Here is a 144,179-nt window from a genome sequence, read left to right as displayed (position 1 = left end):
CTTTACTTTCTTTCACTAATCAATGCCATCATAGGTGAATCCTTGCCTGCCTGTACTCTGCACGCCCCAGGCAGGCACTCTCCAACTCCTCCTTTCTAGAGACTTTATTCCAAAGCTTCTGCCATCAGCCAAAGCCCTTGCAGGGAGGTTGCTGGGCCTCCAGTGGGTTTAGGGAAAGTGCAGGGTGAAATTCCCTTTTGCTGCATGCCTGAATTCAGTCTCCCCACTGCGAGAAATTCCAGGTTGGAGTGCAGTCAGATCAAAGGCAGACGATCCCAGCTGAAACATGCACAATTTGCATATTCCATTAAAAAAAATCAAAGGGGAGGGTGTGTAAAATATTTGCGCCCTGGAGCACATACAGTGTATGCCCCAACAAGATGCTCCATGTAGGGCTTATGCTTATTTACTCTCATGCCTAATAACAAAAAAAAAAAAGAAAAAAAAAAGAAAAAAAAAAGACGCTGTTGTAATTTTCACATCCCAAAGGATCCTGGCTCATCTGATACACAGACCATCACCTTGAAAGAAACACAGATACCCCTAAAAAGCTTGGGCTGACATTTGGCAAATTGCTTACTTCTGAAGGTCAAACTAAATACGCTCCTTGTGCAGTGGGAGGTCCCCCATCGATAGAAATCTTTATTGCTCTCGTTCTGCTGTTGCATTTACATGCGATAGGCCCCAAACCCTGGGGAGGTGAGTGGAGGATAGATGTGCCTTCCTTTGCCAGAATTTAGAATGGCGTTGTGAAAAGCCAAAACGGCAAAGCCGAGTTTATTTTAGGCTGATTAAAACACATGTTGTGAATTTAATTCTGCTGCTGGCTCCACTGCCAGCCAGCTGGATGGCGGTGACAAGGTCACGGCTCCGTGCCACAGTTCTTCATCTATATAAAGTGTTATTGATCCCCTTTTGGAGTGTTTTGAGATTGACAGGTGGAAAAAGAGCTGCCTGAACAATATATCATTATTGCTAGCATTAATACTCTTTTTGCTTTCTATTACCTCTGTGGTGGCCATTAACACTGTTGACCCATGTTGTGCCTTGCCGGTGTTTGAACACATTGTATTTGCCATTCCCAGCTCCAGCACAGGACAAAAAATAAAGCACAGCCAATCTGTGTTCCCCATGGACCATGGGGAGATTCTGCTGACCCACTCTCTGAAGATGTTCTCCCAGCCCTAAGAACGACTCCACCTTCCTCCCGCTGCATTTTCCCCTCTGCAGCAGAGCTGTATTGATCTGCTTAAATGAACGGCTGAGCTGCTCATCATTTATTGAAAGCCAGCCGGGTGGTTTTTGCTGACTCCCACTCCTTATGAGGCTCACATTAATAACGATCGAGTGCCAGCAACGAAACATTTTTGAGAATACAATCCCTCTCACAGAGCATCTTCCAAGAAAAAAAATAATGCACAGGAAGAGTGCACCTTGAGACATCAAGTGATTTAGCTCTGGTTTATTTGCTTTTTCCTAACAGCCTGCCTTTAAGGTACATCATTTCTGGCATCAGGTTTCCTCACGTAGAGACCATTTAAGTACTTAAGGTGCTCTCTATGTACTCAGCCAAATGTTTTGCCAAGAAACCTAGAATTTCTTTGCTTTAAAGGCATAAAGTCTTCCACCTTAGTCTTAATTATAGGGTTGAATACACAATGAAACTGCAGCTAAGCCTCTACATGCATGGAATGTAACACCACTTCTCTGCGCCTCACCTGAAAGACAACTTGTAAAAAAGCCATAAGTGAATAATAAACTGGAAGGACACTAATAAGAAAAGGGAAAAGATTTTTTTTTTTTTTTCAATAATAATCCAATCCTCCAGTAAATAATTAGCCTTTTTCAGATTACACTCCTCCTGATAAAAAACAAAGATCTCTGTCAGGAAGTGACTCCCTCTGGGAAGACTACTTCCAGAAAGTGTGGTTTCAGTGGTCTAGACCATCTGCTTGTAGCTGCAGGTAGACAGATTCTCAATCTGTCTACCTTTGGAACACTCCAACATGAGCCCTGCAGCAATCAGCAATCCCAAAGCATGTCCCACCTGGCCCTGGTGCACATCCCTCAGGAGGAGGAAGCCCAGAAGCCATCATGGCTGGGGCACATCCCTGGTGCTGTGAAGAACCTGAGCTGCTGGAGGTGGTGGGAAATTTGCCCTGTTTTCTTGAAGATGTGAGATCAAAACCTTTAGGGACATGATGGGGATGGGTTGGCAGTTGGACTAGATGAAGTTAGTGGTCTTTTCCAACCTTAATGATTCTTTGATTCAATTATTTTATTGTTCTATTTGCAAGGCAGCATCTGAGCAGGGGCTATGGTGGCTCAGGGGACACAGTAAAGTTGGTAGCTCTTGCAGGGCTGCTCTGGGGCACAGCAGAGCCCTGGGCAGCACTCTTGTGTCCGTGTTTTGGCCAGTCAGGAGCACAGTGACACCATACCCACCTAGACCCCAGCTCCCTGCTGCCAGGGCTGTGCCATGGGATCTTGGTGGGATAAGGCAGTGAGGGTGAAAAAGAATGCTCTGCTCCAGAGAAGAGGACAGGGTGTCTGTGCTCTACTTCCTGGCGTGGAAAGCCTTGGAGACACAGGGCTGCTCTCCAAAACTTGTCAGCAGCAGCCAGGCTTGTATTTCCTATCTGACGGATAAGGCGCAAAGAGCCTAACAGCACCGCTTGTCTCCCTCAGTGAGTCCCCACCACGACTGGGTCATCATGGACAGAGGCAGGAGGACAACGATGAGATCAAGGTAGTGTTGCTGTTACTTCAAGAGAAATGTGCACTGCATTGCTAGGCAGAGGAAGAAGCCTCATCAAAGCATACCTGAAAAAGGGAGCATTCTTCACCCAGAGTGTATAATCTTCAATTTCAACCTGTAATTCTTTTTTTCCATTGGGAGATCAAATTATCTGCTTTAGTTCCATCTCTAATTAAACGTTTTTCTTTTTTCCTTTTTCCAAATGGCAAATTCCTGCAAATTCAAACAAGTTGTATCACCTGGCAGAATTAATTTTTAGTCAGGACATGCCTGTCATTCCAAAGAAATTAGGTATCTGAAGGGGTGAGTTTAGCCACACTTCTGTGCACCAACAAAACCAAGCAATAACAATCTGCACAGGACCAAAATCAGTGCTCTCAGGTGACAGCAGCCCCAGTGCATACCAGCATCTCGCTGAATCAAAGAGTAAACATCCATTGTACCAGGTCCTGGGCATCTGCTGCCACGGGTCTCTGAACTGATGTTTAATGACCTTGTCAGGGAATGTGTGTGCTGTACTCTTACATTTTTAAGAAAGCATAATAGTGCTTTTGTCTTCTGTTTTTTCCTGTGCAGCAAGTTGCAGCTAGCCTTCAAACTGAGCTTAAAAGCTTCACTTATTACCTCTGGATAGTTCCTTTGCCAGCTCTTTGCTGTTATTACTCTTTTTTTCCTCTTCAGCTGGGTGTATCAGCAGATACTGAGCTTTTTCAAACTGCAGTAATTGATAGTTTGCAAACCAGTTGCGTGCATGCGTGTGTATCTATGGACTCACAATCTCCAGTTCATTGAACAACCACACGTATTACCTAGACCTAGAAAGAATCGCAATGCTCCTTTCAAATCTCCCTACTGTTTAGCATCTCCTTATTCAGCTGGGAAGTTCACCAGGTGGCTGCCTTTTGGTGTGTGCCAAAATCCTGCTAATAGCAACTATTCATTTGGAACAGTTAGAAGTCAAGGTTTTTAGATGATTTTCTGAAGCAGATTTTTCATAGTGCCATTCTTCTTTTTAACCACTTCTAAAGACTGGAGAACAATGGAGCACAAGAGTAGGATTCATCTCACCATGCTTTAGACTTTCACATGGCTGCTGTGTTACAGCCTCACAGACATGTAGTGCATTTTATAGAAGGATGCATCCAATTGGCTTTAGGCATCTATTTTTCCATGAGATTAATTCTGTTTGAAGCCACTGACACAAAAGAGACAGCAGCAGCATGCTAAATGGCAACCAGATAGATGGAGGTGTCTGGAGTTAGGGAGATGAATTTCACCCCAGGTGCCATTCAGGTGTTGAGTAGGTTTACCAGCCAACTGCTTTTGCTGCAAAGTTTGTAGGAAAATTAGTCAGGGAGCTGGAGGAATCTAGCTCCAGGCGAGAAACATTATCGTCTCCTGGCAGTAAGAAAAGTCTCTGGGAAGTGAACAATTAGGAAACTGTATGAATATTAAAGTCCTAATGGCTCCTAAGGTGCCTCTTCACTCTGCTAATACCTGAATGGACTGGAAGATACTCAGTGGGCCTTCCTAAAGGAGATGAAAGTAAGGATTTAGGGAGTCTCCAATAAACTGATTTTACTTGCCTCTAAAATCTGTCCAGAGCCATCATCCTGCTGTGGAGCTTCAGGAAGGGTAGGTCCAGAGCTTTTGGTCTTCCAAAACTACTTGAATGCATCTTCACAGCACTGACACAGTGAGGAACCAGGAAAGTGGGCTGAAGCACTCTTTCCTCTCCCCATTGCTCCACTGCGTCCCATAAACGTGAAACAAATCCAAACTTTGCAGGGTGGACACTGAAAGAGGTGAGATGAAGGATGAGAAGACACAAATGGGAGGGTGGGAATGAGCTCCTGAGTGGGTAACTTACCCTACAGTGTGCTGGGAGTGGGACTGAATTTCATCAATCATGTCTCAGTTGGATGCTTTGCCCCCGAAACTCCTCCACTGCCCACTGAACAGGGATTTGCTGACCTCAGACACCACATCCCTCTGTTGCCACATGGTGCCAGCACTCTGTGATCCTACACAGGGACACCACGCTGTGCCCCAGGGATGGATGCCTAGCTGAGCACCAGATAACCAGCACCATAAGAGCCCATTGCGCGTTACATCACAGCACTAAGGCCAGCAGCTTGGGCCCTGCACAAGTGCTCCCTGTGAAGATAACCCTTCCTCTCCCACAGCACTTACAATTGAAACATAAGAGCAGGGGCGACAGGTGGACACAGACAGCCAGGCTGGAGGGAAGCACACATCAAAAAAGGAAACCAAGAAATGCATGCAGCACTGATGAAGCTGTGCAACTCTTTTCTTCTAAAGTATTGCATCAAAACACATACATGCTCCTTGCATTGTGAAAGAAACCTTGCAGGCAAAAACCATTGATTCTGGTGTGGATAAACACTGGTAACTGTAAGGACTTTTGTCCCATACAGGAGATCCCAAATCAGATATTTTTGTTTAAATGACACTTCTGCCCTTACAGCTTTTCTCGCCAGCTGTCCCACGGAGGATTCTGTTCTATATCCGTTTGTTTACCTACTCTGCTGTAGGAACCGTTCCTATGACAGCTCCTGTTGGAGAGCACACCTGCACTCCTGAAACCCTGCGCTCCTGAGTTCAGAACTCAATCACTCATCCTGATGGGCTGAGACCTGACTCATTAAGAAAAAGGACAAGCAAGAGCCTCCAGAGAGCAGTTAGAGCAGTCCATGGGGAGCTGCATCTAGAAGATGGCAGCTCTGGAAAGCAATTTCCAAATTTCCCATCTGCAAGTTTGCAGTGCAATGGATTTGAAATGAAAGTCTGCAGCTGCCTCCCTTTGTTACCTGCCTGTCTGATGGGAAGTCTGTAGGACCCCTGGGCTTGCTGCAGCAGGTACTGTACAAAAAAGACAGAGGGCAGCCCAGGGTTTACAGTAACATCACAGGCTGAGTTTTTATTCTACATTTTATAAGGGCATGTATCAACAGGATGAGGGGAAATGGCTTTAAACTGGAAGAGGGCAGATTTAGACTAGATACTAGGAAGAAATTCTTTACTCTGAGGGTGGTGAGACACTGGAACAGGTTGCCCAGAGAGGCTGTGGGTGCCCCCTCCCTGAAATCGTTCAAGGCCAGGCTGGATGGGGCTGTGAGCAACCTTCTCTAGTGGGAGGTGTTCCTGCCTATAGCAGGGAGATGGAACTAGGTGATGTTAAAGGCCCCTTCCAACTCAAACCATTCTGTGATTTTCTTGACTGTTCATGAGTAAGAGCTGGGAAAATGTTGCTTTCAGCTTCTTACAACTCACAATCAAAGGGCAGATTCACAAAATAAAATCTTCCACAAAAACAAATCTCCAACTTGGATGCTCTTTCTACATGGCTGAAATGAAGCTGGAATCCGATATGAAGTTCAAGTTTTGGCAGATATCATGAAGTCAATGAAAGATTGCTGCACAAGAAAATCCTCCAGCAGTGGAATCTAATGCTAGTGTAACTTTGACTAACACATAAATGCTATGGGGCTACACCGTGGTCATCACCTGGGCTGCAGCACCAAGACTGGAAAGTTCTGCTTAGCCGATCTCCAGCAAGCAGAGAAATTTGCTAGAAACTGTCTTAGTATCTAGCAAGGTAGTTCCTATTCGTCACTGAAGAGACATTCCCATAACTTTGTGCAGTAGCAGATCAGAAAAAGTTATTTTAATGAATTAAGGTGTTTTATCTTAGCTGTGAATCTTTCCATGCATCAGGATGAAGCACAGCTGCTGCATCTGCTGAAACACTGCTACTGCATTCCCTACAAGGGCTGATCTTGCACACTTCGTGCAGACAGTCGTTAGCAGGCTGAAGAGCAAATGCTACCTCTGTAAACAGGGAAATCTGAACAGGATAATTAGAAGAGCAAATTTATGTACCTCACTTAATATTTTGGCTGCATACATCTGCATCTCAAAAACATAAGACACTTTGATAGGCGCTTGTACTGGAGTCCTTATTTCAGGAGTGACACAAGCCCTATAAAAACCACCTTGGGAAAATGATACTCATGTATCAGCATCAAAACTGCACATCTGCATGCATATGGTGGCCCAGCAAGCTGCTAAAGCAAACAGTGGCAGCGTAACTCAATACAGCACTACTCTTAGAATGGATGCTTTGCGGTGCTGTCACCAGAGGAACCACGAGGCTCTGCTGGAAAACTAATCCTGAGGGTGAGACCTTGGGCAAAGAGGAGAGGGGCTGTCTGCAAAGAACACCCCTATCTCCTTTAAAAATTAAATACTATGTTCCTCTGCATTGACACCGGGTTGCATCCGAGAGAACCGTGCACCTCATGGTCCCAAATGGGGCAAACTCCATCCCAGGGTGTTCCAGCGATGGAGGGACATCCAAAACCACACCCATATGGATGGAAAGAATCTGTTCTGTTTGGATAGCTCTGTGTTTTCAATTTGTAATATCTTACTGGCTCCTACTCCTTGAGAGACACTTGCAGGTCTGTGCAGCAAAGTCTTGGAGATCCTACAGCCTGGGGATGATTGCCAGGGCTCCATGGGAGCGGTGCAGTACGTATGTTGTGGGTAGCTGCCCCTCTGCAGCCTCTCAGAGGCTGCCACCTCACTAAGGCTATATTTAGTGAGGCATCTGCGGTGACAGTCATTTTTTCAGTATTTAGGAAATGCTTGTGCTCTCCTCTGGTTGGCTGCCAGGTGCTACTGGGAAACATTTGTTGGGATTATTTTCAGCTCTCCCACCACCAGGGCACCCATCAATCATGCCCGTGGAGCTGCTTCATGGCTGCCTTGACCACAGCAGCCTCACAGAGCCCTCTCCTCTCTGGGAACAGAGTGAGAAGGCTCAAGACAGGAATGCACAGCATATTTTAAATAAATTCCAGGCTCAGCTGAGCCCACCCGATCCTGCTGCAAAGCCCGGGGAGAGGAGTGACGTTTGAAAGGAACGAGCCCAGGCTGCAGCTTTGTGATGAAGGCTTCTCCCAAAATGGTTCCCAGGAGGGAAGCAGGTGGGCGATGGCAGCGCTCCTTCCTCCCAGCAGAGATTTTAGTGAGAGGGTCATTGCTTCCACTCAGATTGGCTTTTTCCAAGAAGCAGCTCCCAGTTGGCTTCTTGCTGGGGAAAGCAAAATGCAGTAAACAATTGCTTGTAATTATGTGAGCACTGGTGGCCAGCAGAGAGTGGAGAGTTCTGCTCCGTTATTAACGAATGGATATATGCTGCTAAAACCATCATTTGGTAACAACTCAAATACTGTGTTCAGTTTTGGGATCGTCACTACAAGAGAAACATCAAGGCCCTGGAGCATGCCCAGAGAAGGACAACAAAACTGTGAAGGGTCTGGAGCATGTGTCTGATGGGGGGCAGATGAGGGAACTGAGATTATTCAGTCTAGAGAAGAGGAGGCTCAGGAGAAACCATACCGCTGTCTACAATTCCCTGGAAGGAGGTTGTGGTGAGGTGGGGATCAGCCTCTTCACCCAGATAAGAGCAATAGGATGAGAAGGAATGGCTTTAAGTTGCACCAGGAGAGGTTCAGGTTGGATATTAAGAAGCATTGCTTCTCAGAAAGAGTGGTGATGCATTAGAATGGGCTGCCTAGGGAGATGGGCGAGACACTGTCCTTGGAGGTGCTCAAGAACCATAGAGATGTGGCACTGAGTTATGTGGTCAGTGGGCATGGTGGGGGTGGGATGGAGTTGGAATATATGAGAGGGCAACTTTAATGATTCTATGATTCTTTTAAATGACATATTTTTTTCAATTAATTATTTTGGCTGTGGCAGAAGCATGGCTTGAGCAAACCCTCCTGCCAGCTGTGGATTCACTTTTTTCCAGATTACATCACCTCTCTTCTCCTGTGTTTGCAGGAGAATTGTCCAGGAGTGCATCTGCATGGAAGATTTTTGCCCTCACTTCTAGGATCAAGGCCAATGACAAGTCCCAGGGGGTCTCAATCTTGTGCAGCCCATTCTGGGGGATGGGAGAGCTACCGTGTCCTTACTACCACTGTATCTGGGCTCTCACCTCCCGTGCAACCTCCTGGAGTCAGGCTGCTGGGATGAGAGGGTTGTTTCAGGAAAATCCACACTTGAAGAATTAGGGAGGATTTCCTGGATGTCCAAAATCATAGAATCATTAAGGTTGGAAAAGACCACTAAGATCATCTAGTCCGACCATCCACCTACAATCAGTATTGCCCACTGATCATATCCTTCACTGCCACATCTCCACAGTTCCTGAACACCTGCAGGGACAATGACTCCACCACCTCCCTGGCCACAGGACAATCCAAAGCATTGCTGAGGATTTGTCTCCTTCTCTCAGCCAGGCTTTCTTCCTTCCTACCATTGTGCCTCCATATTCTTAAAACTGCATTTTAATCTCCACGCTTCTGTTTGCTGCTCAGTTATTTTTTTCACAGGGATATATACATATTTATCAAAGTGCTGGTGACTGCAATGATATCTTGTGAATAATTCGTTAACACTTACAAAGCTATGGCAGCAAATAAAAATGATTTACAGAGGAAATCTGGACTCTGTTTTGAAGAACTGATAAGATGCAGAGTTTTGCAATTGGTGTTTGAGGCAGAAAAAGACCTGAAATTTCCCAGCTACAGTGCTGGTGATGGTTAGCACTCCCCTGTGTTGTATCTCCAGTTTCAGCTTCTGCCCTGTGTGGGCTCAGAGGACATCTTTCTATGAAATTACTCACAGAATTTTTTAGATTTCCTTGATGGTGATGATTTGTTGATCTCCAGCATTATGCCTTGTAGCAGAAGCAGACAGGGAGCAGTCAGTTTAGTTTCCTTGCTTGTGCCAAGAAAGACTTTAGATGCAAATCCCTTGCAGCTGATGTGTTTACGATTCAAGTGGGTTTGCAGATGTCTTTTAGCTGCATGTGGCCATTGTCACACGCCAATCACTGTGCTACTCCTGATCGAAATCACTGAACCAGCCAGCCGCTCTCCGTAAAACACCCATGCAAGTGTCCAAGCAGTATCTGTGTCACCTTTCCAAACCTGGTGCTGTCTCCATCACCTCCTTTTTACTTTGTTCTCAAGAGGGAGGAAGGAAGGAAGAAGAAACAAATTGTCTTCTCTGTCCTGAGCCCAGATAGTAGGAGGAGGTATTAAGAAGTGGAATTGTCCTTGCTGAGCCATATCCCCTTACCAAACTTCAAACTGCCCCTCCCTGGCTATCGTTCTGCCTGGGATTTTTGCTGAACAGGTAAGAAAATAGTTCTTATAAGTCTCTCTCTGCCCCTCCTCGAATGCAGGGTTATGGACATAGCCAGGTTTCTTCCCAGAGTTTCCAGAAATAAGGGATCTGCAGCTCATGTGTACTCTCATGCAAGAGTGTCTCAGATGGCAGCTGAGGCCCATCTGTACTTGGGCACTTCATGATGCTGCTAAATGAGAATTTTTGCTTGGGAAACCTTAAAGCCCTGCAGCCAGAAACCTTACTGGATTGAGTTTTCCATGGCCTAGGGGATAGGAAGTGTCTCTGGGGTATCTGTATTGGTGGGAGCACTGCCTCCCTGCTCTCTGCAGCATCTCACCTATTCCTAGCAACAGTTTTAGTGCACATACAAGGTAAATTAGCTTCAAGAAACCATAGTTTTAGGATTATTAATGGTTACAGCCTTTTCTGCTAAGGAAAGGCTCCTGAGGTTGCACAGCTTCTCTGGAGTGCTGTCTGCAGTTTGGGTGTACTGATAGATCATCTACAATCAAATTCACTCCCTAGAACCACTCATGGTGGGTTGAATTCAAGAATGGCATCCCTTCTTCCTGGAATGACGAGTCTATTCTTTGCATTGGAAGCAAAGCGCTCTGTGGCTTTTCAGAAGTCCTGCTTCAGCTGCTCACCCAGTTCTCACGCATTCTTAGGGGAAGCAGCAGGGACACAGGCACATGGCAACCTCTAAACCCTCTTTTCTCAGCCACAAAGACAGCATTGCCCCTTATATCACCCCTGTGTGATGAGTACATGGGACATGTGAGAGCCTGTACTGAGCAACTGCATCATGAATTTTCCCCAGGTGGATTTTTACACCACTGACAGGTCCCTCAACACAAAGTCTATTACTGAAAATATTCAGCTAAAACATACCGATACGAGGGAGAAATTCTATGCCTTCCTGCACGTGAACTCTTATGCAGAATGGCTGCTCAGTGAAGACAAGATGTGTGGGTTTGAACAAGTTTCTGTATTCAAGGGAATCTCCCCGTGGATTTCAGAGGGACTTCTGTGTGTGTGTGAAATTCCAAGTTTCATCAGTGGTGAAAGACATCATTCTTGTATTTAGTTCTCCAGGTTTCATAAGGAATCAGTATATATGTTTTCTTCATGTTAAATAATTTTATTTCAGATCTACTGAGCTAACTTCATAAAAAATTGTGTGTACGTGTGCATGTGTGTGTAACCGTGGTGACTGACCACTCTATACATAGGAGCCTATACATAGGAAGACTTCAATCAAGATTAGTTAAAATGTAATAAATCTAAGTAGGCAGACATGGTCTGCCCCTGCTATTAATAGCAGCAGTGGGGAACTCAACAACTGCTGGTTGCTCAAAGGGCTTAAATGGATAAAATGAAACAGAAGGTATACGTTTTATTATAGGGTGTCACAGTGTTATCAGATGCATGGAAATCATCCTTGCAATGCTACTGCACCACTAAATCTTGCATGCGGGCTGAATGAAGAGGATTATTTCCAATATCCTTTTGCTCATGCTGCTGTCACAGCTTTTCCATATTTGACTTTGGGAAAAGAAGAAAGGTTTGCAAAATGAAGAGTCATGGCAACACTGACTGCTAGCACCAAGTCCTATAAGTCATGAGATGCTTTTGATGGTATGTCAGAAGAAATTACCAAGCCAGCAGAGATGGCATAAGATCCTTTGCAGGGGTCCATTTGGTTTTCTATCCATTTCAAAGAGAAGTAGATAAAGATCCTTCTGGCAGACAAGCTTATAGCACTTGTGAATGTGAGAGAAGAGGCAAATTGATCAAGTGCATTTAGACTTGGATTTTATTTTCATTTCTTTATACTGTCTGACTCTAAACTGGATGCTTTTCTTAATCTCTGCCCAGCTTTTGTCCGCCTTGGGTGCTGGTTATATGGCACAGAGATAGCTTCTCAACATACATTTATTCAAGGGCTACCCCAATGTACTCAATCTCCTGCAGATACCTCTGAGCTGGGACAAACAGAAAACAAAACCTAATTTTCATTGCTTTCTCCTTTTTCTTCCAGAAAAATGACAAAATACGTTAAAACATCAAAACTGGGCCACATTTGTTTGACTGCAGCTATACTGCCTCCTTTAAAAGCTATTAGGTTTCCAAGTTCCTTATTTATCTTCCAGTTTCCAGATTCATTGCATTATGAAAGATGGCAAATCATAATGCTGACAGGAGGTTTTCCTTTTTTTTGGCACACTGTTAAATCACGTCCATCTCACATTTGCCACATGTACCTATGAGTCTGATTTCTTAGTCTTGCAGGCTTGCAGATGGGTCAACATGTTGAACCCTTGGTACAGTACTCTTTCAGATGGTGCAACTCCCTGACGATCTACAGCAACCATAGGGAAACCCACCACTGGGAACTAACATAACAGTGAAAACCTATTAAAGTTACCTTGGAGGACGAGGGCTCCTTTTGAAGGGCTATTTGTTCACCTGATGGGCCCCACCAGACATGATGGAGCACGTCTGGACTATCCCAAGGGGCTACCCAAAAGAAAGAAGTAACCTCTCCAGCCACGACTACTGCCCAGAGCTGCCAGCTCTCCAAGGATTAGCTGTCGGTTACCCTTGAGCCTCCATCACACAGCAGTGTGAAGGATACCAGAAAGGGAAAAACTGATTGTCTTTCTCTGGATTGATGGGGAAGCCCTGTAGTGCCCTCCGACTGGTGGCTGAATGCCTTCCCTCCAGCCATCTGGCCTCGGAGTGTGTGAAGGCAGGCGGTAACAGCTGAAGCTGGAAAACAGACGCAGAAAAAGGCAAGGAAGACATTTGTGCTAACAGAAACTGTTCTGCTGGGTACAGGTGTTGTATTTCTTTGGCAACAAATGTCGGACACTTGTAGAATGACAGAACATTTGTAGAGTGATAGAAGTAAAAATGAACCTCGATATGATGAAGATAGATGCATGAGAAATACTGAATTTGTACTGTAACAAAACCCAACCATGTCGAATATAGTACTGAAATTTAAATGTTTTAAACATTGTTTTCTTCTTTATTTTTTCCCTTTTACTCATTACTTCAAGTCGCTTTGTTCCTCACCTGTCAATGTCACGTCGATTTTATGATAGCCAAGGCTGTGCTTTCTTTTTTCCTTTCTTACAATCCTCTGTTCACCTGACTCGTTTTTCTTCTGGTCGCTATGGGTGCAAATCTCTGATGCAATTTCAGCCATCTGAGAGTTATCTACTTACTCTCTCTAGTCCTCTGTGCTCATTTTACAGTGGGCAGAGAGAGACCCAGCTGGCGATTTATCCCATGCTCTCTAGGAAGAAGCAAAAGACTGAGCTTAGCTTTCACTAGACATCAGTGCTAAGGCAGAAAAGAAAGAAGGTGATGAGTGCTGTCATCTGTGACTTTGAATAACTAGACTTGAAAGGGGAAACTGAAGAATAAAACAAAAGCATGCCATGATTCCAAAGAAACAAAAATGAAACCAAGTTTCTGCCAAAAAAAGGAGGGATTTTTTGAGAGATGCTGTCCTTTGAAATATTCAAGATTTTTCCCTGAAGTTTAGGGGACAAAGCACATTTTAAGCAAAAAAGATAAATCAGATTTGGTACAATTCTATATGTTTTCTTTCTAAAACTCCCTGAGATGCAGCTTGGATGCTTTATGAAAAGTTTGAAGTAAGAACAACCTTCCAATGAGTCCAAAAACCTCTCAGTAAAATTCAATTAAGACTGAATTTATCATAGACCACAAAGCAGTCATGTTCTGTAGCAAAGTAGAAACTGTCACAAACTGCAATGGCTGCAATGACAGCAGGGGAACATGATACACGGATCAAAACACATTTTATCTAGAAGCCCAGTGCTCTGGCTACAAGAAAAACCAAACCAGTTCAGGTATTTAACTTAAATTGTGCACACTTGAAGAACATCCCAGAGACTTCCTTTTTCAAAGAATAGCAAATCTGTATAATTCACCGTGTGATTAAAGTGCCCCTATTTTCACCTCCCCATCAATCCCACACCATCATTTACCATCTCTTCATTTCCACCTCTTTGCCTCAATTAGGAGATCGAATGTCGTCTTCCCATTGTTTTTTCTCCTGAAACTTTAATTCTCTTTTTTTCTGGCATCGTCTTTTTGTCTGTGATTTGTTGGTAATGCCATGGAAAAGCTTCTAAAAGCACTAGCCTGGGAAGCATCTGGAACACGATTATTGCAGGCTTATTTCCCCCTGTGAGCATTAACAGAGATGCTCAGATCTAGCCTGGGAGAAGGAACTCTGTTACTGGGGTTCTGCAGATGGGAACTGAGTCACAAAGTGGCAGCATGATGACCAAACCCAGACTGTGACACAAGACAAAGTCTGCCAACGGGGATTTTCCCTTGGTTGTGCTGCTCTGACATCAGAGTTTGCCAGAACTGGCAATAAAACAGTAATTATGACTCCCAGGCCATACTTCCATGATCCTTTCTCCTGCAAAGGGATTCCTTTGGTGCTGATTCTAGAGCTGAGGATCTCATGCAGGAGGCCAGCAGACCAGTTAGCAATTAGGCAAAGCATGCTGGATTGGATCCTCCAGGACTTTGTTGGGATTCTCAACTTCATCCAATCAACTGCTCCCTCCCTGCTATCGACCCCAGGTCCTTTTCCTCACCTGTAGCCTGTAGGCTGATAAATAAAGCTGGTTTCCTCACCTCTGAGTTGGCTTCTGTCTCAAAAAGTGCCTTCATGCTAAATTCGCAGACATTCCTAAACCCATGAGTACTGCTACAAAAGTGCAAAATATGAAGATATGCTAAGGTCAGAAAACCAGGAAATGGAGAAAATAAAGCAATGCTTTATCTCCATAGAAAGAATAATTTAAGCAGTACAACCAAGCATAGCTTTAAGACACAGCCAATGACACTCCTTCAGGACTTCACCACCATACTGAACTGCTAATAAATGATGTATGCTTTCATCCTTATGTACTTCCCAAGCTGCAAATAATTTACATCAGTGACTCCAGTGTCATTTACTTGCACCAGTGTGATTTTATTTTTCAATTTCAGGCACAGCGCAATGCAGTTTGCCTACAGCTGGAATAACAAGCAAGATTTTAGCCCTTAAATCCACCCAAAGGGAGCAGTTTAAGATAAATTGACATTAGCCTGGAGCATACATCACTGCATGACAGAGCCCCTTGAAAATGAGAATAAAAAATACAAATCTGCCCTCTGTGTCATCTGTTACACCATGTCACCAGCTGAGTCCAGCCTCTAGTGTTTAAATGCGAGGAAACAGCCCTGTGTGATTTTTACTCCCAGGCTGGCTCTTTAGCTCAGTGCACAGATATTATTCTGTCAAATAACTCCTGTGTAATTTGAACTTCACTGCCAGATTAATCCTCTTTTTTTTTTTTCTTTTCTTTTCCTTTTTTTTTTTTTTTTTTTTTTTTTTTTAAGAGGACAACCTGATGGAAAGAGCTGCAGTCAGCAGGTGGGCTTGTGGCAAAGAAAAGAAAGAGCAAGGCTCAATTATAGCCTTGAACATGGCTGCTCAACTGTGTATCAGATAACCTCCAATTCCCTTAAAATCTGTCACTACCCCACAGTTGCTATGCAAGGGTGAGTGAGAGGCTGCTCAGTTCATGTTCATGGCTGGGCCAGGTGGGTGATGCCTTTTAAGGAGAAGTGGGAGCAGGAATGCACTGGGAACGAGGATGAGCAGCTCTATCATTTCTGACATAACAAAATGTACCTGGTGGTCCTGCAGCTCTGGTTTTGTCTGCAAAGGCTGTGACATGTCAACAAGGGAATCTTTTCCTCTCTTTTAAACTTGCCTTTAGAAGCTGGTCTGGTTCAAAATCCCAGTGGCACTGATATCTGGAGGGCAAAAAATGGATCTGATCTGGGAACAGCTTGCTTTCTGCTGGATCCAGCTCCCTTCAGAATATTGCTCTCATCATGTGATTTCTGTGCACTGTATGTTTATGTGCAATTTCAAGAAGCAGGACTGACTAATCCCCCACACTGGCTGCATGAACATCCTCATTTCAGCGCAGCCCCTAGCGGAGGGCACAGAAAGCTTAGGGATGATTTAAGTGCTCAGGCAAAAGTGTTGCAGGGAAATACTTCAGACTGCCCTCTTATTCATGGAGTACATTAAGGTCTTTTTGATGAGAGAATAAACATAATAGTTCCTCATCTCATCTCCACAAAGGATCCCCTGAATCTCATTAGCAATATGGCTGATCTGGCCACCGCTGCTATCTCACCAGATCACTGTGTTTACCAAAGCAAACCAACCTCACTTCTCTACATCACCTCCTGCCATCTCACCTGACAGCAATTTGAGTTGCACTTCTAAGCCAGCCACTGGAAAAAGAGAACAGCCAACATCACCGAGTATGAAAACAACACTTGGCCACCTCAAACTCACAGCTGAGTTGCACATTCACGGTCTTTCCAGATCCAACTTCTTGTACTGTACATTTGTCAGGACTGCACAAGAATTTTCACTGAACTGACAACAGCTTCATCCAGCAGCCAAAGGTGTCGGGATAGAAGGTCTGGGAAGAGAGGGGCAACCCTCAGCAAAATGAACTCTTCTTTGTGTGGGGCAGGAGCGCCGAGCCTGGTGTCACTGTATCAGCCAAAAGTCTTCTGTGGTATTGCAGAACCAGATTATCCTGTAAAAAACTAAGGAGAAAGCAGCAGGAAATTGAATGAATGAAGAAAAGTTTAGAAACACACGAAGAAAGAAAAGAGTAATTGGGCACATCTCTTATGAGGCATTCACAGACAAAGCTGTCCTCATGCTGGGTGCTTTCCAAGTGCCCTGCAGACCAAAGCTGATTCATAGCTGTTCTTCAACAAACCTTTTTAAAAGATTGTAAAGAAGACAAAGTCCAGCTCAGAGACCAGTGAATAACAGAGGCAAAACAAACACAACAAGATAAATACTTTTTAATGCCAAGAGACCACTAAAATCTTCAGTGCCAAGAATTGAAGCTGTGTTCAGAAGTCATTCAAAAGCTTGAGATACTGAGACATAAATGACTTATGACTGCCACTATATAATGGGACAGCTGAAGTCAATGATGGCTGCCAGCTGTTCTCTTCATGTTCCCCATCCTTGTGGGGCACTGCTGCAGAGGAAGCTGAACAGGACATCTGCCTGTTTCAGGCAAAGTGTTTTTAACTCCGTATGAGTCAAGAGTCTTAGGTTCCTTCTTTTGAAGATGAGGTGTAAGTACTTGCACCTCATAGCTGTGTATAAAAATACTTAACAAGAGCCAGACATGGAGTTACAGGGCAGTGACTCACAATTGCCTATTATTTACTAAATATTTTGATGTTATACTAAGCACTTACTTTGTTCTCCAGTGCCCTCCAAGGAGAATTACTAACACATTTTGAGAGATGGTGTCTGTCCCAAAGCAGTTGGAGTCTGGACAGGCAAGACAAAGTGTGTGGTGTCATAAACAGGGCCAGAGAGGTAATTTGCCCAGGGTCATAGCAGCAAAATTAGTGCTGGCCCTCTTGATGCCTCATTCCCTATCTTTGGCCACTCAGTTCAGATGTTCTCTTATCCCCAGCCATGGAAAAAGTTACACAAAAAACAGATGTTGGAGGCTTGTACTTGGTATCTATTTACAGGAATAGTTATTTTAGAGTCAACAATTCTCAGAGTTCTCTGCTCCAAGAAAACAGGTTGGCAGTTTTTGATCCCATTTTCATTTCTTCTCTTCTTCCATCAAGAAATGATGGTTTACCTGCATAGGAGAAGAGATTCATTGTGACATTGCTAAAGGTAGATCCTACTGTGTTGGCATGATGGTTTGAAAGCTAGGTAACTGGGCATCAGAAGTCAGCATAAATTGAAACATGAACAAAGATAACTTAAATAGCTGCTGTTTCTGGAGGTACTACCTTGTTAATATTGTTGTGCATTCTCTTGGGTAGGAGACAATCTTTCAAGAAAATATCCCACCCTTTGCACTTCAGTATCCTGTCTTCAAGACAAGTTTTCTGTGTTTAGCATCAGAATTATCCAAGCTGGGTACTACACAGCTCAGTAAAAGAGATCAGTTTTAGTGTGCTGAGTGTAACATTACATACGTGCCACTGATCTCCTGGTGATGAGTGTGTGTTTCTCATTCTGCAGTGCATGTTGGGATGCTGAGATCATGGATACCCCTGATCTGCCACTCATAGGCCAGAGCTGTCCCATGGGCACAAGACCACAGCCTTTAAAAGCAGAGGGGTGAAGAAAAAACCCCTGCTTCTCTCCCCAACTTTGTAATAGTTTTGTAATGCTATTCTTAGTTCAACCAGTGCCCGATTTTGGGGGCACACTCATGACGTCCTGTGAACGTGTCATACCTCCATTCCCATTCTCACGTTGCAGAGGTTTCTCGTGTTCTATGTTTCCCATTTTACCAGGAGGCGACCATACTCCGTGCTCACAGGGCACTGTGAGACATGCAGACAGAAAGCGAAGAGGAGAGGATTACATCTGCTGCCTAGAAACCTTGAAAGAGGCTCTGAAAACAGTGGAGCTATAAGCTAGAATGTAACACCTGCCTCCAAGAGCTCTCTGTTTTATCTATAATTGGAATATTTGTCCTTGAACAGCTCAGCTATGTCCCTGAAGAGGAAGAGCACTGAGAATAGCTGAGGGCATTCTAATAGCCATAGAGATCCAGAAAACAGAAAAAAAAAGTGTCTCAGGCTTTAGTGGTCCTTCTGGCATTAAAATAACTGCCTAGATGTTGGAAAGATAGACAAGGTTTAGGCACACCAATGGGTCCGGACACAAATTGACAATGTATTTGTGCATGCAGCCAGCTGGAAATTTAAGAGGGTTATCAAACTCCAGAGGAGTTCCTGGCTCAGGAGGCTATGGGTGGAAAATGGTTCTCTCCCGGGGATAGGAGTGTGTCAGGTAGGACTTCTGTGTAGTTAGCAGGTGGGTTCAGTTGAAAGGAAGCAGCGGATCTTGAGTCTTTTCTAAACCAAGGGGAAATTGATTGAATCCCTCAAAGACCATGTCAGCTGGAGGTGGCTATCTGTTATGAGATGGAGGGCAAACAATGCAGGAGCAAAAGACTTGCATCTCACTCTTCCTAATCTCTCTACTTGAACAAATTAACTTCCTCAGTCCCTCAGGCTGAGCAAGGAGGGGCTTTGCCACTTCCGTTTTCCCTGGAAGGTAACTTCTGTCTCAAATGCCTCCACAACAACGGCCTGAACCTGCAACATCAACTGCTGGCCACCCCTCGAGTGAAAAGAAAACATCAGTGGAGTCCCTGAGTGCAGACCTCAGTGGATCTCCTCAGGAGGTGTGCATGTGCCTTAGCAAACAGCCATGTATAGACATGTGGAGAAACTTGCTGTAGTTGTTTACCCAAGATCTGGGCATTCTGGGGACCTGAGTACCAGTCGAAGCCCTCTCTGCTTCACACAGGATCCCCATCAGTGGTGAGAAGCCAGCTGATCCCATGGCCCCGTCGCTGCCGCCAGCCGCATGCCAGTGGGCCTGCCTGGCCTTGCAGCTGTTTTATCATTTTAATTAAGCTCTGCAAACACGGAGATGTTAGGGCAGGATTCATGCCTCTGGTATTCGCTCTTGGCACTGGCAAGGACGGGCTTTCTGAGTGCCAGGAAGGGGCACCATGGTGCTGGCAGGGACCAGGAATACACCAGCATCCCTAGGCCTGACTCCTGCTGGTGGAGGAACAAGTGAAAAATGGAATCTTGTGAACAGCGCTGTTCAAAGCTGTTAACTGTCCCCACTCCACAGGGATGTGGGGGTTGAACACAGGGCTGCTTTGCTCTAGCCTAGTGGGTTCCTCCACCAGCCTCCACTATCTGCCTGACAGGGAAAGAGCAGACCCAGGTGCAGCCCTCTTCTACAGCCCTTTCCATGGGGGTCCTGTGCGTCCCTTCAGCCTGCCCATGCAGTCTGGAGTGCCTCTTCTAGCACTAGCCACGGAGCCAAGTGGAAGGAGCAATCATCTGGAGCCCTGGCATGTCTGTGGGGAGGCCTTGGGGAAACACACCTCTTCAAAGGATTTCTAAGTGGCTGTCTCACACAAGCTGTGGTGCTGGGCTAACTCTGCTTCATCCCAGGACAACATGGAGTCACACCGCTAGCACCAGTCACCACTTCAGCACAGAGTGGGAAGGAACTGTGCTCTGTGTCACACCTCATAGAATCATAAAGGTTGGAAAAGGCCACCAAGATCATCTAGGCCAACCATCAACCCATTAACTTCCATCGGTGATCCATTTCTGTATTTCATATAGAGTTGTACACCATATCAACACTCACCACTTGGTTGCGTCATCATAAATAACACACCAAGCTCTCACCATCCCAAAGCATGACAAATTTTGGAGGAACATCCTTGGCTGAAGTTAGCAGAGCTGCTCCAACTCTGTGCCATTGCAGCTGAGACTGCAGTTCAGATCAGCTTGTTTCTGGGCAGCCTCAGTACACCTCAGTACCGTGAGAAGATGACGCACGGCAAGTGTACCTTCCTTCATGTGTCATCTTCGTCCCTGCACAGCTCTGTTTAGCCTCCCGGGCTTTTCTAGATATTTTTGATTGATTTTTATTGCTGATGAAGGATTTATATTGTACTTACTGTCATGATTTGGCTTTTAATTGTTTTCTTTTCTAGGAAATCACTTCAAACTTTTCGTTGTTGTTGTTTGAAAAGTTAGAACAGTTTATTTCCCATTGGCTTCCTAACTTCCTCAAAAGAAATGTCATTGATAGGACACTAGTTTCTGCCTCCAAAATTTTAATGGCTTGTACAAACTTGTCTATATGTTTCATTTGTTTTATGCCAGAATCAGAAGTTTATTTAAAGAAAAGAAAAGAAAAAAAAAAAAGAAAGATGAAAGAAAATGAAGTGTAATAAAAAGTATAGCTAAAGGGTTTTGAGTGGTATCTCCATATCAAGAGAAGTTACATCACCAGGGAAAGCATCAGATACACTCTTACAGCGCTGCAGTCATCATCCTTATTAGCAGTGCTGTTAGAGCATCAGAGCAGCAGCAGCTCAGGGCTGTGGAAGAAGAAGGGCTCAGGGGCAACATGCATGGTGGGGGGCCTGGCCTGGGCTAGAGGAAGGAAACAAACTAGTATAGTAGGAACAGCTGGTTTTTTGGGGGAGGGATTGTTTTAGAAAACCCTTTTCTTGTTTCTCTCATGTCTTCACATGTTCTTCTCACTATCACCAGGAACATTCTGCCCATTTATCTCAGAAATGATCCCAAACACAGCAGATGCTTGTAGCTTGCTAACCCACTATAGAGGGATACGTTGAGTCCAACTTGGCCTTCAGCCATGGGCAACACTCCCTTCCTGGTCTTCCAGAGACCACGAAAAATGTAAGTGCTTAGATAAGGGAGTTGCTTAGGTCCTGTTTGTGGCAAAGAGGAGAGAAGCAGCCTCCTCCAGGAGAGTATCACACCCTAATGGACTGTACTGAGAAGGAAGTCCCGCTTCTCTTTGGAGACTCATCCACCGGCGACAGACAAAGACTAGTCTGACTCAACATGTTCCCTTTAAAATGGGTTACTCCAAGCAGGTTGGCAGAGCTAAGTCTGACCATAGGTAGATATTTTTGTAAACAAATTATGAAGAAGAAAAAAAATAACCACCAACCCCCTTTTCTAGGAAGCCACCCACTTTTTGCATGCCAGCTGCTCCATTGCCTGGAAGCTTTCCAGACAAAGTGCAAAAAAGTTTCTGGATGAGCTGCAAATTAATTCAGCAGCAGTTCATTTGTTTTCTTTAGGTGCAAGTACCAATTCCAATAAAGTTAGCACATGATATTTGCTACTAAGAATAGCTTATAAAACGCTACAGGAATTTATAGCCTCCATATTCTGCATGCATAGAGGTCTGATTTGAGTTTCAAGAAATCAAATACTCCAGCACAATTTAAACCCATTCTTATGAAAGTTTCATGCATTACCATCAAGGGAGCACACAGTGCAGCCTTACTTATACCACCCCAGCTGGTACCCAGGAAGATGGCTTTGCCACTTCTCAGAGGGAGGAATCACACCAGTGTTCACACAGAAGCAAAAAAAAAAACAGAGAGGGGTTGATGTTCATATTGTTTTGCATGGGTTGGATCCTCAGCTGATCTGTGCTGTTAGACCTCCACTGCAATCAGCAGTACCACTACAATGTGCCCCGAGTGGAAGATACAATTTGAGAAAAACAAGAAGGGAACTTACTTAGATTAAATGTTAGCATTCCACAAATAAGTTTCCAGATAAAATCCCTGCACTTCACTGCCTAATTTTTTAGATAGATCCAACATCTAATTTACAGACCAATTAGGAGATTAATTTATATATTTATTTGTAAGGAAGTGTATGGATGTAGATACAAATCTATAAAAGGCTAACGTTGACAGGAGTATCATGGGACCAGACTGCATTACTGGCAAACTTTTGGGCCTCACCAAATCACACCAGAAACATCTCTTCTCCAGATCTGCCATATCCTATTAAAGCATATTTAACCACACATACTTCATGGTTCTAGGGCAGTGTTGGGACTGGATCACTCTCACTTAGCAGCTGATTAGATATGAATATAAATAGTATTTCTGCATGTACATTTACCTATTTTGCATTCAAAATGTAATGGACTTATTATCTGTCAGAATGCTCCTGAGGTTTACCTACAGCACCTCAAGAGATTCATTGGTGACCCACTTTTCTGGGTTAATCTTCCAGATGACAGGTGAGATGACCACGATGCCTTCAGATAATAGGCTGGAGATGGCTGCCAGCACTGCCAAAGGCATAAGCATCATCAAGCAGGGAGGTCTGCACAGGGAGCAGCGAGTACAAGTCATCCAGTACATGTAAGTGCCAGGAAGTGCCTGGCATTTGAAGAATTTGTGTACTCATTGTTCACACGAACATCGAGTCCCTGGGAGCCTGAACACCCAGAAACAAGGGAAGCACTGCAGGGGTTTGCAGACCAGTCATATTCTCACGCTGACTTTGTCAGCATGAATTGACGATCTCTTCAGCTTGCAGTCATAATTATAGCTTCTCTTTTCCTTAGACATTCTCTAGATTTTGACTATGCTGATGAATTGGAAGAGTCAAGTGGGAGTTAGCTACATGGCTCTTGATGTCTTACAAGGTCAGACAAAACTGCTTACTTCCTGGTATTCGTTCAGGGATCTCCTGTCTCACAGGATAAGTACTTAGGTGTACTAGGAGACCAGCCAGTCTAGTGGTCTAGTTCATTAGGAGCCCCTGAGATACAGTTCTTATTTCAGAGACCGAATGCACACTTTGTCCTTTGTCCTTGTACTTTGTGCAGCTGAATGGCTTGGCATGAACAGAGTGGGGGGAGGTGCAGTGGGCACTGCTCATAGGGTAAGCCTGTCTCTGTCCAGGGGTCAGTAGTAAGTAATGGCAGTGCCTTGCCACAAAATGGCCAAAACATCAACACCTTGCTAGCTGTCATTCATGCTTTGTTGTCCTGGTGCAGGGCTGCCTCAAACATTGCAGACTGAGGATCAGAAGTGAGACCCCAAATAATTTTGAAAAATTATTGCTTTCCATCACGAACGGTCTTAATTCCTTTCAGGTCATCTTTTCACACCCCAGTCTCTCTTCCTCTCCCAGCACTCCGCCACTCAATGGTCACTGGCCTCACTCCCAGAGTATGTGAGGACTGTGCTGTGACCCCTGTCCTGCTTCTGTGAGCCACGTGTTCTGCACCTTTTCTATTAAATTATGATCACCATCCCTTCCCTTTTTCTGTGCAAGGCCACTGGCTTCCAGAAGCTGTTCAAGTCTTAGTCTTAGTGATGGAAGATGAGGTGAGCCAGGGCATCCAGGTTGTCTCAGCTTTCCTCATCAAAGTTCTTTTCATTCTGTGGTTCTCTACCATTCACTGAGGTATAGACATGTCTCTCTTATCCTTTTTCATCCCCTCATCTATGGTCTGATGTCACCACACTCTTCTTGAGTGGGGGCCATGGAACTCATGAAACATAAATCATATTGAATGAAGATTTTGACCAAATGTGACATTAATTGGTGGCTGATAGCATCACATTGCTGAAGGAAAATTCTCTGGATAGGAATGCATAGAATCATAGAAAGGCTTAGGCTGGAAGGGAACTTAAAGCGCACCCAGTCCCAACCCCTGCCATGGGCTGGCTATCCCCACCAGCTCAGGCTGCCCAGGGCCCCATCCAGCCTGGCCTCAGGCACCCCAGGGATGGAGCACCCACAGCTCTCTGGGCAGCAGTGCCAGGACCTCACCACCCTTGAAATGGTGCTAACACATCCCCTTGAATAGCTTCCTTTTGGTTAGAGCAGAAGTTGTGTAGACTGGAGGCTTTCCAGACAAAGGCTGCACAACGCCCAGATTTTGAAGACTGCTGATGGCTTCTAGAAGGGACTGAAAACATCATCAGTGCAGCATAATTATTTGTAACACAGGCCAATTTCAACGCTCAGCACAATGCAATTTCAAACAATACGTGGTGAAAATTAATTTTCAAGTCTGCTGAGAGGCTGATAACATTCCTGGTTACATTTTAGTCCCGCTGGTGTGCTCATTTTCAAGCAATCATATTAGAGGCAGATGTCGCACAAGAATGTGACTCCGCTAACCATTAAGAGACACTGAGCTCCTTTGTCTCCTGAAGCAAGTTTCCATGGGATTATACTGAGCAGAATAATTTAAGACTCAAAAAAAAAAAAAAAAAAAAAAAAGAAAGAAAGCACAATAACAATCTTGAAATGATTTAATGGGATATTTCTTTAATCTTCCTTGTATGGAAGAATCCAAACTAATCAGGAGTGAAGGGACACATCTCCCCAGAGGTGCATAGTCATGAAATGCTAATTCACAACCATTTTCTGTGGGACAGGGACATTTGCTTTTTTTGCAAATCTCCCTCCCAGGTGAAATTGCACTCTCCCATCCTTCTGCCAAAAAGCAGTAGTCATTGTTTGGTTTTAGGGGGGATTTCTTTTCCTGTGTATTCTCATCCCTTTAGAGATGCTTTCAAAACCCAGGTGCAGAACTTTGGCATCAGCAACTTCCCCAAAGCACTTTATAGCACATAAATCTTGCTCCTGGTTAATCAAACGCTGCTGGGGCTTGCCAAGGAACCATGTGGATGGAACGCACCCTTCCCTCCCTTCCCATTTATTTGCTGCTGCTTCCTCAGAGGCAGAGTGGGCCTTTTTGATTTCAACTTGGCTTCAAGTTGATTATGAATGTTGACTTACTGGACATGGGCATTTTTGCACAAAGAAGCTTTGGTTTTTCCAGTTTATCCAGAATTGTCTTTAATGGGCCAGCTGTTCTTGGGCCTTCTCTGGAGCACAGACCCTCTCGTTCTCACCTTTACAGTGATATACCATGGCTCTAACCCCAGCTTCAGCCCTCAGCAAGGCTGGAGCTGCACATAATACCAATCACTTTTGAATTTCCAGGGGTAGAAATGATCCCTGCCCTTGCTGTCACATCTAGGTTTTCATTAGCTCTACTCCTACTCTGCTGGCTCCAAGGTCAGCCTGCTGCACTCCTGCTTTGCTCTGTTTTAATTCTGGTCTCTGAGCACTGATTCCTGTGTGCAAGACATGGAAGCCACACCCCGGTGTATGCTACTCCCAGGCATTAACAGCCTTGTGCTAAATAAACACACAAAGATACTTCTGCATCTGGTTTTACTGGCAGCAGAAAGAGACATTATATGTCTCTGGAAATCTGATAAAGCACTGACATATAAATCTAGGATTGCAAGCATTGCCAATTTAACTCCATTGGTCTGAATTTGCTGCATTGCTTAAGGCTGAAAATAAGATTTCTTACTTTTCCTAAGCACTGTAAAACAGACAATTTTAAAATTAGTATTTGGCAATATCTACAAATTTCTACCCTAAGGGAATAACCCCCTCAAATTCAGGTTCTGCAGTCTGACATGCTACCATAGGGCAATGACTTGCCATTTGCTCTGCTTTATTTGTGGATATTGCACAAACCTGTCTACTGTGTGCTTATTTTAAAAAGCTGGATGGTTGTTTGGTGCCTGTGCATTCTGCAGTCTGTACCTTACTCCATAATCTCCCTGAGGGACAGTGGTAAGTGCCATCATTACTCCCACTTTTCAATTTCCTATCATTGCAGAATGCATTTCCTTTTTTCTACACTTTGGACTACCACCTATCCCTCTCAATATACATCAAGGGTTTGCTGCAGATCATGCTTGAGTCTTGAGATGCTAGAAGAGATATGATTAAATTAAAAAAAAATAATCTATTGTAGGTTTAGTCAGGGGAATATCTGACATTATTTGATATGTATTGCTCCATTTTGCAATAAGTGTTCAGATAGCATCAGAGAAAAAAAGCAGAATATAAACAGTGCTTGCACATAGAAGACACTGCTGAGATGGGCGAAGAGGAGTTCAGATCCCTTGCAAGTGAGATTTAATACTTGGAACAGGAGGTGCATGCTAAAGAGGACTGTCAGACCACGTCTCTGTTACATGTTGTGCACCCTGATGCAGCTGTGCACTAGCAAGTGATGGAGTTCCCCACTTCCACCTATAACTTTTCTACTGGATTTCACAACTGCAGGCAACCTCTTATGGCTAAATACATCCCAGTTCCACTGCCATCAAACCCCACAAGTGTTGTTCCTGTCCTCTCCCTGGCTTCTCCGCCTGCTCCCAACCAGTTCCACATTACTTTTTGAATGGAGGAGGCAGGAAAGGTGGCAGGGAGGAGGTGGTAATATTTTTTCACTTTGGTTTTGGGAATTTGCTGTGGTTCAGGGAAAGCTGGGGCAGGATGGGCTTGAAGGATGAATTTACCCAAAAGAAAGCAGCGGAGTTGGGACCTTAAGTGAAATGGGAAAGGAAACGTAAGTAGATATCATTAAGGCTGAAGAGATGGAGACTTTGCCAATGAGGAACATGGAAAAAGAATGGAGTAGGAGTGAAAACAGAGAGTTTAACTTTGGTCACATCTGACAGTTAGTTTTCATGAAGAAAACGGCAAGCAACCAGGACATGAGAATTTCCCGCCCTGAAGACCTTGCTGTCTTGGAGAACCCAGAAAGATGTAGTTATTTTAATGGGGACAGGAAATTCGCGTCTGTTTAAAATTGATTTTTTTTTTTTTTTCCTTTATAGAATTGCCCTTTTTAAGAACTGCAACTGTTCTGGCAGAAATCTTGCTTCTCTGCTACTAAAAGAGAGTTGCCACCTTCTCAGCAGCCAGGGCAGTCTAGTGCAAATGTGGTGGAGAAAGCCGTTGCTGAACTACTCTATTTAATGTGTTTAAAGGGGCTTCATAGAACAGAAGCAGAGAGAAGAGTCCTGCAAAGGATGGCCTTTTAATTTAAGTGCACAAAATTTCATTATTAGTGGTATAGTCACTCACAGTGCATGTACATAGGCTCCATTTAGAGAATGCATTATCTGTACATTAAAAAATCACTCAAAGTGTTGTGGAAAAAGAATGTCTACTGATAACATTGACACAAGCAAAGCTGTGAGTACTTAACTGCTTATCTTTGCTTAAGTGTCCTCTTAGAAACATACATCTTCATATACGACTTAATTTACAGACCTTAGGTATGAATGAAATTTGCCCCCCAGCTCTTTCATCCATTTGATTATTGTGGATACTGGTCTGGATTTTTTTCTTAGCTCTTTGATTGAAATGAATGTGTCTATCTGTCTGGACCTCTTCTGAAGAAATGTTGCTAGCATCCTTGCCCATATTTTGTTGTAATTAAATAGTTTCAGTGTTTTGCCTTGATGAAAGTGTAGAATTTGTCCTTTGGGGTCTATGTTGCATCTAAATGGGCCTTTGTAGTTAAATCCTAGAGATCAAATCCATTGCAGTGCAATGGTACACAACAAGGCTTTGTTAACTTAGAAAATATGTGTTATATGTGTGCACAACAAGAATTTGAGGGCAAAATTCCTCTGTCTGGGCCACACAATGAGGGCAGAAGAGGCGCTGGAGATGTACCATGGCCAGCGGCTTGGGTGTAATTATGAGACTTGTTAGCTTTGATGATAAAGCTAGCTTCAGATGTTCCAGAGAAACAGAAGCATTGCAACCATCATGTTTAATAATTTGTTTTTCCACTATAAGCCATATGTCCTTCAAAAAGGTGTTCTTGTTGAAATAACTTAATCAGTGACAGATACTGTGACACAACATAGATCTCCCACGCGCTCTGTGGCCCAGGGAAGGATTTTGCTAGGCTGAGGGGCACGGCATGTTCACAAGAGAAAGATGAAAATAGCTGTGGTGTGTCACTGTCATCCCTAAACTCAGCCGGTTTGACACTTTACACAAGCGCCACTTGAGAACCGGGGAGGGTCACCGGAGCACAGTGTGAAGTACACGAACCTGAGCAGCGTAAATGTCACAGGAATAAGCACAGTTTGGGAACCCCTGCTTTTTCACAAATGAGTCTCCTGTCTTTGTTTATAGATACCATTAAAGTGCACCTACCAGCACATTCAAGTATGACCTTTTTCCCCTTTTTTTTTTCCCTTCTCTTAAAATAAGAACAGAGCACAGGTTATTCTAAGCTTGCAGGAAATGACAGTGATATTAATCACCGATTAATCAGGATCTCTAACAAAGCCCTACTGTGTTGGATATTGACATCACCATGGCGTTACAAATGTCAGAACTGCCATTGTTCTGCTAACAGTGACACATCCTCCTGCTTCCCACTTGGCATCTCTGGGCTACAACGAAAGCAAGCCATGCTGCTGCTGCTTCTGCTTCTGCCTCCTGGACAGGAGGTACAGGCACAGAGACATGAAACGACTTGGTCGGATCACATGGGATCCCAAAGAGAGCCAGGAATACAGGTCTCCTCAGTCCTGGCACAGGGAGGGAACTCTGTTTCTTAAAAACAAAATAACTCACATACCTGACACGAAAGGATGTATCACGATGATGAATGTGTGTGTGTGTACGTGTGCATATAGATATATAATATATATACATATGAGATATATAATGCGAGGTGTGCAACTCATTAAGTCTTGGCCAGAAAGAGCTATTGTAGTGCTGGCTGAACAAATTTATGGAAATCAGTCACTAGTGAAATTAATAAGCTTTATAGTATTCTGCAGGCAAATCAAATACTTGGGGCCCAGACCTGGAAAATAGGTTATTACGGAAAAATGGGTTTTAATGGAGCATGAAGTTGTATAAAGAAAGAATATGTTTTGCCCATCTCCCTGCCACCACTCCCCAAGGCTGTCCTTGTCCTAGACCACCAGCATTAACCTGTGAGGCAGGACCTTGCCTGCACAGCTGGCAGTGGGAGGAGGTTGCTGTTTTAGGAGGCTGTGGAGGCAGAGAGTGTCAGCAGGGCCAATGAGGATTAGACAAACTCATAAACAAATGAAGCAAGCAGGTATTTGACCTCCAATGTCTCAAGTTGGAACATGGAAAATTCCAGTTAGATATAAAACAAAATATTTTTAGTATGAGGGTGATTATACAGAACAAGTTGCCCAAAGAGCCTGTGGGATTTCCAGTCCTTGGAGGTATTCAAGATTGGACTGCAAAAGTCCCTGAGCAAACTGATCTGAATAGATCTGTACGTGATGTTGGACTGAGTGGCCTCCAGAGGTGCCTCCCAGCCCAATTTTTCCCTTGATTCTATGCCTGCACATGTGGGAACCATAAGGAAATCAGACTGTTGAAAGTGGTCAGGCTGTGCATGAAAAAGCACATCATGAGCACAGGAGCACCCCTACTTGGTTGTGCAGAACCTCTTCAAGTCAACCCATGGAGTAGATGGCACTAATTTAGCCAGGAGGATTCTCCAGCTCCCCAGTTAGGTGCCCACCCGTTGTCTCCCCAGGAAATTTTGTGATGCCCAGCAGGACAGCCCAGCAGTGAGAATTGCTTCATCAGGAGTGGCAGGGGAATGGCAGGCGTGCACGGGGTGTGCACACGACATACATGGCAAGGTGCTGGCACTGGCTCATATCAAATACTTTGCTTCTGCTGCAACTTGCTCCTGAGGTGCTTCCTGCTTTTTACGGGAATCCCATGCCATGGGCATAGCAAGTATCGTGCACAGCAAGTGTGAGGGGAGCATGGTCCCAAAGACTCTTTGTCCTCAGCAGAGTTGTCTGCTGTCTTTCTGAGCAGCTACATCTCATTTAGAATAAATATGGATTTTTATTTCTTTTCACTGCTTTATGCCTATCTCATGTAAGACTTTTTATGAGACCCTTGACCCATCTCTTCTCCATTCCCTATTTTCAAGGTGACCAAGGGGACCTCTTGTTGAAATACAACACTCCCATGTCACCCATCAATCACAGCTCCCTGGGCTGCTGCGTTCTCAACTGGTTGAGTCTACCACCACCTTCCTGCATCCCTTTTCCTGCCTGGCCTCAACCCACATCTTGGCCTCAGTGCTCAGCTCCATGATCCGCATTCAACTTTTGTGTGAGATTTCCTCTCCTGGTTACCAGCTCTTCCTTTTACTTCTCACTCTCTTCTTTCTCCTCCCAATCTGGCTCATATCTCCCTGCTTGGCTGGTCTTGCAGGAGAATACATTTGCTCTATACTCTTGCCCATCCCCACACAGATTTTTGCCTTCAGGACTCCCATGATACTCTCAAGCCTCATGATTTTTACTGCTGATTTCTTCTGCTCTTCTCTCTGGAGAGTTTCCAGCCCCAGCTCCTTGAAACAGAAATGCTGTCAGGGTGCTTTCCTTGGGCACAGATCCATGGGAACCCCCAAGGTCTAACTGGAGTTGGCCCAACCCTGCCACCAAATGGTGGTTTCCACAGTTGTGGGGCATCAGTTTCCAAATATTAATCACACGTTTTAACTGGATGGAGTCCCCACATTGTCAGCCTTAGTGAGGGAAATCAAGAAAGATCTGGCAGATATTTTGGCTGGGCATCAAGTAAACATGTAACAAGCTTGGCCCATCAGTTACAAGAGTGGAGGAAGTACTCAAATTGCTTTTGGTCTCAGCTCCTCAAATGCCTTGCGTACGCCAATGTTCATTTCTGCTCATGTGCAGAGGTAATGACAACATGAGATGCATTGACGGCAAAGAAGACACTGAGTTTCGAGTGTTTGTGCTAGAAGAGACTTTTTAAATGTTTTGTATGTCTTCCTGCCTTGAAGTATTTCAAACACTCGTGTCTTGTTTGCTGAACACTCTGAACAATACGCAGTTACAGATTGATTTCATAAATCACCTAAAGAACAAGACGGTCTTTCAGAGCAGAAAGGACAATTTTGAGGAAGTTTATTTTTGAAACGGCAATATTTATCTGCTCAGTACTTTAGACAGAATAAACCTCAACTGTTGGGCCTGAAAACCACCTGGAAAACATTAGAAAAGGCCTGTGTTCAGTCTGTGATGTTGTATGTGTATGTGTATAGCGAATGCTCATATATAGACATATACATGCGTACAAAAACTGAATAGAATGAAAATGGACAGCACCAAATTTCACAAGCCAAGTAAACTCCAAAGCTCAAGTTTGATTTTGGATTGATGCATATTTTTGAGCCAGTATAGAGATACGAAGCTAACCAGGACCAGGTGGCAGAGGGCAATTTACTCCTGCAGAGGCTCTGCTGGAATGGCTGCATTGACAGAGCACCCCAGTGTGGATTGTCCATGCCTGGTACAGTATCACTGTGCCTCCAGGTAACGAAGCTGAATCAGCAAAAGAAATCTTAGAAGGTCCTACCTACAGCTTATGTTATGTTTCAGAAAGTATTCCAGGGTTACCTTTGTTCTCCATGAGGTTGAAAACCCAAATTTTCAAACTATGATAAGGGAAAAATTTGGAACAAGCAAACAAACAAAGATGAGCTACAGTTGCTTGATTTAAATTCGTTCTGCTGATCTGATTCATTTTGATTTTTCAGTGTTTCCATTTTCCAGTGTATGACATGAACATTTTCTTACAGCGTGATCCATGTTGTAACAGAATATCAAAATGAAAAATTGTTCTGTGGTGAACAGTGCAATGAATAAAGCAATTCACTCTCAAAAAAAAAAGCCAACCGTAGAATAGATTCTTTCAAAACTGCCTATAACTTTTCTACTGGATTTCACAACTCTTTCAGATTCTAATAGAACCAATTACTCTAACTTCCATTGAAATTTCTTTGCCTAGCCCAATATTTAAACATTAAATGATAGACAGTAAAAGACATACCTGATAACCTGCAGCTCTATGTAGACAAGTCCTCCTTGTAAGCCAGGTACAACTTTTCTCTTTATCAGAAAAGGCAATGTACCATTGTAGGGACTTGCCAACGGATGTGACTGACAATCTAACACTTGTATTCTGTAAATCAAGGTCAGATAATTTTTGAAAGGCATTCTTTGTGTCAAGAAATTATGAGAGCAGCAGAGGAATGGTGAAGTCAAATTCCACAACTTGTGCAAATGATCAGAAAGACCTTTCTTGCCTTATCTCAAGCTATGATTTTCTGATTCAGTGCTAAATTCAGTAAAAGGGGACATGTGCAGTGATTTTATGGTCATAATGATCATAACCATTACTCTGACAAACAGCTTTCTGGTTCAACCCAAGTCTCTCTAACAGATGCAGCACAGCCTGCCTGCCTGCCATACTTATGCAGGTGTATTATATGAGATCAAGTCAACTACTCGTAGTGTGATAACTCCGAGTTTTGCAACCTGGTCCACCAACCACAGGGAGGGTTCAGCAACTGGACTGAAGTGAGTTCAGCTTAAAGAATTCCATGTCAGGTCATGCTGTCCCCATCGGTTGTCCTGGTGAAGGTGACATCCTCCCACTCACATTGGCCTCGATGTTCATTCTCTGTCATGAAGTGAACAGAGGAAGTGATTATCATCAGTGCTCTCTTGTAAACAATAATGAAAGGATTCCCTTCATTTTCAATTTACTCTTTAGTGTTTGATCACCTGCCTCACTTGAGTGAAGTGTCTCTAGCCATGGATTCATCATGGGGGCCTACTGGCCACACTGAGAATACAGCTTGGCTCCATCTAGCTCTTCTGTGTGCAGGGATGAATATCATGGTGCTATGAAGAAGTCCTGACTTGTGACACCTCTGCTCTGAAAATATTTGTTGCAAAATAGTCATCCAGCAACCCCTTTGATAAAAAAGAGAAATTGTGCTGCTTGATGTCCCCCTTGAATCACCAGAATTCAGATTAGGAGAAAAAAACAAAAATTTAAAAATCAGTGAAGCTGCTGACTTTCCTAATAAAGAGAATAAGAGAGAGAAGTAACATTTCTCCAATTTTAGGCAGTCACAGCTGTCTTCAGCTCTTTCCAGCCATTGTTAGTGGTCAGTGACATTCTGAGCTCTTAAACTGGATCCAGCTGTGGTCCTCCTTCAGGCTGTTGTAGTTCGGTATACAGACACGCATGGCTTGGACAGAATTTTGTATTGCACTCAGTGTTTTCTCCAACCCTTTCTACAAACCCCTGCGTGATGTCTGATCACAATAGACAAGCAGACAAACAAGGCAGAAACTGAGGGCAGGGGACAGGAGAGGAAACTTCACACTCCTTGCCAAAACTAACAGACCTACCCAAAATCACAGTTTCCTTCCCATTTTTGTACAAAGGATGCACAAAGCCATGCTTTAGAGTGTGTGGTTAAAGAACTTCTGTATTTGTTTGCAGCACTGTTGGGTCCATCTCTGCCTTTTGGGCACTTTTCAAGCGCTGTATGTCATGATTCAGGTGCAGCAAATGGTCTTTGGTAGTGTGCACTTTGGAAGAGGACAATTTAAGAGACTTCAGGAAGGGAGAAATTGTGATGCAAAAAGGTCTGTGCTGCCCTCAATCCTCCATTGCAGGCAGAGCCCTGGATCTAGCTTCTCTGCTTGTGCCACTCTGTCAGAGCCCAGGGACACTGATGTTTCCCACCAAAGGCAGAAGCTGTGTCTCCAGCAATTTACTCATTCTCTCCTTGGCCTTGGCTCCTTCTACTGAGCACTGGCACAGGTTGTGCAGAAAGGTTGTGCAGTCTCCTTTGCTTGAGATAGTTAAAAACCAACTGGATGTGCTTCTGGGCAGCCTGCTCTAGGTGGACCTGCTTGAACAGGACCGGATAATCTCCAGAGGTCCCTTCCCACCTCAACCATTCTGTGTTTCTGGGATTCTGTCATAATTCACCAGAGACCAGTGCCAGGAGGAAATTGACATCTGCCACCAGCTTAGCTGCCCTGCTGAGTGGGGGTGGATGGGAGAGGAGCCTGGCCTTCAAACCACTCTTGTCCCTCTTACTGCTCCTGCCCTCACCAAAGGGACACGTTCTGCTCCTCAGAGCTTCCCAGAGGAGCGTGCATGTGTGTCCATTGCAATCCAGGACCGAGAAAATGTGAGAGGAGGCAAAGAACAATTGGAAGGAAGAGGAATGAGAAGAGGGCAAAGAGCCACTAAACAAACAGATCTGCGGCATCCAGGCATGCGGCACTCATGTTGTTCCAGCTCTGTGGCCAAACAGCTTCAGCTCTCCCAGGCCTTGGCCATCGTGAGGTGGGGGGAGAGAGGGAGGGGACAGGCAATAGTTTCACAAGGACGTACTGTTCTTGAGCAACTTCTGTGCAGGTATAAACATGATTTCATGTGGCACTGATTGGGACGTAAGTCTTCTCAAGCAAATAGGGCTGAATACATTTGTTTACTCTGCCTGATGTGAGGAAAATCACAGATAGTCACAGATTTAAAAAGAAAAAATCAGAGGAAAACTACTAACATTTTATTTATGAGGTGAAATGATATTATTTTGTGTGGACAAATTAGGGAAGGAATTGGATGTCTCTCCTGGGCTTCTAATTTGAGTGGCTGAGGACTGGATTTGTGGACATGTGTGGAGGAATGACTTCAAAGCTATATTGACCTTGGCTCTGTACAATGATAAGTCGAAGTAAAGGCAAGTGCCTACTGTTGAGTACATTCCCAGAGCCTACACCTTTCTCCAGGGCTTAGCTGCTTTTTTAGAGATGCCTAAAAGAAAGCAAAGGTGATCCTGAAACAAGGAGGATAAAGTCTGAAAGATCTCAATTGTTTTGCTGAAGGAATTTACAGAAATAAAGATCAGCTGGAGAGAAAATGTCAGAAACTTCCTAAACTGCGAGAATGATGACAGGAAGAGCAGCATAGACAGGACAGCGCGGTGCCCATACCAGTGCTTGGGACAGAAGAGGGTGCCTGCCAAGGATACTTCTGGGTAGGGTGGGTCCAGAACTATAGGTTGTAAATTAGGAAAAATCTTTTCTCAGAAAGAATGGTTGGGCATTGATCAGGCTGCCCATGGAGGTGATGGAGTCACTGTGGACTGGGTTGGGTAATAATTGAAAAGTCAAGGAGAAAGAAACCATCCAGATGAGGAGCTGCAGAAGAGCAGCTGAGGATATTTGGCCCAAAGTACAGAGACGGTGGGATGAGCTTTGAAAAACAGCATGCACAGAGCAATGTGCTGCTCCAAACTGAGTCATTCAAAGGCATCTTGGGTGCATCTGCCCTGCAGTTACTTATTGTGAATACAGCAAATGATGAGATTTGCTGGCATGGGCCATTCTGCACAGGGCAGGTTACTATAGCAGTGTTTACTTTTATGGCAAACAAACGTATCCAGTGTGAGTTACCTTGGGGACAAGCCTCACACTGAGCAATAGCGATGTCACAGCTCAGCCCATGTTTGAGCCTTCCTTTGGGCCCTACTCCCAGCAGGATTTGACAGAAATAACTCTAGGAAAGAAAAACACACCTAGCCTCCTGCTGGCTTGTGCTGGGGCCAGATGGAGTTCCCATGCAAACCAGTTCATTCAAACATGGGACTGTGGAGATGTAGTTGCTAATGATGAAGGTAGGTGGAATATGCCAGAAGTTTTGACCAAGCAGAAGACAAATATGTTCTGTACAGGCGAAGGAAGAGCGGGGAGATGTAAGTAATTGAGGAAGGCAATGAAAAGGCCAAAAAGGACTTCAACATTTTGAGATCTTCCTTCTTTTAACATTTTGTTTGGAAACACCTTTTTTTTTTTTCATTCCAATCTCATCCTGCTTTTGTGCTCTCCTTCTTACAAGTTTCCTTTAAGGGTTTAGATGGCTTGTGAAGACATCACTTTATTTTCAGTAGGTCTAAATGATCTGAGGTTTCCAAAATTACTTTCTCTTCCATCTCACAAAGAACATGAAATATACTACCCAATGTAAGCTGTGGAAATGAAGCCTGGTGCATGGCAGCCAGGCTGAAGCTGAGCCCTTGAGGAGTGCTGCCTAGAGGTGGAAGTGGTTGTGCTCTGTAAGAAAGGGAAGAAGCAGTGCACATGCATGATGCTGCTGTGACAGTGTGGGGAAGGAAGCATCAGAGGATCTGGTCCTCCCTTCACACAGACCCATGGTATTACAACTCTTGTGTGTCTGTGTGTAACATTCACCCTGATCTAGTGATGCATGTGCAGTGAGACATCTAGACACACTAGCATGAAGCACTGGTCTATGTATACTTGCCTGCAGGAAGCATCATACTCACTTCCCCAGCAGCATTTCTTCACCAGTGTAACTGCATAAATGTCAGTGATGACTCTGAGAAGTGTCTGGCTGCCACTGCCGTGCCAAATGCAGGATACCCAGGCTCCCTCACAGCAAGGGCTAATTGCATCAGCTTCCTTATTACAGAGAACTTCTTTCTCCTGGCAGGCAAACAGCCTGGTTTCATTTCCCCCCTTGAAGAATCCCAGTCTTTGAATCATCCTATCCACAGAATTCAAGGCACAATTTAGTCTGTCATATCCTGCTTTTTATTTGAAGGAAGCAATGAGTCTTGCTGCCAACAGGGTCCTAACACTGTGAGTGAAATCTAAAGGGATGTGGCCAACTTCATTCTAGCAAACAAGAAGGCTTCTTTGGCCCACAAATCTGAATTTATCAGAGTACACCAAGAAATGCTTGGGTATCTGGTCCCCTGTTTGTAGCAGAACCATTAATGGTAGGGGATTTCACAAACATTTTGCAAACAGTTCAGGGCATGATGATTCCTTCAGACTTCAGTCTAGATTGCACAACAGCTTGCTTTTGCCTTCCATTTCTTGGATATTGAGTTCCATCTCTTGGACACTGGCTTCCAACTGCTGGATTTAATTTGTTTAGAAGATGCTATTTGTCCCTCAAGTTTTGCTCTATTATTCTTCATTGACTGATATAAAATAATTTCTTTCTTTTTTTTTCTTTAAAGTTAGTGTTAATGGGAAGAGTGTGATGGGGAATAGGAAACTTGCTGCACAAGATGTTTCTGTACCCTGAATTCTCTTGAAGGTTTGCTGACGTCTTAGTGTCCAGGTATAAGAGTGGCGTGATCTCTGTTGGCCACTGCACTGTGTGTCCACTTTGTCCCAGCCACAGGGATAAAAAGAAATTTGCTCTCCATCATCATCAGAATGTTCTACAAATTCTTTCAAGATGTGACATCTTGTGAGGACAAATGTCTGTTCTTTAGAATGAGCCACAAAACATATTCCCTTCTGACATGCTGACTGCGTAAGTCACATGCACAAAGTGCAAAATAAGGCTGTTTTTTCTGTTGTTGTTGTTGTTGTTGACTGTTTTTTTGTTGGTGGCAGTGCTGGTTGGTTGTTTGGTTGTTTGGTTTTCCCAAAGTCCAGTTTAAGTCCTAAGGAGTGTGTAAGCTGTAGCTAAAATCTCTTTGAGTTTAATAGCGCAGACTGTGGCTCCAGTAGCTGCACAGGGATTTTGCAGCTGTTCTCCAGTATGGATGTGCAATAACTGTGCACAGCAATGTACACATATTTTCTTTCATAGTAGATGTTAATTTATGAGCTTGCTTATAACGTTAACACTTGGCTACTTTACGCTGCACCTTTTTTTGTTGCACATAGACAGTGTTTTCTGAACCAGGATAGCAACTGGATATGGGATTGCCTCAAATCCCCAGTGAAGCCTGCTGCTCAGAAATTCCACCCTATCTCCAGTCAGGCTTTTTGTCACAGAATATTATTAGTACCCTCTGAAAGGCCTTGAGAGTAACCTAAGATTTAAATAGTACTATTATTATTATTATTATTATTATTATTATTAATAATAATAATAATAATATTATAAATATAAATATAATATATAATATAAATATAAATATAATAATATAATAATAATAATAATAATTTAATTAAAAATTTTATATTGTAATTAATAATAATTAATTATTATTAATCAACATAATTATCATCTCAAATGGGAAGGAGAAAAGAAAAAAGGTAATGGGAAGTTTATTTCCACAGAGAAGATGCAGACATTTTTCTCCAGTGCTCAAGTCACATGTGACACAGGTCTAGGTGTGAAAAGAAACCATCTTCCCATTCTATCAGGCTCAGTATTGCTAATATAAGAAGCCATTAATTTGTTTCAGAGTGGAGGTCACATTGCATGGCTTTCTGGGGTTCTCCTGCAAGCTACAAGCTTCTGAGAGGGACCCTAAAAGCCAGGTGTTGTTCCACCAGCAGTCTGCAGGTGGGCACTCAGGGCACCCATGCAGAGGGAGGGAAGGATCACAGGAAATTCACAAGGCTGTCCCAGTGCAGCAAAAGGGGATTCCCATGCACTTAGTGGGATTGCATGTGCTACACGCTGTGCCAAAGGTAGCATCCAGTCCGTGCTTCCTTGGCCAACGAACTGCCACCCTGTCTGTGACCCTGGCCCCTTTCCCCCAGAGTATTCTTTTGCTTTCCTGTGAGAGAAGTCTTCAAGTCTCATGTAAAATGTATTATTGGGGTTGAAAGAAAGTTTGATTTTATCTGCTTTTTGAAGCATTTACTGGTATTCTGAAATGCCTAGCAAACTAGAATTATCAAGTAATTTCAGTGTGGATTGAGCATTTGGTTGGCTTCTGGTTTATAAGGATACTTCCTAGAATACTTGGAAATAAGCACATAACCAAATACTTCACTGAATAAATTCCTCATTTCTTCTAACGCAGGGATCAGACAACCACGATATCACAGTACTGCAGAGACATGCAAAAGGATCTGTTCTTGGGCTTCAGTTTAGGGGAGCCTTCCAGAGCTTCATTTCTAAAACCAGACAAATCTCTGGAAAGTGTTCTGACATGTATTATAACAATAAATAAATAATCACGTGGCATTTTATTACACCATCAGAACTCTCCTTACATGGGATACCAACAGCTCTGGATGAAGCCAATTCTAATTACAGATAAAAGGTTTGATGCATGAAAAGAAGCTGGTATTTACACCCAATTATCTGAGGGAGGAGAGATAGGGATGTGTTTCCTTTTATCATTTGCATTAAATTCCTTTTGAAATTAAAAGACTCCTTGAGTTTCTGAAGATGCAACAGTCTTTTCAACTTGCCGTCTGTGAGTTATATGTTGTTTCCCAAGCGGACACATGGAAGTGCAGACACTGGGGTTTCTCCCCTCTCCCTCGACTCCAGCAGAGCGTTGCATGGTTCTTGCTCATCTAGTTGCTTTCTTACCATCCCTTCACTGAGGTTTGATATCCTGGATTTGCATTTCATGTATTTCAGGCCAAGCACCTTGTATTTGCAAATGGGCTCTGCCTTCATATCGCCTGACATAAATCACTCTGAGTGAATGAAATCTCCATAACTTTGGGCCTGGTTGCAACGGGTTCAGCAGCCTCTGGGTAGTTAGGGAGGAGCAAGGCAGGCTCAGTTCATGCTAGCAGAAGGCACTTGGGCCTACAAATAGCAAATTACCCCCAAAAGACCCTCTATATTTGTTCTGAATTAAGAGTATATGGAGACTGGATAGGAAACAGCCAGGTGGAGATGTTATCCCAAAGGGAACAGCTGTCATGGATGGAGAAAAGCAGGATGTTATCAGCTCAGTGTGATGCTTGCAGTACAGAAGACCCAGATTTGGCCATTCCTCTCCTTCCTTTCTTTCGAGCGCTCTGTGCCCAGCCACTTTCCTTGATCTCTGAATAGATTTTTCTTCTCTTCCTCGCCTGTCCATCTGCAAATTGGAACTGATGTGCATGAAGCTCTCTGAAATCCTCTGCAGGGAGGTGCCACAGAAGTGGAAAGTATTAGCTATCAGTATCCTTGTTAATATTCTGCTCGACTCTGAGTGAAGTCACATAATCCTATGTTTGGGTCATCACTGTTTGTTGCTATGGAAATGTGTGTTATCAGATATTACAAATTCAGTGTCTGAGGACATCTGAGGAGGAAGAAAATCCTTTGTTTGAATAGACACTTGTGTAGGTGGCAAAAAACTTTGCCAGAAGGAAGAGAATTCACCTTTTTGTCTTTCATTCTCTGAAATTTGCTGGAATGAGTCAATGTAAGCTCCCCCTGCTCACCCCGCAAAAGCTGGTATCTCTTACATGATGCACTATTCCGAAATGACTGCACATGCTGGGTGAATTTCCTGCAGTCATATGTGAGTGCATCTGGTAGGATCATTAACACTGGAGCAGAAGACAAATGCAAAGTATGTGCTTGACCATATGGGTGAACGTGAGCTGCTTAAGAGTGTGCACCGTAATGGAGATGGAAAGTCTTACGAGAGAAGATAAGTATCCCCCCACCTCTTTGGTAAGGGATTAAGGCAGTTGGTCTTGCTGGAGTATTCATAGAGCTTAAGGCTAAAGGGGACAATTAGGTCACCTAGGCTGACCTTCTGCATGTTACAGGTCATGGTATTTCATCCAGTGACCCCTCAGCTGAGCCCTGTAACTCACGTTGAGGCTTCAGCAAAGCTTCTAGTTGAAGAGGCAAATGCTACCAACACCTTTGCCGGTTTGTTTCAGTGGGTAAGCACTCTCACCAGCAAAACACAACTGGTAATGGTTGTGAAGGCCAAACCAAGTTTGTTGCAGTGGGGTCAAGCCCAGAAATGGATGAGCTGGTTTCTTTGCATCCCCCTACAGCTCAGTCTGTCTTTTGTTCAGACCTGCGCACGGTTCGATGTTTCACATCATACATGAATGCACCTTTATGCTGAGAATGTGTTTCCTCACCAAGTGACCACTTGGTCTTCCTTGAGGGAAACAGAACAAGCTCTTTGGACAGCTTTCTGTTCGTTTCCACATCTCTCTCTTACACCCTCCCAAATTCAGTCATTAACTTTAAAGCACTAGAGACCCAGCACCTGTATGTAATTAACTGTTTGTCCCTTCCATTGATTCTACAAATACAAACATCCCCTCCTCATACATATTCAGCATTGCTATGATTTCCAGACCTTGCAGATTCCATGAACAAAGGCTGCTGAAAGAGAAAACATGGTTCAGGTTTTGATAGTGGTGTCTCTATTTGAGGTCTTGCATGGCCACCCTCTTATCTCTTGCTTAAAGATGAAACACGAGACACACCTTTATTTTCCCTTTGGATCTCTGCAATCAGTGCATTCCTCATCCTTCACCAAATTCTCACTGAGATTTTCCCTCTATGCCTCGTAGAAAGCTGATGTCAGATGGAAAAGTCGGAAAAATGTGCCTAAAACCATCCTGGCCAGATTGAGTTTTCTTAATTCTGTCTCTATTTCTAGCTATGCAGGCAGATCATGAAGACTTGGTACTTCCAGGGGGTTGCAGCCACAGGCAGGCAGGGCTGATAAGAACTGTTGCTTGAACATCATGCAAAGACTATTTTTAGCAGGCAAACACCTGCACTCAGCACTAACAGAAGGCTCAGGCAGTGAGAAAATGTGTATGTGTCTTTGAGCATGCATATGTATACGTACATGTGTATATGTACATATGTATTTGCCAATATTTCTTTCTGTGACAAACATTTGATCCTGAACGGGAAGTTCTAGTGGCAGACTTTGCTCTCTCTAACTGAAGGAATATGTGTTGCAGAGTAATTACGTTGTGTTCTATAAATTTCCTCTGTTAAGAAAGCTGATACAGTTTTTATTTTGTGACAGGTCCAGGTTTACTGCTCAGACAATGGAGAACAGGTTGGGAATTTGAGCAGAGGCTCAATGCTCCCGCATCTCTACTGCCATGGTGTTTTTGCCATCAGAATTGAACACGCCAATTATGAGGCTGAATCGTGAGACAAGACAGGGTCTACTTCGCTTTTCCATCCAAATCAGCAGAACCTGCAAAGGTCTTGGTACTCATAATTAATATAAACATGCTCCAAGTCACATCTGAAAATCAAGAAGATACCCAGAAATTTTGATAATCAAGTGCAGAAATGTTGAATTGAGATCTTGTTTGTAGGAAGCCATTTTTGGACGCTCACTGTGGCCAGCTCCGTGCTGTTGAGACTACCCCAATGCATGGCTCTATTTTCATATCATCAGGAATCTCCCCCCTCAGAATGCCAGTATACAGACAAGATATTGCAGAGACTCTTAGGAAAAACAATGTATGTATTCTCCCTCTAGATAAACTTTTAATAATTTTGGCCACTTGCAATGAACATTTGGCAGAAGGGGACTGTCAGATATCCTACACTTGTAGAAGTTCTGTGAATGCTTGTTTCCATTCTAAGGAGAAAGAAACCCCATTAGCTCGCAGGGAAGAATTGCAAAACGATCTCAACCACAGCAGGCACAAAGCATGCCTGCAGAAGCAGTTGTGATGGCCCACTCACAGCCACACCTCATGTTTTATTGGGTTCCTCAGTCTCCAGGCATAAGACACAAAGGCCTGGGCAGCTTGGCTCTGCCTTTGTGGCTGTTCTGGGAACTACTTGCTTTCAGTCCTCTGGGTACAACACAAGGAGCTCAGTCCACAGCCCAAAATTTATGAACCACAGCAACAAGGTGCTCATCTTAACATAACACATTTCTTTGCTGATCTCTTGTCAGTTCAAGCCAAATTCAAAGCTACTGCAGATCTGCCTTCTTGTTCCTAAGCCTTGGGATCAGCCGTCTCCCATCACTCACGAGGTGAATTGCATAGGGCCCTGTGGTGGTGAGTACCAGAGTAAAGGAGGGGATGCCACAGCAGGAAAGCAAGGCCCGTGGATGCTGCCAGCTTTGCTGTAGGCTGTGCTAAAAGTTTCTCTGTCCTTGGGTAAGGAGTTTGCTCAATCTCTCCTTGGGACGTCTCTAGGGTACATTCCAAGGAATACAGGCGTTAGCATCCAACAACAGTCACGAGTTTTAGTCCTGAGCTGAGCGGGGCAGGAAGAACCGGGATCTGGTTTGGCAGAACTAAGTTAAACCCATAGCTGGAAAATATCACTGACTCTCTTTTGGGGAGTTCTGCTGCCTGGCTGCAACGCAGAACACCTCTCCTCCTGCCCATCTCTGAGAAATCCTGCCCTAGCCTTTCTCCATGCTGGGGGCTGTGCGCTGATATTTTCTGGCTTGGTTTCTCCATGCATCAGAAGACATGCCCACGGCATATGCCCCGCTTCTGCTGGAGGTTCCAGGCCTGTTCCTGACTGCATTACTTGGGTCTGCTCTCTGCTTGTGCACAGGTACGTGGGGATTTTCCAGCAGATAACAGATGCCCCTTGCCTGCTCCCTTTCAACAGATTTAAATGGTGCCAGGTAAAGATTAGGGGTTTTAACGGAGCAAAACAAAAACAATGGTGAAATGAAGCTACGGGTGTACAATGTATGACAGATCATGTGCTTTCTGCAGATACCTGAAGGCAACATTCTGTTTTTTATTCACCTTGGCTGCTCCAGAATGCCTCCCAGCTTACACGTATCTCAGCCTGGGCCTTATGGCAGCATTGCACAATGGCTCTTGGTCCCTGGTGTCACCGTCTCTCTCTCTTTGTTCACTCACTAGTCTCAGTCCCTGCTTCCTGGCTCTACTCAGCAGCACTTCCCCACCTCCTCCAGCCATGTCTCCTCTGACACATCCAGGCTGGACTCCCCCTTCTCCAGCTCCCCCCGCAAAAGCTCATTGCTTGCCCTGCCTCCATCCTTGGGACACAGACTTCCTCCTCTGCGAGTGGCCGCAGCAGCTTCCTCTGACCGTGGCTGTCCCAGACACTCTGGCTCCGCGGCACACCCTCCACGTGCACAACAACACTAACCCAAGGCTTTGCTTTCTTCTTCAAAAATTCAGCTCAGCCCCAGTGGCCACGTCATTGAGGAAACACCTGTAATTCATGTGGGTCACTGCCAGCAGAGACACGGCTTGGCCACACAGCTGCCATGGCCTCACAGCCTTGAGTCCCATCGGGGGCTTCAGCACCCATGGTCCCCAAAGCTGCTGTAGAACCACTCTGATTTTCAAATGTGTGGTTGCTCTTCTGGTGTCCTGTGGGTTGCAAAGGGCACTGCAACTTTAAGCATCCCACTTGGGGGGAAGCTGGCATGAGAGATGAGGAGCATTCCTCTGGAGGTAATGCCTCCAGCTTGGCCAGGGGCTGCAGAGAGGGCAGGCTGTACTCTCTTCCAACTGATGGAGGCACATAGTCTCCACTGTGACTCACCCTGCCCTCTGCCAGCTAGTGTAATGGAGGGCGAATCCCCCCCTGCCAGCTGCTCCTGCTGCAGCTTGCCAGAGGACAGGGATGTATGTAGGATGTGTCTGTCCCCATGCATTGCCACCTGCGGTGGGACTGCTAGGCTGCGTGCAGGCTGAAGCACTCTGCTCTGCACAGATGCCTGGGTAACTGCAGGCAAGTAGGGAGTGAGCTTCTCACCTTTGAAGCTGCTTGCTTGTAGCCAGCTGCATGTTTTCAAGTCGCGTGAACTCAGCAGGCTTGGAACAAGCTGCAACTTGGAGGAGATGTCCAAAGAGAACCCAGATGTTGTGGGACGTGCTGTCAGCCTGGGTCAGCCTAGGATTAACTCAGTGCTGGCAGAGCCACAGCACTGCTGGTGTCCCTCCTCGCAGATAGAAAACTACTTTAATTTCCTGGTAGCTTGTGATCCCTTTAGCCACCATGATCCCAGGTGCTGGAGCTTGAGTGTTATTGGCCAAGCACCATTTTAATATACTTAATTTTCTGCTGCAGTTTCAAATGGAGAAGAATTTTGTGGATTTCTTTCTTTCTGAGGAGCGGTTGTGTAACTCCTGGCTTGGGAGAGCTGCTGTGTTCTCATCCAAAGCAGCTGTGCTGCAGCACTGGGTTTTGGTGATCCATACTACTTAGACTTTGACATCTATCTGGACAAATTTCAGTCTGGGGGAACTCTGTGATGATAATGAGTTAAGTGCCTTGACCACGTTTGGAAATTTTACTGGGGAACATGTGCAGATGAATGTGGTTAACAAAGTGTAGGGGTGTACAGCTTGCTCTTTGCATTTTTGTTTGCTTAATATGAAAGTGCTCTGACAAATGCTATCTGGAAAGCCTGGCACAGATGCAAGTTCTCCTTCCCAAGCAAACACCAGGTCTGCCTATGAGATGGGTGACTGCTCTCCCTGCAGTTTCATGACCAGGAAAGTCCAATTCCTTCCCAGAGGAATATAAAGTGGAAACAGGAAAGCAATTGTGCATCTGTTGCAGGTATGATTGTGCCAGGGCAGCGAAAGGATATAGACAATGAGTTGTGTAAAGGAGGATCAGCGGAGTAAGGCTGCTGCTGGAAAATGAGCTTTGTGCAGAGAGGATCAGGGTGAGAGGATCAGGATGCCTTTTGCTTCTCAGGCAGCAGGTTGAGAAGTGACTTAATTGCTGCGGATAGATGATTCCACCTGGACGAGAACTGTGTGGTGTGGTGGGTGTGCTGCTCTCTGAATCCAAGGGCTGTTCTTCCTTTGCCTGGACATCATGCCTAAAATGGCCAGTTGCCACGGTCCTCAGTGTGGGCATCAGTGCAGTTACTCTGTCAGAAGAATATGACAGTAATACAACCTCATGTCTCCTAGACGAGTCAGGAAGGAATTTATTCTTCCAAAGATGCATTCTAAGTGAGTGTTTTTGGTACATTTACTATCTTCCTCTGAGGACTCAGGATGTTTCCATTTCACAGTATGACAGCAGCAGATCCCCAGACTGAAGTTATCATGAAAATACTCTTCTGTCTGGCTGATACCCCCTGGTTGGCCCTGCCTATGCACCTCACATGTGCACAGATTGGTTGCTCTTGCAACGAAGAGCAGGAAGCATGTGGCTGCCTGCAGAGTGCTGGGTGATTCAGCTGGCAGTTCCCAGAAGCAGCATTTACTGGAAGTGCCAAGGTGTCATTTCCCCAGGACAGAGCTCCAATGTGGGCAGCCAAGCTGCAGGATGCTCTTGTGTGTGCTCACTAAATGAGGTTGCAGGGATGGAAGATTTTGTTTCAGCAGCTCTGTCTCACAGACTCATTTTGAACAATCTGTCCCTTCATGGTGGGTGCCCCTTGGAAGGCAAGTAGGGGTCTTTACCAGCAATGGAGGGCCAAGAGGAAACATCCAGGGATGTCCAGAAAGCTGGCTGAGACATCATCCCTAGAGCTTTTCAAGAAGAGGGTAGGTGTGACACTGAGTGACATGGTCTAAAGAGGTCACAGGCATGGACTGATGGTTGGTCGGGGTGATCTTAGTGGTCTATCCAGCCTTAATCATATTGTAATTCTATGATTCTATGATCTCTATCAGAAAGGATGAAGTGCTTCCTGGGGAGAATGCAGCTGTTCCCTCACTTTTAAGACAAAGACACTGAATGAAGGCATCATTGTCTCAGAAAGACCTGGTGGGAATGTATGTTTACATAAATACATGAGAGCAAATCCCCTTCTGAAGCTTTATAGTATATAGTAGCAAGAAAAGGACTTATAAATGAGGAACACAAAAGACTTGGTTGCCCAGGAGTCCTAGATTTATTACCTGATAAATGACTTTCTAAAAAGTTATCAATAGCATTCAAAGGGTGTGCACAATTTTCTGTGTGCATCAAATCTTCCATTAAGAAATTGCTTTTCTCACTTTAGGCATTGTATGAACACTGTTAACAATTAAATGAAGATTTTTGGATGGTCCTGCATAGTGCCAGGAGTTGGACTTGATAATCCTTATGGGTTGCCTCCAACATGGGATATTCTATGATTTTGTACACTATCACTCTGAATTTCAACATAACAGTGGCAAATTCTGGCCAGAGAGCTGTGTGCCATGCTTGAGCAATGAATTAAGTGGAAGTGCAACAAGAGTGGTGCAACAATTGTACAAAGCAGTTTTGTCACATCCCCTTTGCCTCTTGACCCTTATCAACGGGTCAAGGCAGTTTCTGGGTTTGAGGTCCAAAACTGCTTTTGTCTCTGTTCAGAGAGCATGAAGATGGGTTCTCCTTGCCTGCCTCTGCAGCAATGGGTTGCAGTTTGACTACTAATGTCACCAAGGCACAGCTCACCAAACCCTTCTCTGCCACTTATGGACATCAGACAACAGCAGGATTAGTCCATCCCAACCCTCTTTTATCTGACACCCCACTGTTTTGAGAGGGCTGAGATTCTTTGCCTAACAAAGTCACCGGACCCAACACTTGCATGAAATCTGAAACCCACCAAGACAGGTAAGTCAACTGAAAGGCTCCTTCTGAATTCCAGCAGCACTGTGCATTGGGTGTGCATGGTTCTGTGTGCTTGGTGGCCCCTGGGGCAGGATGGGCCATCACCATTTGGATGCATACCTTTGTGCCACCGATGGCACCAGCCCAGCACACATGGCATTTTGTTTCAGGGTGCGGATCCATTTCACCTTAATGACAGGTGAAGAGATCTCTCTGCTGAGAGATGAATCTGAGCCCTCTAAGAGAGGGGGGAGCAGGGGGAATAGGGTAGGATGAGCACATGCCCGAGGATGCTGTGCTTTGAAATCCCACCTTGGATTTCCCCTCGGCATCCTGGGTGAGTGTGACCAAGTCCCAGCGCTGTCCTCAGATGGCTGCAGCACTCACATATCTATGGGGTGTGCAGTGTGCTCTCTCTCCACCCTTAACTCCCACTGGTGTCCATGTGGATTTTTTGAATTCTTCCAGTGCTGCTTTAGGAGAAAAAGCAGCTCCCACGGGTGGCTCTTGGTGATCAGTAGCTCCAGCCTCAGACATGAGCATGACTGCTGATTTCTATCACTTGCAGAGCACTGCTCACAAGGGAAACTTCTCACGTGTTTTCCTTGGCTTTGCTGTATTCCCACTCACATCAATTACGCTCCTGCTTTTTGGCCTTAATTTGTCCTTAGCTGTTGTGCTATAAGTGAGCTCTTATTAGCACTTCCTTCTCCAAAAAGGAGTGACTGCATAATAAGCCAAGGGTCATTTCCCTTCCCTGGAGACCAGGAGATGTCCTGGCTTTTAAATCAGGCGCCGTAAATTTCAAGCCTTAGCATCTCGTGTGTTCTGCCTGGAGAGGGGTGGAGGTTCCTCTGGAGAGAGTGAGGAAAAGGAACTTTCAGATATGACAGTGCATTGCTTGGGCAATGCTTTTAAGGCATTGAGACAAACCACAGCACAGACCAGTGAAGTAAGGTAGTCATTAACAAATACCAACTGTGGGAAATCAGTCAGAAGGAGAAGTGCAAGAAGGAAGCGATGATTTTCTGTTTCTTGCATCATCTTTACTTGCAGAGGGGGCATCAGCAGGTGGAATTGTTGAACATCAGCCAGCAGAAAAGCCACCAGTTATCAAAGCACTGCTGTTGAAACCCAACAAGAATAGATTGTGCTCTGTGATGAATGTAAATTTTTAGACTGAAAATGCTTGTACTGTCTGCAGTGTACTTTCCATGGTTTTCTATAACCTACGCTGATACTTTTTGTGAGCTATTTCAGTGTGAAAAGCCATCAGAGAATAATGTGGCCCATAAGTTACTATGGGGCTATGTGATGGTGGAAAGTCACTGCAGAGATCCAGGAGCTGTGATATCTGACTGATTTTGGTTGTGGGCACGTTTGTACCTTGAGGTGTTCTGGTCCTTTGTTGCAGTATCCATCTAATTATTGACTTTAGTTCCCAAGAGCAGAAATAAAAGCTGAATCAAAAGGCTCCTCTCTGCCCCTTCCCTTTCAAGAGGGGCTCAGCATGGATAGCTGGAGGGATGCTGCCCCACAACAAACTTCTCACTGGGGCAGCACACCTGGCCAGGAACAACCTGAGGACCTGCCTGCTGGGTTAAAGCCAGTAGGTTCTCCATGCCCCCTGGCTACCTGAGCAGAAGCGCATGGCTAGGAGATGAGTGTGTCCCAAGGGCTTTTTCATACCATCTTGTGACAATGTCTTGTAGGACGGTGGCAGGACAATGGCCTGATGGCTACATCCTCAGGTAGGGACCAGAACACCAACTCCCCACCAACGAGCTGAGAGTGTGGGATGGTCCTAGCATGGAGACACACCCAAACACAGGTTATGTGTGTGGCACACAGGCCCACTTCTGAAAATTAATGCATTGCTCAGGATATGGAGCAACCTACGTATAGAGAAAAGTTGTTGTCATCTTCTCTGGCAAGGCTGTGGGTAAAGCTGTGCCACAGAGAGGGAGAAGGCAGGGAATCAGAAGAATATTATTTCTTAATTTCTGTGCTGCAATTAAGAAAGGGCTGTGTTGTTCGTTTTCACGTGCCTCAACTCCCACCAGCTGCATGCTTCCACCCACGACATGTGTGCCATGTTTTTGTTACGGCTGTAGCCTCAGGTAGCACGGAATCGGGGCCAAGCATACATTAGTAAAATTAGAAGAAATATCATCTGACGGGTTTGGACGGTGCTGTGGGCAGAGCATATTTGGCAAGAGTCTGCTTCTTTTGCAATCCAGCCCAGAGACAGTCCCTGATCCTATCTGAACACGGGCTGAACTTGCAAGACGAGTCCTAGCTTGTGAGCTGTGAGTCAGGGATGTCTTAAGCACTGCCTCAGCATCCAACATCAACAAACTCTTTTTATTTTGTTCATCCTGCTAAGTAAATGCAGCAAGCCCTTGTGTTAATAGAGAAGCTTTGAGGGCTGCAAGGCACAAGACTCTTTTTCACATCCTCCAGCATTTGTCCCTTTATATTTGGTCATTTTTGCCCATTCCCCTGTTCTCTGCGCTCAGCTAACAAGGCTAGGGCAACACTGGTGGTAGGTGAATGGTTGGACAAGATGGTTTTAGAGGCCTTTTCCAACTGTGATTCTGTGAGTGCAGGCTTTGTTTTGAAAGCTTCATCTGCTACGTGTGTCCATGTTCATGTTCTTCACAGGTGAGCTGTAAGGATATGCTCACATCAGTAGTTTTCTCTATGCAGCAGAGTTTGAGTGATGTGTGCCTGTGCTTAATAACAAATATTCTTTCCAACCTCTTATGAGTGCCATCTGCTAATAGGAAGCCCCCTTCACAAGAAAGATTTCTCAAATTGCCTGTTGTGATGGGCAAGTCTGTGGTACCCATAGATGGTATTTGAGAGAAACTAATGTGAAAGTTTGCATTTGAGAATGATTTGCTGGAAAACATCAGATCTTAGGGAGATAGGACTTACACTGATCTCTTCCAACAACCCCATCTGGCAGTGCTATTGCAGTGGCTTGAGCTGCCTCTGTCCATGTTTTTGGGGATCAGCGGGGAACTGCAGACATAAGTGCATGAAGTAATAATGACTGCAAAGCAGCATTTACCTATTTTCTAGAAAATGGAAAGAGAAATACAAAATAGTAGATACAAAAGACTGATACAAGCACACTAGAAGGGTTGTGATTGACACTTTCATAGTCACAGGGAATAAATGAATCTTGGATGGTAAAAGAAATTGCAAAACTACACTGAGAGATAGAAAGCCATGTTCTCATGAACCTCAGATGAACCAAGATGTATGGTACACACAAGTACCAAGACAGACACTTTCAAATCTGAATTTCTAAGAAGGAAAGAGATGGATCAGAATGGAAGAAATAATACAGGCAGCCTGAAACTGGCTTTTATCTTAAGTATATTTTACTCCTCTTTCACAACACAGTGCAATGCATTCTTCATGCTGCTTTTCTCACCTTCCTTTCGTTTTGCAGTATCACTCATTGCTCTTCACATGTCAGTGCTGCCCACTATCAGCACAGCACGCATTCCTTTAACAAACAACACCATTCCCCCTCTCATGGGCTTAGGATGAACTATTTCAGAGATATCATTTGAGGGCCTTACACATATTGGCTCGAGAGCTATTTTTACTTGCAAGTGCAAGAGCTAGAGCTTTGATGTTTCCTTTGGGTTCAGGGCAAAGTAGAGAATACACTAAAAAAAGCAAGAGGTAGTGGTTTGTTCTAAGTGTTACCAGAAGTCAGGGTGCGACCCAGAAGAGGAAGGGAATGGGATTGCCAAAGATTTCCGTTCGATACTTATTCTCTCCAGGGTTTGTAAATCTGTCCTGTAATACTGTTAATCCCTCCTCCTGTAGTGGCATGCAATATCACGGAAATCTACATGTTCTCCTGCAAGCAGAAGCTTTAATGAAGTCCTTTGTTATTTGTCTGAAAATCTTTAATTTTTCTGCAGAAAAAGGAGTGGTCAGCTCTTTCCTGGAGCCTGAAGGCTCAGGGCAGCTACCCAATGTCCCTTTGTGCTCTGCCTCTGCAGCATCTCAGCATGTCTAGGTTAACCCGTACCTCAGCACCACATTGCAGAAGGTGCCAAGGGAGCTGAATACTGGAGTCCATGGCATGGCAGTTTTAGGAGCCAGGGTGAACAGAAGGCAATTACTGGACTTGTATGCTATCCAAGCAGCCTCTCAAGAGGCCTGAAGTCCATTTGAGGCTCCCGAGGGTCCCCGTGGCAGTGTCACGCAAAGGGCTTAGGATCAGTCCCCTGTTTGCCAGGACTTCTGCAGATTGTACAGGGAATTATTCCCATCCAGCACAAACATGTGCTGCCTGCTTTCTGTTTCAGCTAAGGAGTTTTATTTACCTCTTACTGCATCTTTCAGCATGTGGGCCAACGCATCAGCACCAGGAGTTATTTTGAGAATACGTATTAGATGTAGCCCAGCATAAACCGGCATATAACAGGCATATAACATATAACAGGCATATGCAGAAAGTAGAAGAAAGGATGTGTTTTCTCAAGGAATAAAAAAAAGGGGGGGGGAAACCTACAGATGCCTTTTTAAAGCAAAAATATTCCAAGAAGAGCATAGAGGAAGAACAAGAAAAGATTGGGAAAAAAAGTGAAAGTAATTCACAAACAAGCAAGCAGGGGAAATACACAGTAAAGCAAGAGAGTGATGAAGCTAAGCTGGGAGTTTTTAATGTTATTGAACAGAGAAATTATCCTGTGGCGCCTACAGTGATTAGCAATGTGGCCAGGAAATAACACAATAAAACCGAAATAATATAGGCTACTGACATTCAGGAAAAAATAGCCCCGAAGGACACTCAGAAGCAGCCATATACAGAAAGGCTCAGGAGTGATACAGGGGGACAATTTACATGTAACTTTTTGGCAGCCTACGTGAATTGCAAAAAGCTCGTGCCATTCTCAGTGGGCATTACACAAACCAACCTGGCTTAGATACAGTCGGAATGTTGCTGCTAATATCTTGCCATCCCACTGCCAAACACTGTAAAATCAGAGACCTCGAAGAGTAGTGACATGATCAGATCACTCGGTGTGGGTTTGATTTATGAAGATTAAGTTATGCTTAGATATAAGCTGGAGAAGAGATAAGAAAATAACAGACATGAGTCTACAAGTATCTGAAAGATGCAGGCAGGGTCATAAAAATACACTTACAGAAAAAATAGGATGTATTAGAATAAGGGAAAATTCCCTACCAGTATTAAGGGAAGATAAGGCTTGTGTGTAGGGTCATAGAGAAAACTGTCTTTCATAAGACCTTTCAGGGAGCAGAAAATGTTCTGCAGATACAGCCATCCTAGGATAGAGTACAAGGGAACAGCTGCAGCTCAGGCTTCTGAGAGTCCATGCCTCTTCATGAAATGGGAATTTTAAAAGTGATTTCATTTCTGCCACGAATACAGTGAGCAGGATTTGGCTGAAACATTCATCACCTATATCAGTTTTCCTCTGAAATGAGTGCGTGTAATGAACAATCAAATGAAAGCCAGGAGATTGAGAACTCAGTTACCAAAATCATTAAAATACAGTGATAAATATTAAGGGAGGAGTGCATTCAAATCAGCACACAGGGCCAGATGGTACATACCCAAGGGTATTATAGGAATTAGCTGAAAAACTCTTAGGCCCATTATCCATTATATTCAGCTGCTCCTGAAGAACCAAGGAAGCCACTGATGATTGGCAGAGGGAAAACATTATACTCCTCTTCCTAAAAGGGAACTGCGGATCAATTCACTTTACATCATTTTCAGGGGAAACTCAGTCTCCAATAATCAGAAATTATGAGTAGATGTTATACAGGAAGAGGGAAACAGAGGTACCACACACAAAGATAGATCACCCTAAGAAAAGCAGTTGCATCTGAGCGATAGACTGCACAGCCGGATTATACCCACGTTGTTGATGGGAGGAGGAAAACCACAGGGTGTGTGCGTTGGGTGAGGGGAGTGAAGTGTAAGAAGCTGCTTCTCCATAGTGCAGCACGCTGGTGGGAAGAGCAGGGAGCTGCATTCCCCTAAGTCATTCAGTAAATTTGCCCCTTCACTCGTTGACAAGACAACTGCTTGTGCAGAGACCTCTCCTGATGACAGTTCCTTGATTTCAGGAGGTTATTTCATTTAATTTCTTCAGACATACTGTTCCTGTAGATCCTGATTCGTCCCTAAAGGATCCCGTGCAGACACAGTTGACTTCAACAGTGGTTGGACTGGGCCCAATGCAGAACAAGAATGATGAAGGGTGGATACAGAGAACAGTACCAAAAGAGATAAAAATCTGCCCCTGCAATAGAAAGTTGTGTATGCTTGTAAATATTCCCACAGTGCTCCTCGGGGACTCCTGCTGTGTTGGACATTGTATTCATCTGCAGTAGCACTGAGGAAGGGGCAGAAAAATATGTCAATCAAATTCAAAGATAACACCCAGCTGGAGTGTGAGTTGCAAATCATTTTTTAGAAGCATCATCCTAAAGGGATTTCTATAAATGAAGATAGGGACATAGTGGGAATAGCAAGAGATGAGCACAGAAACAACCATAGGACAACAACTGTCATTGAAGAGAGGTCAAAACAGTAAGTCAGAGGCTGTGGAGAGCAGTAATTTAGAAAAGGCCTCTGGATGCAAATGTTCATGGAAAACAACAACTGGCAATTCGTTTAAAAAAAAAAACAGATCCATCCACTTTTGAAGTGCTAATAGAATACCAGTTGGGGCAGGGCCTACTAAAAAGAGTACAGGAGAACCGGTGATGTTATAGATTAACTGGTATAGACAAGGGTGGAAACAATGACCTATTTACTGTAAAGATCAAAGGAATTAGAGACATACATTGCCTGGAAAAAAAAGGAGACAGCAAGGTATGGTCTGATATAGAGACAAACCTTCCCATGGAAGAATGCTGCTGAGTAGGAGGGAGAACCAAGGTTCATCAGTTAACAATGGTGCAACTACACACAGACAGGGCCATGCTCAAACTGGGAAAGACAGTGGTGATCTGATGTCAAAGCATCTAGTAGAACTGGCTCAAAAGAGTCTCCAATGTCCAGAAAAATAGTCTACAAAGTCTCTGTATGAACAAACAGCCTTGGTCTCCACCCGCATGAAGTGGTCAGCATACTTACAGACCACTTTAAACAATGTTCCTTGGGCCAGTAGAGATGAAAATGGATCAAAATCAACATACTGATGAAAAATGACACAGTGAGTGCAAGGAAAGTAGCCAAAGAAAGAGGTGGGAAATCCCAGCAGCATGGGGTTAAATCACTCTAGGTCTGGGCAGCCAAAGACAAAGCATGGCAATTCTGTGGTAGGCAAAGCAAAGGACATGAACTGTCACATGGAGAAGTCAAGTCCCCATCCCAAGGATTGTAAATGTCCTTGGCAAGAATTTTGCTTATTCTCTTTTCTTGGAGACTAATCAACCTGGGGCAAAGGACACACAAATCTCACCCTCTTCCAGATACTCCTGAGGCAGTACCCTGCTTCTCAAATTTAGGAAATAGAGAAAAAAGCTACCCTCTGCTTCCATACATCAAGGACTGGATCCAATTTGATCACAGTCTCAACCAGACTCTCAACAGACAGATTAATCCTACATTTGAACCTGAGCTTTGTCCACCATCTTTCAGTGTCTCTGCTTGTGGACAGCCACATCCTCTCTGGGAAAAGATGAGACAACCTATTGGGAATTTCACTGGTCACTTTACAAAATAGATGGGCCACACATCCCACCACTGTCTCCATTTTTCTGTGTTGACTGCCCACCAAGTTTCAGTTGGGATTCATAATGCAGGTTTTGATTCAGAAACCCTGAAAAGGGCAAGGTCCAGCTCCTCAACCTGCCACATTCTTCTTCACTTCAGCACGCATCATCTCTGAGTCTGTATCTGTGTGAGGCTTCCAGAAGTCTATGGCAGGACTTGTCTGCAGGAGGCCCACTGCTCTTGGATTTGCGCCCAGTAGAGACACATCTTACTCTTATCTGATCTTGATCAGAAGTAGCAGCTTTCACCTCTCTGCTCAGGCTGCATTACTCACAGCAGACTGAGGAATTCCTGGCAATTTTTCTTGGTAGAAAGGCTTTCACTGCATGTAATCTAGGTGATATGAAATCCACCTACATATCTGGGAGGGTGACAGCACATTATGATCATACAGAATCATTTGAGTGCCCGTAACAGCAGCCGTAGCAATGCTAACGGAAGTTCTGAAGGAAGGGAATGAGAAATTCACTCCCACCACTTGACTCATGGCTTGCTGGATTGCTGCTTTGCTACAGGTTGAAGCAGCTGCTGAAGTCATGGGTGTCTGTGGGCTGCCAAGTTTCTAACTTGATGTTTTATAGGGCTTTGTCTATCAAAATATTTGGGATCTGCTCATCTCTGGTTACTGTACCAGATTCAGAAGTATGTTTTTACTGCACAGAAGCCACAGAAAGGCACCATCTAACTCACACTGGCTGTGAGCATGGTTAATAAGGAAAGGCCATGCACGCATAGCAACTGTGAGCAGTAGAAAACAGCTTTTAAGGGGCATCCCAAGGCTCCAGGATTGCTAATCTGACTGGACAATGTGGTCTTACATAAGCATTGTTTCAGAGAAACAATCGTGAAGGGAATAAACAGATATGTGAACAATTGTTGGATTTGGAACTGTTAATCAAGAACCAAAAATGAATATTATATTTTCAAAGGAAATGTTATGTTGTCTAATCTTCAAATCTCACTGTAGTTCAATTTCATTAAATGAGAGGAAGTGGAAACTTGTGGCAGTGATGGTGAGACATGTAATCTAAGGTCAGTCCCCTGTTCTAGCCTTGAAGTCTTGAGTTCTAAGGTACTCATATTAATTTCAACTTGACATCTGTTCCATTATATTCTCTTGTACAGAGCAAGATGACTATAGAGAACATGTGTTATATAGCATGGCCAACTAGTTATTACATGGGACTATCTCTGTGATTTATAGAGGCATATGTACATATGCGTGGGCAAGGAGTTAGAGTATGAATGATTTACAAGGGGGCTAGGTCTTATGATGGAGAGTTTATTGTAGTTGAAAGGCTGAAGACCAATTGTTTGTCTTCATGGAATGGCTCCCAGAACTAGTTGTTATTCACCAGATACTTATGCCATGAATGGGTAACATGTATGTGTAAAACTAATGTAGATATTTGATCAGTTTGGGTATTAACTGCAATAGAAGTCCATTTTCATCCATTGCCCAATATCTGTTCCATGTTTTGCAAGCAAGAGGAAAAGTGTAAGGTATGCCATTTTCTTAATCATGGTGAGTCACAGACTCACAGAACCACAGAATTGTTAGGGTTGGAAGGGACCTCTGGACATTCCACAGCCCAGCCCTCTGCTAAAGCAGTTCCCAACAGTAGGTTGCACAGGAAAGCATTCAGCAAGGTTTTGATATCTGCAGAGAAGGGGACTCCACCACCTCTCCTGGCAGCCTGTTCCACTGCTTTGTAACCCTTAAAGAAGTTCCTCACACTCATATGGAACTTCCTGTGTTCTAATTTGTGCCCATTGCCCCTTGTCCTGTCACTGGGCACCAATGAGAAGAATTTGGCCCCATCCACTTGACTCCTGCCCTGCAGATATTTCTAAGCACTGATGAAATCCCCTCTAAGTTTTCTCTTCTCCAGGCTCAACAGCCCCAAGGTTCTCAGCCTTTCCTCATAAGGGAGATGCTCCAGGGCTCAGTCATCTCTGCAGCCCTCCTCTGGACTCTCTAGAAGTTCTCTGTCCTTCTTGAACTGAGGAGCCCAGAGTCAGTGATAGACTATTTGCAACTTCCTATTCAGGTGAGCGGTTATCCCCTTGTCATCTTTCAAATTTATGATCTTCCTTCCTGCCTTTAATTGTCCTAGTTTTCCTGAGGAAATAAAAACATAATGGTATAAAACAATCATTTTGTTGTACATAAAGCATATGGTTTTCTGTTTGACAATTTTATGACAATTCTCAGCCTCTTATCTGAGGCTAAGAATATAGTGTTCTTATGCCATGGGACTGAGTCAGTGCTGGTGGTGGTGAGAAGGCTCTGCTGCCTTGTTAGCTTTCTTTGGGTTGTTCTCCAAAGCATCCGAGGATACTTAGTGCCACATCCAGGCCAGAAGTCATCTCATACAATACCAGATGCCTGAAAGTCAGGAACTTAATCTATATTCAGCTCCACTGCCATCGGAGAGACAACTCTGCAGAGCAATTGTGCTGGCGGGAAATTAACCCTTCTTGGAGAAGAGCTTTTCACAATGTGACAGTTTGATAGGGAAGGAACTCCACCAGGGAGCAGAAGGGTTCACACATAACTGCTCCTGCACCCATCAGGTTCAGGGCATCTATCAGCTGTTCTGGTGCTCATACATTTACAAGGAAATAGCCTGATAGGGATCTAAGTCCTTCCACTCAGGCCATCCCCATAGGGCCATAAATAGCTTGCAAGTCCATACACAGAAGCTTGAAGTACATCCTATGTCCTTGTACTGAGCCTTCTGCAGGGTCTAAGTTACAGATATTTCTGAGAGTAATTCTCCCCCATTGCTTCCTGCAAGATAAAGAGAGGAAAAATTTAAAACTTTGTGATTTCAGTGTTTGCTTACCTGTACCAGCAAACATTTGTTTTAGTAAATGGGATGGAAAAGAAGGTTGAAGTGACTTTAAACCAGGGGTTCTTGGCAATGCTGATTTGCCACTTTCACTTGTATCTGATACATGTTGCTTCCCTCTCCAGTTCTTAGCAGTCATAGGTGACCTAAGACAGAGCACACTGAGGCCCATGGGGTTCGGATCAGTTCTGTGATGAGCTCACTGGGTAGAATTGTTGGGTGTATTGATAAAGCATGAGGTTTTCAGTCAGGTTGGGAAGCCATGACAAATTCTGAGCTTCTTCAGCTGTATTTCCATTGATAAAATACCTCTTAACATTATGCTCTAAGTTTTTCACTGAGACTGACTTTTTCCTCTTTCGAAACTCTGCAGCAATAACAAGCTCAAATTTTATATCAAAATTCACAATTTTACACTGCATTTGTAGATTACTCTGGTCTTTACGGCGAGGCTCTCATTACTGCAACTTCTTTAAAGAATAAAAGGACATAAGGGGAACAGAGTTGGAAATACTGATTTTTTTTAAATATTCAAATGCTGAATCACTACAAAACATGCACTGTGCTCTTAAACCTGCTGCCAAGGAGAGTGAGAAAACAGATGCTTTTCCCATATTTGTGTCATCTTCTCGTAGTGTGTATTCTACAAACAGCACGGGTTGTGTAGTGGATCATTGACAAATGTGCAGGTTGAACTCTCATATAAACCAAGGGCAAGGCAAACCCTGGCTGAGCAAAGTTCTCTGTGTTGTCCTCAAGTCCTGCTGAGGTTGCTTTGCTGAGCATAGGCGTGCTGAGCACATTCACTACTTGACTCCCCAGGCACATGCAGCCATGTACCATTCACTTTCCCCTCGTGTCACAAAAGCCGTGACAAGGAATATTAAAACATGAAGAGATACGCATGAAGAGATTTAAATTGAAATGACATTCAACAGAATACAGATTCAGATTAATACACATTAATACACCTCTTTCCACATTATAGTAGAATATACAAATGTCTTCACAGAGTCTCTTCTGCTCCCATCTGCTGCTTTTAAATATCAGATGAGTTTTTCCAATTGTTTTCAATATCTTCTGCTGTAATCAGCTGATGCAAATTGGCATCGGTCCATTATACCTTAGGAAATATGTCAGTCTATACCAGCTGAGATTACAGCACAGTTCTAGTTTAATATATACTTCACATCTCTTTAATTCATTCCTGAGCAATGCTAGTAAAGTTGCCTGTTTTATCTAAGTTTCTGTCATCTTTAAAACATACAGGTAAAAGTCAGCATCTTGAGGAGGATGAAAGAGAACGGGACCTGCCCCTACTCAATCTCTGATGCAAATCCTTTGCGAAGTCACAGTGGGAGAGACTAATTTTCATTCAGACCAGTGGAATAGAAGATCATAATTTACCATTTTTATGTGGTTCTGAAAACAGAGCTAAATTCAAAGTGTTGAAACAAATCTTTCTGGCCTCAACAATGCTGCTGTTTAAATTATTCACTGTAAACACATGACTCGACTGATTTAATGCTTTTGCTGTTCTTTGTGATTTTGCTGAATGAGATTATCCTGATTTGCTGCCTGTTCAAAGAAGCTCTGTCTATTAAATGACTTCCAAGTGTTCACCTTGGATTGCGTGAGGATATTACTGATAAGCTCACATAATTCCTTCCCCCGAAGTGCCAGTCTAACTATATAAAAAAGAAGTACACACACAATGTTCTCCTGTCCTAATGTAAATTACTGCATCAGCCAAGCTTAGTACTCACCTGAAGCCACCAGTCACTGGCGACCCCTCACGTGATCTCTACTTACCCTGATGTTGCACACAGGACATTGTAAGGGTTTGTCAGGCACACTTGGGATGGGGCAGCTACCAAACTCTAGTGTGTCCTCTCCCACCTTGGGTTCATTTTTGTAAAGTGTATTTGGGACAGCTGCTGGATACCATGAATGAAAGCCATGGCCATCGTGAGCAGGGCTCCCAATGGGGATTGCAAGCTGCTCCAAGCAGAGGTAGAACCCAAGCTTCCAAATCCCAGCAGTGTGTACCAGTTGTGGGAGCAGCACAGCTGAACTCCTCTTGGTGCTAGGCAGCATGGTATAAACTTGCAGCAGTTCAGGATGGGATATATCATAGAATCATAGAATCATTAAAGTTAGAAAAGATCACTAGGATCATCTAGTCCAACCCCAACCCACCCTCACCATACACATTAACCATGTCCTTCAGTTCTACATCCACATGGTTCTTGGATGCCTCCAGGGACAGTGACTCCACCACCTCCCTTGGCATCCTGTGCCACTGCATCACTACTCTTCCTGAGAAGAGGTTTGTCCCTGACCAGATGGACCTCCTCCAGAAACATCAGTCATTTTGTTGACTGCAGTGAATGTCCTGGGGTGGTGGGGTCCCTGTTGTGTGAGACTGAGATGCTTTAGCTGGGCAACAAAAGGGATTTTTCGCATCTGTTGTCCTCCCAGCCCCCTCCTCATGCACCCAGGCACCATCTAGCTTTCTCTGGGGCATCTTCCCATCTTCCTTCTTTCTTCTTCCATCTGAGAAGTGCTTGCTACTCTGGGGTGGCCAACTACAGCCTTCAGAATGAGGATATAGGTATGAGGGAGATGAAAGAGTGCAACACTTCTTATACTCTCTCTTTTAGCCATCTTCTTTCTTCTCAAAAAAAGTTTGGGATTTCTGAGTTAAATTTTTGTTGGAAACAGAGCAACTGATACACGTTTCTGTCTCAATCTTTATACACACTCAGCTCGCCTGCCAGGCGCTTGCTGTTTTCATATTCTCCTGAGATATCTGACATTGACTGAAGCGTGAGTGGGGAAAACAAGAAGGAAGCCATTTGGGAAGTGGTGATCTCAACATGAGCATGTTTCTCTGCCACTTTTAAGCAGGAAAAAATAAAGCTTAGATGTCTCCTCTCTGCATGCCATTTTGAGTATGTTGGAGAAAATATATTTTTACACATATATACAAAGCAAAGCAAGATCTGGGAGGATGCCAGTTCCCTACACATAAAATTGATAGTACCTGAAGAGAATAAGTTAAAACCCCTGAGCTGTATGAAATAGTAAAATGCAGAACACAGGCCTGAACAGTAAAACTCTTCTCCAAAGCAGACTGGGGATGCCAGCATGCAAGGTCATGCTGCAGTTAGCCATCCCATTCAATATCCCTCTGGCCAGAGCCTACTGCATGAAGAGCTTTTGGTAAGTTTAGGGCCGAACATAGTGTTCAGGGAGCATTTAATACATTTAATATATCCTTTTGACCAAGGGCAGCATTGATACCCAAGTGAAAGTAAATGTCTCACAGCATGAATGGCAGCAATGGTTTCTGCATCACTCAGAACCAATGAACCTCCCAGCTCCTCCGCCATAATATGCTCCTCCTCGAGGTCAGGATGAGTCCATGAGACATCTGAACTCAGTCCTTCCCCAGTTTAAGACAGTTGGCCTGTGTTGCAGCCCTTGGCAGTTCTGCCTGTTTGCACCAGCTGGGACCTTCTCCTTGGCCACTGGTCTTCACTGGGGGTTACGCATAGCAGTTGGCAAACTGTCAGTGGTTTTTCTGTTGCTTGTGTTTCTCCTTGGTAACCTAATCGGTAATTCACATTTTAATGAGCTCCTTATTATGGGGTTAATAACCTGCATTATTTTGTGTGGTTCCAACCATTAGCAGCTTGATGTTAAATGGTTGTAATTTGTTCTGATGCAAATCTGTTGACTGAGCACCTCGAAAAGTAAATAGTTCAGTACAGATTTGATCAGGACCAAATTTGGAATATGCCCTTGAGGTCCTATATGCAGGAAGCCACCCTCCCTCTATCTGCTCTCTTTCAGTTCACCTTATTAAGATCTTCCCTGGACCCAGCAGGATACATTTTTCCAATGCAGTGCTCCATAAAGATGGCTTGGACCCAGAAACCGGTGGCATGCTGTTGTAACCTGATGGGCTGTTCTCAAAGAACCTCCCCAGGTGCTCGGCAGCAGGAATGAAAGTACCTTAAAAGAAAAAAAAAAAAAAGGAAAAAAAGAAATCTGAAAAGGAGCCTGAATGGATGGGGGAGGAGGAACAGTTCCCAAGGTTTTCACACATAACTTCTGTTGCTATGGCAATCTCTATCTGTCCATACTTGTTCAGAGCAACAGCTTCATTTCAGGCAGTATCAATAGTTCTGCTTTGGGAGTGAAGGACAAGCAGTGGGGACATTTCCACATCAAAAAAGTGGGGAGGGAGGGCAGAGAGGGGGTATGATAGGAAGAGGAGTTTTCAAACATGCATTCAGCCAGTTCCTGCTCCTGCAGGGCAAGATATGGGGAATATTTGTGTGTGCACCACCTGAGCTTTGTGGAGCATTTAGGCACAGCCATGATACAAATAAGCAAAAAGGTTTGGGTCGGGAAAGTGAGAATTCAGCAGTCACTCCATCCAGCATATGGAGGAACTGTAAGTTGTGTCTCATATCCCAAAGTCTCTTCCGCAAGCTCTACAACTGCCAGGATGGAAGAAAGTGTTGAATCACAGATACTGTCCTTGGTAAAACACCATCTCACCCACAAATTGCTTATAACACTAATAGAAACATGGCACAGACTAGAATCTGTGGGAAGAGTGAATCACTGGAAATGGCATATTTATATAGCACCTCTCAGCATGTATTGTGGCAGCTCTGCTTCCGCAGGATCTGATGCTTGAGGTCCCACCGCTCTGCAGACCGTGGGGATGTTCTCAGCCTTCAGACTCTGCTGAATTGTCTGTCTTTCTGGATGTTCCATCTCTGGAGGTGCTCAAAGCCAGGTTGGATGAGGCCCTGGACAGTCTGATCTGGTGGGGGTAACCAGCCTACAGAAAGGGTTGGTTTGGGACTGGATGGGCTTTCAGTCCCCTTGCAACCCAACCATTCTGTGATTCTATTATTCTTTTCTATGATTCTTTCCAAAAAAAAAAGAGCTGGTCAAATCATCCTTCCCAGCAGGGTACCGAGTGGCTCACTTCCTCAGTGCTGTGTCACAATGTTGCATGCCCGTAAGAACAAGAGCGGCGCAACACAAGTTTAGCCTGTGAGCAAGTAACCTGGATTCTGCGGGAGACTGCTCCACCAGAGTACAACTGAAGAAAAGCTCCATGCCTTCCCGCACCCTTTTCTCCGTGTGCTTCAGGAAACTGCTCTCTTGTGCTGAAAAGTTCCTGCAGTAATGCAGCCTGAGGTGTTGGTTTTTAAGCTTTTCCAATGAACAAGACATGTCCTGCTTAGAGAAGCGTGCCTGCCAGTCTGCAACATGCCAAGGGCTGGGATTCAGACTCGGGGAATTGATATATTTATTTATTTTTGCTAAATTGAGCTGGATCAAATCTTTGTAAAGAAAGAGTATCTTGGCACAGCCCAGACTGAAAACAGAGATCATGCCAGTTGCGTGTCAATGTTTCTACTGGTGTGTATTTTGTTATTTAGCACTGGTATTGGTGGGATGTGATCTTCTGTCTGGTGCCAAAGAGGTTAATGTAACTGTCCCTACAAGCATCTGAGTTAGGCAACACATATCTCAGTTTAAATCAGGCTTCACATGTGGACTTAGTGCATTGAAGGCATTTAGGATTTCAATCCACACTTCCTTTTTCAAGTCAAGGCTTCTTTCAGCTTCTCCAAATAGCTGTGATGACTTTTTAAAGAAAAAGTGGAATCCACTCAGTGGATGGAGTGCTTGATACAATCTCCAGCACGTAGAGCCCACAGGCTGTGCACTGTGAGCATCATGCCCAGAGAACCTCCTCCAAGCAGTGCCTTGCATCCTTCCCAAGCCCTCAATGCCACAGCCATGGCCAAAAGAGGCTCTGCTCCACTTCCACATGTCTTCCAGCAATATTTCCTAGCCCCATGTGCTCTGGTGTCTCATTTTATCTGGAAAAAAATGCAAGGTGTTCTCTCATGTCCTGGCTGTTGGGAGTGCATAGCACAGTCAGGGAAACAGCATCTGATCAGCAAAAGCCTTATCAGAAAGTCCCACTCAGAATAAACACCGACCAATGCAAAGAATGACACATTTTCTCCCTAGTTTCTGCTGGCTGGAGTCATGCGAATCTCCCACCCTTCCAACATGCTTTTTTTCCCAGCTGTGTAAGTATTACACTTGAATAATGGGATCCCAATGTGCATGCCTCCCCACTACAAGAGAAAGAAGCAGTAGGGACTATCTGGAATGAACTGCCTGAAATCATGTTGCTCTTTGAGAAAAATCTCACTTTTTCCAGAGGGCTCCCCCAGCCTGGAAGCCTGGAGATAAGGAGGTGGAGATAAGTGCTGCGCTGTGGGGCTGTTTGCATTGGAAGAGACAGTAAAGTTGATAGTAAATGCTGAGTGTATGAGACTGAATGGACGGATGGAAAATTACTGAGATATTATATGCAGCTTTATCTTGGGAACTCAGCAAGAAAATGTGATTTCTAGCCTGGCCTGATATGATACAACTGAGCTGCATCCTCAGATACAGGGCGAGCACTCAGCCTGCATGCCAGCTTGCTGTCCTTGGGGTCTGACATCTGCAGGGACCTCCAGGCTCCCAGATCCACGTCCTTACCTGTGCCACTGTTGGGAAAGTCACACAGTCCTGGTCCTCACCTCCCTTTAATTTTTGTCCAAGTCCTTTTGGGGTTCTTCAGGGACTAACACCACTTCCCTTCCCACAAACACATTGTGTAGAAAAATATGGGGTGCCCAAGGGTGTGCACTGCAAGCACTTCTGGCAACATAAAGCTGAGGCTCGTACAGGGATTTTTCCTCTAGGGCAGCAGAACAACATCCAAATTAATGAGCAAATAAATGAAACATTTCCTTGCCACCTGAAGCAGTGCTCACGACTGCCAGAGGAAGTTTTCTTGGGAGCACTGCACTGAAGTAATGGGACTATTTCTGTATCACATCAGAAGCCTCCATTATGGTGGAAGAAGTTTTTATGTTCAAGATCCATAAAAATGGAAGGATGATGACACAGTTGAGCTGGAATGAGGGTGGAGCCTTCATCATTCCTTCAGGTTTTTGCCTTCATCCTCCTCTTCCCTGCAACCGCTCTCCTCTCCCCCCCGCCCCCCCCCCCCCCCCCCATTCCAGCAAGTAATAGCAGGGCTGGAGGACAGCTGTGAGACCAGAATTTAGCTCTAGGGATGCACTAGGACCGTTCTGAGAGCATTCCATGGCCCATGGCCACTGCACACAGCACCTGGCTCTGCTCCCCATCAGCCCCAACATGTCCCCTTCTCCTTCAAATGTCCTGGAGAAATAAGTTGGGCATCCCAGAACTGCAGCCCTGTTTTCATTTACCCACATTCCCAAAGGAAAGGTTTTAGCTCTTGAAGCATGAGGAGAAAGGGAAGAGTGGAAATAATTGTGTAAATAGCATTTTTTGGAGGTAAAGCAACTGGAACGACCAGTTCCTTTCTACATGGAAAGGCACATCCAGAGGCACCCATCTAGGTGATTCCAGATGAGAGCTGAGGAGCTTCAGCCAGGAGTTCCCAGCTTAATTTCTGAGCTCTGAGAAAAGGGCCCCTGTTTCCAGGCTGAGCTCCTCTCAAAAAAACAAAGGTAATTCAGTATCTCTCAATGCAGCTGACTCTCTCTGTTTTGGCCAAAGGTTGCCAAGCTTTCCTGCCTGACATGCCATTTCTTCACAAGCCAGGAATCTGACAAGGCTTCAAAAAAAAAAAAAGATACAGATGTGCATTCCAGGCAATATTCCCACACAAACTGCCCAAATTAGCCTGATTTACACCAGTATAATCGGTCAGCCCAGACATGAGAACTGAGCTCAGCATATGCCCAGGAGCCTGGTCCCACATCTCTGCACCTCGTGCCTCAGCCCAGAACCAAAGGGGTGGAGAAGGGCCCTAAGCAGGACCATATCACCATACTCCTCTCTGTGGTAACAGCCACTGCCTCAGTTTCCCCATTCCAGGCTGAAAGGAGGCTTTGGCAAGGGATTGTTAGTCCCATGGTACATCCATGGGGAGGAGGTTATCCGGTAATTCCATATCTCCCCAGTTCCTGGAAGGTCAGGAGTTGATCCCACTGCCATCTAAAGGGCAGCACTTGTATTCAGTGCGATGTGGAAATTCTCTCTCTCCCTACACTTCCATTTCATGATTAATGCATGCCTCTCAATATGGGTTGCCCTGTCTATTGGCCCTTCAGCCTCCCTAACTGCTTTACGATCCATCTTTATATACATAGCTTACTGAGATTACTGGGCCAGAGTTTAGGTACCATAAATACATGCACGTCCAATAGGTCAGCTGGTGTAGACCAGAGGATACGTCTCTGTGTGAGTGGGGCTAAAAATCCTCCTGGGTGGGTATTGTCTGCAACCTTTTGTAGTGTGTTTCATTGCAAAGCTGAGCAAATAACTTGTGCTAAGTAGTCCACGGAATGAATGCAGCTGCATTGCTGCTCACAGAGTTAGCATGGGACTCGTGACTGTGCTCCTCTGTATGGGGACGAAGGCACAAGACCCTGCTGCCCATGGGGAGAATCCCATCTGTGAGGCCAGAGAGGAAGCTTGGTGCCCCATAGGGGAAGCTTGCATCCCCCATATCCCAGACATCACCAAATTACCCAGGAGCAATGTCCAGCACTCACAGATTAATTTCCCATGACTCATGATACAGTAATTCCTGTCGTAATTTGTGGTATGTCTCCTCACGTTGTGCTTCTAGGATTCACCATCTGAAATTTGAGGAGAACTGCAAGGGCTTGATTGGGTGTGGGGAGTACAGGGTGTCTTCCAAAGATCTCATGGCCCAAGCATAGAGAGAACCCAGTTTTCAGCTAGAAATGTTTCCAGCCCGTAAGTGTGGTGGATTTCCTGTTTGCAGAGATCACAGATGTTTGCTTTAAAATTCATTCCGACCCATATGTTCTTGCTGGAGAACTTGTTTGCTGGACTACTTCCAGAAAAACGAATGCAAAAATGAGGCTGGGTCACACAGAGGGAGCGACAGGCGGTGTTTGTTCATTCGCTTCAGATGAATCAAATGCACACAGACACCGGCCGGGATCTCACCAGCAGTGATTGGAAAACTTGTAGGAATCAAGTAATGGAGGTGGTAAAGGAAATCCTATCATTCTTTGCTTTGGTTTTACTGATGCCACTTACGTCCCTTTCATCCCTTGTCTCAGCCATGGCTTCCAGAGGGAAGGCTGTGACTGACAGTTTTGGTCAGACAAGCAGACATGACGTGCAAGAGGTCAATTCATTCTGTGTTTGTCAGAGAGGAAGAGATTTATTTGCTGTAGGTACATCCGGCTTTGACTTCTTTGCGATGCTGTTTTGTTTATGCAAACCGGTCGGCTTGGGGCACAGAGGTCAAGATCTACATCCCAAGTAGGAAATCGATGCTCAGAAATAGCAGCCCTGGGAGTTCACCAGATGAAGGTCCCTCCAGGCTCCTTCTCCAACACGCCCCATGGAAGGGAAAACAAAGCCCTTCAGGAGGGCATATTTTGCTTGTAAATTGCAAAGCTGAGCTTTATCACAATGCAAACAAAAGATTGCAGGATAGATACACGGTGGAGGTGATTGGAGACTATTAGCTACCCACATTTTTCAAATGGAAATTCCAAGCTCCTCTGAACATGTTGTGTTTTGATAAATTTTGCCACACCAGCCTTTTTTGCAGAGACATTTGGGGATTGAGACAACAAGTCCCTATTTGCTATTCAAACACAGCTTAAAGGTCAGGTTTGTGCCCAAAAGAAAGTAGGCTCTTAGCAAATCCATTCAGGTGGCTTTCTTGATCTGAAGTTATGTGGTAACCATTGGGGGTTTTGTGAGCTCAAAGCTATCTCTGCATGACATGGGACCTTGCTTGCTTTTCAAGTTAATTTTACTACTTGTTTGCAGCTGTGGCTTCTTTCTTGTTTTCCTAACCCACTGCTGTTAAAAATTGAAAGTGGTTCAAGTCCCAGGTGAAATAACTCCCTAGGCTGACCCTGTTAATGACAGATCCATGCTCTCGCCTTGCCCTGCCTTCCCCACGTTGGTTGGCTTCCTTGTGCTGCCATCTACAGAGCAAGCAACAGGTAATGCCTGGGGATTATTAACAGACGGTTAATTCCAAATCCTCCTCTTTAAATCCTTATGATCAGTGCCTTCTCCAGCTCTGATAAGCACTGGTGGCAGCTGGGTCTGCTGGTTTTCTCTCCCAAGACTGTCCTTGAAGCCATCACCACAGCGTTGGCAACCTGGATTGCATTGTGCAGCCTATGCCACAGGCAGATGCAGTCCTCAGGAGCTGGCTTTGACAATAGCTGAAGGGCTGAGAGGTAAACATCAGAATTCTGCTAATGACCTTCACTGTTACTATGGTGCTATCTGAGTGTCCTTTCACAGCCCTTTCAGCCACTGGCTGGGATATGGCCCTGCTTCTCTCAGCCTGGTACATCAGGTTCTGAAATACTCCTCAACTGTGAGCAGCGACCTGTTCAGAGACATTTCTGTGTACATCAGCATTTCCAGTGTGACAGACAGGAAATCTGTCTGTCCCTGCCACCGAGTGGCTGCATACCCTCTGTCATGTTGCTTAACTTCAGTAGTCCTCTGAGGCAGAGAGGAGTAATGATGTTCTCCTGCAAAGGAAAAAATAGCTTGGGATCACCCTAAAACTTGCTTTCACTGGGTTTAGGGTTCAGTGTTTAGAGCTACGTCTTGTCCTTGCCAGTTTAGTGGTCTCTGGACACAAAGTGCACAAGGATGTACTGTCTGTGTTTGCAGACCGGGCAGCAGAAAGAACCCCCTAGAGACAATCAAGTTGATGGGAACCCATTTACTTCTTTTTTTTTCAGACATTGCAAAAAAACATATTTTAACAAATCCTGATGGTATTTAAACTCTGTCTGGAACCTCATGGCACTGGCTGGATCTTTTCTTTTAGTAGAGGTGAGGAAAGCAGACTGGGAATGTATTGATTTATAATGTGCTAACATTTTAAAAAATCTGACACAGCCTGAATGCTCTGAGGTCCCTATGTGAAACTCTATCCTGGGTGACTCCCTTTGGGTTAAAAATAAATGCTGCATTTCTGTACATAGTACAAGTGGCCGAAGATGGAAAATCTGGATGCAAAGTGTCTGAACTGCAGAGCACCAAACGGCGTCAAAGTGAAGATGTTTGTAGGCTCTCCATAGAATGATAGAATCACAGGACAGTTTGAATTGGAAGGGATCACTGAGCTCCAACCCTATGCAGTGGGCTGATTCCCTTCCACCAGCTCAGGCTGCCTAGGGCCCCATCCAGCCTGGCCTTGGGCACCTCCAGGAATGGGGCACCACAGCTCTCTGAGCAGCAGTGCCAGGGCCTCACCACCCTCTGAGTGAAGGATTTCTTCCTAACATCTAACCGATACATTTCCGTCTTTTAGCTCAAAGCCATTCCCCCTTGTCTTGAGGAGAGCCGCAGCTTGCAGAGCTACACTGGGAAACAAGTCCACATGCCAGCATGCACATCCCAGGGCTGCAGCTCTCAGGACCTGCTGTGGGGCAAAGCTTTCACCCAGCACGTGGCTGAGCAGAGCTTGCCAAAGCAGGTAAAGATATAACCCGCAGCTCCCTCAACATGTTTGTGCAGCTCTGTGAATGTCTCGGAGAGGAAGGAGGGCACTAGGCAATAATTCGCATACCTGCACTGGATTGTGTAAAATGTGGTGGTGAGCGCCCGCCTGCCATGTTGCTGCATGTGCCTTGGCTTTATTGGCATGCTGGTATGTTCAGGGTGGGGTTCGTTAGAGGTTTCCATGATTTATTTCCCCTCTCTTTGCTGGGGTTTCTGAAGCCTCTGAAGAGGCTTTCTGTACTGATAGAGGGAATCATATTTTTGTGCCTCTGCCTGTTTTTCTAGGTGAGGCTCTGTCTGAAGTACCTCTGGCATTAAGGTCACTGTAGTATCCACAAGAAAGAATACTGTGTTTTTTTTAATACTGCTGAGGCAAGGTCTGGGTGCTCTGTGCTAGATCAGAACTTGAATAGCATAGGAACTGGCTTTGTTTCCAAAGACTGACACCCAAGTCACTGCAGAAGCCAGCATTGGCTGAGGTCTTACGGCCAGTATGTAGGTTTTGCTGAAAGCCTACTTTGCATTATTCAGAGCTCTCCTGTGAGGTCCAAACTCATCACAAAAGGAGAGCCCAGCAACCCACTTCATTCCCAGGGTGCTCACTGCACCCTACACAGCCCACACAGTGCCCTAAGACTCAGGTGCCACCTCCTGAGCTGATGGGGAAGCACTGAGCCACCCACTGCTGTATGCACCCCACCACCCGTAGATGCCTCCCAAGGGGCTGGGGGTACAGGCAAGCACTCTTCCTTCCCCACGGAGGACATTTGGATTACTTTAAAATGGTGTCTTTTGACACTGATAGCACACATAGTTACCTAGTGTCTGCAAAAAGCGGTAGGAAAAGCTGACGGGAGATGAGAAGTAGTTGCCTGTGGTGGAGGAAGCATCGTGTTGAGCTGCTGCCCTCTGCTGCTGCACAGCCCCGTTCGAGCAGATAGTCGGGTGCACATCCATCTACTGCAAATCTTCCACTGGGAGCATCCTGAGGGCTGCAGAAAGGAGCCGCCTCAGGAGAGGGAAGCTGATTCTGCAGAGCTTTGTTGGGGATCGAAGCAAATACATTTGTTCACATTGTCCTGAACACCCATTATAGGTAGCCTACGAGGAAGTAACCGTCATTTTCCAAGATAAAAGGTTGCAATTTAATCACTAGTTATCTCTTATTGTGCATCGCTGGCCTGACACGTGCCAAAATGAATTTAGAGCTGCAGATGGGCTGTGGACTGGGAGCTTCTGGGCTCCTCTGCTAAGCATGGATAGAGGGGACATGGGGCTTCAGTGCCCTCTGAGCACTGCTGCATGTGTGATACCCCCTGCATGCCATTGGCCATGTAGGAATGCACCAGTGCTTCTTGTACAAAGTAGGGTCACTTCTTTGATCTACTGTACTGCACTTTGCTGTTGAAAGCTAGGTAAGCTAATATTTTCACAGAGTTATGTGTAAATTCTTGAAGTTTGTCAATGTGTTACATGAAGTGGGGTGGTTTAATAATACCATGTGAAGCATCTGTCACTTCATCTGGAGAAGTGTGTGTGATTACCACCAGTACCCAAAGCAAAGATCACAGACCACATACCTGCTGCTGAGGTTCTTTTCACTCCCAGAAACGTTATATCCTGGATAGGGGGGGGTTGGATTCGATGATCTCTGGAGGTCCCTTCCAACCCCTATGATTCTGTGATTCTGTGATATACTAGAACGCTTTTTTCCAGCAAATTAGCAAAAAAAAACCTGTTTTACTTAGCATATGAAATGTGTTCTGTTCAGTGTTACTGTCAAAATTGTAACTGACTGTATAATTCAATATAATTATGGAAGTAAAAATTGCATTTTAATATGCTGTATTCAGGGAGCAGAATTTGATATGTCATGCTGGCTTACTGGCAATGTACATTTCCCACTGGGAAAACTAGGAGACAAAAGTAGGTGCCAAGCCATAGCCAGTCAGGAACATGTTTTTCTAGGCTGTACAGAAAAATGTTTAATTTTCAGTATTTGGCTTAATTCAGAGAAGATAACCAGTATCATATGCTTTAGGCCAACAGTATAGCAGTCAGATGACTGCATCGTGCAGTCACCCCAAGCCCCCGTGGTGTATTTGTGCCTCCCCTTGGCCATGCAGCACACACCCAGGCAGGCCCAGGTGCCCACCCAACAGCAGCCAAATCCCACACACTGGGCAATGGCAGCCACAGCCCCACAGCTGCAGTGCTTTCGCTGGTGGTCTCCCCAGCCCCAAATCCATCTCGCAGCATTTCATCCCCACTGATCCCCAAACAATTAGTGAGCTTCCCAGCAGGATGCCGTGTTACATTATCTATATTTGCGCAGCTCTTTGGGTGCCTGGGAGCTGGCTGGGAGCAGGACATTGATTCAAAGGACTATTGGTCAGTTTGTCATCTGCTCCCCAAATTTCTGATTGTGTGCTCTAACCTCACTTCTCAGGCTCAGAACTTGGCCTCACAAGCAATCCCTCCTCATCTCAGTTATTTCTTTATTTATTTTTTTGTTCTGCCTCATTTCTGTTTTATTTTTGGGTCGGAGATAAAAAAAACTGCTCCTTCTATGGCCCTTGTGGACTTGTGCTAAAAATGCAACAGGAAGCATAGAATATCCCAAGCTGGAATGGACCCATAAGGATCATTGAGCCCAACTCCTGGCCCACACAGGACCACCCAAAAATCAGACCATATGACTGAGAGCAGTTCCCCAACAGTACCTGAGCTCCAGCAGCTCGGGGCTGTGCCCACTGCCCTGGGCAACCCGTTCCATGCCCACCGCCCTGTTGGGCAGAGCCTTTCCCTGGCTCTCTAAGCAACAAATGAAATATTACACAACCTCCCTTTTGGAAACCACATGCTAACAGCCGGACGCTTATTATCCCGATTGGTTTAGCATTGCATTTTGGCTGATGTGCAAAAGCCATACAATCGCACAAAGGACGCGGTGTCACATGAGCTGCAGCTGAGCAGTAACATTATATAAGGCTAAGGAAGGGAGGAGAGAGCACAGATCCCCGCAAAGGCTGCCGTTGTCAGGGACTCTATCAGTGCTGCAGCTCCACTTCAGCATCCTGAAGGTTTAGGATCACTCTTTTGGCCCAACAAGTCTCTGCTGCAGGATGGCCCATGTTCTGGGCAGGGGTTTACAGCAGGCAAAGCTTGTCAGGGCATTGATGCTCGGAGGAAGGAATTCTTCACAAGGTGTTTTTGTCCATGTTACAGTTCCTTAGCAGAGAATGACGGAAAAACTGCACATAAAACACCTCTGGGAAGAGGATGGGAAACACTTTTTTATAAATATCTAAGAAAAGGAAGTCATTGCTCTTAGAAAATCCCTCTGCAAGCCAAAATGTGCCCTTTCAAGTTAGGGCACTTTAATAGCAACAGGGAATTGTCCTGTCCCATCTGCAGAGCAGCATCCTTGGACTTCTCCTTTGTTAATGGATCTGAGATTTCCCCATCCCCCGGTGATGACGGGAATAAGTGGCCTGAGGAAAAATTCTTTATTCATGTGAAGGCAGACCATCAGATTAGTTATACTGGAGATTACATAGATTGGTGACAGAAATAAATTAAATAAGGTTTTGTTTCTTCTTATTTTTAATTGAATAATATGCAATTAATTTGAAGCTAGTCATGTTTCTTAGGATATCATACTAAAAAATGTCTAATGATGCAGGTTGCCCTGTGACTCAGTTATTTCTTCCACAGTCGTTTGGAGATGCCCACTGATGTCTTCCTCCTGCATTGCCAGGTCCTTTCTTGTTTTGGATGTTAGAGAGGTGGTAGAGTTGTTGTCATTATTCCATAGTTAAACCAGAGCCAGGGGCAGTGTGAAAGCAAGCTGGTGTGACAGTGGGACAACCCCCATCCTTGGAAACACCCAAGGTGAGGCTGGATGAGGCTTTGAGCACCTGATTGAGTTGTAGATGTCCCCATTCTTTGAAGGGCAGTTGATCTAAATGACTTTTAAGGGTTCCTTCCAACTCAAATTATTCTCTGATTCTACCTCCACTGAGAACCAGGAGGGAAGAGGTCAGAAAGTCCATGCTGTTAAATGGAAATGGGCAGCCTGCATATCAGCTGGACAGAGGTCCCTCTCCTATTCCTTGTACTCGTGCCCAGGCCAGCAGCAGTGCATCCAGCAGGAAGTTCGCCTGGACATGTGGAAGAGTGCCTGAAGGAAAACAGGCTGAGTGCTTTCCATCTCATATCCTGCAAAACCCACAGGGGTGGGCAGATGCTCCAGGAAACCTGCCCCATGGATTATGAACCACCAGCCCTCTTCCTCATCTCAGTGTCCCCACTTGCACCTGGATCAATGAACACGTTGATCAGATCTCATGTGGAAACCAAGCACAAGCCCAGTGGAGAACGAGCGTGGCCAGGCAGCTGCCCCTCCAGGAAGATGGCTCCCTCCCTGCTGCAGAATGTGGAATACTGTTTTGCTCCGAGCGTGCATAGTTTGTGTGGGTGTAGATTTACATTTCGTTAAGGAAAATGAAAAAAGGGGGCTGGTTTCAACTAGCCTGCAGTTTTATTATTTGCAAGAGTCCTTGCCTTCATGTGATGTTTTACGTAACAGCCTTACACATCTGCAAAGTATGTAAAGCATTTCCACTGTTGGGAAGAAGAAAGAAAGGGAGGAGAATCTTGAAAGGTATTGTATCTCCCAGGAGGATTTTACAAGGAATTTTTAGCTCCCACCAGGCAAGAAAACAGGAGTCATTGTGGATCTGTCCTCTAGAGCCAACTTTCTCTAGCCTTATAAGAGCTCAGACCACATTCCCTGTGAGGACCACAAAGTATGCTTGAGAACATACCCAATAACAGCTTCGGTTCAGAAGTAAAAATCTAAACTGAGATGCACTGAGTGGGAATAAAAGCAGCAGAAAGTTTGGACGTGCATCCTGATCTCAAGGAGAAACAATGGAAGAACCTGGCATTAAGATACAACAAGCTGTCAAATAGATGTTTTACTAGGTTGGGTCTTGTTGTTGGGAAGAGAGGTGTTGTCATGGGCAGTGTGAGAAGCTGCAGAGCTGAAGGGAGCTGAGCTGAGGGCTACTTTTCTGTCCTACATCACCCAGAAGACGTGAATGAGCACACTCTTTTAATGCTGGTTATTACCCTATCTGATAGGGGAAATCTGGTGTAATGTATATACATGCAAGGCTGTGGAAAAAAAGTAGCAAAAATGTTACAAATACCTCCAAGGAGGGTTGGAATGAATGGAAAACGTTTGAAGCTGTTAAGTGCAAAGTCTAGTAAGTCAGTCCATCCACTTTTCTTTGGCTTCTGAGTCTGGGTGGACCCAAACCACAAAGAAAAGAGGAAACAAAGGTGGAGTAGACATTGAGAAAGATCTTTCTAAAACTTGGCGTTAAAATGTGCGAGCTTCCAATCACTGCTCAGCCCACGTGTTGTGAAGCAATTGGAAAAGGGCTGGAAAATCACTGCAAAGCACCTTGAGAAGCAGAGGGAGTTTTGTTTGTTTCTTTTCCTCTGGAATTCTTTAGAACTAAGTGACTTCTAAGGATTTGTCACCAAGTGCCCCTTCCACTGCGGTCTCTCCTAAAATGATCTGAAAAATGACAGGAAAAGTGGGGCTGTTTGGTTCAACTCTTCTTCTGCTTTGCACTTGTCTCCACTTGGAGATGTGTCATGAATGCTAAGACTTCCAGTTTTGATGGACTCCAGTATTGTGAGACTCCTTCAGAATAGAAACTTGTAACCTTGTTATACAGAGCTTATGAGAGTCCATCATTTGGACACAATCCTACAGGTACTTCCAACAGTGAGAACAGCTTATTTCTGAGAGCATTTCCCCTGTTTAAAACATCATGCAGTCAGTCCTGGTTCATTACATCTCAGGGGCATAAGACCATCCAGATCTTATCTGTCAGTTCCCTATGGACACAGGAGACAGGGGACAGCAACCTGCCTCTGGAATCCATGCTGGGGAGATGTGAGCCTCCCAGGCATGGCACATAGTTAATTTCACTACTCTCTGTCAGGGCTGTAGCTCCCTGAGGAGGGCAAGCAATGCAAAGAATGATATTTCCTCTCTGGGTTTCCTTAGGTCACTAATTCTATCTCATAAAAGCCACCTCAAAACACCTTGCACTGCTCCCTTCCTTTCTCTGCCTGCACATTCTCTTGGCTGGGAGCCATTCACCAGGAGCCTTGCATTCTCCCAGTTGTGTGCTTGATTCATTTTCTGTTTTATCTTCTACTTCTTCCTTCTGAAGCATTTACCCCTCAGCAGAAATATTTGCATTACTAATCTATCTCCGGTCTTTTTTTACTGCTGCCCATCTATGTAGCACCTGATCTTCTTCCTTATCACTTTTCTCTTTATTACTTACCCCTAATTTACGCAGCACTGGCCTCAAATCTCTACCAGAAACACACTGCAAGGAGAAACAGCCCATCACCTGAGGACTTGATGACTGCAATGGCAGATGGAGAACTGGCATGCAGAGGGATCAACATACATGCCTGCACTCCTCATCTGCACCACACCAGTGTCATCCTCGCCCCTGACTGTTACGTGATGATGGAGCACGACACTGACAGTACCATAAAATCACAGTCAGTAAGGTTGGAAAAGATCCAACCTCAATCCATCCCCACAACGCCCACTGAGCATGTTCCTCAGTGCTCACAGTTCTTGAACATCTCCAGGAATGGTGACTCCACCACTTCCCTGGGCAGCCTGTGCCAGTGCATAACCACTCCTTCTGAGAATAAACGTTTCCTAATGTGCAACCTGCAACTCCCCTGGTGCAACTTCAGGCTATTGCCCCTCATCCTATCACTGTTACCTACAAGAAGAGGCCAACCCCAACTCGTTACAACCTCCTTTCAGGGGGTTGTAGAGGGTGATCAAGTCTCCTATGAGCTTCCTACAGACTAAGCAATCTCAGAACATTTCACTTCACAAGCAGGAGAAGCAAGAGGAGCCCTCTCCCTGCCGACCCACCCAGCAGCACTGTCCTCCTGTCCTGCTGCAGGGTCAGATCTTCCACAGGAGCTGCATCCCAGCATGAGCACAGCACAACTCATTCAGCTTTCAAAAATGATTTGCAGAGCACAGTTTTTACCGTTTGACCTTTGGGTCGCAGCCTTTCCCCATTGTGCACACACACCATTCTTTTGCAAAGCAAACAGCCGTTTTTCTTCACTGAAGGGATAAAGGCAAAAAGGGGAACTTTTCCCATCCTTTTTACTGCCCTTTTGTGACACTAAGCCAACTCGCTGTGTTTTTCCTTTCTTTCCTACAGATTTGTGAATTTTATGGGTTTTTTTTTTCCACGCAGCTCCAGAGAAAAATCACCGTGTCTTAACATCCTGTTCACTAAAGCCCAAGAAAGGTGAATCAAATCTATGACAGAGAGGTTTTATAAGGATCGAATACCCACTGTATCTCAGCACAGTAATAGCCTGTTAAAATTCTCTTTGCTATCGTATCTTCAGAAATATGAAAGGAAAGTCTTTCAACAGTCTCATTCCCTCTGACTCCAATCTACATCATGTTGAGAAGGATAGGTGCCAGATAAATGCATTGGTGGAAACAAAGATAAGAAGGATATGCATCCCATCAACAGTTACATTGCCTGAATTATGTTCTAAGACAGACACAGTGACAATAACAGGACAGTGTTAATAGAGTGAGTGGTTAAATTACCTGCCTGGTATCTTTCAAAGAGATCAAGTTGCATTTCATTGCTGGAAAATTCCTAATCAAGAACAAGTGCATTATCTCAGAATCTTCCGTCTGACAATACAACACAGTGGGCATCTCACAAGAAGAAGTTAATTTAAGTGGTGCCTTTGTGGACTTCACAAAAGGGGTTGGGTTGAAAACAGGACGTCAAAGTAACTTCTCTGCTGAAAAACAGAATGATAATTCCAAGAAGTTTTCAATGTTTTGGGTCTATCTGTTCTTGCTATACTTTTAAGACAAAAGATTTGTGCCTAAGGTGCAATTCAACATTTTTGCTTTGATTTCTTTTTTTTCATATTCCCATCAAAGGCACCTGAATCTCTCTTCAACCCACAGCTGGCACATTGGTTTCAAAGCTGGTAGAATTACTTCGAGGCATGATAGAAACTTCTTCCACCTGTCTGCCCTAAGAGCTTCACACCTGCAACTGCCACTCCATCTGGCATTCACCCACTGAGTGTTTGCTCTATACCTTCAGAAAAATAAAATCTACCTAGATGTGCCTTGAACGATGGCAGTGTCTCCCCAGATCACCATGCCCTGAGAAGGGGACTCTTGTGAGACCATGTTACAACGTCCACCAGTGTGCCATAGGGAATGGAGCTTTTCTTGTAGTACAGCATTTCTCGTGAAGTCACAGAATCATAGGACCGTTTGAGTTGGAAGAGACCTATAAAGGCCATCCAGACTGACTCTCCTGCAAAGAACAGCAAGAACTACATCTCCATCAGGTACTCAGAGCCCTGTCTGACCCGACCTTGAGTCCTACTCTCCCAAGCACACAGAGGCTGCACTGTGGTCCCACTTCATGTTTCGGGCCTCTTTGATCAGCGCTTCGTTGGTTTTCATAGGTCCTTGTCCATGAAGAGTGTTGGTACAAACTATTTCAGAGATCCTTGGCTAGAGAGAGCAGAGAAAGTAGCCCTCCTTAACCCAGTTTACTTGACAGTTTCCATAACAACTTGACACAGCTATTTATATAGCTGGGAATATCATTTGCGTTTCATCATTTTTAGAACCTTTGTTGCCATATCAACCTAACTGCCATGTAGCATGTACATGTAGAGTACAGCCCCATTCAATTCTCTCTTGTTTTCTCAGAAGCTTCTTTCTCAATGAACTGAAATTCAGATGGGCCCCTGAGAGGCCCACATGCCTCTTACTATATTGTTCAATCCCTAATTAAATAGGCTTGTGCCTATGTGACCTATCTGCAGCACAGCAGCGGGCAGCCTAATCTGGTGGGGGCAACCAGCACGTGGCAGGGTGTTGGAGACAGGTGGGATTTAAGGTCTCTTCCAATCTAAGACATTCTGTGATTCTATGAGCACCTGTAATAGGATGGCAAGATGAGGACAGAGCAGACAGTCAGACCGACAATGATTGCAGATTGCCTACTATAGCAGAAATGCAAAGTCATGGCTTGAGCCAGTGACTGAGCACCTGATGGGAAAGCAGGATTCACCCAGGGAAGCTCAGGTGCAAGCAATGCACCAGAGTAAATGGAAGGGATGAAGCAAGGATCCACCCCTTCCCAGAGCTCATTTAAGGGTTGGCAGTTGAGGTAAGGGTATCTTGTTGGAGATTTCTGTGTACTTGAGACCTTACAAAGGTAAACAGATTCTTTCTATTGTTTTTATGTCCACTGTATTTGAGCATATCCTCACTTGCTGCAGCCTAGGACTTTGCTACTGTGCTGTCATTGCTGTGCTTTCCATTGTGTTATAGTATTATAGCTATATTTTTGGTAAGCAAATAATTAGAGGAGTATAGAAGCTGCTGGCTTTTTCTCACATGGATGGGGAGGGAAAGAACTAATTTTGAAATGCTGGTTTCAGAGATCTGATATTAGTATTCCTGAGTCAGCATTCTAGGGAGTAGGGCTGGGTGTTGAAGAATGTAGTTTAGAAAGCATCATAATGATGGTTGGACTAAATGAACATAGTGGCCTTTTCCAAGCTTAATGATTCTACAATACTAGGGTTCTATGACCAAAAAGCAGTGTTTGGGTGGAAGGTGGGCAGGAATGTGGAAGAACGTCAATGCTAGGGAAGAGATGGGTTTCCCTGAAGGGGAAGTTCTCATTAGGCAGCTTCTACATTTCCTCAGGTGAAGCCCAGCCTTGCAAACATGATCTGTGGTACCAAGCATCCCTTCCAGTCAGATATAATCAATTATAATAGACTTCTACAATGTGCAGTATGGAATATCTATAATCCACCTGACACCTTTAGTTGACTACTGAAGTTCAAATGACCCTTCAGCTGTGCTGCATTTTGTCACTCACACCTTCAGCTCCTGTCGAGATAGCAGGTCTCTGTCCATGCTCTGACACTGTCTCAACCTGCTGGGATTGCTGCTTTTGCAAGATATTCCTGTTTGAAGTAGGTGTCCCCCATCTCCCTTCTTCTTGAGGTTTGAAGAAGTTCTCCATGCTCTTTCTGGGGAGAGTATTCATTTGGCACAGCTTAATACAAATAAGGTGACCTGCTGAAATACTGCCAGAAAGTTAGACTACCTTCCATCAGCAGGAATGCACAGGACAGCATTGGTAAGAAGTGATTCAGTATTGTTCTGCTCTTATTTGTCTCAAGATCTCTACAGGGCCTCCAGTGAAACTGAGAAGCATGTTAGAAGGCTGGATTCAGCTTTTTGTTCAATACTGTATCAGCAGATGGGAACCTCTGCCTCTCTGATGTGTTTTGTCATGTAGCAGTGCTAAATACAGACTCTAATGGCTTTATTAATAGCAGCCCTATTATTTTAACATGATGTTCCACCAACTCCTTGGACTGGGGACAATAGGAAATGGCACTTACATGTTTAAATCTGTGGCACACTGTGAACTCTTTGAATCTGCATGATTCATTGTCAGACAGTGTTATGTCAGGCACTGCAGGCAAAAGAAAGTAGGCTGTGTGTGCATGATCTATATGTGTTCTACACGTAAGCCATATGAAATGCACCCTGCCCTCCTGTTGATTGAAGAAGCCATAAATGAGCTCTGCCTATCCTTTAGGACATTCTTGGTAGGATCTTGGCAATGACCAGCCTGGTGCTTCTAACTGTGACCTCAGACAGTGCTGGGAGCACTCTCTGCTTGTCTGCAGGCACTTGGAGGATGGGAGGCTGGCTGCTGGACAGAAATGGCTTTTGGTATGTCCTAGAAAGAGATCCATCAAGTGCTAAACCCAGCCCACACTTCATCAAGACCGAAAAGCTGGTTTTTTGTTTTTGTCTTTCCCCCTACATTGACAAGTAATGCTTCTGCTTTGAGAAATCTGGGAAGCTCTGGAAGTTTGAGACTGGCACTGTTCGTGTTTTCCCCTAACATCTGCCATTGGCTGATCAGTGTTCAGAGATTTCATTTTTGATATTTTTTTTTTTTCCCTCTCCTCTCTCCCCTAAGGCCTACTTGATTTGCAGCATCATTTCCACTAGTTTTGGTCACTGAATTCAAGAGAAAATTTGACACTTGAAAAATTGTACACTGAAACCACTACTCTTCACACCAAAGTAAGCATTCCCAAAGCTGACATGCCCTGGAAGTTGTGGCTCGCAATACAAATGGATAAATATAAGACTTTTTTTCCATGACATTTGCTTTAATTAGACTGCACCTACAGTCTGTAACAGAGATGTCTAAGAACGTGGCTGTAATACTTCCTTCAGTATCCTTACCCACAGAGAAAATCCCCTTTCTCTAACAGCCTGCCCTTGGAGGAGGCTGAAACAGAGACTGACTATGCTGCTGAGAACACTCCTTTGAAAGACTGAAATCCCTCATATCCAAATTAGGGTTTCTTCAAAAGCCAAACAATGCTTGCGAGCTAGAACAAAGCAGATCTGATAAAATTTTCAGCATGTTCCTCAGTAATTCCCAGTCTGGCAACGTGCTTTGTCTCTATTACTATTAAAAGTATCTCGTTGTCTACTTGTTGCTTTCAGTATGAAATCAGACCTTACAAACTGTACCTCTTTTTGTACTTGTCTGCAGAAAGTAATTCTCAATTTACATTCATATGACAGTTTTAGGCACCGGTTTGAAGAGGAGTCCATTTGTCTGAAATCTGCGATAAAATCACTGCCTTTTCCCCAACTCTCAAAGGCAGACAGCTTTCTGCTCTGAGCATTTTGCTTTATCACCACTCAATACAGCTTTTTCTCTTCTCCAAGCCCTGCTCCTGAAATTGGGTCCAACCTGAAGGCATCACCTCCTGGGCAGCTCTGTCCAGCCTCGTTCCTGCCAAAAGCACAACCTCTCCTTTGCCCTTTGAGCACCAGGTAGGCTCTGTATCTTCAGTTTTTCCTCTATCTCAGACAAAGAGAGAGAGAGAGAAAAAAAAAAAAAATCACACTCCACATGCCAAGGCAGGGGCTGGTTCATTCTAACGTGATCCATCCCATTTATTTTATAGCACTTTAATGCCTCTCTTGGTTGTCTCGCTACACAGACTTCAGGCAGAGTGGAGCCACGTTACTTAGCAACTCGTAGTACACACGACCAAATTAACCCAAACAGTTCCATTTATTAACTCTTAACGAGGAGCAAACAAAACAGCAGCAAGAGGGTTTCAAACTAAGTATGCTTTCCATTTTGGGCACGCTACTAATATTACAGATGACAATGCTATCTTGGATGTTCTGTGGGTTTTGTATTTAGCCCTTTTGTGAAGCCCTATTTGAAGCACAAAAGTCTCTCCCACTCAGCCCTCCCTGTGTCTGATGCTTTTATAATGGAAAAAATACAGATAATAATAGAAAACTAAAAGGCAACTGGAGGTAATGAGTTCTAGCTTATGCCTGCATTGTCATGTGAAGCCCAGGTCTGGAGGCATAGATGTGAATGCCATTATGAGTCCCCTCCAAAAACTGGGGCCAATTTCAAGGATGAAGTTTTCAGTACTGTGATTTAGACCAAGTTCTTCAGAAAATCTGATTGTGAGTTACATGCCCCTAATCGCCAGCCTTTGAAGTAGGCTTAATTTGGAAAAAAAAAAAAAGTGTTTCAGTGACCACATAAATCACAGTGGCTTCAGCAACTACTGAGCACCTGAAGGCCTGACCTCTCAGGAGGTGTGAGTGAGATCTGTGCCAAATGTCACTTGTGGAATATGTTGGTTTATGTTCATCATAAAAAGGAGAAAAAAAAAAAAAAAAAAAAAAAAAAAAAAGGCTAGATTTTTTTGTATCATTTTATATTGGTACAGTACCTGCCATTGGGATTCTTTTTAAAGATTTGAATTTGCTTTTCAAAAACATGAAAGCTGCCAAGTTTTACTAAAGGACAAGAGCCCGCTGCCTTGCTGTCCCAGGGGATTTGGATGAAAGGCTCCTGCCAAGAATTTCAGCCTTAGGAGAGACTTCTGCAAGATTATTTCCAGATACGAAACCCTTTTCCTGCTGTGCTGCTGAGCCCTCCCTGTCCAACATTTCATGGTGACTGCTGATAATGAGAGCGCAAAGGCCTCCCTCCCAACCATTAACTACAACAGCTGATCCAGGCAGTGCTTTCCGGCTTTTATGGAGAAGAATGAGTGACTTGTGCGTTCTTGTGAGAAACTATTTAGACACCAGATCCAGCACCTATAGGTTTTTATGGAAACAGAATGTAGATTCTTATCAGGCTCCATTTATTTTGCAAGTAATGACAAATGAATTCCTAAACTCACTGGCAATCCCAGAGCATAGAAGTGCGTGGCTTTGAAAATGCTTCAAGGCAAGGTGGTCAGAGGCACGTACTCCGAGGGCCACGCTCTGCCTGATGCCAGCTGCAGGTGGTGTTGCCAGGATGCTAGAGGAGGGAGTGAGTGTGTGATGGATGGAGAAGGACCACCACACCGATCAGGCTTCTTGATAGTTGATATACGTTGGGAGGTGTGGGCTGGAAGGATACTCTGTGCGGGGTGGTGTAAGTAAGTAAGTAGTTAGACTTTCAGAGCCTGATAAGATTGCTTATCTTATCTAGGCCATCTTCTGTCTAATGTAGGAATTTTTCCTTTTTGTACATTTTCCAATATGTTAAAGCTCACTGGATGTAAGCATTTCCCATAGGAAGTCCTTCACAAGTGACTTGCTTTCCCTGCCAGGAGCTCTCGCAGTTTGCAACTAGAGCCCTGCAGACAGATCTTCTCGATAGGAAAAGAGAAGCAAGTTCCAATATATAGGGGATTCCTGCTAAAACTGGCCTGCAGCCTTGCTCACCTCGCATCCGGCATTCTGGCAAATACTCGCAAGACTACCTGAGCAGACATTTCTCCTTTCATCAGCACTGAGTGCAGAGGGGAAGCAGTCAATCCAGGAAGGCACAAAGCAGTAAGTCAACCTATTCATACTTAACAAGAGTATGGCACCTTCCCCTCCTACAGTGCCTGCTCACATTCGTTTACTATATGACCTATGGGCTCTTCATGCTCTGCTTTGGAGCAGTAGCTCCTGCTAGTAATGGCTGTGAAATCCCAGGCACAATAAAACAGCTTCTAATAAAGGTTTATACAATTCAAGCCTCTCCTAGCTTGAAAAGAAGCTCTAGCCTCAGCTCAGAAGGATACTGGCAAGTTCATGCTCTCTCATCAAACCCATCTTGTGAACTTTGTGTAGAGCATGGATGTTCATGCCACCTGGGGCCCCTTAATGCTCTGCTCATTGCAGAACTCATTCAGGTGAAAAGCCCTAGATCAGTAAGAATTATTCCCCTGAGAGGCTGGGTAGATTATTCTCCTCCACCCCTTTCCCCTCTTTTCCTCTCTTTGTTCCAGGGCAGTGGTCAGCCCCTGGTTCACCACCTCGCACACGTGCACACACAACCAGGCCAAGAAAGGAAATGAATCATTTGTAATGGGTGATCACGACTGTAGGATTCTTATCTTGAGCATGAACGTGCAAATCTTCAGGAGCTACACAGAGCCTGGCAGAGCAAAAGAAACCTTGGACAGCTTAGGGATTTTAAAATAAGATTTTCTGGGGGGTCAGAGACCAGTCTGGTTTCTTATTCATCAGGATCTTCTTCCCCCCCCCCCCCCAAAAAAAAAAAAAAAAAAAAAGCCAAATAACCCATAATATCAACCATTTCCACTGCAAAATATGTACACTGGGAACAGGGAGGTGGGAAAATCCCTACCAGATCAGGAACTCCAGGCAGGATATTCTCTGTGCGGTGGCCTTCAAGGGTCTTAAAGCTTCCCAAAGGCTGCAGCCAGTGTACCAAATTGGATTACATGGGGAAGGATTCCTGATCTCAATGTCATTTGCCTGTGGTTGCTGCCTACAAGCCGATGCTATGTAGGCAACGCTCTGAAAATCCTACAGGCCCTCTGAGAACTTAGAGCTTCTCAAGGCAAAATTAATTAAGAAGTAATGAACTGAGCTTTTGATACCACAGTGGAAGTGTTGCTGCAGGCGCAAATACTAAGAGAGGGGTGCTTTCTACTGATTTTTAATTAGAATTTAATAGTGCCCTGAAGTTACATCTCTCATTATATAAAAAAAAAAGCTTACCTAGTTCTATGTGATGAACAACTCAAATTAGATTTTAACATATGCAAATAACTGGTCTGAGAGATCTGTGTGGGAGTAACAGAGATAGGACAGGTTAAATCCTTGACCCTTCACAGTTGATTTTTCTTTAACTGATCCATCAGCCGGTTTGTTTGCAATTAAACGTTAGAATTAATGGAGTTTAAAGAAAACCCTGGAAAGCCATGTGAAATGCAGGCACTGAGCACTTCAGCTGAGGTAAATTAACACAGCCCATTGACTTTAACTGCATTAACTACAGCACTGGAGTGTGCAGAGCTTAACTGGATGCAATGTTCCCCAGTCACAGCCAGTGCTGAGCTCCCACTTGCACAGAATAGCCTCTTGCACTCTGAGATGTCCCATTAGGTAATCAGAGCTGAGCATGTATAAGCCTGAGGGAATCTGCCCATAAAGTCATCCAGATTGCTCAGAATAGTGCATGTCGGGGTAACTCCAAGGGTGGCTTGGCCAACGAAGTCTGTGGCCCCAAGGCATTTGCAGATATGCTGCCACTGATAGCATCAAGAAACCCTGTTGGGTCTAGCCTCAGAAGGGCTGCCAGGACAGGAGGCCAGCACAGAGCTGCATCTCATCTTGAGTAACCAGTGCCTTCCTCTGAGCTGGAAGGATTAGGGTATTTATTTATACCACGGAGATGGAAGCGATCCTCTCTCTTTGGTGTGCTGCGCTTTTCTTAACATACTTCTCTCAACAAATCTCCTCCACGAGACAAACCACGTTATGCAATGCTAAATAGTAAGATTAAATAGCGTGATTCCCCTTGAATGATCCTGCCTAGTGAAGATACCACTTCACTGCTTTGCTGAGCTATTTTATAACGAAGGCAAAATTCTGTCCTCATCTCATGATGTTTGATGGCAATGGAGCTTTCACTCAGCTAAGCAGGAGGGAGAAGAGCTGACTTGACCCATAAAATCACACCTCCTGCTCAAAAAACAGGAGCGTTTGGGTGCCTAATTTAAGACCACAGTTGTTTTTCTCCATTGGTGGTACAAAAGCCTTGCAGTCGTGAAGAGTAAGTGACCTGAGTTATTTAAAGCTCTCTTGCAGCTGTATGCTGTGGTTGTCTTTGCTCAGTATCAGCAGTGGGCTGGATGCAGCCCATAAGCTCTGGTGTGCTGTGCTAAATGGTCTTGTCTTTACAGTTCCCTAATCCTTAGGACTTTGTTAAGCACTAGGGGAGAAATAAAAAGTGGTGCTTGTTGTGGTTTGGGCATTTTTCCTTGCTTCTTTTTAATTAAACAAGAATTTAAAGGCAGCGTAGAGAGGCCATGCCAAGAAACTCTACTCTTCTTTACCAGTTCTGTGTTAGTTAAGCACTGATTCTGCAACTACTCAAAAGCAAGTTTGCATTTTCTCTTCAAAGAGACCATGGTCTGTCGAGGAGGTTTCTCTTTACATTCAGGAGGAAACTCTGTTTCTACCCTAACCTATCCATGGGGTAAAGCGTGGGGACACATTAATACAGCTTGTATCTAGACCACAGTAAGGCTTTAGTGTGACCCACTGCAGTCATGTTCCCAAAGACAGAGGCTATGGAGGGGTGAGGGTTTCAGTTCCAACCAGGATGGGGATAGGGGCAGAATGTTTTCTTGGTTTGACTGGATTCTGTGCATTCAGTCTGCTGAAGCGGGTGTGGTGGTAGGGAATTATGCTGCATCTGGCCACGTGATGTGTGGATCTTTTCCCTACTTGGAATCCTGTTATATTTGTACATATCACCATCTGTTATCTACTATAAAATGATGCCAATTCCAAGCAGGTCTCTTATGTGACATCCCATGGAACTGTTTAGGGATAAAATAACCGAGCGCATGTAGCAGGTCTACTGCAAAGACCTCTGATGAAATCTTGGCTTTGTGGGAATCCAGAGAAAGGCTTTCCCATTTTTCTCAGGAGACAGGATATTACTCATAAGTACTAGAAAGACTTTTAACTTTCCCTGGACTCCCTTTCTAGAGGCAAATTTTGCTTTTGCAGGCATGGGACTTCTCCATTGTCAGACCTGGTGCAGGAAGTAAGGCAGTGCCTTCTTCTCAGAGCCTGTCATCTCCATTTTTAAATCAACACATACTAGCACCAGAATTGTTTGGTTGTCCAGTTGTTTTAATCTTCAGGGTCCCAGATCACCCCTCTGACACTTCACCCAGCAGTTTCTGCCTGTTTTGTAGTTTACTCTTGCTAGGTCCCCACAGAAAAAAACTACTTCCAATGAAATGAGGGTCATCCCAGTAAGCAGCATTGGTAGCAACATCAGAATGGTCATCGTGAGCCTGGAAAAGAAGGCGGGAATAAATTTGAGTTTGGGCCACTCTCGTGTGGCAAGACCAGCTGGGAACAGTCATGGGTAAATCCTTCTCTTTTGGTGTTTATCAGGACCTCTTGTCATTGGTTTGTACTTTCTCCTTAGCTCAGATACAAGCTCAGGGAGAATGTATGGGAGCTTGACAGGCAGGTAATGATAACAGCTCCTTTGCGATTACTCCGTGTCACCCCCAGCATGATGTGTTTAGAGAGTGTCTCGAGTGGGTGTTGTTTCAGATGAACAAAGCATCTCCTCAAGCAGTTTTATGGCTTCGTAATTTATTTACCAAGGCAAACTCAGGTCAGTCACACTATCTATTTCTTTTTTAATGAGGTGCTGTTTATTTTTTGCTCTCGTTTTCTGGATGGATTGAGACACAAGGAGGTCAAACAACTTCTCCCTGAAGTCTCTAGGGTTTCCAAAGCTAAGTCATTCTGCCTTTTAATGTGTTAAGCACAGAGCTTGACATGAAGTCAGGGGATCTGCAAACATGTCTAAAGGTCCTTAAAAATGTTCCTAATGAGAAGCCTTCATCAAAATTTTGGCATTCTCTCCATTACTGTTTTACCATCTGTGCAGTTCCTCTTGCATCAGCTGGGTCTCACTATAGCTGAGGTGATCTGAGGATACTTTTTGGGAAAGGTCTACATAGAAATACTTTTCAATAGCTCTGACCTAGACAAATTCAGAGACTCCCACTATTTTTCAAGTCTCAAATAGCAGCTCCCAAGCTTAGCCTTTAGATTTCTATTTCAGACCAGCCAAGGTCTGGATGCTTTTTTTTCTGTCCAAATAAACTGGAGGCACTAATAAACTGTACTGACTCTCTTTCTACCCCTTGACTCCACTTTAAAATTAGTGCGGAATTAAGTAGAGTGAGGAATTAAGAGATTCTTTGATGGAGCATGGAAGTTAACTATTCAGAGGCTTTTTCTTTTCCCCTGTCCTTTCACCAAATAGGTCAGACCCAATCTAAGACTACAGAAAAAAATATCCCAGAGGCCAAGGTTGGAGGCAGGCATGGGACTGGATGGTGCCTTCTGACCCAGCTCATGTTTCAGGCTTCATGTGAGGTAGTTCTAGTCTTTCCCCGTGGACATCTCAGCTCTTGTGTCAGCAGTTAAGATGCTTGCAGACTTTGCAGGTGGCCCTTGGTGTCCTTTCTCTCCTGTTTCAGGGACATGCCCAAACAAGCAGGTTCTGCAAGAGCTGAGAAGGGGGCTCTCAGCCTCTCCTGTTGGAGCTGGTCCAGTTTGTGCTGCTAGTTAGCTGTTCACTGGAGCAGGAACCCATAACCAGGCTTTCCCACATCGCACACATGGGTGTCCTGGCTTTGGGGCTGGAGAGTCCATCTTTCACTTTTTCTCTATGGTCCAGTGAATGTTTAACTATTTATACAACATGGTACAGCTTCTGCAGGAGACTTTGAGACCAAACTCCAGACAATCTATCAGTTGGATGTGCGCTCATTTTTTCAGGACATGGGAACCATAGAAATCACAGAATCATTAAGGTTGTAGAAGAGCACTGAGATAATCTGTGAACTGAGAACCATCATGTGGAGGTTCAGTCTAGTTTTCCAAGCTGGAAGAAGGTGGAAACCAGTGTCATCTGTGTGTGGTGTAAATTATTGATGAGTTCGAAAATGCTTATGTGATCCAGCCATCTGTAGATCTTCATGGGCCCTATAAATTTGGATGATTACATCTTAGGCACATCAGAAGAGAAGCCAGACTTCCTATTTGTTTACAGGAAGTCATCACTCAGATTTAGGCAAAATCAACCCACCCAAGCCAAGATTTGGGCTGCTTTGCCTATAGAAACCTGTCAGAAATGCAGGCAGGTACCCCTATGTAGAGTTATTCTCAAAGCAACAGTTAAGATACCTACCTGCATTTATGGAGTTATTCCACAGTAAGAGCATATCACTAAGCTGTAGAAATGCTATCCAACTGATTGGGAATATATAGTTAACACAAAGATGTAAAAGTATATGCATGCTACCAGAAGTACAGCTTTCCTGCAGCACAGCCTTTGCTTAGGTTGCATATTGCAGGAAGAGATTTTATTAGAGCTCATTAAACTTTAAAGCCTTAATGGTATCTTCTGGATTGCCTGATCGGTATAAAAAGGAGATCCTGTCAAACCAGGAGTGCAACAAGCAAAAGGCAGCCTGTGCTGCAATGCTTGCGGCTTGGGCTGTGGGGCATCTGCAGGCTTAGCATGACATCGTCTGGTGAGAGGTGGAATGGGGCCTCCAGTGCAAGGCTGAGCATCCCTGGGCTGGCAGCAGCTGAGCAGAGAAGTGGAAATGATCACACAGCTGTGGGACAGGGCTGCTGGCTGGGAAAAAATAGCAAGTCCCTGCCAGTGCAAAACAGTAACTCCTGAATGAATGCTCTGTGTTGACTTAAACCTTTGCATTTGGAAGCCAAGAATTCAGCTGTAAAAGTGGTGTATTTTAGGGGCACCAGGGATGGAATTAGCAAAAGTCCTTAAAGGTGCAGTTGCATATCTCAAACTCAGTCTCCTCAGATGCTGAAGGTCTAAAAGCACTTCATACTCTGTCTCTCTGAGCTGAACACCCATAACAGTAATCTGAAGCCGTGCATGCTGCTATCCAGGTCAGGGAGACAGCACAAGAGCTCATCCGCCTGACTCACCAACTTCCTTGCCAAGTGAGCATGAAATTTTCATGACACTGCAAAGTAGCTGAGCCACAGTCTCTTAAATGTCACTGCTGAGAGATGTTTTACTTAGGAAGCACCCTGAAAAGCTGGTTTGCTTTTAGGATTCAGGATTCTTAATTTTTTTCACATTGGCAGTGCCGCTGGTTTGGGGAAAATATATTGGTTGAGTAGGGAAAAAAAAAGTCTCTACAAAATCTTAAGTGGGATGACAGCACCTACCAGCTCTGTATCAAAATTCCTAGGACAAATCATAGGAAGATTATGCATGATTGTGATGTTAAGCTTGTCCATGGGCCATGGAAGCAGTTTCCAGTCTTTGAGATGGAGTCCATACCAGCCCACACTGGTACAAGCAGTGCCAATTGCTCAGATGGAGCACTGCTCTCCAGGGAGTGCTGAACATCTGTCCAAAAGCTTTTTAATGGCAGCTTAAAGTGGCCTCCTACAGTCATTCACAACTTTGCTGTTTTTTACATTTTTTTTTCTCCCATTAAGTTTGCATTCATTATATTTCAGTAGTCACCAAAATGTTAATGAAAGGTATGAAGAGCCCAAGCTATGACCATTTTCAATGCATCAGAGGAGAGCATCAAATGTCTTCCAAGTCTAAATGCTGGCAGTGCTTGTCACAACTTTTTCTTCTCATTAGCTCAGATGATAACCATGGAGATATGTGAAACCTTTCTCTGTGTCAAGGTGTAATACTCACAAGTGACCCCTGTCTCAGACATCTTCCTTGACAGAATGGGGCAGTTTCCAAGACTGAGGGGATCTACAACTCTGGGGAGTGGAGAAAGGGCAAAGATTGAAGCCTCATGCTTACGTTGTTTCAACCAGCAGGACAGGTTAGACTCTAAAAACCAAGTGGTTCTCTGCTTTTCATAGCCAATTTCATAGAGGAATTCCTTGTTATTCCTGTTATGGCAGTAGCACTCAAACCATGTTATGAAATGTCCACAGTGCTCAATAGGGACCGTGTGCTCTGCAGAACCTGAACCATCATCTCTTGTGAGTTCTCATTTCCCCACTCCCTTGGCCAATGGTGGGTGGGACAGTTTTCCTCCTGTCCTACAGAGATGGTTTCTTCTGGACATGGCATAGCAGGAGATTTGTCAAAGGACATATCTTCAGGATGACATTCTATCTGCAGGACCATTATGTACGGTCCTAAATTCCTTTGGTTTGAGACGTTCATAGCAAAAGTCATCTATCAGCTAGATGATAAATGATCTAATTGATCTTTCAAGTAGAAGATACTTCAAAACCACTTATTGTGAGCTGAATCTTGCTTTTAGCACTCAGTGGGGCACAAACTAGGTTTCTTTGCTATTCAGAAGCACTATATCTTAGTCACATTGGTTTTTTTCCAACATGGAAGCAACTAAATTCCTTCCATGCAAATAAGAGGTTTGAGGTACAGCCTGCAAAGCCCAGACATGTCTGAATTTGCCTCTCTCAAACTCTTTGAGAATTTTCTCTACCCTTGAGTAACTCGAACAGCTTTACAAAGAATGGCCTAAAAACAAAAATAATAACTAAAAAAGAAAAAGAAAGAAAGAAGAAGCAGCTCTCCCTGAGCGTGCGTGATTTGAAAGGTTCCCATCTGATCAGCAGACTGTGACGGCCTTTCTGTGCCACCTCTGAGTCCTCTGCTTGAGGAGGCACGAGCTCCCTTCAGCCATGCAGGAGCAAGAATAGCTCTGCACAAGTAACAAGCATTTGGAGATGCTTATCGAGTACAATGTGGGCGAAATGTAAATGAGCACCGCCTTGGTGCTCGCACACGGAGCATGCACAGGCTCCTCACTGCAGCTCCAGGGCCTCTTCATTAAATAGACAAGTAGAAAATTAAAAGCAGCTTGCTATCAGCAGCAGGGAGCTCTGTTGAGCTTCTTCTGGCCCAGTGTGATTCCTTCTTCCCTGGGGCCTCATGGGCTCGGCTGCACTTCTCAGCCATGGAAACCAAGGGGAGCACAGGCGTCTGCCCTAAGAAGGGCTGCCATGGTTATCTGCCATTCCAGGTTAAGAAGTAAAAATTGTCTTTTCTGTCACAAACAGGGCTGTGTGCCCTTTTCGGACCTGCTGACCCTGGCAGGCCAGACTGGTGCAGTCTCTCCAATAAGTCAGGGGGCCATGCCTGAGAACAGAGGGGCTGACACAGACCGATGATGGGTTCCCCTTTGACACGTGCTTTCCCAGTGACTTACTCTATTTCCCAGTCAGGCAGAAAAAAGCTAGAAAGCTTCATTTTCATTTTGAAACTCTCCTTGTGTGGTTCAAATTTTGAGGTCTGCAAAGACAGGACTTTCAGCACAGGAAATTTTCTGAGTCATTGGGAAGGCCACAGGGTGCCACCAAACCAAGTGGTGGAGGGAAAGCCCCCGCAGCTCTGTTGGCCATCACTAATGCTCTCCTTCCTCACTTCAGGCTGTGGAGGATTCAAGGGAGAGTGGGTGCAAAGAGTTTTGTGTTTCTTGTAGGAGCCATCTACACAATGCTCCTTGCTGTTGAGAAAAGTAGATATACACTGTCTTACGGAATCGTGTAATCGCAGAATTGTTTGAGTTGGAAGCGACTTTGAAGGCCATCCAGTCCAACCCCCTGCAGTGAGCAGGGACATCTACAGCTCCATCAGGTGCTCAGAGCCCCATCCAGCTTGACCTTGGATGTCTCTAGGGCTGAGGCATCCACTACCTCACTGGGCAACCTGTTCCAAACCTTTGTCTTGAAAAGGTCCTTCTTTAGTACAACATCCAGGTCCCTGCTTAGTTCCAAAATATGAGATCCCTAGGCTGAACAGCTGGCACACATGGGCAGCAGTTTGTGTGAAGTTCGTCTAAGGATGTGCAACTTTGTGATGTTGAACTCCCTAGGTTGTGGAGTTTTCATATCCATAAACTTCTCCAACCGCTTGCCAAACTCTGGGACTCTTCTAATTATTCTCACAGTAAAATCTCCTATTTACACCTTCTTTATCTCCACCAACCTTTACTATTCCTCTTCTCCTTTTGGACTGCCTACCCAAAATACCATCACTAAAGAAGTCCCTTTGCCTCCTCCACTTTTCCTGTCTTGTCTTTTTGCACCTTGTCTGATTGTAATACCTTCAAGTCTTACCCTGACTTCTTAGAAGAGATGCAGCAATGACTTCTCAGTCTTTAAGTTCCTACTGCTCCCAGATACCTCCCTCTAATTCCATCCAATGCAGTGTCCCTGCTGTGAGTCATGGGATTGCAGCAGCCACTTGCCTGGGTAGCCTTTTGCCTTCATGCAGATGATGACTGTATTCACAATTTTTACATTCTTCCATCCTGTACTGTCCTCTGCAACCAACAGACAGGTCAGTCTCTCAATCTGGTCAAGTCCTGACTTCTCTTGACCATCCTGTAACAAAATGAGAGCCAGGACTTGGCATCCAGAGCTACGCTGTTGGCCACCACAGCGGGATGCTTGTTGGCTTATTGTATTTCTCCCTTTCTCAATTCCATGTTCAATCACTGTTAGTGGTGTGCCCTCCCTTTCCTCTTACCTTCTTGTAAGGCACTCTCAAAACCACAGCTTGTCTCACAAGCACCTTCCCTTGACCCAGATATTATAGCTGACACTTAATTTTTTTATTACTGTAACAGCGATGTGACTCATGAGCATTTTAGAGTCAGTCTACTTGTAGGTATTCATGTGAATGCCTACAGATCAGCAAAATTAATCCTGAAAATTCCTAAAACTAGCTATTCTCACACGAGCATTCAGATCTTTTTTGTTCTCACACCTGGAACTGATAGGAAATAACAGCATGAACAAAAAAAAGAGGTGGTGATTTTGAGTGCTGGCTTGATACATGAAGGCAAAGCAGAATGACTTGGGAATAAGCAGTAGGTAGCCAGCACATTAGGTATGAGGCAATCTGGTTCTGTTTTGCTTGTCTTTTATTCTTTAGGAAGAAGAGTTACATCAGGAGTAGAAAAAGAAATGGCTGTCACATACCTACCTGTTTTCAGCAGAGCAAATACAGAGCTGCACTAGAGACAGTGACTGAGAAGGTGGCTGTCACACAACTTTGCATGCAGACAGCAACTCAGCTGGACCAAGTGAGAACAAAAAGGAGAACTTTTACTCATTTATATCAATGCTAGAAAGCTGATACATGCTGAGACAAATAAGAAGTTCCATTACTTGTGAAAGCATTTGATGCAATTGATGCCTTTGAGAGGTGGTGAAGTGACTTCCCCAATTTTAGTAATAAAATTGTTCATAAGGAAGGGCAGAGAGAGTAGTGGTTTTCTATATCATAACTATCAGCTTGTGAGTTGCTGCTAAGTCAGGTTTATAAGAAGTTGTGTAGAAGAGGAAGAATATCTAGAGAAAAATCTGCTACAGATGTCAGGCAAGGGAAGAAGATCAAGAAGAATTATTCCTTAAACCCATAATTCATTGAATTCTTGTCCAGTTTGTGGAAATACAAATCCTGTATGCATAGAGTGGGATGTATACCAAAGATGCATGCAGCCAATAGAAAAACAGCATTTAGGTGATACAGGTGAAATTTCTAACAGAGCAGGTACTAAGTCCCTGGTGAGATCATTCATTATCATGACCTTAATTGCTGGATGGAAAGTTTGATGCCCTCCAAATATCAGCCACCGTGATTGTGACCTGACTGTTTGCTGCACTGGATGCTCTAATCACTCAAGGTTAAGAAGTTAAGTTCTCCAACTCAAGGAAAGTTATTATCCAGATTCACTACCAGAAAAAAATGTGGGCAGAAAAATATGAATGCAAGTTGAATCCTTTGACGAAGAGTTTATCACGTGGTCAAAAAATCAGGATTTCCAAGTCAGCAGTGCACATAGAACATGCTGAAAATTTCATCCTGGTTCAGCAAGGAGGTGAAGGAATCGATATGCAATAGAAAAACAATCTATCATATGTAGAAGGGAGAAATGAGCCAAACAATATAAAATAGAAGCAACTGAATGTAAGAAATGAGCCAGTGAAATTAAAACTATCTGGAAACAGAATGGAGCAAAGAAAGATTATATTTTAATGTCTATGAAGAAAGTTAAAGCTTTTGCAGGGATATCATTAGGAGGATGCAGTAAAATTAATAGTGACATTAATAAAAAAAAGAAGAAGAGGAGGAAAGAAGGAAGAAATGCTCATAATGTATCAATACTCCAAAAGTGTAAAGAGAATGAACTGTGCAAGTACAGGCAAACAGAAGTGACAGATGCACATACCTGTGAGCTAAGAACGGGAATGCATTGAAGAACCAAACTATTCATTTACCAAACTGATTCCAACCTTTATGACACTCGACTAAAAGTGGTGGAATCTGTTTTCAAAAGCAATGTGTGCTGTTCCATGGAACAACCCAGTATCCTGTAAAACACTGAAGGTTTCCCATAAGTGCTATGAGGGCTGAAGAAGTGAGAAATTTCATAGAATCATTAAGGTTGGAAAAGATGTTTAAGATTGTTTCGTGCAATCCCAGCCCACCCCACCTGCCCACTGACCACATCCCTCAGTGCCACATCTCCACAGTTCTTCCGTGCATCCTTCAGAACAATCTGAAGAAGGGAATCCATGAGCTACCTGCAGCTCAGAGGCCGGAGCAAACAGCCACCCGTGCGAGGCTCAGGGCTTGCCCTGCTCTTCAGCCTTTTATTTGCTTTAGTCCTTGTTCATCACTGCTAAATCACCGCTCAGCCCTCTGTGACTGTGTGTGTGTGCAGGCTGATTGCACAAATATTTGCACACACAAAAAAGACTTGTTTCTTGCATCCTTTGCTAACAGTCCAGCATGGCCGTTAGCCTTTGGTGGGTGTGCGGGCAGCAGTTGTGCTTTGGGCCCCACTGCCAGGACTCGTTCTCTGTTAGATCTGGCACACCAGGGGACAAAAATAGCCCCAGCACCACGTCTGGGACTTCCAGCTGAGCGCTGAGTTCCCCACTTGCTGGGTCAGTTCCCCAGCCACTTTCATTCTGATTTATAAATACATTTTCCATACATTTGGCCTCGCTTTGGATGGGAGAGTCACAAACCTCACCTTCTTACACTCCCCTATCCCTTCACCACACCTTTTCCAGAACAACCCAAAACCTCATAGGAACCAGAAGGCACAATTGGATACTCCCCACTGGATGGGAGGACAAGAACTACAGTGGTAGGATAGCTACATGCTGAAGAAAAAGATGACAATCGGGGGTTTAGCTGAAGGTTTCTCATTTCCTGAATCTCAGATGTTGAAAAGGATCACAGAATTGTAGGGGTTGGAAGGGACCTGTAGAGATCATTGAGTCCAAACCCCCAAAAAGCATGATTTCTAAGGAAATTATGTGATTTAGATGTGGGCTCTGCAAAAGGTGGGTCCATGTTAGCTGTCTGTGTTTCTACTGAGAAAGCATTCTAAGGGTTGTACCTGGAGTTCACTTGTGAAGAAAATACCAGGAAGTAAAAACTTCTTTACATTAGGTGAGAAGGCTGAAATAGATGTGTTCCTTTGGTATGAGACAGATGTACTCCTTACATATGAATGGTGTGGAGTCAGACTCTTCTGCGGAATCCAGACACACTGACTATAATAAAGGAGGCCCTTCTCAGGGACAGTCTTTGATAACTGGGACAAAACACCACGGGAAGTGGCCAGATGCACCATGGACTGGTGGTCTTCATTCTTTATGTCTCCAAAGTGATGCCATGCAGTTCTCTGTGAGAGATGCTTCAACCCAGCAGGATGTCTTTGAACTCAACAAAGAGCAACGGAGCGAAGCAAGCAGCTTGTGAGGCACAGAGACCACACTCCAAAGCCAGCATCAACATCCCCAGTCAAGGACCTGCCCCAGTTTTATGCCTGCTGGAGTTCTAGAGAAAGTCTGGGGAGAAGGAGGTTGTTTGGGCTGGTTTTATCTTTTGAACCCTGTAATGATGCTACTCACGTCTAGTTGCACATGCTCTTTAAGGAGCTGGGATTCCCCCTGCTGATAAAAGATATGTAGCACTCTCACTTCCTTTAATCTCCATCAGACTATTACGTGAACATACCACCTACACAGCCAGATGAAAAGCACCAGTAGAAGGGAACTGTTGTTTTCCTTTTTTTTTCTTCTCAGAAAAAAACAAGGCTAGGCAGAAAAGCTCAGAGTTCAGCTTTGTAAGTACTGACTCCTCCTTTCCATCTGGAAATTCCCTGCAGTTTTACAATAAACAAACTCCTCCCAGATATGCCAAAATAAAGTGAACTGAAATTTAGCATCAGACACGGAATAGTCTTTTGGAAGTAGGGGCTATTTGTAAACTGGTGGTTACCAAAAAAGGCCAACAGCAGATTGAATCTGATTTTTCATTTTAGGCTATTATAAATTACTTATTGGATTAAGAAGTAATTCACCTTATAATGCATGCTGCCTTTCAAGTAATTTTGTGATTGAGCTCAGTAAGTTTCTTAGCTACAATAGGTTGCTTCTCTTCACTCTGAACTAATGGATTAGACTTTGAAGAGTAAATACCACCAAGCTGCTAGTATTTTTCAAAAGGATTTTGGCGTAAGTCAATGATTATTTAATGTTTTGTTGTCCACTGATGTTTCTATTAAGGCCTCTCTCTAACAGGGAGGTAAAAGAAGGTGTCATGGGAAGAAATATTTTTGGTAGGCGTAAGTGCAAAAATTTTAGATCATCGTGACATAATGTGTGTGGATGTGGATGCTCCCTTCCTGGAGGCATTCAAAGCAACCTGCTCTAGTGGGAGGAAAAATTCTAGGTCAGGTATCCACTATACAATAGAGGTGGTGAGGCACTGGCACATATTGCCCAGAGAGGTGGTGGATGCTCCATCCCTGGAGACAGCCAAGGTCCGGCTGGATGTGGCTCTGAGCACCTGATGGAGCTGTGGGTGTCCCTGCTCATTGCAGGGGGGTTGGACCAGATGGCCTTTAAGGGTTCCTCCCAACTCAAATGATCCTATGATCCTATGCATTAAAATTTCAAAGTAACAAAATTAGCAGAAGCACCCCAGGCTGCCATTCCATCAAGCAGCAAATCAAGAAAGCAGACTTTTTGAAACTGCACTACCAGGTGCTAACAGCAATAGCCACTAGGGATCCCACTCTGTTCTCACAGAGGTCTACTTGCTAAAGTGGCTCAGATCTAATGGCATTGCGATTAGTCACAAAGTCACAAAATATTTTAAGCACATGATTCAGCCTGACCTAAGCTGGAGGCAGCTGAGCCAGAAGAGCAGATTTCTGCCACAGTCTTTATGCCATCTCTGGCATTAGTCAGACCCTTGCTTGGGCCAATTCTTCTCACTGAAATGGCAGAAAATTGTCCTGTTGTTTATTTTTTAAAGAGCAAAGCCTTCTCCTTTGGAACAAGACAGACTGATGTCAGATTACCCTTCCTCCTGGAGTTGTGCCCACTAACATTTAGGTGCTATGTTAAACTGAAGCCTGCAGCATCCTGGTGTCCCTCTATGTTAGTTTTACACATAGCCCATAGCAAGGGGCATCAGATCCATACAGCAGGGCATGAACTGCAACACTACAAATAATACTGGAAACCACAAGGATAGGTGTATGTCTCACTAAGTCTGCCAGGAAGCAGGCTGAGACCACAAATATCAGCTTACACATAAAGTGAAAGGTTGATAACAGAAATCACACATGGTGGGGAAACTGGAGGCTGGTGGCTAATGCTTCTGCTGCATCTGCTGGTTTCTTTGGTCTTTAAAGAAGATTTGAGGAAAGGTACTGCCTGGCTGCAGTCATGCAAAGTCAGATTTCTTCAGGGCACCTGAAAACTTCTTATCATTATAAATATAAATATCTAAGGGACAGAAGCCAGGTGGATGGGGTCAGGCTCTTTTGGTGGTGCCTAGGAATTGGACAAGGGGCAACAGGCATAAACTGGAACATGGGAACTCGAGAAAGAAATTCATAGAATCATAGAATCATAGAATGGCCTGGGTTGAAAAGACCTCAATGATCATCTAGTTTCAACCCCCCTGCTGTGTGCAGGGTCGCCAACCAGCAGACCAGGCTGCCCAGAGCCACATCCAGCCTGGCTTTGCATGCCTCCAGGCATGGGGCATCCACAGCCTCCTTGGGCAACCTGTTCCAGTTCTTCACCACCCTCTGTGTGAAATTCCTTACTCTGTGGGTGACAGAGCACTGGAACAAGGTCATGGAATCTCCTCTGGAGATATTCAGAACATACCTGGACACTTTCCTGTGCAACTTACTGTAGGGAACCTGATTTAGCGGATGATCCCCAGAAGTCCCTTCCATCCCCTACAATTCTGTGATTCTGTGACCTGAGGTAATGAGGCATGAGGGGTCCTCTGTAGCAAAAAGAAAATCAGACTTTGGTGGGTATGCTTGTATTACTGTTTTCTTTGGTACCTGGCACTTGGAAGCCTGATACGAGTTATTTTGATCCATTTCTGCAGCTGGAGTGCAAGCTGCCTTTCTCTTACAAGAGATTCTATTTGCTGGGATCTGAGCAACACTGGCAGCACGCTGTGACTGACTTCCCCCAGCCAAGTCAGCTGGAGCCCTGCTATTGATTCCTGCAGAATTTTGTGAGTTCCCTGCATGCTTGTTAAAGGTAGATATCTCTATATTTTTTAATATGCAGCAATAATCTGAGTTTCATACAGTGGGTTTTTGCCACTTCGTCTCAAAATATCTTCAGTGTAAGCAGTTAACACAGCTGATGCAAAGATGAGACCAGTGAAAAGAGCCCACAAGATCAGTTCAGCACTGAGTTGTATCTGTTTCCTTCTCATTTTCTGGTCACATACTGTACCAGAGCTGATGGAAAATTATCAGATATTTGCATTTCTCCACACATTGAGGCTGCACAGAAGCTTAATGCAAAAGCATCTTGTGCCTGGAGAGCAAAGAGCTTTGCTTCCACTTTGCAAGCTCACTCTAAGAAAGCAAACTCAGATGTCACTTCTGTGCATTGCAGGTTGTAGGGCAGCCAGATTTCCTCTTTTCCAGCACCATGCATTAAAATACACCTGTACCATCCCAGCATAATGTGAAGTTACACCATTATTTGGTATTTACTATTTTACTATTTATAGTATAGTATTTATCATTTATTGTTCCTTATATTCGCTATTTGCAAAGTGACTGACTTAGGAGAACCTTAGATAGCTAGATAGTTCTTACATAGAACCTCAGGAGAAAAGGTGATGGAATGGATGCTTTGCAATCTTAAAGAGTCTTTCCACGTAACATGGTTGCTTATTTCAAAGAAATAAGATCCCAGCACCAAGTAGGCTGTGGAAATCATGTTAGGAAGGTAAGGCTATAAATTAATTGTTTAAGTGAATGGAAACTGCTGAACACAAGCCTAAGTGTCTTCAGGAAGTTGAATCTAAGAGAAGAATTATTTATACTAAAAAAAAAAAGTAACAACAAAAATAAAAGTAGAAAAGTCAGCATTTTTAAGGGTGATTTCCAGTGAATTTTTCTGTTCTATCTTTATGATATTAAAAGGAACTGAAAAGCTGTTTGGAAAGGAATGGAAAAGCTTTGATTTTTTTTCCTCAGTGTGTATGCGTACCTAGAAATCTCAAGGCAGTCCATACTTGTTATTTCTGACACTATCTGGGACTTTTCTGGCTTAGTCAGGCTCTTTTCTTTCTTCAGAGCAGTAAATTGCTTGTAATAGCTCAGCAGCAGCAGCTGGAAGGGGCCTCTCCCATCTACCCATCCCACAAGGTAAGGATGGATGAGGCTCTGAGCACCTGATGGAGCTGTGGGTGTCTCTATTCATTGCAGAGAGGTTGGACATGATGCCCTTTAATGGTCCCTTCCAACTCAAACGATTCTGTGATCCTATGATTCAAGACACTGTGCTGTGACAAGTGCTCTGACACTTTCTTCTTGCATACACCAGGCTTCTGGGATGGCTGAGCCCTCCTCAGCCACATCCATGCTTCATATATATCTGTTCATTGCTGCCAGCTCCCTGTATGGACTCTGTACATGCAAGGGTTTCTCCCATGGCAGGTTCCCCATGGTGTTCTTATGGAGCTACATGCTGCTGGCAGAGATATGTCTCCTGTTGCCTCCTAAGGCTGACATTATTGGAGGGATTGCCTTGCAGGAAAGTCACAGAGACATCTGAGGTCTTCGTGCAAAAGGAGCTGTTGAGAAAGTCTGAGAAATGGAACACAAGGGGAACAACTCCATGTGCCTGCTCTGCAACCACTTCTCCACTACATGGAGCTGCTGAAGTTCGGATTTTCAGCTCAGGGAATTGTTTGCTTTAGCACACCCATGGTATTTTTGTAGCACACCCATGGTATTTCCAACTATATAGATGCACAAGGGAGTTCCTAGTGTAGTGGAACACCGAGATGATGCAAATTGCCCTTCTTGGTAAATAAATAAGAACATTTCCTTTCAAGCAAAGCACTTGCATCCTCAGCGTTCATATGTGATCAGAGAGGTTCACAATGCATCATGCTCAGGAGAAAATCCAGGACAGGAAGCCCCATGCCCAATGAAATCCGCAGATCTGTTGTCCCCATGCTCTTTTCCTCCCACTTCTCCTCCATTCTTTTCCTGTGACACTTACACTCCAGCTCTTGCATATGCTAATTGGTAAATCAAACCATTTGTAGGTTACAATTTTCAGTATTATCTCTGCCCTGCAAAATGCCTGCTGCATTTCTCCAAGGTGCCCCTCAGCAGTGAAGTCCCAACACATCTGTGCCAGGGGAGCCTGCGAGTGCAGGTCAGCTCAGGAGCAATTTCCCTGACAAGCTTCCTAAAAGCCACTCACCCTCAGAGTCCACAGAACAGCCCTCTGAGCTGGTCTGATGGGGTCTTTGCCATATAGCCTGCAGGGAGGCTCCCTGATCACACAAGGAAGAGGTGATCAAGTGTCTATAATTTGCCAAGCCTTGCTGCAAATCAGCAACAGGAGGGAAAATCCACTGGAATATACAGCTGAGGTCTTTGAGTCGCTGATCCCAGATCCCTTCTGCGTGTCCTTGGGCTGTTCACCTCCCTGGAGTTTTCAAACCAGTAGACAAGTTTGATGATACCGATTTCATGGTTGAAATATAGCTTTTCTATAACCTAAGATATAGCAGATAAATATAAAAGGACCACAGAGGAGCTTTGGGTAGCCACATGAAAACGTCCAGCCTCCTCATAAACCATTCCCTTGAGTGGTACTCACATACTGCAGGTTCATCATTTGACTCTTTCTTAGATGCCTTCCAAGGAGAAACAAAACAAACACACACAAAAAAAGAGGAACACAGATTTGAAATTACAACACCGTGTACAGAAGGTGCAAAAGCAGCTTGAATTTCTCTATATTTACACCACAGGATAAACTTGGTTGCTCAGATCAGACCGTGTCATAGACATTCAATTGATTCTTCCCTCTGTCTGCCAGGGCTGAGCAGAATTCAGATGCTGCTTCTCTGACTTTGTAAAAAAACATCAGAAATGCCTATGCTTTGAGCCACTTTTGCAGCACAACACAGACAACAGTAACCTTTTTCACCCTAGGGGTGTTATCATTTCTTAGAATAAGAAGGTGTTTAATCAAAACAACAAGAAAAAAACAACCCAAACGTATCTGTCAGAGGGCTCCAGCCCATCTGCAAGCACAGCAGCAGCACCAACATCATGCAGCAGCTCAGCAGTTCGGGCTGCAGTCCCCACCTGCTATCTACATCTATTTATAGTTTTCAGCTGCCTTCTTTTTTCTTTTTTTAGTGGCACTTCAAACCATAGGAAATAATGACGTGGGTGGGTTGTAAGGTCTGGGAATGTGCAGCCAAACCCATTCTTGCTGCACCACATTCACTGACTTCAGCTTAGGCTGCAGTAGTGTCTCCTTGTGAGGCTGCTGTACCTACTGTACTACCTACTGTAAGGTAGTAGTGCATATTATCTCCTCCTGAGGACCCCACGGACACACAGAGACCTCTTTACTCTGACTGTACGAAAGGCAAACCTCTTATTTCCCTGGAAAAGTAAGTAAAGCCAAAAGTAAAGCTAAAGGTCTCCAAAACGCATTGCGTGGCAATTAACTGCACACTGCCAGGGAGTTTTGCCATGGCATACATTAATTCCAGCGCCTGCAGACATAGGACTGCCAAACCAAACAGGGCTTTGCTGTTCAGGGTGAGACTTTTGCTTGAGGAGGTCATGATCAGGCACAGGACTTACAGATTTCCACCCCCAGGCATACATTGCCACATCAGTGCAGGCTGAGGAAGGGCAGATTTCTACAATTTACAGAAGTAGGTGAGTCAAAATCAGTGGAGCTTTAAAGCACAGGTGTGGGATGCAGGCATTTATGCAGATTGACAAAGCAAAAGCAATTCATCAATGTCATCCCACCTTATGGCAGCACTGCGCACATCACGCTTAGAAAAAAAAATCAGTGCATTAGAAATCTCAGCAGCTGACACTTCTGTGTTTCATATCCATCAGCACTAAGGGAGGGTTTCTGTGTGCATGTGCCTAAGAAACCAGAAAGGCACACCACTTCTTTTGCCACTTATCTAGCCTGATTGGCAAGGTGGAGTGGAGCTGCCCTGCCCATCCCACAGTATCTTGCTTGAGGGATCTTACGTGTGATCAATCTTGATATCAGGTGCAAAAAAAGCTTGCATTCCTGGGTTTTGTTCCTGTCACAGGTTGTGATGCCCAGTGGCATCACAGCCATTGTCACGTCCAAACTGCGTTCAGATCTGGAGCTGCTGAGGCTCTTCATTAGGTACAATAGGTGTGTCATATCTGTGCAGGGAGACTTGTTCACTGAGACATCTCCACCTTGTGCTTGGTCAGAGAGACACAGAGCTCAGCAGCTCTCTGTGCTTCTGAGCCTCACTTTAGCCATTGCTATCCTGGAGTGGTTCATGGGGAGGTAGAACAGAGAGGGAATCTGAGGTCTTCTTCATTCGTAGGTTCTTGCTATTTTTAATTTAGGTCACGATGAGGGGAAGATAACAATAACAATGCACATTTTCATCTGCAGTGGAACAGAGAAATGTCAAATATTCTACCAGAAACTACTCAGGAGTTTCTGAATGAAAATGGGGAGAGAATAACTCAGCCTGAAAGTCCTTCAAAGACACTGAACCCCACCAGTCTCACGTAGCTATTTCTGTTTTCTGATCAACGATGCACAATCGTTTTCTCTAATGTAGTACTGCAAAACTCTCAAGAAAGTTCTGTGCTACGCAGCAGTGAGCTAACAAAGGCTGGACTCTTTTCCTATACTTTGGATAGCCTTGGTGCACCAGTAGGAAGATGATATGAAGACACCTTATATGAAGTTCAACCTGTGTAAACATAGTGCCTGTCTTAATAGCACCCAGGAATTAAAAGACAGAAAGAAATAAGCTCAAAGTGACCTATCTAAACTCACCAAAGTGCAAAGAAATGTTTCCATTTACTTCAGTTGAATTTAGATGGAGGCCAGAGGGTTTCTGCTTTCTGCTATAAATGGTTCTTTATCAGATCTTTATTCTGCCTGAACACGACAGCAGTACAATACATCTGAGGCCAAAATTTATATTGCTGTACTGCTTGTGTTATCTCTGTGGAACACAGACTAAACTTACTTGAAATGTTTGGTTTGTTTTTGCCACCCATGTCTCTGTTCTCATCTCCAGTCACTGCAGATCGTGTCAAAAGCTTTTGAAAGTATCTTGAACGTGAAATCTTGACATCTGACCTCAACTTGCTAGGGCAATAATTGTGGGTAATGTTGATTTGGGCCATACATGAAGCAGTGATTCTAAGTAGTAATGTTTTTTAAGTCCATATGGAATATTTAAGAGCACAGAGAGGTGTTGTCTTCCATTTCTCTATGGAGAACCACACAACTTTCATTGTGTCACCAAAATATCTTGCTGGCAAATGTGTATGTGTTTTTATTTGGATATCCTCACATCTATGTCAGTGGGAGTCAGTAAGCATCTGGTGGCATAATCCATTCTAGCATCACTGCAAACAGAATAGCTTTTTCTTCATATCACCACCCTCTTCTGTTGGGCTTCTCATCCAATTAAATACCTAACTTTTTTCGTATGTATACAGCTGAATGGACTTGTGACACCCAGGATATGTGTTATATCTCCACCATACATATAAGAAATGAGAGCCTATTGCAGTTAGCCTGTTTCTCTACCAGAGCCTGAGAGCCCAACATTGTAGTGTCCATGGCATGATGGGTATACACCAAGGAATGATGTTCCTGGTCACAAATGAAGCCTAGCAGTTACAAGAGCTAAACCTACATTTTCCCACCACCATACAAATGGCTGAATTTGAAAGAAATTAATTCCTTTGTTAAGGAATTAATGTTTGTTTTGTGTAAAATTTGTTTCTTTTCTCCTAGCTTCTCTCCTAACTGCATGAGTCGGTCTCTGCTTCCTTCATTAGCCATCAGCTCTTCATGACACAGCCACACGTTCCCAGCAGAGCCCAAGGATACCTGACATAACAAGAAGGATGTATTAAATGGAGGTTGGAGCCAAAGAGCAACAGCCCAAACACCTCCAAAGAAGGCTGTGCTGCCTCATTCGTCACAGCAGGGCAGGAAGTTGTGCCCTTCTCACAGACTCCCTGCTAAAATGCAGCTGTGGTTTCTGAGCTGCTAGCTGGTAAAAAGCAGCAGCCATGCAAAGCAGACCTTGTGCATGCAAGAGCCCATGGTGGAAGGGCAGCAGTGTGTGTGGGCACTGCTTGGTGTCTGAAGGCAATGCAGAGGACATCCAATGGAACAGACTGCTTCAGAGGACTTTTTGAAACCTCTGAATTTGCAGCAGTGTTGTAGAAACTCCCATAATCTGTGTGCTCTGATCAGTAGAAATGTCACAGCCCTCAGTCCGGGGGCTGTGCTGACACAGACCCACAAGCACCATGCTATTTATTCCTCTAACTTCCCACCAATGCCACATTTTTCTGTCCTGACCTTTTGTATTTTCCCCTTTCTGAGTGTCCTCTACTTACAGTAAGTAGTAAATATATTCTTCTACCTCTTGTCTTTCAGGATATTTTCAGGAGCAGAACTTCCCAATGCAGTTACTGTAGATGCCTCTTTACAACGACCTCAAGTAATGACAGAACCAAGACTCTAAAGGCTAGGGGATTCCACTCACTCTCCCATCTGTAACCATGCACCTAGCTACAAGTGACACTTGCACCCTGATGAAGTCGTCAGCACTGTACTTTCTTTAAGCCCATGACTCTTATGACTACGCAGTATCATAGGCAACTTCCTGAAGTCCCTACAGAGCAGCCTGTGAGTACGGCTCGGGTCAGAGCGCCTTACCATCTTCTCTGTGAAAGCCAGGAACAGAAAAGAAGTAAGTGATTGCTGGCACTGTGACAAGGTTTCTGCTCAGCAGCGTTTTGCTTTCTTTGCTTTGTTGCTGCTTCTCCGTACTGTGCATTTGTGTTTCAGAGATGTAGACTTCATTGATGTTTCACAGCCTAAAACTCCATGTGATTGCTATGATAAAGCGCTGTTGGGTTTTTGTATTAGAGTTCACTGCAGTTATGGAGTCTTTGCTACCTGTTATCTTTACAGATTTCCTTTCCTAAACAAAACACAGTCCTTTCGTACAAAAAGAATTAGTTCCAATCAGAAATAAGTGATAAGTAAGACTGAAATATTGTGGTAGGATCCAGGCTGCTGGGATTTGATTTGGTCACTGCAGTGCATGAGGCATACATTCTGAATTACTTTAGAAATGCCAATAGCACCATCGTCATTGCTGGGCTTCTTTTGGTAGACCATAATGAGAATTCACACCCAGACCTTCCACTCATTCTTTCACAGACAGAAAAGCGAGACAGGCATTTTATCGTGTTTATCGTGTTTATCGTGCTGATGTATAGTGACTGATCAGGTATACAAACTTCCTTTCTTTTCTCCATCTCCTATTCACACAGTTCTGCTAATCACTGGCATAGAGGAATATCAAGACTAAGTTGAGATAATTCTTTTTCCAATAAATATTTTGAGATTTGCCTTGTTTTTCGGAGGCATTAAAAATGCTGATCAAGCTCAGTGTTGTTCTCTTGCTTTGAAATGAAAGCTGCTCTGCTGTTGCATTTAGTGAAGCTGCAGCATTAAGGAGACCACAAACTTTGTGATTGAGTCACAGGTTGGTAACAGTTGGCACCACGTTGGCATGTGGGCAAAATGAATCAGTTTGAGCTCCTCCCTCTAAGACTTGAAGGGAACTTAGTTTTGCTCTGAGAGATTCTGAAGTCAGGGTGGATCTTTCCTATGCCAAATTGCATTTAGCAAAGGGTAAGCATCCTAAAAGACCCATGCTAGATCAAACTGAAGTTTGTTTCTCAGATTTAGTTTCTCATAGGATCTTCTTGCTTTCTTTTCATCTCTCTGGTAACTCTCCCCAGGTGTTCTTTTCCTTTATGTTGCAAGAGAAAACACCGCAAGTTATGGATACTGGCTCTCATGGAAATTTTGATGTAAAGCTTGATACTCTGCCAAAGACCAATGTGCATGTAGACTCAGTTTTAACCTATTTTTCCTGTGATCCTATTTAGACCAGACACCACATCCACACAAGCAGTTCCTCAGCTTCCAATAACTTCATCTGAAGAAAAAAAAAGACCCTTTTCCTGCTCTTTCACAGCTAATAGGCAAGGCTTGTTTTCTACTGAGGACTTTTCCATAGTCTGTGCAAATGACACTACATTTAAACAAATAGAGTATGAATTGAGCACCTCTTCTTTGGAGGTTTCTGCCTGAAACTGCAGATGACTCTTTCATGTTCTGCATTTTCCACACCTCTCAGGGGGATGCTGAATTTAGAGCCTCATCATGAGCACACAGGTAGCATTGGGCAGTGTTTCAGCTCTCTCTGGCTGCAGTGGCGAAACTCAGCCATGATTTGTGGGGATCATGTTAGCAGTTGTGGTGCCAGTGCAGCACAGCATGGCTGGAGTGACAATTGCAGCAGCACGAGGACAAATTTCTGTGGCTGATGTTCATGACTGCCTGAGCTCAGACAAGCTCCAGTTTTGTTTGCCTTCTCTTGATACTCTGTGTTTTCAATGTGTTACGGGGTGTAGTTAGCTAAAGCAATGAGCAGTTCTGTGCTGAAACCAATACATGTTGTTGTTCCATTCCCACCTGACTTAAGCCCTTTTCCTTCCCTGTGCAGACTTGGTTGCCTATCCAAAAGCATCTGAATATCTCCACATTGCCACTGTCTCTAAGGTTCCTGTGGTTGGGTTTAGCAGATTGGACACCTGCTCATGTCCCTCTATCACATGTTACTGCCTCCTCCATGAATGTGCCTCACTATATGAAAAATCACTGCTTTAAATCAACTTTGGGGATTGTGTACATAAGGGACATTATTTTTCTTCACAATGTCTCCTGTGCTGGAAATATATCAAAGCATTGGAGGAGGAAGTAGTCAAGGATCTCATCATTTTGGCAGAAATACTGTCATCTTTACAGATGCCTTCTATGAAGCACACCAGGTTTGATAGAATCTTATCCAATTTCATGAATTATGACCATTTTTATAGCAGGGTATGCAGTGCAGATACGCGTTATCAGACACACCTAAGGTTCAGCCATTGTTGATGTCTTTCGGTGGAGCAGAGAATATGGCAAAAATATTGTCCAGGAACCAAATATCACGCAGTGGACCTGAAGTCTATAAACGCAGAGCATTCGGTATTGAGTCTCATATGTGGAAAGTGAAGTGAGTTATATTATTGCATAGGCCAGTAGGGTCTTACTGCAGTGACGAGGATGAAGAGAAGTGGGAAATTCAGAACATGATTTATTGGAAAAAATGCATGATTTCCCTATCCATAAAAAAGGACACTGTGGGGAATATTTAGTAGCCAGTGTTTTCACATGCATTCTAGTGTAAAGTCTATGGGTCTCAGCCCTCAGATGAGATGCTCGAGGGTTTAGCCATTAACAAGATGTACAAATGGTTGGAAGAGGTGGCAGCTGAGGATATGGACAAAACACAGTAGAAAATTTAGTAGAGAGAAGAATGAGCTCACGAACACGTCAAAGATGCACACGGATGCAGTGAGAAATTTTTGAGTGTGACAGTTTTGGTGCTATAACTAAAGTCTTAAGAGGAAAACCCTGCGACTGGTAGATGAGCAAGCTGTACAGGAGACGACCCATTTGGCAAAAAAGGGAAATCAGCAGTTCTCCAACTAGTTGAGAGTGAACCATAGAACAAGAAGGAACAAAGAAAATGAGTTTCAGGGTAAATGGAAAAGGAGGAAATATTGGTGACTGAGCTCTGAGTACCATTTTTAAGTCTTCTGTTAAAAATAGCATTGTTTCAAGAATAGAAAGCACTGTGGTTTTCATGTAGCTTTGCAAATCCCACCTGCTGAGACACATTCGCTTCAGCTTAAGTAAAAAACTTTTGAGCAGAAACTAGCTAGAATTCCCAGAGACAAGCAATTTGTCAGTGTCCCCAGATCTGGGAGGTCACAAAATTATTCTGGGCTCTTTTTAATCTAGTTTTCCCCTTTAGCCTCTTTTACCAGCAGCACAAGTGGTTCCTGTGCAGACCCACAAGAGCAGGGCCAAGATCACTAAATCCCCCACAGCATCATGAGGTTGTAAGCTGAACAGTCTATGTGTTCTCCTACAGAGATCAGTCATACTACCTACTCATTCTTTTTAGCACTACCTTGCTGTGATCAGAGTGGAGAATTTCAGAGAGATGAAAGGGACAGACATTTATGGGATACAGGGACAACCTATGACAATGGAGATGTCAGTGCAGAAAGAGGGGAAGCTTGTGCATTTATGAGTTTGAGCAGGAGATGTCTTTGGTTGTGAATTAGTATTCCCTGCATGTATCACTGCCTGCTGGCAGTGGCCAGTCAGCATCCTCTGGCTTCCCTGGGAGCTTGAATGACAGAGGAGGTACAAGTTACCAGCTTGACTCCTGGGTCAGCAGTGGATTACAAATCACTGATTAACATGGGACAGAGGTGTGGAAAGCAACAGCAAGTTGGTGAAAGGCAAGTGCAAACCGTGGCAATGCACAGATCATATTTAAAGAAAAACAGACCCAGGTGATGACAGGCTGGCAGGATCTGACCTGATCTGCAATGGAGAACAGAGCCTGGCCAGGGCTCAGTGTTGAGAGGCCAACAGCACAGAAGATGGGTGCCAGCTACAGGCTACCACAAGCCATAGGCATGGCAATGGAGGTGCTGGCAGGAGTCTTCTGCATTCAAGCCTAGATAACTGAGGCTCAGAAGAAAGAGGAAGGTGTCTATAAGTACTGAGATCCTAAGATAAGAAGGTGACAGTGCGGGTGGGATACTTGTCATCATTCTTGCATCACCTCTTGGATACCCACCCAAGAAATGGGAAAGAGGCCCAGTATGTAAGCAAAGAGCATTGAAAAGCTAGGAGGAGAGAGCAAAGATTATTGTGCTGAGGTTTGGAAAATGGACCTCATGAACCATCTGGGCCTCAAAGCAGAGCAGCACAATAGAAAGCTTAAGCATGAGGATTGAAGGCAGCCTGTAGCAGTCACAACAGCCTCGCATGGCCACAACACCATCAGTGCCAACTCCTTGGTATACCAGCCTGTTTTTTTGAGAACCCAGAGCAGTATTCATCTTTGTGTAAGACCTCAGTGTCTTGAAGGCACCTTGCTGCTCTGAGCATCCAGGAGCTCTTGAGGGGGTTCTAAATAAGCTGCACATGGGAATCCCCTCTCAATTATTCCAAGATTTGATAATTTCAGCATGAAGTAGCAAGGAGGTGTTACCTGTTCAATTTTTACATGAGCCTCTCAAGTAAGGGAAGCCTTATTTGAATAGCCTCTGCCACCAAGGCTATGTGTTAGATCTGTTCTAGCTTCATAGAGAAATCAGGCACAAATGCCTGCTGGTTTCTTATTGGAGGAAGGTGTGAATCAGAAGTACAAAACTTGCAGTTTTGGGGTTGTTCTCAGTTGTTCACTTTCACTACATCTGCTCCACAACCTTGAAACTTCCTTCAACCTTTTGACCTGACTGGCTTTGTAGTTCATCCTCAAATTTATGGCAGCATTTCTGGGGTTCTGATGGCTCTCCAAACAGAACTCCTCTGCCTGTGGTACATTTTCTAGATAATCTAATAGGTGTTGTAGAGTAAATCTGTCCTGCAATAGCCATTCTCTGATGCTCTCAAAGAGGACTTTTCTCAGTCACTGGTTATGAAGTTCCCAAAATCATTACTCATGACCTCATATTTAAGACTGGGAAGAAAACTCAACCGGTATGGGGGAAGTGAAGGTCTGTTTTTCAGCTTCCCCTATCAACCCAGTCACCCATCACCTCATATGAAGTGCACATGGTTTTACCTACTGCCTTGAATGAAGTGGTTTTAAACCCTGTAGCTGGAGCTTTCATTTGCATGTCTATCTGCCTGACATTGTTTTTTCATCTACGGTCCCTCACCAGGCAATGTAACACAAGCCCAGGATGCCCTGCTTATGGAAGGATCACAATTCCAAGCCAGGTCCTTCATCCACTTGAATTATGGGACCGTTTCACTTCATTGGCTCCACAACAGTTTATTTTGGCAAAATAGTACACGTAAGGAAGTAGATATGTGAGTATATGTAAATGCCTCCACATACATATTTAAAACACCTAGTTGCTGAGAGTTCACATCTAAGAACAGTGTATATGAAGTAAACATCTTCCTCTCGCTAGAAAGGAGCAGTTAGTCCTTTTGAATAGCAGATGATGAATATCTTCTCTCTTACAAATATCTTTTTTTTTTTTCAAGACTGCTTGTATCTGCAGTATGAAGTTACATGCCAAGGCTGTATAACTAATCCCAACGTCCTGCTGCTTCCTCTCTGAGGCTATTTTCAGTGGCAGTAGTCTACAAATGCTCTACAGCTTATTTTAACCAGCATTAGTTAACAGAGATATTACCTTATGTAAGGTTATGTTCTTAATGTCCACATAAGCCTTTCAAAATTCTCAGCTCTGACCATAATCCTTGACATAATGGATTAGAAAATGATTAGAAAGAGAAAAACAGATAAATACTATGCTCAGCTGAGGTACCTGTACTCTCTACAGATTTCACTGTCTCTTTTTTTCTCTTCTGTCTTTCTGTACCTAAGGTGAATTAATCCAGAGCCTTTACACCACTGCTTTACTCAACTGTTGTGCTTTTTTCTACTTCCTCCTCTTCTATCTGAAATTTTCTCTTTTCCTAATAGTGGTTATTTTTATCCAACTTCTCTGTTAGGAATCAAAACAGCTTTACATGAATAGCTAATAAACATCAGACAACTGCAAAAGAAAGCCTTTTGCTTTCTCCCTTGTTTTCACTTCCCTCTTTACACCTCAGTGTTAGCAAAAACAGTTCAGACTCTTGAGGGAAGATCAGATATTGACAAAACTAGCCTGGATATGCAGCAGCAGCCCTTAATGAAGCTGGCCAAGTCTCCACACTTCCCAAGTTCCTTTTCTGTTTCATACAGGGCCAGAATCCAGCGAGGCTCTTTAAATCTGCTAAAGCAATAAGACAACCAGGAGCATCTCTGGTGGTTGGTGGAGGGTGTAGTTCACGTCCAGATTAAGCTTCTCTCTACACACCTCCTCTGGCTCTGTCTGCTCTGCTTCTGACCACTTGCAACTACCAATCCCTCACGCCAGCCTTACTGCTGCTGTGACTTTGGTCAACCAATTCAGAAAGATAAACCAGTGGTCAGTTGACCCAGATAAGAAAGGGGACACATTTTTTGCTAGCTTACCACTATGCACGTATTCACTGCAGGGTCAGGCGATGTACTGGTCAGGGACAAGGCAGAAAATAAAACAATGAGAGCCAAGCTGTTACTCTAGTGTGGCTGTGATGTGAAACCACATCCTCACAGCATCCCAGATTCACAGCCTCATCTCCCATGAGCTGTGTGGGGCATCTCTGTAGGAGACTTTAATGTTCCCTCATGCTCGGTAGGGAAGAGGACAGATCACCACCACACAGGTGTCCATCTCCTGCACAACAGTGCTGCCGTCCTTGTCCACAAGACAGGAGATCTGATTCCTAGATTGAATTTAATCAATTTGGTGTTTGAACTCAAATCTGCCGCTGTTTAGGAAACTCTGAGAACCTTTTCTTTCCATTCCCTCTGATACACCTGGGCTGCCAGCCAGGAGAAATGCAAGGTGCAGTGGATCAAAGACAGAGTGAAAGAAGAGTAGGCAGCATCTAATACGGTTTTGTTGTCCCATTGAGTGGGCATGCAGCAAGATACATCTGCTGCTTTCTCACCACACCTCAAGAAAGTGGGATTTCACATCCAGTTTGCCTTATTTGTCCACACTCTTTTTACTTGAGCATCTCCATCTGCCTTCTAGGATTTCCTCTATGTAAGATCTCAATACATTAGAGCAGGTAGGCACTACATTTTAGGAGTAAGAAATGTAATGATCCATTTGCTTAGCAGGTGTGAAATTCTACTGGAGATCTACCTGCTCTAATATATATATAACCTATATATAATGTATAACTTATCCAAGCGCAGACATCCAAGAAAGAGGGCAAATACAGGGCAGGAGCATAGCAAGTCATCTGTAGTGCTTTATCCTATTTTACTGTGATTTGTGCTCAGATGCTTTGCAAGTCAGAGATGTTGTCTCTGTTCCTTCAACAAACCAGGAAGATGAGATGTTTTACAAATCTTAAAGGAAGGTGAGAAACATACATGTGCTGACTGCGGTTTGAGTCTTGCTCTTGACTCTCTGTGAGCAAGAAGCCCCAGCGTGCTGCTAAATATATGTTGAGCTGTTGAAGCAAAACACAACCATGATCCAGTGTAACACGTTTTGGTGGATGGTGAGCCCTAGCAGAATTATTGCTGTTGCAGAAAGGTGAAGACAACTGCTTTGGACAGGATCGGCACAGCTGAAAGCTACAAGGCAGATAAGAGTCAACATTACAAGGAGAATATTCATTAACTGCCTGCCAAGTGCTGCTTTCTGATCTTTAGCTTGAGAAGGAAGCCCCTCCCCAGACTTAAAGAGCAGAGCAGCATTGCTAGACTCAGCACTGAGCTGGATGCATCACTCAGGGCTGGAAGGCTGCTCCAGGTGGAGCTGAGAGACAGGAGGAAGGGAGGAAGGGGAGCAAATGGCCTCCTTCCCCTCCTGCCTCCTGGCCTGGGGCTACAGTAAGAAGCACTGCTGCTGGGAAGGATCTAGGCTTCATCATTGACAGCCCAGGCGTTGGCCAGAAACACCAATCGCATGCTTTTTCTCTGTAAGCATAGATTTGTGCTCTTTGTTCATCAAGACCTGGTGGCTGGCAGCTGGCTGGTGAGAGTGTCAATCTCCTCAACCCAATATGTTGACAAACCAAGAAAGGAAAAGCGTGCCTGATGCAGGCAACTTTAAAAAGTCACACAGAACTCCTTTCTGAGGCTCACTTGCAGGTGCCAGACACAGGAAAGAGATGTGGTCTGGAGGCAGAGCCTTGCCTCCCATTGCTGTCTGGCTGATGCGGAAGGGAGGTGTTGGGACCAGACTTCATGCCTCTTCCTGCCCCAAGTAGCACCCACAGGCCTTCCTGCGGCAAACTGCCATGCAAAGAGTAAGCAGCAGTGCTGTGGTTTAAGCTGGCATACAGCTGAATGCAACATAGTTTTTTCCTCGTGCCCCCCTGCCCATGGGATGGAGGAGAGAATCAGAGGAAAAAAAGAGAAGTAAAACCCGTGGGTTGAGATACAGTCTATTTACTAAGATGGAACAGGAAGAGTGAAATAACAACCATGATAATTTAATATATGTATGCATATAATGACAGTAATGATATTTTTCACAGAATTATAGAATCATTAAGGTTGGAAAAACCTCTAAGATCATTTAGTCCAAGCATCCATCAGTCATAAGTATTGCCCACTAAACCATGTCCCTCAGTATTACCTGGGCTAGTACCAGATCTGAAGGTTGGTGGCCCTGCCTGTAGCAGGGGCTTTGGAACTTGATGATCCTCTGGGTCCCTTCCAACTCCAAGCCATTTTATGATTCTGTGATCTCCATGGTTCTTGAACACCTCCAAAGATGGTATTTCCACCACCTCCCTGGGCACCCAGTGCCAGCGCCCAACCACTCTTTCTGAGAAGAAATTTTTCCTAATATCCAACTTGGACCTCTTCTGGCATACATACATATAAATGTGTGTATATATATACATATGAGGGATGCAGGAAGAGGCCAGAGACCTAAGAACCCTGGAGTGCTGGACTTGAAGAATGGGAGGAGCAGAGTAGGAAGAGAGGAGGCTAAGGAAGGAGGCAAGAGAAAGAAATAATAGGAGTTGTGTGTACAGAATAAGCCTCCTTTGGGAACCATGTGTCTATGGAGTAAGCCTGCCACTTTCTGCTCTGCACCATTGCTGCTGCAAGGCAGTTACCTCTGGGGGAAGCAGGCCTTTGCACAACCAGTAATGAACAGGTGTAGGAAGTGCGAGGAGAGTGAATGAACACAAGCAGAGGGCCAAGAGACACATGTGAAGCCTGAGGGAAGGGGAGGAGAATACACTTTCAACCTCTCTGAAAGGTTTTGTGTGCAACGCTCTTAGGTTGGACTGTTGGTCTGTAGCTGAGACAGCATGCAGCAGTGCCACATTCCCAACTTGACTGTTGCTATTTCCATTACGAATCAGTTTCATTCATCTTCTGTGCTTCACTTTGGAAGTGAAGGTCTGTAAGGAGCCTTTGCGTTACATGGGTTCCTGGAGTTCTCATACTGGTTGGACACAAGCAGAGGACAAGCTCTTGTACGTCACATGCCAGGTGAGATCTGGCACAGAAATCTCTGCTGACCCAGAAGACAAAACATATTTTTATCCCTCTATGCAATTGTTTGGTTTGTGGCCTGGGTAAGGTTTGTGGCCTCATTGGCCAAGGGTGATAGAGGCAGAAAAACCTAATGTCACTACCATCTCTTACAACTACTGATTTTCTATATTGATACTAGCTATGATACTAGCTATGAGAACACTTCCACTGCTAGCAAAAAAGGGAAATAAATTTAAAAACTCTGCAACAGCCCTGCTGAGTACTATGCCGTCTTTCCCACACATAGCAGTGAGGATCCTCTTCTTCAGTCATCCTTAAGCTGGAGCATTTGAAGCTAAGGGCAACTTCAAATCCTCCTTGAGAGGACCTGAGCATGTCCATTGGGTACCAGATGACCCATCTCTCAGACAAGGAGAGATGTGGCCCTCCATCACTTGGCAGCAACAGGATACTTTGGCCCAACTTAGTGAGGCAACCACTTGCTAACTTCATCAACATGTCAGCAAGCAAGCAGAGCGTGGTTTGCCATAAGAGGAAGTGGAAGGTAGTCACAGAGCATGGCCACACACTCTGATATACTTCTTCCACAACAGCAGTGCTTTCTCAGTTTCTCTGTATACAGAGGCTCTATTCCAAGTGTCACCCTGAGAAACAGTTTTCTCTGCCACCAGTACTGGGAATGGAAGGTACCATTGCCTCTGCCCTATCTGCCTTCTTGCCAGGATTGGGAATAAGTCTTCAGTCAGAAGCTGCTGTCATTGAGTGGGCTCTGACTGTGTTTGGGTACTTGTAGCAAATGAGCACCTCTTGTCATGGACCAGGAGAATCTCTCCTGGTGCTGATGGCTATGGCTAGCATCTCACAGCTGTGAGTACTGCACAGCCTATTGCAGCCTGCATTGGTTTTCTCATACCATACTCATCCTACAGTAACTAAACTAAGTCAGGGAACTTGAATGCCCCTCAGACTTGAATGGTAGGCATTCTGTTAGGCATTCAGAGTAGAGCTGCTTATGGCATCCCAGGGAGGGGAAAGAAAGACCCCACCAGCTTGTCCACCCTGCCAGAGATGCATGAGACAATCTAGGTCCTCACTGAACTGGGAGCAGACTGCTTCCCTTAGGTCTGCTTGAAATTGGACCAAGCAAACAACAAATAACTGCTCATAGGCTGACGAAAGGTACCTTCTTCCGTGTATGAACACAGGTTGAAAAATGTCTCATGCAGAGTGGATCAGGAAGGCACATGCCCATCCTCAGGGTGATGGGACTCAACTTCTATCAACACATCTGCTCTTGGCAGTTACCTGACTGGAGTAGGTGTCCACCCCATTAGTGAATGTCCAAAGGATTAGCCCAGACAAGATCTGTTTTTATGAAGTATATTATGCAATGGAAACTTTCAACTCATAAATACAATTAAGTACAATTTTTAAAACAACTCAATTCCATTGGGGCATATTCCATGTTTCTCTCTTCAATCGACTGGACATTTTATTGTGGAAATCATCATGTGACTTTGCAAGAAATGTTTCTCCTAGCTCTACATTAATCAGCTGCCAGGTCTTCTCTCATGCATGGTTGCCTTGGAAAAGTGGTGTTCTTATTGGCCACTCCTGCTAAAGGAACATTAATTTTCTTCACCTCCATTTCTTAAAAGTGTAAACGTTCTTCCCTTGTTTACTTCCTTTAACTACCCTTATTTCCTGTCTTTTTTTTCCGAGAACTATCAAATAGGTGTGGTAGGCAGTTCTGTCGAATTACGATGGTGAATGTTGTATAGCACTACAAGTTTGTGTTCTTCATCTGCAGCTATTCATCAAGAGGAGAGAGGTGTGAATTATATGTGAGTACACACCAGCAGCCAGACTCTGCTTCCTGTATGCCGGGCAGTTTTTGACACAAAAATGCCTCCACCCAGTTTGGATGTTCCCCCACCTGATCAGAAATATTAAGTTCTTCTACAAACCCATCTCTGAAATCTCTATACTTTGCATTTTTTACTATTGAGTTTGGGAAGAAAAAAAAAAATAAGATTAATGCCCTTAATTTCCTCTGCAAAGTGATTTTAGTAACTGATCAGCAGCTCTGTCCTATTTATTAGGCATCGGTTGGGGTCAGTCCCCATCTTAGTGGATAGGCATGGTATAGTCCATAAATTCCTTGTGAATAAAGATCCTTTTTCCTGGAACTAACTGCAACCTGGCTCCCTGGGGAGGAGACCAACAGGTCTTGGAAAACTCCCCTGTCTTAGTGGATTAAGACAAGCACCCCGCCATGTCCTTGCATCTGTGGGACTGCAGCCTTTACTGACGCTCTTTGAACTGATGGAAATACTAACTTTCCATCTTGTCTTCTGATTCACAGAAAACACCAGCTGGGGAAAAAACGTAATCATGGGGGATCATGCAGCTTGTACCACAATTGGAAAGGATAACTCCACTATTTGTCCGAGCATTCCCTACGGAGACAGCAAGACACTTCTAATTGCTGTTTACAGCATTGTTTTTGCCATTGGTCTTCCAGCAAATTGCTTAACTTCCCTGCTCGCACTTGTACAAATCCGAAGGAATAATGCAATTGCCATCTACATTTTCAGCTTGTCATTGTGTGATCTGATGTATTTAAGTACCTTGCCTCTCTGGATTATCTACGTGCAACACGATCACCGGTGGACTATGGGTGAACAGGTTTGCAAATTAACAGGATTCATATTTTTCTGCAACATATACATCAGCATTCTGCTTTTGTGCTGTATTTCTCTGGATCGTTATGTGGCACTGGTGTATGCTCTGGAATCAAGAGGCAGAAGAGGACGCAAAAAGGCAATCTTAATAGTATGTTTTCTTGTTGCTGTGGTTGCAGTAATCCACAGTCCGATATTTAACATGAATAGTATACATAACAATAACTGCTTCGAGACCTTACCCCTTGACAAAACACTGGCTTCTTTCAGCTTTGCCAGATTCCTATTTGGATTTGTCATACCTTTCACAATTCTCATTTTCACCAACTACAAAATCTTCCAAAGAACAAAAATAAGTGACAGTGTGACTTGTCACCAGAAAGCCAAAGTGAAGTACCTGGCAATTGCCATCATTGTCATTTTCCTGATGTGCTTTGCTCCCTACCATGTGGTACTCCTAATAAGAGCCATATACTTTATGTTTCATCAGGATTGCTCGTGTCCATTTGAAAAAAGTATATATTCAGTTTTTACAGTGTTTCTGTGTTTATCAACTGCAAATGGCATTGCTGACCCAATCATCTACGTGCTGACTAGTGAAAATGTCAGGAAAGATTTCTACAGAAGCCTGAGAAGGTGGAAATCAAACTCATCCAGGCTCAACTCATCCATTAATCATAAGACTGACAGTAGCAAATTGAAAATGCAGAAAGAATCACAAGAAGGAGTATTAGGGGAAGAAAACAAAGAGATAGCAAGTTCATCACAGGTGCTGGAGACCATATGCAGTCATAATAGCAAAGACCCAGAAGGTGGTAGCTAGCAGTTTGCAGCTACAGCTGGCTGCTGACAGCAAAGAAGTTCTCAATGTGAGCTGCAGACTGCTCAGCGCAGCACACAAATATTTACATGCTGATGTCCAAAGGAAGGGTTGTGGGTTTGTTTTTTTTTGCTATACATGGGCCAGCAGCTCCTTGAAAACATTACAGGAATGTTACTTCTTATTTCTGTTTCTCTCCTTCTATGAGGTTTGCCCATCAGTACCATTAGTGAAAACCTTGCTTGGTGAAGAACATGTGGAATAAACTTTGAAATAGACTTTCACTCAAACTGAAGTCTTAAAAGCTTATTTTTTGCACTCTTACAAACTGAGAATCAGTTTCTTCTTCTGAGCTGAACAAAAAGAAACACCCAACCTGGGAGATCAACGTGAGGCCCATTCTTCTGGTTGAAATCACTAGCTCTTCAGGAGGTACACGTTCAGATTCTCATGCATGTATCCTGTTGTTAAAGTTTGTGGTTAACCAGTGGAAAATATAAAAAATGAGGAAGTCTTTCATGAGCCTTGAAAATGTTCCTAATGCTTCAGTATGCAGTTTAATCTACCTTGCATGTACCGAATAAAGGGCAAAGCAGTGTCCTGGTAACGTGTACAAACAGTACTTCTACAGTATTTGTCAGGAAATGGCACCAAACAGTCTTGAAATGCTTAAAAAATGTACCCTTCTACTGCTTGATATTTTACAGTTGGTAGATTTTCCTTGTTTTGTTGGTGTTAACTCTGGAATGCGCTGAAATGTTTAGAAATTGCAGACATTTTCAGGTGGAATCAGGGACTGTTTTTATGCCATCTCCAAATATTTGTTGAACTTGTGTTTCATTTCTGACTACGATAATGCTTCTCTCTCTGTATCAATCTGGATTTCAGTGTGCAGGATCTATACAAGAGATCCTTGGCCTTTTTGCCAAGGAAGCCTTCCTGCCAAGGATGGATGGATGGCAGCATGGAGAACACAGTCCCCTCTCCTCGTGGATGAGACACACTGGTGGTGAACAGTGAGACTGTGCTGGGCAGATTTCATTGTTTCTGCCTCCATTTTTGTTGTGTATAACCTACTGATGGCAGTATCCTGTACCTTCAAACTAGAAATCACAAAATAAGAAGCATCTAACCATACCACCTGGCAAGACTTATATAAAAACCTTCTCGTATTTTTATGCAACAAAATAAAACATCACAAAGTACTGAACCAATTGCATGTTTATTTCAGTACAAGTTTCTAAAGTGTTCCATAGTGCCATTCTGCTTTATCTGCAATGTTGTATTTCAATAATAGCTTAAAATTGGCATTAATATCCACATTTCTGAATTGAACTAACGTTAGTCAAGGCTACTTTAAGTATTTGTTAATATTTTAAAATTGTGCTAGATATTTCTGCATGTTATGCTTCATTCTTACATACTTTGGGGAAGAAGTGTTGTGCCCAAAATGGCATTTCCTCAAGCTATTGTATTTATGACATATTTAATTTTTGTATTATTTAATGAATCCTCTGACATCTTCCTATGAAAAGTTTGTCTTCTCTCCCAAAGGGAGTTCGCACAATTCTGAATGTAGTAGAAGATTGTTTCTTGGAAAAACGTGAAGTTGTGTTGTGATGTTAATTCACAAATTGTAATTTTCTATGTTCACGTGAGCTCAAACACTCTGAGGTAAAAAGGAGAATGCTGAATATCTGTAACTTTGCTGAAAATCAAACTTCCCATTGCTAAGAAAATCAGCAGCAGGCGTTACTCAGAACAGCCCCAGTCAGTCAGGGGGTTGCTGATTAATCTCTGAAGACACGTATGCAAACTGCCTCAGCCTCAGGATTTTCATAGTCTACATGTAAAACTTCGGTGAACAATGGCAGTGAATTTGGAAGAAACCAAAGAGACAAACTTCAGACTTCTGAGCTGATTGAAATGGTCGCAAATGGGACATTCAACCTGATGACTTTAGAAATCTCTTTAATACTTTTCATGTGAGAAAAAGTAAGTGTATTTAAATCAAACAATATTGGAATCCGGTGCCATCGATGCAGGGGACAGGGATTAGCAGGATCTGACACAACATCAGCAATCCTTTTGCCTTGTCTAAATTGCTTGCCTTTCCAAGTTACTGTATCATTGTGAATCTTCCCTTAATATAAGTCCTTGGAGAATCATTGTTCTGATACACTCTGAAATAAACCCTTCTGCAACTTGATCTAACTTTGAAGATGACCTGCACAATCCCCAGAGATCCTTTCCAATCTAATTTATCCTGTGACAGTATACTGAAGGGATTACAGGGGCCAGGTGAAGACACCAAGGAATGCTATTTCCACATTGTCAGAGCAGCCCATCAGATACACTGAGTGCTCCCACGCCATAAATTGAAGCATATGAGCTCACTGTTTTGTTACACGGTATATCATAAAGGAAAGGAAGGATCTCAATGCTGAGATACTAGCTGGAGACCTACCAAAGAACATTACTTAGGTCAGAACAGATCTGAAAGGTCAACTGATTGCGTGGATTAAGGTTAGGTGTCCCAGAGCTCCCTGAGCTCCAGCACTCAGGGTTGTGCCCCTGCCCTGGGCAGCCTGTTCCATGCCCACTGCCCTCTGGGGCACAGCCTTTCCCTAGCCCCCAGCTGACCCTCCCTGACACAGCTCCATGCCTTTCCTTCACCTCCTATTGCTGTCATCCAAGATAATAAAAGATGATTTTATTTCTGCGTCTCTCAGACATTCCTAGTGTACATGGGATATAAGTGGATTGCTGCTTGTTTTAAGCATGGATGTGAAGCATGAAGTGAATAATTTCTGGATATCAACTAGAGGTGGACAAACTAGTTTTTGCAGATAATATATCTTTTTGTTTGTTCATCAATTCTACAAATGCTGCATTACATCTTCACTGGCAATAACTCAGAATTCTCCATTACTCTCTAAGAAATTAAGTGATCTCAGTATTAAATTTTGCTTCACAAGTACAATTTCTTCCTCTGTAAAACAGGCAAATACAGATATAAATAAAGTCAGACTCTAAGCATGACAAAGTTTTGTCTGCAGCTGGTGGACCTGCAGCTGCTCTCATTCAGTCCCTGCTATCACTTTTAACTCAGTATCAAAGTTCTGTTCAGTAGTGAGTGACAAAACTTAGAACCAAGGTTTCAAGGCTGTTCACAATCTTACATTTTCACATCCAGATCGAATTGCCTTCCTACAAGTCATGCTGTGGGATAGGTCTTCTAGGAAATGTCCTCTAGAGAAAGATAAGGCAAAGTTGCCTATCTTATTTTCATGGAACAAATAAGGGTAGGGGGATTGTATCAGAGAAATGCAGTCACATTTGGAACCTCTTTGGTGTGCAGAGGAAGTGTATGGGCAGCAGCATCTCCCAGGACAGCTTCTGCAAGTTGTGTCTAGAGATGAGGGTATCATACATGCCTGACTCTCCGTCTCTTTTATTCTCTTAACACACCGCTGAGTTCCTTCTCATTCCCTGCACAATTAAGCTTTGCACAGGAGAGGGCGCTTCTTGTATTCTGTTTGCACCAGGGATGCAGTAAGACCTCCCGACAGGCAGTTCTCAAGTGAAAGGAATGTGAATAACAAAGGGAAATCTGCTATCCCAAATTAGGCTAATGCTGATGTCCTGGTAATTGATGTTAGTTGCTGTTCTCAAGAGCCATTAGTAAGAAAGGAATCTAAACTCACTTCTCATCTCTGTATTTCAGATCACTGATAAATTCTAAGGTCTCACCCTCTTACTCCATCCTGTAAGAAATGCTCAGAGATAATAAAGGAAAAAAAAAGAAAAAAGAAAAAAAAAACAACAAAAAACAGCCTTGTAGGCAGATAGAAAGTCTGCTGAGGAGGGGCAATAAGTTATGTGGTAAGAATTTCACAGAACATCATATGTATATTGTCTGCACGAGCAACCGCAGAATATGCCTTCTCAGTACACCATTAGACAATCCATCCTGTTTGGCAGCCTCAGTCTGTAGTGGGGCACGTACATCACAACCTATGAGCACAAAGCATCCCCTGCTTGATCAAAGGTCTGTCTTGAAATGCTTTCTTGAGGGAGGTGACGAATTAAAGAGAAGTGTGGGAAAAGGATGCTGCGTGATATACAAAGTCCTGAAAAGCCTTGTAAACCTGAAGTCACAGATGTTCTGAACAAGTATGCAAATTCCTAAGTATTCAAATCTGTTGCTTACAAATTCTTCAGTCTGAATCACAGTTCTCCTTCTGTAAAATGGAACTCTTCTTCCCCTGAGCATTGTCTGCCTGCTTAAAACACAGCCCCTTGCATGAGATACTAGAAAGAGTGATCAGGTGCGTGCTGTATGCGCAGTCAGTGCTCACTGCAGAGGGGCAGTGAGCTGTGCGGAGGTGATTATAAGCGACTGAAACACAAATTCTACTGAGTCAGCACTTTCAGAGGCAGCTTTGAAGCTCTGTAATTGCTTCTGTTTATTCGTAGGCTTCAGGGAAGAATAATAAAAGAAAGAAAAAAGAAGAGAGGACTTCCATTTAACTTTAACCTCCCTGCTAGGGACATGGTTACTAGGCCCTTGGGGATTTCACAGGGATTGCTCCTTAACAGGATGCTTTGGAGTTTAGAGTTTGGTTGTCTCCTGAAGGTAAGAGAAAGTTAGTAGCACAGATCCATAGAGCTGTTGTCCAGACTGAAAACACTCAAGGCCAAGCACTCAAAAGGCTTGTAGCATCTCTCCATCAGTAATGCTAACTGCACTTGCTGTTTCACCTTCTGTATATGGCAGATTGCTGGCAATAATCTTTAAAATCCTCAGTGCTTTAAGATCTATCCATGTGGACTCTGCCTCTCTCAAGCTCCTTCCTTCCTAGAAAAGTTTTTGTAGGTTGGGGAGCACTTTCCTAACAGATTTCTGATATGTGTCTCTGACAATCTACCAACAATGTGCTTGAGGCAACAGCACTCATTTGGTTGAATAAGGGCTGCTATTTTTGGTTTTCTTAAATATAGTGAGGACAGAACTGGGATGACACTACCCACTACAGGTAGGTTTTATTACTGTATGCTTTCCACTTACCAGTGACTACACAATATGTTATATACAAGACATTTGATAAGGTATTAAAAAAATCCTGTAATTTTCCATCTAGCTGCATGCATGGTTCCTGTCTACCTCTAATTATTTTCTTCATATCTTTCTGAAACAAAGTAAAGCTTACGAAAACTCATAGTCCATAGCTCTTGATGGAATGATGTGCTTTAACTTCATTACTTGTAGTAATAGCCGCGTCCCAAAGATAAGAAACATACTTCTCAAGCTGAACTCAGACTGGATGCATATTGCTGTGTGCAAAAAGGAAGAAAAATATGCTTTACATTAAAACAGAATCTCAGGGATATTACTTACTTCTTGCTTTCTTGACTTACTGTGGAAATGGCCTCTCAACAAAAGGCAGAAGATCAGAGCTCAGCCAAGAATGAACCTAAAGTTCCTGTCAGGAAAAAAAAAAAAAAAAAGGGATGGGGGAACTTTCTTTGTTTTGAACTGTAAAGGAGATACGGAAAGGTTATAATGCAACAATGGAAAAGATTCGAGGGGTAGGAAGGGGCAGCAGGTTAACTTCAGTGCTCCAGAAAAGCAGAAGATGTGTGATCTTACATCACCACCTGCTCTGAGGAGAGCTGTGGGCCCTGTCTGCTTCACTGGGGGACAAGTCACTCACTCTTCCAGCCAGAAATACTCCTCCTTCACTAAAAGCTAGAAACTGTAGTAAATCTTTGTCTCTTTGTTTTCTTGCCTTTCAGTTTCAGATACTAGAACCTCTTAGTCAAATTCCAAGCCGAGAATTGACACCGTACAAGCAAAAATCCCATAAAAGCATTGTTTTCTCTGGAGATACCAAAAACCATTAAAAATAAATCAACACAAAGTTAAATCAAATGTATGAAATCAGCATTCCTACCATGAATTGAATGCAAATCTGAAGGGGTTTTTTTCTGGCCTGGCTTTCCATTTCATATCAATTTTAAACCACCTGGATTTGGAGGACAACTTTTTGATGTAGAAATATAGCTTGGACGTATCCATTGTAACATAAAGCCATGTTAATGTATAATCCTGACTTGTCATTGTTTCATCATCATGGGTCAAACTGGCTAACATGAAGCTTCTATACCCAACGTACTCCAACAATCAACACATCAGTCAACTCCAGATCATGAGCCTACTGCTCTACTACGAACCACGCAGCAGGAGCTTCTGATTTCAGAAATGACACCGAGATTTAATTCTCTTTTCTATAGTTCCGTTTTTTATTATTCCGGCCAGGTTTGTTGCATTCAAACCCACATCCTTTCGACGCACCAGCTGCTGTTTCTCCAGGAGCTCACTGCAGGCACCAGAGGGCACCACGCTCTCACCTATTTGCCCTGCTGGCCGTGGTGAACTTCAGAGTGAAAGAAAAAAAGAAAGGGTCATGGTGCTCACCCAGCTATGGCAGAAACACAAATCCATATTCAAATGGTGGCTATGTACAGAAAGAAAAAGGAGAAGCAGAAAACAGAAGTGAAAACAAGAAATATCATGCAAAGAAAAGAACAGAGCCAACTTCCTTGTGTCAAACAATAAAAAACAGAGGGTGATAAGGCTTGCCAGGCTCTGCCCATGGAGAGGATGTTAAGGACAGAGGGAAATCTGCACCCAGCTGAGCCAGCTGCTGCAGTACCTGCACACACAGCATGCTGTGAGCAAAGCCTCAGGAGCTCCTGTGTCTCTGTGCCTACCGCACTGCTGTGCATTGCCCTGCACTGCTGCTCCGCGCAGCTCCTGTGCCTTTATTGCACATCGACTGGCACTCGGAGCTGTTTGTTAGTCACATTAAGTAAGGCCAATTAAACATGTATTACTCTGTTAACCTAAGACATTTTGAAATGATTGCTAGGCTGTCACTGGCTACTGATAGAGCAGCAGGAGACGTGAGTTAACGTTCCTTTATTGCTACAGAAGTCAGAGCTGTCATTCCCATCAAGGCACAGGACCCAGAGCAGAGAAAGAGACTCACTCACAGCCTCTTATCTGTGTTCATGCTCCTGCCTCTAATTAAGTTAACCCTTTAACCAGATAAGTCAGACAGGCATTCACAAGCATTCTCTTAGGAAAGAAAAAAAAAAAGCTAAAAAACTACATTTTAAATATGACTTTCCATGCCCTAGTTCATGAGATCGTGTACATTTTATGTTCATCTTTGGATACCCTTTCTAAATTATAATTGTTATCTTCGTATTTAATTTAAGATGTATTTTTTCTTACAAACTGTAATTCAGATAAGCCACCATCAAATCAACACTGGCAATAATTTGTGGATACAGAATGTTTTACAGTTTAACCTATCAATTCAGACTATAAAGCAAAACTGGGAAACAATCTGAGCATGTATCACAGCCTTCATTTACTCTGCCAGTCAGGGAAGGGTCAATTTAACTTGCAGATAAAGCACTACTTCTGTACCAGCTTATCCACAGCTCTCTTACCTCAAGAGTTCTACTCTCCTTAGTAGCGGTTGGCCAGAGGAAAATCTATGTCTGTTTTGGAAAATGTCAGACTATAACTGCTGTTAATGGTTGTTATTGGGGTCCCATCTAGCAGAACTATGCCCAGTGCCACAAAACTACAAGGCAAACTGAGCTAAATATTCTAAAAAGTTCTGTTAGTTCTACCCATGCTCTTCAATTATAACTCTCCAGTTTGCCAGTACTGCAGAAATTGGTTTCCTGTTGTCATTGTAATTTTCAGGGACACGAATTCTCACAAGAGCACAACGCCTCCCAAAAGGCTGATTCCAAGAGAATAATGCTGCCATATCAAAAGATGCAGAACTGCAAAGGTGCAAGCCTCAAATCTGACCTGAAGGATCTGAAAGCCATCCTCTAACGTATGTTCAAGGATATCTGAAAAAGGAATTATTCATTAACTTCTTCAGCTTGCAACTGCTTCAGGCTATTTTGTTCCTACAGTAGCTGCAGTTTTCAAAGGAAGGTAGAGCTAGTGAAGAAGAAAAGATCTTCATATGCACCGTACAAACACATCATCAGTATCAGACTAACTCCAAGAAGAAAATACGGTACTTAGCCTGCTGCAAAGACAGCAATACCTTGTGTAGTGACAGGCTGCACATGTTTTATGAGCTTGGGGTGCTATTTAATTGTAGATGCTTAGTTACTATAGCAACAGTCATACCCCACGGTATTTATGCTTAGATATGGAACATATTTTAGGCAGCACCAGACAACATGTAATTCAAATTTCCAAAATGCATGTTTAAAATAAAACCCCTGTTACAAAGCAAATAGGTGTGCTGCTCCAGTTATGAGAGGAGCACACCTACTTGCTGTTTGCAACAACAAAACAATCTTGCCCCTCAAAGACATGGAGCAGAACTGCCATGATAATCCAGAAGGGGGCTCAAAAGCCTTAAAATAAAACCCCAAACAGCATTCAGCACTTTAAAATCCATTTTTGCTGACTGCTACTGCGTAACTTGGAGACTTCTGCTGTTTGATACAAAGCACTGAGCTTTGCCATGAAGATTTCTATCACAGTAGTGCTACCTTGCTAGATATCACCTTAAAAGTCTCTTTTTTTGAAAACTTTTATCATCTGTGTTTTGTTCCTAGTGCAAATATTCTACCACCAACATGCAGCACGTAGTATTGCTGTCCCCTGCATACAATATGCATTACTTGTGTTTTATGGCTGGAACATCTCAGTCTGTAGTTCCTTCAGCTTGTGTAGTTTTGCATACCACCCACTGCTGAAATCACTTCCTCTGAACCAGCTGACAGATGCAAATCTTGATGAAGACACTTATTTTTATTTTGTGACGTCTTGGTGGCTGAGGACCAGCGACAAGTAATGCAATATGAAGGCACTCCATCTTTCTCGTCTTTTTGATCAGCAGAGGAAACTTATGGCTACTAACTTCTACGGTTTTCTGTGAAGAGCTCTCAACTCCAATATGACCATGTTAGAAAGGCAGGCTAACAGTCTGTGGATTAGTACAAGCCTAACAGTTTTTCTTTCTCCTGTTTCCTCTATATTTCATTTCCTGCAGTCAGAACATATTAATACATCTTCTTAACAATTTGTTATCAGTTCCAGAGAGCTATTAGCTGATAACAGTCGTGGAGGTTTTAGCACATAGGGTTTCTTAGATCAGAGAATCAGAATGATTTGAGTTGGAAGGGACCTTAAAAGGCCATCTAATCTGGCTCCTCTGCACTGAACAGAGACACCTAAGCCCCATCCAGCCTGACTTTGAGTAGCTTCTGGGACAGGCCATACACCACCTCTATGAGCAACCCATGCCAGTGCCTCAGCACTCTTACAGTAATAAAAAACCTTTTCCTTATACCCAGTCTAAATCTGCCCTCTTTCAGTTTGAAATCATTTCCCTTTGTTCTATCCTAACAGAGCCTGCTAAAGTTCTTTTTATCTCATTCTCTGCTCATTTCTTAGCTCATGTCAGCCCTAATGCTCCTGGCCTTCTTGTAGACAGATTAGAACCTAAGGCCTGAGGCTGGTGGCCTGAGGCAGACAAATTTCTACCTAGGAATGGATTTGCTTCGCCCACAGCTCATGCTGACAGCCACACACCCTCCCTCCCATCACCTGTCTGCTACAGCTCCTCAGTTGTTCAAAAGCTGAGCCAACACAGCCAAAGCTGCCCTGGTGAAGTACCTATTGGCTGGTGCATGTAATAGTTGATGCGATGAGTGCTTTGACTGCTATGTTCATTTTCTAAACCACAAACACTTGATGCCAGGGTCACTATCACCCGACATTAAGTTACATTTAGCCCATCAATGCACAGTTCAGATATATTCTCCTCTTCCTCCTCACTCACTCACTCCAAACTTCATGTTTGTTCCACAGACACTGGATGCCCCCATTCCTTGTTCACCCCCCTACTACAGACAGAGGTAACAGCTCTCTAGGCTCAGGGCAGTGACAAAGACTTTACTGAAGGCTGAGGAGAACTTCTGGCCACATTTTGTGTTCCACACAGTAACACACAACAGTAACATGAAAACACTTTCTCTTAGACCTTCTCAGCCTTTCAGTATCTAAAGGAAGTCTATAAGAAGGAAGGAAACAGACACTTTAGACATTTGAGGTCAGGTTGGACAGGGCTCTGAACACCTGATTGAGCTGTAGGTGTCCCTGTTATTGCAGGGGAGTTGGATCAGACCGCCTTTAAAGGTTCCTTCCAATTGAGACGATTTTATGAGTGTACCAAATGAGGTGTGCTGTGACTGCAGACTGCACAAAGTGCGGCTGTAGCCTGTATCTGGCTTACAGGGCTCAGCTGAGCTGCTACAACAGGCTTACTTCTTGGGGAACAGCCACATTTAATTATCTTCCTTAGCCTTTCTTCCATCTGCTCCCAGAGTTCTAGGCTCCGCTCTGCTGCAGGAATGTACTTGTCTGCAGAAGCACTCAGGACTGTTTCACAACGCTGCTTATTTCAAAGGTAGTCAGAATTTGCCAGGTTGGGCTTAAAGGAAACTGTACATTACAGGCGGGCCTCCTGCCCTACTCCTGAGCCAAATTAAAGAAAGACACACGTAACTTACAAGCTTTAATCAAACATTTATTAATGAAACAACACAGACTCAGAGCACGTCCACGTTGTCTTTGGCAGGCAGAGGCAAGCAAGCTTTGTCCCAGTTTTGAATCACAGCCCAAACTCTTCCCCAACCGCACAGGGTCATGCTGGTGCAGCACAGAGCTGGATGCACACACCTTGCCTCCCGACAGGGCTCAGCAGCAGCGCTGCACTGACGACAGCTGCACAGCTTCCAGCTCAAGGCTGACTCATGTCTGCTTGGCACCCAGCACCGGCAGTGCAAGCACACATTTTCCAGCTCTCCTCACCCAGCTTGCTGGCCCCCAGGGCCCTAGAAGGAGAGACAGAAAATGCTGCAGCCACACAGCAGGGTAGTGGAAAATGCTTCATTGTCGTCACAGTTTTGGGCCCGGGACAGGGCTCACTCCTATCTCTCTTAAACTATTTGCTTCAAAGCTTAAGCAACCTCATGACTGACTTTCCTAACCTCTTTATCTGCAGGCATGCAACCCACTGGTTGAGAAACACGGAAGTAAGCCCCATACAAACACTCAGACAGAGACAGTGCCTGTCAGTGCAGATGAAACACTCTCTTGGAAAGACCTTTCTGTGGGCTGGAAATCATACCAGCACGGTGACCCAACAGAAGTGAGGAACTTCATTCTGCATGGATTTCTGTCTCTTGTTCACAGTCACAGAATTGCAGGGGTTAGAAGGGAAGGAGATCATTTAGTCCAACCCCTGCTAAGGCAGGTTCACCTACATAAGTAGTAACAGCACTGACCCTTTAAAACTATAAAAAAAAACCAGATTTTTTAGAATCATTTGCAATGTGGAAATGTCACGGTCTGAGATCCTTTGCAAAGCTCAAGGCCGTACAAATAAACTGGAAATTACACTTTTTTCTTTTTTTTTTTCTTTTTTTCTTTTTTTTTTTTTGGTCTTTAAAAACACAGTTTCAGCCCTGCTCTCAGCCATTGAGTTCCTATTAATTCCTGCGGTTTTATAAACACTGTCCAACTCTACAGCAGCCTTCCCGTCACCGCTGATGTGTGAAAGTCTGGCCAGCCCAGCAGGGGCTCTGCGAAAGGAGCAGCAAAGCTCCGAAGGCATAAAGCGCAGCCCAACACGGAAGGGGGCTGGGAGGGTTAGCGGCTGCCTGCAGAGCAGCACGGCACGCAGCTCACGCAGCCGGTACCAGGCAGTGCCAGGGAAGGAGGCCCTGGGAGAGCTGGCCGTCTGCTGGAGCAGAGGGCTGGGGACAGCCAGGGCCGGCTGCCAGCAAGGCTCCAGCAGCCGCTGAGCAATGGCATGGGCACAGCCGGTGTGCACGTGTGGCTCATGCGGACTGAAGCCGGGTCTGTCCTGCATCTGTGTGCCAAGCCGAGGAATGGGGGTCAGGGCGGCATCCTAAAGATGAACCTGTATCATGGTCCAGCTCAGCGAGGCCACAGTGAAGCCCACTATGTGGTTACACTTTCAGAGGGCTGCCAGGGCTTCTAAATTTCCTCAGGTCTACCATTCTGAAGTTTCTGCCAGCGCTGATCCACTTTCCTATGAGAGATGTGCTGAGCTGGTTTGCATCATTTTCTCCTGTCATACATGGTAGTCATTACATCAGCAAGCAGTTCACCAGTGTCTCACCAGGTGTAAGCTCTCACATTACTCCAGCAGCTCTGAATACCTTTTGCTTTTTGTCACCTGCCATTTCAAAGCAGTTCCTGTCTTCATTTCAGCTTCTTGATCAGATTGTTCAGAAGACATTTATTCCCAGTTTTGCTCTGTGCTTTGTCTCTGACTGCTATGCACCAGTTCTGCTTTTGCTTGCAGACTACCTTACTTACTAAGGTTTCATGTGCTGACACAGCTTTCTCAACTAGCATTTATCACTTGCTCTTTTTAACTCTGGCATTAACATTTCGTTTATTCAAACCAGTAGGTGGATAGAGAACATCAGCATGTTGCTAAAAACTGATATCTTTATCACACTGTGGTTACAATTCAATTATTTTCTTTATAATACTATCTTAGTACTATCAGAGATTGTCTGCTTTCTAGTAAATACTTCGGTCTGTATTGTTTTGCATCGGTTTGTCCAGATATTTCCCTTCTGACTTGTCAAGTTATGTTTCACATATGTGAGATGCAAGAGTTGTTTTCTCCTGAGAGTAATCAAATCTTGTCATATCTTAACTAAGGTGCAGAAGTTTTCTCAGCTTTTCAAAGAAAGCACTGAGAACCTTTCCATAGTTCTCCTTTTCAAACAACACAGACCTTTTAATCTATCAGCTATCCTCTTATTTCATTGGTTTTTCCTTTGTTTCACTGGAGAATTTATTTGGGGAAAAACTGAGATCCTTTCATTGTAGCTAAAAGAGGAAAAAAGATAAGAGGGGATATGGAGGTGATGCTATCACCATTCCAAGCAGTACCACCACACTTTTCTATGGCAGAGACCCTGCAGGGAACAACAGAAATGCTTGAGGGTTTGTGCAGGACTTTATCTGAGATTACGTACTGAATTCATCGCAGCTGATCTAGAAAAAATCAGTGTTGAGATGGAGAGCATCTCCTCTTTTCTGTATTGTTCTTTCAAAGTCTTTACATGTGCATTTGCATCGTGATGTCATTATGTGCCGACTGAGAAACCATAAAAAACATGAGGAGATAATGCACTTTCTAAAATATCTCATCCCAGGAGTGAAATTGCTTGTACAAGCACTATTTTCTCCTGCTTTCTCCTACCGAGTTGCAGCTCTCCGCTGTTTCACAGCCCTCCCTACCGACTCACTCCCAGGCCCACTTTCTGCTTCCCCCTGCTGCCAAGCCTTCTCTTTCTCCCCATTTCTCCTCTCTCCCCGGGGCCTCAGAGCTTTTTGTCGCCCAACCTTCGGCCGCAGTCGCCGGTGCCAAGCAGCTGGAGCCGGAACGAACTCACTCCCCCCTCCTGGCTGCTGACAGGGCCGAACGCTGGGGCCAGCTAAACGCTTGCAGATGTGCCGCAGCACCCAGCCAGCGCGAGAGACGTCCAAAGCGTCGGGCCGTTCGCTCCAGACGAAGGTCGGAGCTGCCGGGGCACCGGGCTCCATCCCTTCCCCGCCCGAGGGAAGCGGCCTGCCTGTCCTCCGCCTGCGACGCTCAGACAGGAAATGCCACAGGCCTTGCTAATGGAGTCACGAGGCCTGGCACCCCGCGGGCTGCGGGGGCGGGAGGCGTCGCGGACTCTCGGCCCTGAGGGAAGCGGCGGCGCGGCGCGGCGCGCAGCGGCTCGGCCCGGCGGGGGCGGCGCAGCCCGGGGATGGAGCTCCTCCCAGAGTGAGGGCCCCGCGGGCTGCCGCCGGGCCAGGTCCCAACCTGTTCCCGCCGGAGCCCGTGGCCGGGAGCCCAGCCGCGCCGCGGGGCTTCGGCTGCCGTTTGAAATGGGGGCTCCGCCTCAGCCCCCGCCTCCCAGCCTCTCACAGGCGAGGGGAAGGGCCCGGCGCTACGGCAACTGTGCAGTCTCCCGTGCGCGGCGCCTGAGGGGCGGGACCGGCTGGGTGCCGCGGAGACGGCGCGACCAATCGGAAAGGCGAGCGCCGTCTGCGCGATTCGGCGGTAGCCAATAGGGACCTGCGGCTGCCTTGTGGGCGTGGCCCGATGCCGAAGCCCCGCCCCCAGCGGCAGGGCGGGGAGCGAGATCCTTTGTGGGCTTTGACAATAAGATGGCGGGTGAGGGAGGCGGGGCCGGGCGCTACGGTTGGCCACGCCCCTTCCCTCAAGCGCGGAGTGAGCGCCGAGGCGGGAGCCGGGCTCCTGCGCTGGGAGGCGACGGCGGTAGAGTGGTGAGTGGAGAAAGCCGAGCGGGGTGCGGGTCGCGGCACCGCCTGCTCTCTGTTTCCCGGGACTTTACGCGGGGGGGAAATCGGAGCTGGCGGAGCCCGCGGAGGAGGGAGCGAATCCAAAATGGCGGCGGGCGGTTCGCCGGGAGCGCGGGACGCCGAGAAACGGCCGCCCGTTGGCCGCCGCGCACGCGGTTCCTCGGGAGGCGGGCGAGAGCTCCCGAGGGCCTTCCCCGTCGGGGCCGCCTCCTCCCCGGCCCTTTTCCTTCCTACGCCGCCCTCCCGCCGTCGTGCGGTTCCTCGGGCCCTCCCCTGGCTCCCCCCGAGCGCACGCACCGATGCTCGGCCCCGCCTCGGCCCCCGCCGCGCTCCCTCCCTTGCCTGCGTGCGCCCGTGCTCGCTCCCCGCCCCGGGCACGCCTCCGCCGCCGCCTTCCCGTCCCCGCTGCCCTGGCTCCCTTCCCGCGGCCCTCGCGTGCTGCCCTAGGGGCACCCGGCCCCGACGCCTCCCTCCTGCCTTTGTCTCGGGCCCGTCGGGGTGTCCCCCGTCCTAGGAGCCCACCCTGGATCCGGGCACACCGTGCCCGAAAGGGAGTCGCTGCCTTTCCAGCTTCAGGTTTATGCGTGTTATGTCTGCTTCCTCCTAAAAGTGAACGATGCCAAAATCTCTTTCTTCTCTGTTAGCTCCACTGTTAGAAAACGCCTTGTTCTGAAGCAGCCTTGTTCTGAAGCAGCCGGTATGTCTTTTGCGGGGTGTTACCACCTCCATCTGAATGTGGTTCTGGAATGTGTAAGCTGATGCTCCAGCAAGAATTGGATCAGGTTTCAAGCACCTTATTTGTAAAGCAGGCTGGGAGTTTGTCACAAACTCAAAAGCAACATTTTTTGTGAATGACATAGCACTGTGCTTCCTGCACTACTATTCCAACAAACAAAAAGCCACGCAGCTCCCCCTTTTTTCATGCTTAGTTATCCTACAAATAGCCATTGTCTCCTTGACAACTTCTTTCCTACAGCTGTTTCAAACAACAGTTAAGGTTTTGGCACAGTAGGTTTGGGCTTGTGAGGTAGCAGCAGCAGAAGGGAGATGATAGGATACAGCCAGTCCAGATATTGCTGATTGAACAGAAGCAAATCCTGCCTGAAAGTAGTGGGGGGACTTGGAACACCTTGCATCCAGAGCAGCAGCGATCCTGTGGGCATGTACCAGGAGGTTTTATGTAACAGCTGATACCTTTTTGAGTACATTAATATGTAAATCAATTGAGAAGCATACTTAGCATTTTAATTAATTCGATTTTAAGGTTAGCATTCTCCTGAGATGAGTACTTGTTGGAGACGGTGCAAAAAAGTCAGGGGGTGGCTTTTTATTTGCAAGGTTTTAATTGAATTTGATTGTGGCTATTAAGGTTAAAAATTTACTAAGAACTTAGGTTCTGAGGCACGCTGACTGGACAGGGAAGAGAATCTGAAGAAATAGTTGCTATGATGGACAAATTTTTCAGTGCATTTATGCTAACAGAGGTCTGTGTGGTTTGTTTATTGCTGTAGGCAAGAACCTAGAATCACATGTAGCAGGTCTTACGCACTAACACATTGCATGGGAAAACTCTGTCCTTCTTTAGTGTGCTAAAGTCATAGGCTGGACTGATCTGCCAACATCCCCTGTGTTCTTTCATTTGTGGATGTGACAGCGGTTTTTCTCCAGGTGTTCTCATCAAGGGACCTCTCCCATATCATTCCAGGAGGCAAACGGCCATATTCTCTTCCTCTAAAACTGTCTAATATTCAAAATAGCACTAGAAAATCTTTTCATTTATTATTCTCGTGACTGTATCATCTCTACCTGCAGTTGCATTTTTATTTATTTTGTATGGAAAAAGCTTTGTCCTTGTCGCTTACCCAAGGCATCTGTTCAGAGATTCAAATGGGTTGCTGTGTGGAGAGCCTGCATTTCATTTACAGAACGGGCTGAGGATATATCCAGGGAGCAAAAGCTTCGGAATTTCTGTAGCATTATGAGGTGATTGATAGAAATGAGGAATACTGACTAGGTGCTGTGATGTCTCACTGGAGCTGTAGTTCAGGTGCCTCACCGCCCCCTCTCGAACCTGCTGTTAGCTCAGTCTGTGAGAGAATGAGTTGGCTGAGATAGTTTTTGTGATGTGACAGTGCTTTAGTTACTTTAGTAATATTTTGGGGTTGTGTCAAAAGATTTGAGGTGGCTTTTTTAATGCAGTATTTTAATATGCAGCCTCTGGAGAAAAACAAATGGCTTTCTGCCCCCCCCCCCCCCCCCCAAAATAAATAAATAAAATGAAAAGAAAGACCTTTGTCAACTATCTCTTCCCTTCTCCCCAGTTTCAAAAACAAGTGCTTTTTCAACAATTTTAATTACCAGCCACAGCAGAAAACAAAGGTGTACATATGCATCCAGTTAACTTACTTATTTTCTAGGTCAACTTCAGTTGCAGACTCTGAACTGACTTGTACAGTCAGACATGTCTAGAACAGTAGCAGAATTGTATTCATGTTTTTTTCCTATAAGGCATTTGCAGCCCATTAAAATGGCTTTTTTTTTTTTTTTTTTTTTTTGCTTTAGTTGTTAAAGGAATTGTTGCATGTATTTGATAGCTGTGTTTGGTATATTCAATTTTGTTTTGCTTCGAATGTGTTTTGAAAACTCAGCCTTCCTAGCTAAAACAATTTCTGTCATTACTTTCATTTTTGTCATCTTGTGAAGAAAATCTTAGTCATGAGGTTTCTGTGCTGCTGCTAAAGGAAAATCCTCCCCACCTTTGCTCTTTCAGTTTTACACTTGTGCGTGCACACTCCTTTCCTGTAGATGCTATGGAGATGTGTGGTTCTATACGACAGAGGCGAAAACTGCACACCTTTGTGATATACTTGCTTTCACTATGCCTTGCTACACGTTTATGCTCTTCAGATGATGGCTAAAGATTTTGTTTGCTTTAAATGGCAAAGGCACAGGGATAAGGGGGAGGCTGGTCCAAAGGTCAGTGTAATAGCCCAGGACTTGGACTTAAATTGGCAGTTTCCTTCTCCTGTCACAGATTCTGTGCATATTGTTCAGCAAATCACCTTTGTGTTTCAGTTGTAAATCGGGTTTTATAGTGTCACAGGAGTGCTGAGGATAGAGATGCTGAAGCAATTGAAAAAGTAGAGCTGTGTATGTTTTTGAAGTGGGAAATGGTTTTGCTGTGCATCTCCTGTACTTGCCTGATGCCTTGCTTCCTGGTACTTGGTAGGTGCTGCCCTAACTGTTACTGTATGGACTCTTGCTCAGTAGCATGGGAGAAGAGGAAGGACTACATCAAGCACAATTACTGGTATGTAGCTTTTTCTCCTTACATGAAATAGAAATCTCCTAGTTTTGAGCAGATTCAGAAACAAGGTGATGAAGAACTGCTTTTTTTTTTATGCTGTAAGATACCTATTAGAAGTAAATATTATAATGGGAAAAGTGATTGAAAATTCCAGTGAATTGTGTGAAATGCTTAAGAATAAATTTTGTTGGTTTTTTGTTGGTCTTCTACCAGCTTGCATGTGTGATGTACTGATGTTTCCAAGTTCTACACTACATTCAGTTATTCCGTAGGTGTGCCTTAGAAGGTATTTAATTGTCAAACAGTAGATGGTTAAAAATCAGCTTAACATTCGATTACAGTTTTATTATTCTTTTACAAGAAAAGAAGTTGAAATAAAAAGAAATTTGAAACTCTGTGGAACATGTAAAGTCTGATGACATAACCAACCCTGTGTGATCATTAGGCACAAAAGGTGTTTCCTAGAGGTTGTTTCACTTAGGGTGTGTATGTGTAAACATTGTAAATACAACATTACATAAAAAATAATACAGGATATAACCAGATACAAAGTTTTAATGCCTAACGGTCTGGGAAAGGCACTATCAAGTAGGAACTTGGGTTGGTTTTTGTTTTGTTTTGTTTTTTGATTGGAAATAATACAGATACGTTGAGTTACAGGAGAAAACTTTAGAATGAGACTTCAAAAGCATTTAATATACTGGTAGTCCGTATATAGCTTTTTAGAAGTTCATTAAGTAAGACCTTAAGGCAGAGTTCATATGTTCCATCTCACTTGGGTGCATTTTTACTGAGACTGAAAAAGCTGAAAGAGATCTCTCTGAGAACATGTAGCCCGTTCTGTAGCTACCAGAAATCAAGGTAGAGATTAGGCTTTACCAAGAGAAGCAGAATAAATCACACAGCAGCAATAGCAGTTTGGTCTTACCAGCTTTGAGCTGAAAAATGTTATTCTATTTGAATCACTGTGTATAAAATTCCCAAAATGTTATGTAAAGAATTCTGAGGACAGAAGACTTGAAAGGGACATAATGAAGGTGCATAAATGTGAAGATTAGGTGCCGGCTTTCTTTTGCATCCCAACTTTTGTAAGACTATGTGAAGTGACGTCTATTGCATTTACAAACAGTTACTTTGTATTTAAAGAGGTCAGCCGTAGTGCTTCACTTGCATGGAGCCTGCTATAAAAGCCAGCACGGTTCAGATGACAATCTGGAAGCTGCTGCTTGAAATTCATACCTGGATTAATTCTACAGGTGATTTTTTTAGGTGGAAATAATCAGAAGCCTGCATGTGCTCCAGTTATTTTAGCTAGTGAACATAAAGTAAGAATGCAAGTTTTGCTTTTTAATAGTCAGCTGGGAAAGAAGTACAGAAGCCCATACAGAGATGAGTCTGTCCTTATTGGAATTGCACAATTGATATTGTAACTGAGCTGTTCATTTACTCACTTGAGTGAGGGCACATGAAGGAATGCTTGAGTTATATGAACTGAATGTGTTACACCCCAAGTGACTAAACCTTTTCCAGTACACTGTCTGTGAGATATATCTTTCTTCTTTTTGTTACTACATTAGGCATATTGGTTTTCCACAGGGGTCATATATTTAAAAGATGGTGTGCTAGGTTGTATTTTTATTTCCAAAATTAGAGGTTAAGCATGCCAGTAGAAACTCAGGAGGAGCGAGGAGAAACTGCCTCTCCAGTAGGTGAAATACAGCTGTTGAGATGGTCGCCTCTGTGCGAAGCAGCGGCTCCTGACTTCCATCAAGTTTGGCATTTAATGGGAACCAGGAGCTGGGAGCCCGTGCCTCTCTCGGGTGCCTCTCTGCGAAGCCATGACTCATGGACCTGCTCACTCCTGGTTCCTGAGTGTCGTCTTTGGGACCCTGTCCATGTGTTCCTGACCCCTGTTGTACCACAATGGCCATTCTATAACCTGGTATGATAATTCTGATGTTTTTATCTTCCAAGAATTTGCTGTTTAGTTTTTCTGTTTTGGTTTACATTTTTAGTCTTTTGTTTTTCTGTCTGTTGAGCGTTTATGTTGTACAATATTTTATTTTATTTTTTTTTAACAGGACACAATGTTTATGCGAGGACTAAAAAGAAAATGTTTTGATGGCGAAGAAGATATTGAAGGAACTCTGGCTGGTATTAAGGCTATTCCTTCATATAATCTTCAGCGACAGTCACTGTTAGATATGTCCTTGGTTAAACTTCAGCTGTGTCACATGCTGGTCGAACCTAACCTTTGTCGTTCGGTGCTTATAGCCAACACGGTACGCCAGATCCAAGAGGAAATGACCCAAGATGGGACTTGGCAGATGATAAATATGCAGAATACAGGCCAGGCATCCGTGGATCGTCTTGTTTCAACAGATATCCTCTGTCGCTCATCTAGGGAGCAAGCTGAGGGAAAGCATGTTCCAGGTTACAGTACTTTCAGTAAAGACTTTGAGGGTGACCAGGCACATGATAGTTCAGAAACTATGTCAACAGCTTCTTCAGTGCAAGCTCTAAGAAACCTGCAAAGTAATGTGTGGGAAATGGAGAATTCACAAGAAAATAAAGGAAATTTTCAAAAATCACTAGATCAAATATTTGAGACGCTGGAGAACAAAAGTCCTAATTCAGTTGAAGACCTGTTTTCAGAAGTTGACAATTCTTACTATGATCTTGATACTATGTTAACAGGCATGATGAGCAACACAAAAATGGGACACTGTGATGGGCTAGAACCATTTCCCTCTCCAACAACTACAACTTCTAGCTCTAATTGTAAATCTGATCTTAACGAGCTTGATCATATTGTAGAAATCCTTGTTGAATCCTGAAACTCCTTGTGTAGGAGATAAAGATCTGTTAATGGAAGAAAAAGACTCAAGAAAGCTATTTCCACAGGTTGTTCTATCAAATCTGCACATGTATTTTACAAATATCTATATATTATATAGATATATATATATTAAAAAAGCACTTCATATTGCAAAATAGTGTTAACTCCTGAAGTTAACCTGCAACTTGTAGTGTAATGATCCAATCTCTTGTCCACTGAACTGTAAGTACATACGGTAAATGTTTTTAAGTATGTGGTCCAAGGCTTTCAAATTTGGGTTACTTCTACAAATTTGTTCTAGCCTTTGACAGAGGATATGCTTAGTGAGAAGGATTCTCTCATCCTTCTTTTTTTTTTTTTTTATCGTTCTCCCACTGAAAATGGTAACAAACAGTGAGAAGTTGGATAACTGGCTTCCCATTTTCCTCCAGTTTCCACTCTGCTACACCACATAACTCCTATACTATTTGCTGCTTCTGTTCTAAGTCGCTACATGGCTCTTAAAGAGCAGTATGCAATAGCTCCCATTATTCTAGCTAGCTTCTTCTGGTTCTTGCTACATTTTTTTACTTTAAAGATAGTTTTAAAGTGTTTATTGGTGTTTAGAATTTTCCAGGTATTTTCCTAAAATATATTTTTACTACAGATGTTGTGTCAGCTGCTAACTTAGCAACTTTTGATCATATCTGCAGTTGATGTATTTTTTGAAAGGTTTTCAAAAAGGGATGTCTTTTTTTTTTTTACTGTGAGCTACCCGATGTAGTTCAGTAAAGTGTATGTAAATGTAAATATACAATTTTATACTTTACATTAAAATGTAAGAGCTGTTTTCATGATTCCGTTTTATAGAGTAGTACTTTACTAAATTGAGAATTGTACTATTATGCTTTTTATACCCCATATACTTGGTTGTTGTTAGAGGAAGAGCTCTGATCCAACTAGAGACAATAACATTTAATTCATTTCAGACCGTATTTTTCCTTAACTACAAACCTAAATTACGTAGGATTTTATTTATGTGTATTTATATGTAAATGTCATCAAGTGAATTGTTTGTCACTGAAATCTACCATCAAATATTTGTTTATATGGGTTAACTATCTTGCACTAATTACTACAAAAAGTGTTACTAGCGGCCTTTAAATCTCAACTGGTATGTCTCCATCTCTTGTCATGATTAGTGTGCTCCACTCTTACATGAGTTTCCTCTTGCTTTTTTTTTTATTTTTAATAACAAAAGATAATATAACATGGGATGGTGTTCTTTTCTTCAAATACTCACATTCATGTGAGTGTATGTAATTAAGCATATTGTTACGAGACTTTTTTTTTGGGGGGGGAAGGGAAGAAGTGAAGGGAAGGATGCATAAAGAACATACACTGTATGATTTTTTTGGTAAAGATAAAATGTGGCAAGAGGCCTGACCGAGCAGCGAGGCAGGCAAGGGAGAGAAGATCGTTTGATTTGTTTCTGGAATGTTTTAGCCAAGAAGAAGACATACACCACTTTCTTAGTCGTTTTCTGTAGATTTGAATCCAGCAAGTCACTGAACTTGAAGAGAGTGCATTTCTGTACCTGGCAGCCTATCCTTTCTTACTGCATACTGCCTTTTTCAAATTCTCAAGCGTCCCCAAAGCAGAGAGAGTGAGGGCAGGAGGATGTTAAGGGTATTCTGGTGTCACCTCTGCAAAAATACACTGCTGGGCTTAGGTTTTCAACAAGTGATTCAGAAGCATCTGGTTTGGGGAAAAAATGACATCACTTGCTAAATTATTCAGACTTGATAGTGGAAATTATATTAATCTTTACTTGCCATAATAGTCAAACATTGCTTCCTCAATTAAATCTTCATTAATAGCTGTATTAAATATGAAATACCATACAGACACTTGGCAATTTCAATCTGTGTAATACAGCTGGACCTAAGAAACACAAAGTACTACTGGGCATCTTAAACAAGAGAGACATCACTGATAACTGAAAGGTGTGGTAGTATAATATCATAGTCCAAGGAGGATACAAATAATGATGTAGGCTGTCATATCTCCCAGGGAAAGAACAGTCTGTTTTATTTGTCAGTGTTACAGTATAAGAAATTACTTCTAAAATGATGAATCCTCAAGAAAACATGCTTGATGCTTTTCTGTATGGATAGACAGCAGATGCCTTAGAATAAAATAGTCATACTGCTTCACAGTTTTACAAATGAAACAGGAGTGATGAGTTGAACAAATAAATGCCTTCCGTGCCTCTGGAAACTTCCCCCAAACTGCTCTGAACTGTGTTGGTTCAAAGCTGCAAGTGTTGAACAACTGTGGGTTTACCCCACTGTTCCTTTTCCCCTTCCATTTTTTTGTTAAATAAAAAATTACAAGTTTAGATATTTGGATCTTTTCCCCTTTCCTCTTCAGTATGCTTCAGTCTTTGTGTATGAGGTGGGAGTTAGTGTGAGCATTCATGGCTTTTACACTGTGTGTGTCAAATGCACACAGAAATGAATGATTGCACCAAACACGTAGTCAGCTGCATTCCTTTGCTGGGGAGGCCATACACAGCGAAGAGTAATTTGTAGGGACTGCTTGGCTTAACAGGAATGGTATTAGGTAAGTATGTGGTTATGTCGTTAACTATTTTAAAGAGAAATATGTATTCTGCTTTATTATGTTCTTAAGACTTATGCCAAATCTTATGTGCTCTTACATGTCTGATGTCTTGGCTCAAGCGTTGAGCAGGTCAAAGAATTTGTGTTGCTGAAACTTGCACAGTCACTCTGCAGATGTGTACATAGAGCTGCTCTGACTTTGCAAGTCAGTCTACAGTCAGCCTATTGCGTTTTGGCATGCCTCAGACTAACTGCTGCTCATTCTGTAGCTTCACTTTTATAAAAAAAAAAAAAAAAAAGCTAATTTTATTTTCGTGCTCTTATTGTCATTTCTTTGTTAGTGCAAATAGGTCATAGTTAAATATGCTTCACTAAAGGTTAATAAAATATTTTGCTCTGTATTCCTGCCTGATAAAGAAAGAGAGCAAGGATGATAGAGTGCCTGTAAGTTGGTGAACTTTAAATTGCTTTCTTTTTTGTGAATTCTTATTCCAAATGAGGAATGTGATATTTGCTGATGGCAATTTTCTTAATTTCTACGTGGAGATGGAAATTAATTGAACCTCTGTTAAGGCTTCTCTAAGGTTCTCCTACCATTTCTTGTGGCCTCTTTCTTTTATGTCTCCCTAGGGAAAAGGGCCACAAAACTTGCATGACAGTCTGTGCTGTCTCACAGTAAGCTGTGTGTCTGAATGACATAACTCTGCTTTAGACTTGCATAAAGGAAAGTACTTTCTAGCTAACACACATCTGCTTCCTTCTCAGAACACTCAATATCTGTCCCCTCTGTCTCTTCATGTGTAGTTTTGTTTCTCCTCTCTTTCAAAAAAACCGGGATATGTGGAGCTTCTGGAGTCAGGGCGTTTGGCAAAATGTGTGAGAATTGAGGCTGAGGTGGCTTACGTACCACTTTGCTATTTTTATTTCTTAACCCCTTTCTCTTCCACAGCTCTGTGAATTGATTTAGGAAGAAATTTTGCATAGCTCTCTGAACGTAGTCATGTTTGCATAAAGGACAGATCTGGTAAACAAGGAGGGGATTGTTTATTTGGATGAAAACTGCCATTGCAGATTGTCTGAAAGGTACAGCAACACCTGTGGCTTTCATCCTCTAGCAGGTTAGGGGTGCAGACAGTCTGCACTCACTTGTGCTGGAGGCTGTCCTTTGGTCATTTCTTGAAGTCTCAGGTCTAGACTGGTTTAGCAGGCATTTCAAAAAGCATTACTGTAAACTGCTTGATAGTACAGTTTTATACTGTAATTATCAGTCCATTATGGATGTCTCATGTCTCGGGATATTGATGTGACTGCGGATGTATGTTCCCATGTAACCAAACAAACTTGGTCAAAAGGCAGTGTGAAAAAAAACATCCTGTCTTATGCTGACACTTTCAAAAGTGAGTTGCGTTCAGAGTGAAAGTATGCTTATGTCTCAGGCCTGCAATGTATAGTCCCTTATGCAAAAAAACCATGATTGATCATGACAAATTTTGGTTGCTCATCAATTCCTAAATGAGTGTGATTTCACAGTATAGGAAACGTGACTAATACTAAAAGTACCAAAACACCAACTTGTCTCTAATACTCCATAGCAATGAAATATACATCTTAAAAAATTAAACTATAAGGGTTTAT

The 144,179-nt window shown here is 44.0% G+C and overlaps 2 protein-coding genes across 6 annotated transcripts; both read left to right on the top strand.

Annotated features, from left to right (window-relative positions):
* Nucleotides 1-47,189: 47,189 nt before the first annotated feature.
* Nucleotides 47,190-122,035, top strand: GPR132 (G protein-coupled receptor 132). 2 transcript variants are annotated; one of them, XM_052695161.1, is made up of 3 exons: nucleotides 47,190-47,446; nucleotides 106,017-106,332; nucleotides 118,181-122,035. In XM_052695161.1, exons 2-3 carry the CDS (start codon nucleotides 106,209-106,211, stop codon nucleotides 119,320-119,322), a joined length of 1,266 nt encoding a protein of 421 aa, XP_052551121.1. In that variant the 5' UTR covers nucleotides 47,190-47,446; nucleotides 106,017-106,208; the 3' UTR covers nucleotides 119,323-122,035. The 2 variants fall into 2 exon arrangements, with proteins under 2 accessions (XP_052551121.1, XP_052551122.1); XM_052695162.1 differs by lacking the exon at nucleotides 47,190-47,446 and adding an exon at nucleotides 99,451-99,578.
* An 11,592-nt stretch (nucleotides 122,036-133,627) lies between these two features.
* LOC128086254 (cell division cycle-associated protein 4-like) lies at nucleotides 133,628-142,942 on the top strand. Of its 4 annotated transcripts, XM_052694625.1 has the most exons (5): nucleotides 133,641-133,759; nucleotides 134,440-134,492; nucleotides 137,025-137,105; nucleotides 138,754-139,044; nucleotides 139,184-142,942. In XM_052694625.1, exons 3-5 carry the CDS (start codon nucleotides 137,067-137,069, stop codon nucleotides 139,937-139,939), a joined length of 1,086 nt encoding a protein of 361 aa, XP_052550585.1. In that variant the 5' UTR covers nucleotides 133,641-133,759; nucleotides 134,440-134,492; nucleotides 137,025-137,066; the 3' UTR covers nucleotides 139,940-142,942. The 4 variants fall into 4 exon arrangements, with proteins under 4 accessions (XP_052550584.1, XP_052550586.1, XP_052550585.1 ...); XM_052694624.1 differs by lacking the exon at nucleotides 134,440-134,492 and having other exon boundaries at nucleotides 133,628-133,759; XM_052694627.1 differs by lacking the exon at nucleotides 138,754-139,044 and having other exon boundaries at nucleotides 133,653-133,759.
* Nucleotides 142,943-144,179: the final 1,237 nt, after the last annotated feature.

The sequence above is a fragment of the Tympanuchus pallidicinctus genome, unplaced genomic scaffold (assembly GCF_026119805.1).
Source record: "Tympanuchus pallidicinctus isolate F22 unplaced genomic scaffold, pur_lepc_1.0 scaffold3, whole genome shotgun sequence".
Classification (NCBI taxonomy): domain Eukaryota; kingdom Metazoa; phylum Chordata; class Aves; order Galliformes; family Phasianidae; genus Tympanuchus; species Tympanuchus pallidicinctus.
This window is presented reverse-complemented; position numbering and strand designations above follow the sequence as displayed.

Excerpts from the sequence above, each read along its gene's own strand:
- LOC128086254 (XM_052694624.1), top strand. The coding sequence starts at position 137,067 with ATGGGAGAAGAGGAAGGACTACATCAAGCACAATTACTG. Across the intron at positions 137,106-138,753 it reads TACATCAAGCACAATTACTG|AGGTTAAGCATGCCAGTAGA; the intron begins GTATGTAGCTTT and ends TTCCAAAATTAG. Across the intron at positions 139,045-139,183 it reads AATGGCCATTCTATAACCTG|GACACAATGTTTATGCGAGG; the intron begins GTATGATAATTC and ends TTTTTTTAACAG.
- GPR132 (XM_052695161.1), top strand. The coding sequence starts at position 106,209 with ATGACTCTTATGACTACGCAGTATCATAGGCAACTTCCTGAAGTCCCT. Across the intron at positions 106,333-118,180 it reads AAGCCAGGAACAGAAAAGAA|AAAACACCAGCTGGGGAAAA; the intron begins GTAAGTGATTGC and ends TCTGATTCACAG.